This window comes from Mytilus galloprovincialis, chromosome 6, assembly GCF_965363235.1.
Source record: "Mytilus galloprovincialis chromosome 6, xbMytGall1.hap1.1, whole genome shotgun sequence".
NCBI classification, from domain to species: Eukaryota; Metazoa; Mollusca; class Bivalvia; order Mytilida; family Mytilidae; genus Mytilus; species Mytilus galloprovincialis.
The window spans coordinates 100,211,509-100,355,687 of record NC_134843.1 but is presented as its reverse complement, the minus strand read 5'-3'; the positions used below and the strand labels follow the sequence as shown (position 1 = coordinate 100,355,687).

At 32.6% G+C, this 144,179-nt stretch overlaps 3 protein-coding genes across 9 annotated transcripts; 1 reads left to right on the top strand and 2 right to left on the bottom strand.

Moving 5' to 3' along the window:
- Positions 1–18,557: 18,557 nt before the first annotated feature.
- LOC143080947 (uncharacterized) lies at positions 18,558–32,528 on the bottom strand. Its single transcript, XM_076257146.1, has 3 exons — positions 32,455–32,528; positions 23,674–23,776; positions 18,558–21,460 (listed from the first exon to the last, which is right to left on the bottom strand). Exons 2-3 carry the CDS (start codon positions 23,734–23,736, stop codon positions 20,204–20,206), a joined length of 1,320 nt encoding a protein of 439 aa, XP_076113261.1. The 5' UTR covers positions 23,737–23,776; positions 32,455–32,528; the 3' UTR covers positions 18,558–20,203.
- Positions 32,529–51,276: 18,748 nt separating this feature from the next.
- LOC143080946 (sodium- and chloride-dependent betaine transporter-like) lies at positions 51,277–92,675 on the bottom strand. Of its 3 annotated transcripts, XM_076257145.1 has the most exons (15): positions 87,349–87,439; positions 70,146–70,389; positions 69,728–69,859; positions 69,133–69,311; positions 67,758–67,870; positions 66,838–66,970; positions 66,261–66,395; positions 65,031–65,134; positions 64,622–64,746; positions 63,674–63,786; positions 60,427–60,558; positions 60,003–60,102; positions 59,062–59,166; positions 58,120–58,283; positions 51,277–55,033 (listed from the first exon to the last, which is right to left on the bottom strand). In XM_076257145.1, exons 1-15 carry the CDS (start codon positions 87,388–87,390, stop codon positions 54,881–54,883), a joined length of 1,974 nt encoding a protein of 657 aa, XP_076113260.1. In that variant the 5' UTR covers positions 87,391–87,439; the 3' UTR covers positions 51,277–54,880. The 3 variants fall into 3 exon arrangements, with proteins under 3 accessions (XP_076113260.1, XP_076113258.1, XP_076113257.1); XM_076257143.1 differs by lacking the exons at positions 51,277–55,033; positions 58,120–58,283 and adding an exon at positions 92,608–92,675 and having other exon boundaries at positions 58,930–59,166; positions 87,349–87,424; XM_076257142.1 differs by lacking the exons at positions 51,277–55,033; positions 58,120–58,283; positions 87,349–87,439 and adding an exon at positions 72,484–72,638 and having other exon boundaries at positions 58,937–59,166.
- Positions 92,676–102,238: 9,563 nt separating this feature from the next.
- LOC143080944 (uncharacterized) lies at positions 102,239–140,667 on the top strand. Of its 5 annotated transcripts, XM_076257137.1 has the most exons (31): positions 102,239–102,361; positions 105,559–105,864; positions 107,573–107,737; positions 108,477–108,593; positions 108,841–109,011; positions 110,897–111,020; positions 111,590–111,755; positions 112,291–112,419; positions 113,324–113,499; positions 114,357–114,458; positions 116,026–116,282; positions 116,665–116,737; positions 117,140–117,325; positions 118,054–118,104; positions 119,930–119,956; positions 121,514–121,652; positions 121,984–122,090; positions 124,364–124,511; positions 125,029–125,257; positions 125,659–125,728; positions 126,329–126,343; positions 127,807–128,081; positions 131,853–132,128; positions 132,498–132,851; positions 133,309–133,637; positions 134,791–134,940; positions 135,504–135,612; positions 136,009–136,057; positions 136,591–136,783; positions 137,246–137,322; positions 138,564–140,667. In XM_076257137.1, the coding sequence occupies exons 2-31, from the start codon at positions 105,580–105,582 to the stop codon at positions 138,812–138,814; spliced, it is 4,800 nt and encodes a 1,599-aa protein (XP_076113252.1). In that variant the 5' UTR covers positions 102,239–102,361; positions 105,559–105,579; the 3' UTR covers positions 138,815–140,667. The 5 variants fall into 5 exon arrangements, with proteins under 5 accessions (XP_076113252.1, XP_076113255.1, XP_076113254.1 ...); XM_076257140.1 differs by lacking the exons at positions 118,054–118,104; positions 119,930–119,956 and adding an exon at positions 118,971–118,997; XM_076257139.1 differs by lacking the exon at positions 119,930–119,956.
- The last annotated feature ends 3,512 nt before the right edge of the window (positions 140,668–144,179 follow it).

Here is a 144,179-nt window from a genome sequence, read left to right as displayed (position 1 = left end):
AAATTTTGAATTATTAAGTGAGAGAACATCATCTATATAGCGGAAAGTAAAGTTAAAGGATATTGCTTATTTCTTTTCTTTCTTCCTAAAAAGTTCCTGTATGAAGGCAACCTCATCAGAATAAAGGAACAAGTCGACAAGAAGAGGGACAAAATTGGTTTCCATGGGAATACCGATAGTTTGTTGAAAAACACGTCCCCCAAACGTAACATAGAGAGACAGAAAGCCTGGAACCATGGCATATTGACACCAAGTCTGTAAATATATTTGCAGAACATTTTGTTTTACATTCTCAAGCATGAATTTTAATATATACCCAATACAAACGAATAACTCGTCTGTTCTACCAAATTGAATACCTAGTGTCTTTGATAAGTCTCCTTAAAAAAAAACCTGTGCCGATGCCCCTGTTGGTGAAAAATATGTACCACTAGCCAAGAACTGGGCATATTTGGCTCGTTTGTTTTGACATGAAATATCATTGACATTTTATTTACTTTTATAAAATATTACATTATTCTAAACACTGAGAGTTGTCTATACCTTGTCATATATTGTTTTTAAGAAAAGGATTTTGCTATGATTTTTAATTCACTTTCAAATATAGTGATGATCTTCACTCAATCAACAACCTACTTTTCAGTAAGTAATTGCATCTCATATATCCCAGTGAACTTGAAAATAAGGCCGTTAGTTTTCTCGTTTGAATTGTTTTACATTATCATTTCGGGGCCTTTCATAGCTGACTATACGGTATTGACTTGGCTCATTGTTGACGGCCCTACGGTGACCTATATTGTTAATTTCTGTGTCATTTTGGTCTCTTGTAGAGAGTTGTCATTGGCAATCATACCACATCTTCTTTTTTTTATATTGAAACTCCAGAAATTACAGAAACAGAAACAAGAAAGTAGTTGGCACAACTTTTTGGAATTTTTGGTCCTCAATGCTCTTCAACTTTGTACTTGTTTGGCTTTTTAACTATTTCGACCTGAGCGATAGTGCATGATTGCCACATGTTCACCAGCCCCATATTGAGCACTTCGGTGACATAAATATCAATTATATGTTAATTTTTATAAATTTCCTGTTTACAAAACTTTGAATTTTTCGAAAATATTAGGATTTTCTTATTCCAGGCATAGATTACCTTAGCCGTATTTGGCACAACTTTTTGGAATTTTGGGTACTCAATGCTCTTCAACTTTGTACTTGTTTGGCTTTATAATAATTTTGATCTGAGCGTCACTGACGAGTCTCCTGTAGACGAGACGCGTGTCTGACGTATTAAATTATAATTCTGGTACCTATGATAATTATTTACTAAGTGTAGGTTCGCATTGCTGGTGAGGCATGTAGAAGAAACGCGTGTCTTGTATACTTAATTATAAGCCGGATATTTGTAAATTACCATATTTCGTAAGTTTTGCTTTTAATCTTGAATTATATCTAAGAAGATGAGGTATGAGTGCTAATGAGACAACTCTTCATCCAAGTCACAATTTGTTAAAGAAAATCATTATAGGTCAAAGAACGGTCTTCAACACGGAGCCTAAGCTGACACCGAACAGCAAGCCATAAAGGGTCCCAATAATGACTAGTGTAAAATTTGTATATTTGAAATAATTTTACGATATTTCTTCGTTGCCTTTAATCTGTTACCCACAAATGGCTATCATCATATTTTACTTTGATTTAATAAACTCTGGAAAGTATATTATTATAATATCAGTCATATTTGAATAAAATATGTATCTTTAATTCTAGTATCTATGATGAGTTTATTTATTAACATCAATCTAAATATATGACCCTTTGAATAGATAAAAGTTAAAGATATTGATATCATTTACCTTGCGACAGAACGTCTTTGCTCAATCAAAATAAGTATGTGTTCCATGTTGATAAATAATGAAAATATCACGATACAAGCTAAAGACATTATAATTATACCTACAATGAAAGATAAATAAAAAACAATCGTCTGTATTTTTTTTTTATGAAACATGAATAATTGAAAAATAAATGAATATAAAAATCAAGGAAATTAACCAATATACTTTCATTTTCAATATTTAAATGAAGTAACATTATGCAACCATCGCAAATATATACCCCAGACGTTGAAACAAATATCTAAAACTTCACAGCAACTACGATTGCTGCATACTGGTACGCAGTTCTCCTGTATAACTGCAATTGTATGCTTGTATTTTAGGCTAGGTTTGTCGTTTTGCATATTTTCTTTGGGGCATCGGTTTTATGTCCTTTGACTTATGGTTTTGGTGGCTCCCTGTCTAATTACTTTTTGGAAATTACATATTCAACACCTCCTTCCCCCACCCCGTTTTAGTTAAATTTAGGTCCTCAATGCTCCTGGCCTTTCAAATTATTTTGAATTGGGCGCCACTGATTAGAGTTTTGTAAACGAAACTCATGCTGGCGTCAATTCTAAATTTCAATCCTGGTACTAGTATATATTATGAGCTTATAATGCAATATGGATTTAGCTTACTGCGGAAAGCAATTAAATGACCTGTAAAAGTTCAAAGTTTATTTTGTGGTTTTTATGGAAAGTTGTCTAATCAATTATATGGTCATTTGTATAAATTTGCTGTTACAAAACTTTGAACTTTTCGAAAAACTTCGGATTTTCTTATCCCAGGAATAGATTACCTTAGCCGTATTTGGCACAACTTTTGTGAATTTTGGGTCCTCAATGCTCTTCAACTTTGTACTTGTTTGGCTTCACAACTATTTTGATCTGAGCGTCACTGATGAGTCTTATAGAGACGAAACGCGCGTCTGGCGTACTAAATTATAAACCTGGTACCTTCGATAACTATTTACACCACTGGGTTGTGCCACTGCTGGTGGACGTTTCGTCTCCGAGGGTATCACGAGTCCAGAAGTCAGCACTTTGGTGTTGACATGAATATTAATTATATGGTCATTTGTATAAATTTGCTGTTACAAAACTTTGAATTTTTCGAAAAACTACAGATTTATTATACCAGGAATAGATTACCTTAGCTGTATTTGGCATACCTTTTTGGAATTTTGGGTCCTCAATGCTCTTCAACTTTGTACTTGTTTGGCTTTACAACTATTTTGATCTGAGCGTCACCGATGAGTCTCTTGTAGACGAAACGCGCGTCTAGCGTACTAAATTATAAACCTGGTACCTTTGATAACTATTTACACCACTGGGTCGATGCCACTGCTGGTGGATGTTTCGTCCCCGAGGGTATCACCAGTCCAGTAGTCAGCACTTTGGTGTTGACATGAATATCAATTATATGGTCATTTGTATAAATTTCCTATTACACAAAAACTTTGATTTTTTCGAAAAACTACGGATTTTCTTATCCCAGGAATAGATTACATTAGCCGTATTTGGCACAACTTTTTGGGATTTTGGGTCCTCAATGCTTTTCAACTTTGTACTTGTTTGGCTTTTCAACTGTTTTGATCTGAGCGTCACTGATGAGTCTTATGTAGACGAAACGCGCGTCTGGCGTACTAAATTATCAACCTGGTACCTTTGTTAACTATTTACACCACTGGGTCGATGCAACTGCTGGTGGACGTTTCGTCCCCGAGGGTATCACCAGCCCAGTAGTCAGCACTTTGGTGTTGACATGAATATCAATGATATGGTCATTTGTATAAATTTCCTGTTACAAAACTTTGAATTTTTCGAAAAACTACGGATTTTCTTATCCCAGGAATAGATTACATTAGCCGTATTTGGCACAACTTTTTGGAATTTTGGGTCCTCAATGCTCTTCAACTTTGTACTTGTTTGCCATGGAAACCATCCTTACAAAATTTTGCCTAAATACGTAAATAAGTAGCCTTTGAAAAATAAAATATAAGGGATTTCAAAGAACCATAGAAATAAGGTTAATCAATACAAACATTATGTATATAAACAGTATTGACAAACAAAACCCCAAACTATACAAAAACGTTAAAATTTTGAATTTACTAAATAGTTTGTTTCCATAGCAACCATTTAAAAATGTGTTAAAATTCGATAATGGAAATTTTTAAAAACTTTCAAATTTTAAATCTGTTTATCTCCCAAGACCAACAATACTATGACATCTCATTGACAAATTTTGAAAGACCACATTCTATATATTAATAAAATAAAAAGAAAGTCGTGTGTTTTTTTTTTCTTTAAAAAAATAATTTTAGTCAAAAATTGTCAATTTTCACCAAAATTCAGATTACCAAACAGAATACTGAAACATTTTGAACTTTAAAAGCTAAATCATTCCATTTATACGTGCATTTCTGACCAAATTTGGTAATAAATAAATGAAAATATATGATTGATAGAGATATTTCGGTAGAGAAGGAAAATTTTTCTCTCTGGGCATGGTGCCCCCCTTTTTTTTTTGAAAAAAAATCTTTTTTTTCAAAATTAAAAAAAACATTAAAAATTTAAAAGATGGAATTTAATTGTGAACATTTTGAGCATTAAAACAAGAAATTTCTTCAAAGGGTGAGGGCAACAATAGAACCCCCTACACCATTTTTATATATTAAGATTTTTTTTAGAAATTGGGAATGTGTCAAAGAGACAACAACCCAAACAAACAACAGAAAATAGCCGAAAAGCTGATGACTGAATGAAGGATAGCTGCGTCCCTAAATACACTTGTTTTGTGCAAATTAAAATTAAAAACCTTTAGATGCTATTTTATGGTTTTTAAAATTAGACTCTGTCCAAGTTTCATTTCAATCTATGTAAAAAAAACTTAGTCTCAGACTGTCTTTAAATTTTAATTCTAAACAACAGGCTCTAAAGAGCCTGAATCGATCACCTGTAAATTTTTGGTTAAATCTTGCATCAATGATTATCTGTGCTTTTCAATATATATCAATGAGTGGCTTAAAAATTCCATTGAAATGTTCTTTGTATCTGTCGTTTTTTCTTCAAAAGTAAACAATGCATTTTACCCCGATGTTCCATTTTAGCCATAGTGGCTAAGTACAAGGAAATAAAATACAAAATGTATACAAGATACTCCCAAGTTGGGCTGAAATTGATTTAGCATATTCAGATAAGAAGATTTTTTTTTAAAGTAAGCAAACTAGATGAACAAATTGTGAAAAAAATAAATTAAAGGGCAATAACTCCATATGGATTCAATTGACAATTTTGGTCATATAAACTTATTTGTAGATATTACTTTGGCACGTATTTGGCACAACTTTTTGGAATTTTGGATCCTCAATGCTCTTCAACTTTGTACTTGTTTGGCTTTATAAATATTTTGATATGAGCGTCACTGATGAGTCTTATGTAGACGAAACGCGCGTCTGGCGTACTAAATTATAATCCTGGTACCTTTGATAACTATTTACTTTGCTGAATAATAAAGGCAACAGTAGTATACCGCTGTTCAAAATTCATAAATTGATAGAGAAAAAACAAATCCGGGTTACAACCTAAAACTGAGGGAAACATATCAAATATAAGAAAAACTACGATATAACAGAGACACAATACCGAAATGTAACACACACAGAAACGAACTATAATGTAACAATGGCCATTATCCTGACTTGGAACACGGCATTTTAAGAAAAAAATGGTGGGTTGATCCTGGTTTTGTGGCATTCCAAACCTCCCGCTTTAATGGCAGAGAATGAATTTTTTGCTGTTTACAGTTTATCTTTGTCATTAATAATATTCAAGATAATAACCAAAAACTGCTAAATTTCCGTACAATTAACAATTTAGTGACAGTAACCTAACAATGGGTTGTTAGATTCATCTGAAAATTTGCTGTTAAGGCTTTTGTGTTTGAGATATAAGCCACACACTGCATTTTACCTCGATGTTCTATTTTTACCCATGGCGACCATGTTTTTTTGGAATTGGTTCAGTAGTTTCAGAGGAGATGTTTCAAATATTTAACACCGTACAGACGATGACGGACGCCAAGTGATGGCAAAATTCACAGTTCCTTTGAAACGGTGAGCTAAAAAAAAACTCCGTTTTATCAGAAATAAACTGAAAATAAAAAATAAAAACTTGTACCATTGAGAGCGCTAACGAGACCACTTTCCATAAATTTAAATATTTTTAAGAATCATAACTCTTTTAAAAAAAGTCCATTGTCCATCATTATAGAACTAATCCGAGATACTGTTGATGTTAAACTAGTTTATAAGTTTTATGAAAAATCTGGCAAGAATTGTACCTGTGGGAGTGCTAACAGGGCTATTTTCCATAAATTTATTATTTTCAAGGGTTAAAACTGTTTTTTTTTTATAAAAGTCGATTGGCCATCCAATATATAACTTGTTTGAGATATTGCTTATACCTAAAGTATAAGTTTCGTAAAAATCTGACAGGATTAGTACATGTGCGAGCGCTGCAAGGACCGGACAGACAAACACACGGGCAGCCAGATGGACACAAGGACGGATGGCAATCAAAACGTTAAGCAGACCATGTTTAAATTAAAAAAAATAAGTTCTAATTTAGATATAAATCAAATATTTTTTTGGGGTCTTAAATCAGTGGTTTTGATAAGAAAATAAGATTCTGTAAAGATTAGACCAATGGGACAGTTTAAGTTTGGTACAGTGTATCCAATTTCATTATCTATGGAAAATGCATTGCCTTGTATCATTTCTTTTGTTGACTCGTATACTTACTATTGCGCAGAGTCAGATTATGTAACCATAATGGCTGTAACTATTTACCTCCCATGTAAATCGACAGGTATCGAAAATTATACAAACACTTATTTGCCACTATGTCGATTTAACTGTGTTAATGGACACAGCTGATGCTCCCACTTGCATATCATAAAAGTTATAAACGGACATAACTGAAGAACGGTAAAAGTGACACTTACCAATTGTGTACTAACTTTTATGGTGATAAGTATTGTATAAAAGTTTCATAACATTTGGTTAAGGCAAACTAAAGAAATAAATACAAAACAAGACATTCAGCAACTTTTTCCCTCTATAAAGAGGCATGGCATAGAACAGTAAAAGTGACACCACCAAAATTCAAACTTGATCTGTATTTGGTGGTTTTAAGTATTGTGTATAATTTTAATAGCATTTGGTAAAGACAAACTAAAGTTAGAGAACAGAAACGGGAAATTCAGCAATATTTACATTTGTAAAGGGGCATAACTCTTGGACGGTTTAAGTGACACCACCAAAATTCAAACTTAGTCTGTGTTTTATGGTAATAAGCAATGCGATTAAGTTTCATAACATTTGGTTGAGGCACGGTGACCTATAGTTGTTAATGTCTGTGTCATTTTGGTCTCTTGTGGACAGTTGTCTCATTGGCAATCATACCACATCTTTTTTTTAAAAAAAGCTAGAAAACAGAAACCAACTTTGGGACATACTGATGGACGGACATGGATAAACCTTAATACCCCTCCGCCACGTCGGGGGCATAAACATGTGTAAATATAACAATTGATTAAATTAGGCAAAATTCAATGAATGGTCATTGCACATGGTTGTCATGAAGGTTTTAGAATGAAAACAGTATATAATAGTTAGGACCATAAAAGATGCGATTATTCTGCCGTATACCAATAATAATTAAGTTAGGTTTTTACAAAAAATAATAGACAAGCTGTCCTTTTCCACCATATACAATAGAAACATTGACAAATTCTTGCACAATTTAATGTTAATCGTTGGTATATATTTCCACAGATAGAACGTATAGAATGTGTATGCCCCCACCGTAGTAAATGGGGCTTTACGTTGTACCTTTGTCCGTAAATGCGTCCGTTCCAGAGTTATACCCTTATAAAAATGGAGAAAAAAAATCCTGATTTTTTTTGTTTCAAATGTTTTAAACTTATACACAATGCTTATTTCCATAAAATACAGAAGAGTTAGAATGTTATTGGTGTTACTTGTACTGTCAATAAGTTATGCCCCTTTAAAAATGGAAAAGGTGCTGAATTTTCCGTTTCCGTTCTCTCTTTTTCATTTGTCAATCTTACCCTGACCTCATTTTCTTAGAACATTGATAATGTTAAGTTATTATGATACTTGTTTTATAATCTTTACATAAAACTTACAGAGTTGTTAAAGTAATTCAATGATAAATAAAACCAACCAGACATTTCAGGGTGAGCCTTCTTGTTTAGCAGATCTTAGCCTAGGGTTAAAGTTTTTAAAGAATCAATCTGTATCAAAAACCAACAATGAGTTGCATTACATTGTTACTGTAACTTCTTTATAACCATTTTGAAAGAGAAAGTATCCTGAGCTATTTTTTTTTAAATGTTCATTAAGATTTGTTTTATAGATAATCATGTTAATATGCTCATTGTTGAAGGCTATACGGTGACCTATGGTTGCTTAGTCTTTGCTCTCTGGTGGAGAGTTAATTGTCTCATTGACAATTAAAATACATCCTCTTATTTTTATACATAGACTTACCAGTAATTAAGTTTTGGATTCAACGTTATCCTTTTTCACTGACAGCATCAGTCTAAGGCACGACAACGGGTTTTGCGTATTACCATGTTTAAAAAACTTATGACATATCTTACATATAAGATTGAAGGGAGGGGTACATATGCTGCCCTCAATTTTAGAAGTTGTGTTAATCTTAAATTCTTAAAATACTTAGTTCACAAGTAAACACAATGAGATACCACATTTTTTTTTTTAAGTTCAAAATGTTTCAGTATTCATCTGTTTGGTAATCTGAATTTTGGTGAAAATTGACAATTTTTGACTAAAATTATTTTTTTAAAGAAAAAAAAAACACACGACTTTCTTTTTCTTTTATAAATATATAGAATGTGGTCTTTCAAAATTTGTCAATGACATGTCATAATATTGTTGGTCTTGGGAGATAAACATATTTAAAATTTAGGTGTTTTTGAAAATTTTCATTTTCGAATTTTAACACATTTTTAAATGGTTGCTATGGAAACAAACTATTTAGTAAATTCAAAATTTTAACGTTTTTGTATAGTTTGGGGTGTTGTTTGTCAATACTGTAAATATTCATATTGTTTGAATTGATTAACTTCATTTCTATGGGACTTTAAATTCCCTTATTTTAAATTTTCAAAAGGGTCTTTTTTCACATATTCAGGCAAAATGTTGATTTGATGGTTACCATGGCAACGGGCATAATACAGGGAAAATAAAGACAGAATTTTACTCATCTACCAAAGTTCTTATGATATAGGTCAAAAACAATTACTTATGTGACTTGTCATGAATCACCTTCTGCATGATTTTTTACAAAGACCGGTACTTAATACTTGGTTTGTTCAAAGATGGATAAAGAGTTAGCGTCTCGGAATAACATTGCTGGAGCAATAACTATTTGTACCCTTTTTGTTAAACAGTTCACACTCTTTGAAAAAAATGTAAAATGTTGCGTCGTTTAGGAACTTTGTGATGGTTGAAAGGTTTTCTATTATTTCATTCTTGGGAAGACAACTCATATCCCAAAAATTTCACTGATATCAAATTCAAAACGCTTTAAATGCCCAGATTTTCTATAAGTGAATTTGTATTTTCCGATCAAATCGAAATATACAAGATACAATATAGCCAAAACCCCTATTCCGTCAGAGTTTTTTTTATATTCTTGTATTATCTACAATAAATTCTATATTGCACTCCAAATTTCAAATTTTTCGTTTCGAAATAAAGCAAATACCTGTGGTAGCAACGTTTCAAGTGCTGTACATATTTATAAAAGGTACCGGGATTATAATTTAATACGCCAGACGCGCGTTTCGTCTACATAAGACTCATCAGTGACGCTCAGATCAAAATTTGTTATAAAACCAAACAAGTACAAAGTTGAAGAGCATTAAAGACCCAAAATTTCAAAAAGTTGTGCCAAAAATGGCTAAGGTAATCTATTAATGAGATAAGGAAATCCTTAGTTTTTCGAAAAATTTAATGTTTTGTAAACAGGAAATTTATGCAAATGACCATATATGTATATGTGACAATATAACGAAAATTCATTATAAAAAATTAAGGTTGATGTAAAACGAAGTGCAAGTATATACATTAAAATAAATCACAACATACAAACCGGACTGTTGCCTATAATTGCTGACATCCACGTAATTTGAACATTGGTGGATTGAAAAAAAAAGAATATCTGTACATCAGTAAGAAGAAGGGATGTCAACGAGTACTCGAATTCTCGAGTATCGCTCGGTAGTACCGAGTATCGATTACCAAAATGATACTCGGCTAATCGGTATCAATTAGAATTTAGTGTTTCCATTTTGTCAATGTTTTACCGAGCGAGTACTCGAGTATCGCTCGGTAAATTCAACGATTAATCGATTAGAAAATCTTCTACGAGTTGACATCCCTAGTATGAAGTCTTCTATTTCGAACGTCTATTTGATAAATCGCCCCGAGTCTAGTTGAACACATCAAATATATAAATTAAAAAAGATCATAACAAACAACCCGTACGGTTGCCTATAATTGCTTACATCCACGTAATTTGGTAGACGAAATTTAAAAAGAAGGATATCAGTATGAAGTCTTCAATATCGGATATTTATTAGATAAATCGTCCCAATTCAAGTGGAAACAATATTATCAAACGTCTGTCAACAAACACAAAAGTGTCTAAACAACATTGATTTCTCTGCCTTCATTGGTGCGGTATTAATGAATATGATGGAATTAACCATTTGTGTCTACACCAGATGAATAACTAAAATTTTTAAAGAAAAATGTACAAAAGAAAAGAGCACAGGTAGAATAGCCCAGATACAAGAAAACAATAAAAGTTGATTCGTGTATTTTCGAGGCTTCATATTTTTGCGGATTCAGGAAACTTGACATTTCCGTGTATATTTAATATCATAGTTTTGACAAAATCTGCTTACAGGCCTATAGTAAATTTGTCACTCTTTGCACATGTAAAATCCTGGTCCATCCTCATCAATAAAAACCAACAAATAATACTATACTAATAATAACAATGAATCCACGGTTTACTACATTCTGTAATATTCTATATATACCACATCATAGAATGCCAATGTTACTAAAAGCATCTCCTAGTTCTTCGTTGGGTGATGAGTATATCATGCCGTTCGACGCTCTGATAGCTGCATGGCGCTTGCTTGTTTAGAATATATTTTGCGCAGCATATTACATCACGATTGTGTACAATACTGGAAGCCAGTTTTGGCAGAAATTTAGCTCTTTTATTGAACAAGAAAGGAAGCACTTCTTTCTTATTCCTAATTCTTGCGTAACAAATTAAATAAGTACTAGTACCATAAATCGTCTCATTTGTCGCAAATTCTTGTATATATATAGTTTCTTGAGTAAAACGGATAAATATCCTAATCTATAAAGGACAATTAGTGCTGTCTGTTTTAGATTTATTTGATGAATTTCCTTTAATAGTTGACGCCTTAATTTAGTATATGGCGCATGTTTCAATTGCTATTGATAAATATAAGAACTGTCCGGCGTATAAATATTTAATTTTCTAGTGTTTATGTTCTATTAACGACAGAACTCGTATGTATCATAGTCAATGTATGCATATACTGTTGTGCGATATACACTTCTGTAAACATATGTATAGAAAGGCAGTAAGTTGAAACATGTGTGATGCATTGTAATTTGTACATACATTAGAATGCTGGACTATCTTTTGTTGTAATTTGTACATACATTTGAATGCAGGACTATCTTTTGTTGTAATTTGTACATACATTAGAATGCTGGACTATCTTTTGTTGTAATTTGTACATACATTAGAATGCTGGACTATCTTTTGTTGTAATTTGTACATACATTAGAATGCTGGACTATCTTTTGTTGTAATTTGTACATACATTAGAATGCTGGACTATCTTTTGTTGTAATTTGTACATACATTAGAATGCTGGACTATCTTTTGTTGTAATTTGTACATACATTAGAATGCTGGACTATCTTTTGTTGTAATTTGTACATACATTAGAATGCTGGACTATCTTTTGTCAACATAAAATCATTGTCTGATAGTTTGTCGGGGGCAATTTTCAAAAGTTCAATAAAACACTAAAAAAAAAAATATAAATCCTTTATGGAAGGGCAGAGAATGAAGACTCATGAGAACATAGATAAGACACACACATATTTTTTTTAAGTTATGCATTTTAAAGATCCAAAAGTAAAGTTTGTTGTCAAGGATTTTTGATAAAGAATTAAGGGGAAGTAAGTGAACGATGTGTCCTACTTTTCTATTTGTATGCCCCACCAACGACAGAAGAGGGGCATAATGTTTTCTGATCTGTGGATCCGTTCGTTAGTCCGTTCGCCTGTTCGTTCGTCGGTCTGTCTGTCCCGCTTCACACCTATTCTCAGAATAAGTGTCCACGCTTGTGAAATCCTTGTCGCTGATGCCCGAGGGGAGTATTACAGCATATATCTGTCAATTATTGTGATTTTTATACGAAGATATATATAATTTAATGATTTCAATCAATTTATTTGACTTGCCTACATTAGTTCAGTAAAATTTTAGTGTCGAAAGTACGCTAATTTCACCAAAAATGCATGTCGCCAGGCATAGGGCTATAATGAAACAACTGCCAAATAAAAACCAATCTATAGTTCTGAACAATGTAAAGTGTTTTCTTGTAGCATATTAACGTTACAACAAAGTGAAAAAAACAGTTCTCATTCAAATATATACATTTTTTCAATACACCTTTTTTTCTGATGTCGCCGAAAACCATGTAATCTACGTTGTTAAGCTTAAAATTTATACAATTTTACTACATATAGTATTTAACGAATGTTAACTAGACCAAACTTATTTTAAAAGTATTGCTGTTAAACATATGTACAAACTTTGTCTTGAAATTCATTGAAATATTTTTTTTTACATTTTATGAAACCGAAAACGAGCGTTGCTATAAGCTTGTAAGTTACGTTATAGCGATTACTAACATAAGTATGTGAATTAATGCTTATTGTTTGCCTTAAAAGGTACACCTTATTGTAAAGACCAATTAAATACCCGGTGTTTTAGATTTGAGGCTTTAGAACTTGCTGAAAAATTGAAAATAGATGGTGGTTGTAATTTACGTTTTGTAAATTACGTTACCTGCTAGTCTATACAATATGACAATAAAACGCGACGTTAGTACGGAAATTTTGACGTTATTCTACCGCCAGTGGTTCTTTGTTTTCATATTTCGTCTGACGTCATATAAGGAAAGCGTCATTTGACCTTCAAGGTTTTTCAAAATATATGAATGTGGAATACTCAGCTTAAATTCAGGTAAGGAGTTTATATTGTCTTTCGTTGTGATTCAAGATTATATATAAAGTTAAATGCATATTTATCAAACCTTTTGTGATGCATTCATTAGAGGCTATAAGCATTTACAGCATGTATTTTCAATTTAAAAACACTAGAAAAATTGGTAATTTACGTGATCAGTAGTGTCCGAATGTTATGACTACAAATAAGGTACAAAGAAGTTAGCATCCCAAAAATTTATAAAAATAGACATAATTGTTCATGAATTTTGCAAACTTATTCCATTGTGTATCCAGATGTGTAAATATATTGCATATTTGCTCCTTTGAATCCCTGATAACGTAGCTTACTTATGGCTACAGAAAGGCTTATAATTTATAACATTTCTTTTGCTGTGTCAAGTCAAACATGTTTTGAAAGCATGTAAACAACAGCAAGGGTGTTTATCGTTATTTTAACGGCTTCATTGCTATTTAATTTCCAAGTATCCTCTCATTTAACGTGTGCAAAATGTTATAACGTAGACTACACAACTTGATAACGTAGATTACGCATTCTTATTAAGAGTATATCAAAGAATTTCTACCATCATTTCAGATAGCTGGCTTTATAATGCTGTAGTTAATTTGTGTTCTGTTGATTTAATCAAATTTTATTTTATTTTCAGAAATGGGAAAATCAAAGGCTGAAATTCAGAAAGCCTATAGAGAGCGAAAAAAACAGAAAGAAGGAGAAGCTTATCTTAAAAAAGAAAGAGAAAGAGTCAAAGGATACTATGTGCCAATAGAAGAAAAGCCACAAAGAAAGGCAAATGAAAGGCGTAAAAAGGTTCGTGAATGGGTTCGACAACATAGGCTAAAGAAAAAGAATCTTACCAAAACAGTAGCTAATAATTTGGAGCAAACCAAAACAGTAGCTAATAACTTGGAGCAATGTTCAGAAATATCATCATCATCAGATGTCACATCTACAGTTAACATTGTGACTGAACAATTGATAGTTAAGTTACCGTCACTGGCTACAAAGAAAAGAACCAGAACTAGAGTAAATCGTGCCAACGCCAAACATAGAAGAACAATAGCAGACCTGACAGACAAAAATGAACTACTCAATAGAAAAATTAGGACCGTATCAAAGCGATATCAGAGATTAATAAACAGGGAAAAGAAAACACAAACTATCATAAGAAATCCTACTACATCATCCTCCTCCAGAAATAGCCCTTCTACATCAACATCAATTGCTCTGACACCTAGAAAAAGAACTATACAAGAAATCAGCGAAGAGGGTCTGACACCACATAAGGTTCCAAAAAAGATCCAGGAAAAACTACTCTTTGCAAATGTTATAACAGAAGAGATAGGGGCTGCTTGGAAATCAAATGGGTTGAAGGGAAAACACGTTTTGAAGAAAATTGTTAACGGAGAAATAATCAAGAAGTACAAGATGAAGAAATTGTTAGGCATCAAATCCGGAATAAGACGTCATCACTTCAAGGCCACAGTGTGTTCCAACAAATTGCTCTCTTTTCCTTTATTGAGGAAGCGTGTAGAATCAAGAGAAATACTTCGTGGAGACGTCGTCACATTCTTAGAAAGAGACGATAATAGCAGAATGATGCCTGGCAAAAACGATAAAAAGAAAACTGAAACCGGTCATATACAAAAAAGAGTTCTTAACGACAGCATGTTATTTTTGCATCTCAAATTCAAAACTGAGTCACCGAAGAAAATTTCACTTGCTACCTTCTGTCGTTTGAGACCAAAGCATATATGCCTGACCAAACATTTAAGTAGAAATAAATGCCTCTGCCAAAAGCACCAAAACATGGCGTTAGCCCTTAAGAACATGAAAACGTCAGGTGCCAACGTAACCATCAATCCCGATGAATTTGTAAGGCAGCTAAAAGACAAGCCACTCCCAGAGATACTCTCAGAAATTCGAAATGAAAATGTCAGGTATGAACAGTGGAAAAAGGTTGAGATGGCAGATGGCAAAAAAAGAACAAAAATTGTTGAGAGAGAGGAAACAAGGGACAGCTTCATTTCAATTGTACATACTCAAGTTCGTGATTTTCAAGAACACGTGTCAAGAGTTCGACTTCAATACCAAGCCTTAAACAATCTGAAAGAAAATTTACCGTGTGAAAATGTAATCGTGCAGATGGACTTTGCCGAAAACTTTTCATGTACTTCAGCCGATGAAGTTCAGAGTGCATATTGGAATTCGAGTGCTGTTACCCTACATCCAGTTGTTGTTTATTTCAAGAACGAACAGAAGGAACTTGAACATAAAAACTATGTCTTCGTTTCCGACGATCTTGGGCACAACATAGGATCTGTTTATACCATCATTCAAAAGCTTTTGTCTGAAATAAAGAATCATGTCAATAATCTGAAGGTTGTTCACTACTGGACAGATAGTCCAAGTTCACAATATCGTAACAAGACGGCCTTCTACATTGTGTCTGATCATAAAAATATATTTGGTGTCAATGCCATTTGGAACTATTTTGAAACCGGGCACGGAAAAGGGCCATGCGATGGCATTGGGGGAACATCAAAACGTACCGCAGACCTCGCCGTCAGACAAGGAAAAATAACAGTACAGGATGCACCTGAGTACTTTGAAAGAGTGCAAAAGCACCACACGAGTGCTAAATACATTTATTACAATTCAACAGAATGCACAGATAGCAGGTTAGAGATTTCAGAGTTCAACAAACACATAATTCCATTGAAGGGAACAATGCAGGTCCACTGTGTGGTTGGTGTATCTAAAGGTATAGTCAAGACGACCGTGACTTCCTGTTACTGTGAGGAATGTTTGATAGGTAATTTCCATGATTACTCAGAGTCAAACATATTGAAAGGAGAGAATGCTGGTCGTGTTGTAGTACCAGAAAAAGAGGCCAATATAAATCAAAATGAGCATGTTGAAACAGCTGAAGTCGAAGCTGACAGGATTGAGATACTCATCGCCGTCGACCAATTTGTTGCGGCAATATATGATAATGCATGGCACGTTGGAAAAATAACAGACATCGATGAAACTGATAAAGAATGTCAAGTTAATTTTTTGCGGCCAAGTCAAGGAAGGAATACTGGAAATCCTTTGTATAAATGGCCAAATCCAGAAGACAAAATATGGTTACAGGTCACAGACATATTGTGTAACATTAGAGAGCCCAATAAAGTTGGACGGAGTGGTCGAAGCTTTGAAATTGATCCTCAGGACTATAGAAATGCCTGTAGTTTGTTACAGTTAAGATCTAATACTTAAACAGATGCTTAAAAACTGAAAATCAAGAAAGAACGTTCTTTTTTTATAAAGTGTAATTTACGTTATATTTGTAAAACATTTACAGTTTAATGATAAAACACCCAAAATGTTGTTACAATATTTCTTTTTTCATACATTTTGAAAGAATTCAGGAAGAAGGATGAAACAATCCTGATTATGAGAGAATTTTTCTTTGTAAGATACGTTACAGTTTTGTGTAATTTACGTTATTGTTTCATTGTTGGCAATCCAAGTTTGTTATGAAAACATTTTAAAAAGATGTGTAGTAATTATTTTTTCATCAGATGAGAGGCAATACACAACATGTAGAGTGTTTGCATACACTGAGCATGTTTTTTAATACTGAAAATGTAAGCTGTCATTTTATTGTCATGTTTTATACCAAATTTTTATCAGTTTATATTTCGATCCAATGTTTTTTTTTAATAGGAATTTTGAGGAGAAACTTTTACAGTTATTTGACTGTATTATTATCAGTTTATTTAGCCATTGAAAACTATTCAAATTTACAAAATATGTTTGAACTATTCATTTGAATCTATGCATAAGTACCTGAAACGTAGATTACAGCATACTCTATACCCATATTTTGGCATTGTATTTTCTTTTTTATTTCTATTGGTTGAGATCTGCCGTTTTGCATTTTGATTTGTTGTATGCTTATGTTTGAAATAAAATATAAATATTGATGTTTGTTACAACTTTTTGAATTAGAAATTATTTTCCAACCGTGGACACTTATTCTGAGAATAGGTGTTCAGGTTAAAGTTTTGGTCAAGGTAGTTTTTGGTGAAGTTGGAGTCCAATTAACTTGAAACTTAGTACACATGTTCCCTATGATATGATCTTTTTAATTTGAATGCCAAATTAGAGTTTTGACCCAAATTTCACGGTCCACAGAACATAGACAATGGAAGTGCGAGTGGGGCATCCGTGTACTATGGACACATTCTTGTTAAATATATTTCATGAATAAAAATAAATAATGCCTAAATTTCAATGAAAACGAGTGAAAAATGAGGGAACGAAAAAAAACAATACCAGTAAGAAATACTCTTTTTGTTAAATATTTGTAATATTAGCATGAAGCTTTTCACTTTTATGTTTCAAACATACCTTGTCTGTAGTAATGACTCGTAACAAAGGTATTTCACTGTACCCATTGATTTCATTTTTTGAATTCTCAGTTTTATTATATTAACATGTAGCCTTAATATATATTTAAAAAATCGAATCTAAAGTCAGATATTTAAAACATTTTTTTTATACGTATTCAGGACAACAATATTAACTCAAGCACGCCTTGAACATAAAATGTGTACTCAACTGTCTCTTTACGATAAGATAAATGGCCTTTTTCAATAATGTGTGTCTTTATGTTATTACATTTTGTGCTAAGATGTTTGCTCTTTGGTTTGTTTGTTGTCTCTTTGGCATATTCCAAATTTTCATTCTCAATTTTAGGTGTTCTGTTGTAACAAAACTGTACCAATAAAGGAAAAAAGGAGAATGTGTAGGTTGGGTTGCGGTTTGGGATCGGATGTAGAGCCCAAACAAACATGTTAAGCCCTGTCACGACTGCCAAAAAACCAGTGGTTGTCCATGGTTGTAATCTGTCATATTGTTTTTTTTTTTCAAAATTGAATTTTAAATCAGGACGAACGTCTTCATTTTCTTAATCGTTTACATTTTTATAGCTAGCACTCGTTTTGGTTTTTGCTCGTTGTTGAAGATCATACTTTGACATGCAATTGTTCACATCTTGTTCTATTCTAGTCAGTTTTTATCAGTTATGTATGATAAACAAGTCTAGAACGGTTTTTTTTTTATCCAGTCGAAATGTAGAGGGGACAGTGTAAATATAAAGGAAGAATTAAGAGGCACCAGAGTTAGATCATCTAACCTCGTATCTATAATACTAAAATTACGAGGTCCAATTTGTCAGCCGTCATCATATAAAAACAATGAATCAAAGAATTCAACTTTATATATAACTAATATAGTACAATGGTGTTGATTAAAAATTACACCATGAGTTGTTTTATAATGTCTAAATGACAAGTTATGAATTTGTATGAAGACTGCAACATTTGTTCTTGAAAACAAGTCTACATTGTACCTTTTCTTGTAAAACTATGAATCCATAAGGAACTCAAATCACATTAAAATTTCTAATTAAATGATTTTTTGCAGATTTTATTCTGTAACCATATAGTAGTTATGTTATATTCTTTAAATAAAATCCTATTTAGATAAAAGTATTTTTCTAAATTAGTCAGGAATATGACAGTTCTTGTCCATTCGTTTTTGATGTGTTTTGTCATTTGATTTTGCCATGTGATTAGGGACTTCCGATTTGATTTTCCTCTGAGTTCAGTATTTTTGTGATTTAACTTTTTACAAATATATTAGTTAATTTATTTACTGTCTTATGTGCTATTATATAATTATTTACCTTTTATCCACTACTGTACAAAACTGAAGTGTGTTAGTTCACCACCCACGGAATTACTCAATCGTGAAAATTTTGTAGTTTGTGAAATAAAATTGCATTTACTAGAGAGGACCTATATGATAATATATTAGTAGACGGAGACTGGCTATTCAAACGAATGATAGACCATGAAGATTTATGTCTGTCGTTGTTATGATGAATGAACATTAATACCTTTCATTTCAAGCATTAACTCCATTTTACAATTGTGCATGTATTCTTATCCAAATTTCATCTTGCAATAGTATCAATTAAAAACATTTGACTTTTCAACACTTTACACCTGGGAAAAGGGAAATAACTCGTACACAACTTCTTGAAGTCTTTTGCGCGTTTTATTAAGGCACTCAATTTCAAGCATCTGTGTCGACATGTACCTTTAACTTTATAAGGCTGGCTTATGAGATAAAGAATTCAGCTTTGAACATTCCTGGATAAGGTAAATCCAGAAAAACGCATTCAATTAGAGACGATATCACGATAGAAATACAACGAACTACTCTTAAAAGCATTTTGTGTTTGAAAAGAATATAAAGCAAACAGTTGGTTTTTTTTATATGAAAGTACAAATAAAGTACTGCAAGAGAGGCAAAAGATACGAAAGGTACTTTCAAAGCACAAGCCGAAATTAAACTAACAACGCAATGAGCAGAAGACAAACAACAGTACAAAATCAAATCGTCCAATTTATAGTCTTTGACAGTTGTCTCGTGTAGAGGTGAAAATTGTATCTATTCGGAATAATCGAGTTCACTCTTTTTGTTTTTGTTTCAATTGAAAATAACTTTTACTGTACTTTGTTTGTCTTTTGATTTTGATTCAAAGAAATGGTGTTATTACATATCGTCATTTGTCATTGGGTAATGACATTAAAAGAGGGACGAAATATACCAGAAGGACAGTCAAACTCATAGATCGAAAATAAACTGACAACGTCATGACTAAAAATAAATTAACTGTCCTTCTTTGCTTTCCCTGTAACCTCTTCTTACCTTTTAAATATGACGAGGATGTAAAGTATCACAGTTATTTGAAAATAAACTTTGTAATGAAAATAATAAATCTTCAATTGACACTAAATATTTTTTTCTGTTGTCCTGTTGCTCTATCAATCACCATGATCAACTTATCGGAAACATTTTAGGCAGCGTTTCTAAGGTAATGTGTTCAAAAAATGACTCGTTTGGTTTATCTTTAGCTTGATAAAGATATATTTTGTCAGGCTTGCCGCGGATATATGCCGCCATACGAGAAAACCCGCTTTGTGTCATGACTAGTACGTCGGCCCTGGATAATACCATTTGTTCAAAAACAGCTGTGTACATACCATCACAGTCATCACGTGTGTGGTCGATATGTATAACGTGTCTGTTCAATGAAGCAAAGTTCACATATCTTATTCTTGCTTGATTTTTTATATCCTCATTATCAGATGCAATATAAAGGGTAAACTTTGATTTGTCTTGATAATTATCAAGAAATGTGAATATGTTTTTTAAGTGAACACCAAAGTTTTTCTGGAGAAATCTAGTACGAACGTGAACAGCAACAAGTTTTCGTTTGTTATTCAATGTACAGTTTTTCATGAAGTCATTTACATGTGTAAATAAGGTTGCTTCTGGTTTAAATAGCACATGCCACAGTTGAGACATAACAAACCCCGGTGCCGACGTCATAATCCATGGTATGGTTTCTCTTGCTATTGGATGGCTCATTATCCTATTATTCAAACGAATGTTAACGTGTATAAAAACCACGTGTTCTTTCCATATATCATATCCTCTTAAATTTTCAAAACTTTGTGGCAAATTTCCATGTGCATCAATGTAGTTGACCATTAAAAATCCCTTTGACTTAGCTTTTGATACAGATGCTGTACATTTTGACCAATCATATATTTGTGGCACAAAAAACTTCTTAATTTCACATGGTGTTCGATGAAGTACAACAAAAGTACGTTGTGTTAATAAAGATAGCAAAAAGGCACTCAAAATTCCCTTTTCTCTGTCACCAAGCCCTCCGCAAGTTCCAACGCATTCATACACCAATAACTTTTTATCACACTTAGACTCCGGAAAATAGTAGTTCTGAAAGATCGGTTCTTTAATAGAAGGAGGTTTGATTTTTGAACAGTTTTGACATGAAGTTTCTGTTTTAGTTTTCTTGTAGATGAGTTGTAAGATCGGTTCTGTGATGGAAGGAGTGTTGATTTTTGAACAGTTTTGACATGGTGTCTCTGTTTTATTTTTGTTGTAGTTGAGTTGTAAGACAGACGGAACCATTCCTTGCATCACCTTGGTAACGGTTGTTGACATAAGTATCTGTCTATCGTACGGAACAATTACAATAATTATTGCTATGAACAAACCAACAAGCACCTGCAAATATCAAAACATATCTAAACATTTAAGAATTGAATGCTTCTTTTTGTAAATTTATTGGGGTGTAAAAGCGTTGACCGAAGTACATTTTGGTTGAAGCGCGGAAGCGTTTCATTCTAAAAATGTACGCACGGTCAACGCTTTTACAACCCTATAAAGTTACAAAAAGAAGCATTCAATACTTATAATTACATTTTTTAGCTATGATCGATTCATGAAAACACGAATTTATTATTTAATTCACCTGTGCACTTTATTGTTGGAGCACGTGTTATCATGAATGAAAAGTTGTATTGAGCAATGCAACTGCTTACGGAATAACACGTGATGTGCAGTTAGCCAATCAGAATAAAATATTATAATACATCTAATGTAATTATTATCAAAAACAATATCTAGAATATTTGTACACGTATCAATATGTATCTGACATCGGACTCGGACTTCTCTTTAACTGAATTTTAATGTGCGTATTGTTATGCTTTACTTTTCTACATTGGCTAGATGTGTAGGGGGAGGGTTGAGATAGCATAAACATGTTTAACCCCGCTGCAATTTTGCGCCTGTCCTAAGTCAGGAGCTTCTGGCCTTTGTTAGTCTTGTATGATTTTTAATTTTAGTTTCTTATGTATAATTTAGTATGACGTCCATTATCACTGTACTTGTATACATATTTTTAAGGGGTTAGCTGAAGGACGCCTACGGGTGCGGGAGTTTCTTGCTACATTGAAAACCCATTGGTGGCCTTCGGTTGTTGTCTGCTCTATGGTCGGGTGGTTGTCGCTTTGACACATTCCCCATTTCCTTTCTCAATTTTATATCTATAAACTAGAAGACATCTGTGGAAATACCAGGCCACCTTTCCTGAGTTTGAACAAAGGAGAACTTTTATAACTTTTTTTCTTTCTTTTGATATTAATTTTCTGTGGAAACGAAAAGTTTAAGAAACCGAGGTTATCATACACACTATCTGATTTAAAAATGCACTAATTTAAAGTTAAAAGTGTACAGCAGACATAAAAAGCCATTATGAGATAGATTTAAGAAGGTAGAGAACAGTGTACATTAGTTTGGGGGCGGTGTCTTCATTAAATCACCCAGGATAAATTTGAAGAAAGATAGACAACCTTACACTCATTCCGTAAAAAATATTGAAATTTTAAAGACAGTACACATAGAAGGTAAAAAAAAAAACCCAAAACGAGAAAACTGTGCATTGTACAGAAATGATCCACATAGTGAAGGAACTAAACTGTGGAGTGATTCCAAAGAAAAGAATAACGACAAAACATATTGTACAGATATGATCCACATACTGAAGGAACTGAACTGTGGAGTGATTCCAAAGAAAAAGAAAATCACAACAAACTAATGATCATCTAGAAAAAAAAAACAACAAAAAAAACCCTAAAAAACAATTGACCAAAAACATCAACGCAAATTTGTTAAACAGTTTAAATTAGAGATGGGATATCATCACTTAATTAAAACATAAGGAAAGGAAGTATCACCATGCATGACCTCCCGAAAAAAAAACTTAAAACTTTAAGAACCTTAACAAACATTGATTTTATAGATATTGTCATTCAAGTGAGAGGTTTAGTTTGGTATAAACCCAGGTATTATTTGACATTTTTTACATAAGGAAATGCCTGTATAAAGTCAGGAGTATGACAGTTCCATTCGTTTGATGTGTTTTGGGCTTTTGTCTTGGTAATTGGTAAGTTTTCGTTTTAATTTGCCTTTGGAGTTGGGTATTTTTGTTATTTTAATTATTACAATCATTGAAACTAAGAGTTTTTAACGTTTTTATCACTCTATATGATAAACGTTTATATGTTTTCGGGTTAAAAATCACAATTTTACTTTTAATGTACGCACACATGAACAAAAAAATACGGAGCATGCTGATTAAATGAACTTGTAAATATGAAAATTCATAACGTGTTATTTTCTATTGGCTTTAGCACATTTAATTGTATCTTTATCGGAATTTTCTACCCTAAATGCTCTTTAAATTCGTACTCAATTAGGCCTTTTTTTATTTATTTCTTTACTGTGCGTGATCACTTATTATTAATGAGGTGGGTTTAGTTTGGAGAGAGAGGGAGTTAATTCATTGTACGTTTGAGAAAAAAACAAGTGTATTCTGTGTAAACTTTGTCGCTAATATCTCATATTGGAATAAATGTGAAAATTAAGGCTCTTACCAAGGGAATGAACTTAATTCCTCTGTTAAAAAACGCAGCCGTCTTGACCGTAGTGGTAACCATAGTTCTAGTCAGAATTGGTCAGCATCCGTTGTGGAACCTTCTGTAATAAAGATATGTTCTCAACTGAATATATATAGCCTTTTTTAGTCGTGTGGGCTTTTTTTTATTTTGGTTGATTTGTATGATTTTGAGGTTTTTGTTTCTTTTAAGATCTTTTCTATAATTTTGAAGTAGAAAAAAAATCACAAAAATACTGAACTCCGAGGAAAATACATAACGGAAAGTCCCTAACCAAATGGCAAAATCAAAAGCTCAAACACATTAAACAAATGGATAACAACGGTCATATTCTTGACTCGGTACAAGCATTTTCTTATATAGAAAATGATGGATTCAACCTGGTTTTAAAGCAAGCTAAACCTCTCACTTGTATGACAGTTGCATCAAATTTCATTATATTGACAACGATGTGTGAGTGTGAACAAAACAAACAGACATGATAGGTAAAAATGTCACAAATAGGGGTAAATCAGTCAACATTGTGTTATAATCTTAATCAGTATAACAACAAACAAATATGCAGCAAAGACGCACAAAAAGGCGATATAGACACAGCACATTTGCATAAATGAAAGACAAGAATATTTTTTAATAAAAAAAAAAAAAACACAATAAGGGGATGTTAAAGTACAGAGCCATGCAGTATGTGCCAAACTGATTTCGGGTTTGTCAGACCGAAACAGAGATTTGAACTTTTCTTCTACATTTATTTAACTAAAAAATCTTGAAAGTTCTGTCTGTTCGAATGGACTTTTGTCTGACATTTTGTCGGTCAGGGATACACTGCATATGTATCAAATAAACACAACAAGGCATATAGACACAGCAAAATAATTTAATTTTGGATGTAACGCGTCTTCTGATTGGCTGACGTTATTTTGTTATGAGCCCATAGACATAATCTAGTCATGTGACCGTGACGTCATCAACGTTTTTTCATGGTTTTCTATGGTTAAAAATGGAATTTAGAATTAAATTATAAGAAATGACTGTAATATTTTTTCTGTCTATTCGAAATAACATAAAAAATGTGGTGCACACTGTTAAATAACCCGCTACGAGCGTTATTCAGTGTGCACCAAATTTTTTATGTTATTTCTTCATAGACAGAAAACATATTATAGTCATTCCTTAATTAGTAAAAAATGAAAGAAAAGAATACAAAATTTATCGAATAATAACACACCGACGGGATGTATAAGTACAGAAACACGTCATATGTTTAAAATAAACACAAACATGAATATGGGCAAAGAACATTAGCTAAAATGAAAGACAAGAATTATACACAAATTATCAGAGATTCACTATGGCGGGATGTATAAATACACAGCCACGCCAAATGGATAATTTTATAAAGAAAATAACAGTAGAGTAATATTAAAAAAAAAAGATAAATAAAAGAACAACACGTTAATAAGATGATAAACAGCGTATGTCGACAGTACCAAGAAAGAGGGGCGAAAGATACCGGAGGGACAGTCAAACTCATAGATCGAAAATAAACTGACAACGCCATGGCTAAAAATGAAAAAATACAAACAGACAAATAATAGTACACATGACAGAACATAGAAAACTAAAGACTAAGCAACTCAAACCCCACCAAAAACTAGTGGTGATCTTAAATTTTACGGAAGGGTAAGCAGATCCTGCATGCTGCACATGTGGCACAGATAAAGTTCCTTCCGTAGTACCTGAGATCACCCCCAGTTTTTAGTGGGGTTCGTGTTGCTTAGTCATTAGTTTTCTGTGTAGTGTCATGTGTACAGTATTATTGTTTGTCTGTTTGTCTTTTTTCATTTTTTCGATTTATGAGTTTGACTGTCCCTCTGGTATCTTTCGTCCCTCTTTTACTCAGTTATCGTTTCAATCAGGCCTTGCGGTCATAAAACTTTCGAGTCAGTTTTTTGTACTCGTATTCGAAATTCAACCAATCAAAATGCTGGATTTCATGTTTGGAGTATGATTTCTGTGCTCCGAGCACTGAGCAAAGTTTTATGACTTCAACTCCAGGTCAAACATAGACGCAATGGGAGATACATACGTCATTAAATACTGTCGCAAAATAACAAAGAAGTAAATAAATCCGGAACTAGGGGTCGACCAGAATGAAGAGCGGTAATAAGAAGTAGTAATATTCTTTGACTTTTTCCGTTTTAATTGAGTTGAACAATCGTAATGAAGTATTCATTATAGAACCAAATCATATAATCAACTGTTTTTATCAATATCCAAGTGCACGTCCGAGTTTCGATTTTATTAAATTCAAGTACATGAAGTACGGTAGAGATAGAAACATATATATAATAAAGAAACGCACTTGAATTTTGAAAAAAAAAAATAATCTAAATAAAAATTTTAAAACCTGGTTAAAAGTACACCAGCCTTGTTAATCTTTCTTCAATGGCTTGTAATTGCGAATAAAGACAAGTGACGTCGCTAAATTTGTTTTTCAACAAAAATGATATCATATATTTTATATGTGGGCAAAGTCAAAATAAATGGTTCCTTGCATATATAGCAATAATTATCAACCATGCTGATAATTTGATTGGATAATTTGATTTCAAATGATGTGGCTTAATGTGTAGAATATTCCTGCAAAATTTCTTCGGGAAATCTCAAGTATTAAAAAACTTATGTTAAAAAAAGATGCCAAAATTGTCAGGAGTGCAACACTTTTTTGTGACATTTTGAAAAAATACCTTTTTTTCAAGACACAGCAAATTGTTTCATGGAGTGATATGCCATAAATTCTTATTTCTTTGAAAACTGTTATATCTTAGTGATGATTTTAGCTCAAAATGAAGCTTTTCCATTGAACCGTTTTGATACAGATGTGTTTTGAAAAAAAGTTGTGCCATGTCAGGAGTGCAACACAAAAATTAGTATTACTGAGGAATAGAATGAATTTTGCTCAAATGACTCACACCTAAACATAAACAAAAGTCAATACTGTTAAACAAATATGTCCTTTCTAGAATAAATAGTTTATTTACCTGATTATTGATATAAATAATGTGTGAGAGTCAAGTAAATAAGGCCTCCCTATGAGTGTCAGGAGTGCAACTTTGAAGTTTAAAGACTCACACTTAAAAAATACAAAAGCAAATATATGGTTCTGTTTTATTTTTCAAAAGATACTATACTAGATACAAGATTGCACCCAAAGAGTAGTCTGATAGACAAGGAACTTTTCTTTTAGAACCATTTCTTTGATGTCAGGAGTGCAACACTTTTAAAATGACATTTTCTTGGACTTACATTTTAAGATAATCTCACCTCCTAGTGACTTATTTGCATCTAAACATGTTTTCTAACTATTTAGGTTACATGTATGAGGTATAATAAATTCTTAAAGGTAGGTTTCAAAGCAGTACTTAGATCCAAGAATTGTTTTTTGTCACAGGCAAACATATTTTAATGCTAAATATTCATATATTTTTCAAATTATGGAAGGTAATTGTCTTAAACTGTGTCATTTAATTAGGAAATAACCATATTTCATTTTACAAGTTTTAGAATGGTTTCATGTAACACTTAGTAAATTATTATAACTGTTATAACAAACTATTAATTGTGTTGCACTCCTGACATGGATTTATCATAACAAACCATTTATCACATTTTGAGTTCAATTTTAAGACCCAACCTTTCAATGAATGAAAGATGGGAAAGACTGTTGTGAAACTAATCTTTAGAGTAATATCAGACAGGCTAAGTGCATACAAAGTCAACAACAACTTCAATTTTGAGGAGTAAAAAATTGAGAAAAACGAAATAAGATCCTAAACTGAAGGACAATCTAGACAAATATAAACAAAGAAAGAATAAAGAAAACAAAACAATGTAACACTTAATTCAAAAGACTTTGACCAGAATTAAAACATATGAGAAAAGGAAAACAAAACAGAGAAAGTGGCAACAAAAGAGAAGAAGAAAATTGACACAAGCTGAAAAAGTTGCAAACCAGCAGAAAATTGTCCAGTCATGTAGCAAAAGTACAGATGCACTAAAAATACCTAGAGAAATCAGAAAGAGAAGTCAAAGAAAAAGACATTATCTGCCTGACCATTCCAAATCTTGTGGTAAAACAATTGAGCACATTATATCCACAGCTACACCAAGGTGGTTGTCAGAGTAAATGAGAACTGATGGCAGCTGTGTACCAGAAATTGACGAGTCTTAAATATGTTGAAGTATAAACAAAGATGAGGAACCCCATAAAGATCTGAAAACTGTTGAAAAGAAAATGACATTTTCAAACAGTTCCTTAGTTCTAAGTCTAAGTTTTTTAGGTAGCCTCTATTCTTTTTGAAAATGCCAGTTTCGTTTCAAGTTTCCAGATCTATTAAGGGTCTCTCAACTTTGTTTCCACTTCAGCACCCATCAATTTCTAGCACACTTCCACTAGTACTGATTAGTTCTTACAACTACCATGGTTTAGCTGTGGATATGATGTATTCAATTGTTTTAGGGTAATATTTGGGTTTGTCAGGACGAATTAGTCTTCTCTTTCTGATTTCTCTCTATGGTGTATCTGTACCTGTACTTTTACTTATCGACTGGATATTCTTCTGTGAGTTTGGATTTTTTTTTTGGCTTGTGTAAATTTATTTTTCTCTTCTGTTGCCAATCTCTCTGGTTTTTTTTTTCATTTTTCATATCTATGTTTTTGTTTTCATGTTTAAGTCTTTGTAATTAAGTTTTTCATTTCTTGTTCTTTCTTTGGTTATATAATGTCTAGTGTGTCCTTGAGGTGGATCTTCATTCAGATTTTTTCTCAATTTTCTGCTCATCAAAGTTATAGTGGATTTTGACTTTGATGGTGTGTTTTGGTCCCTTATTAGTCTGTCTGATTTTATTCTCAAGTAAGTTTAGTAAGTTTAGTTTCATCAAATAATTTTCCCCATCTTTTATTTATTTTAAGGTTGGATAGGCAAGATGAACTCAAAATTTGTGAAACTTTCTATGATAAAAATATTGAATATGACTTTTTGTGCAAAAACGTTTTGTTGTGGTAAATTCATGTCAGGAGCTCAACAAAATTAAACTGTTTGTTATTACAGTTATAATAATTTTTAATTAGTATTTCATGAAACCATTATAAAACTTTTGAAACTGAAATATGGTTATTTCTCATAAAAAATGCACAGTTTATGAGAATCAGCTTCCTAAATTCTAGACTAAAATTATATAAAAATTTGTCATTCAAGAATTTTTGATTGGGACAAATATATTTAAATAAATAAATTTATAAGTCCTGCTTTGAAATTCTAAAAGAATATGTTTGTTATACAGGATTGCCTTTTATTTATATTTATGTGTGAGCTATTAAAGCAAAAATTATTCTATTCCTCAGTAATATTATTTTTTGTGTTGCACTCCTAACATGGCACAACTTTTTTTCAAAACACATCTGTATCAAAACGGTTCAATGGATAAGCTTCATTCTAAGCTGAAATCATCCCCAAGACATACTAGTTGTAATATACATAAGAATCTATGGCACATGTCATCATATTACAAGTTGCTGTGTCTTTCAAATAAAACTTTTTTTTTTAAATGTCAAGAAAAAGTGTTGCACTCCTGACAATTTTGGCATCTTTTTTAATGTAATTTTTCTAATGCTTGAAATTTTCCAAAGATATTTAGGAGGATTATTCTACACATTAAGCCACAACATTCAGCCCATTTTAACATTGCAATCACTGCCATTTTAAAAAAATAGTAGCGAAATGTGATGAGATGTGAATTTATGTATACAAAAAGTGATATGTATGATATAGCTCAAAAAATATTGTTTAAATGAAAATAAAATGTCAAATCTGAAAGGCATAAATGTATATAAACACTTAATCTAGAAATCATGGTATGTTTTGATGATGTATAAACTATTTTGTTATGATATATATTGAATGTCAGGAGTGCAACAAGATAGGGGAAATAAAGTACCTTATATAGGTAATAATTTAAAAAAAAATAAGAGTTCAGAAAAATTTTGAAGATTGCAGATCTCTTTTTAAGCTGTTAAACAACAATTCTGATGGATATTTAATGGAATTTAGTTCATAGTTTGGTAACTTACCCTCAATTGTATAAGAATGTGTCAGAAAAATGAATTTAAATATGGTCTGAAGTGCATAAGATGCATAAGGTAAAACAGAAATTACATTCAAATGACAGATTTAGGTCTTTATAAACCAGCAATGATTAAAAAAATTAAAAAAATCATGAGCATTTTGTTCTAGTTTCTGTATTTTAGTTTGGTGTATAATATGTCAGGAGTGCAACAAAAACAGGGGAAATTGGATGTATTTTCTGTTTGATACATCTTTTTTATTAAAGGATTTATCTATCATTTTTTTTCGTCAGTGAATTTTAAAAAGGGTTACTTTTGATAAGGAGAAGGTTTTTTATCAACTTATTGATGAATTATTTTTTAATTAAAACTTTTTCAATCAACTTTAAATGAATTGATACAAAAAAATAGCTAAAAACATTAAAAAAGATTATAATCAAAGATGAGATTATTAATTTTTGCATTAAAAGTCATGTTTGGATTTCTGCAATCAAATGGGCTGAAAAAAATATTAATATTTGATAGTATTTGTTTGGAATTATATTCCCAAAAGGTATACTTGATTTATTTTTTTTCAATTGGTTTATGTCAATAAAGATTCAGAACTTTTTTGTTTTCTTTATACTTTTTTATATCCTTTTGGATTTATTAACTTAAATGTATATGTATCAAGATACTATAAAAGAAAATGGACTAAAACAATGTTGAAATTTGACCAAAAAAAATAAATTTGGACCATTTTTTTTTACTTTGCCCATGTGTTCGTTATCTGTCAATGTCCGAATCTACTGTGAATTCTTCTTATTTTCCTTTTGTTTAAAAATGCATTTTCTATTGAGATGAAGTTTTCGTTTTTGTCGAGCCTGTAACATTGTCATTGATGTCGCGAAAGCGAGACACGACTATCCTTAATTTCGTTGGCGGCGTAAATATTTAGGTTCAGTATGTTGTTGATTATTTTTTTTTTTAAATAACTATTACTTTGCCAAACCTTTTTGAAATTTTATGGAAGTTGGAAAGTAACTGTTTATGATCAAAAGACTATAATAATGAAAATCTATCTTTACTTTTTCCGTATTTTTCAGTTATATCATAAGTAGATATACAGCCTGTGGTTAAACTAAAGTTTGTGACACTTCAATTGCTTTCAGTGGTGTAGCAAGGTCATTTTAACATGTACGCCCGAAACTCGGCAAGGAGTCTAACGGCCCAAAGTGGGTCAGATCAAAGCAACGGTTGGTAGTGGGCTCCAGGGGGCGAAGCCCCAAAAAGCTAACGAGTTATCGATAATGAGATACCTTTTCTGTCGTTAAAAACTCATCAATAGCAACATACTTTATAATCTAAATCACGGTGTATGTTTATGCCCCGTGGGGCATTATGTTTTTTTACGGTCTGTACGTCAGACCAAATTTCATGACAATCTATGAAGGTTTTTAAAATATATCAAAACAAAATCGCTGACCGTCTGTTAATTGCGCAAAGATAAGTCCGTTTGTCAGTATGATACTGAAAAATGAACGGAAAAAAAAAAACACTTTCAAAAGTTTGCTTCAGACATAAAATCATAAAAAGCTTCTTCTAAAACATAAAATTCGATGTAGGTTTGACAAAGTAAATGACGTTTAACAAACTAGACTGAAACTAATTGTTAATTGCAAAACAAAATCCTTTTATCCGTAAAATACGTGAAAATTTAACATATAATTCCACCTTATATAATAATGCTTTATATTACTGGATGAGAGAAATGGTATTTTTTTACAATTTTTTTTTACAATTTTTTTATATACATGTATTGAGATTTTCTTTTCTCTGTCGGTGTCATAACGGAATTCCATTTGTGACTTCTACTCTATTTACTAACAAATCTGACGGCAGATTGGAAAAACAAAGAGCATTCGGTGGAATTAAATGTATATATCATGCTTACAAGGAGTATTTGCCAAAAATACCGATTGAGAGGGGGAAAATTCAATCGCCTAACGGATCTGAAAATTGCTAACCTTTGAACCGGTATGTTTGGCAGTTACCTCTAGTAGGCATGATATGTTTGTAAAAAAAACATCATTATGCTCCGGATATATTTTTGATCACAAACAAACTTCTATCAAATTTCCGTAAATTTCATGGAAACTTACCCACAATGTGACTGAACTAGATATTGACGCCGCCGACAAAATTGAGGATTGCTACTGTCACAAGTTCGACAAAAGTGCAAACCACATAATATCAAATCTCAGCAGATAATAGTTTGCTTTAAACAAAAGGATTCACAGTAGTTTCAGACTTTAAGAAAAAACAAAAATCAAGTGTACGCACGGGCGTTTTGACGTAAACGTAGCTACGCGCCTGGCTTTGTAGAACCTTCATCGAATTTTATGAAACTTTGGTCACTGGTCACTTTGAAACTGGATGTCCGACTTTTGTCAGTATTGGGGTGTCGGACTAATGGGGTGTCGGACCAAGGGGATGTCGGAATAGCGCGGCGACCTCGTTGAGTCATAAATCGACATTTTACCGAATTTTTAGTGAAAAATAACCTCTGGCAGGCCTATCAGTAAGTATAATGAGCAACAAATTAATTTTAATCAAAATGTTTGAAAAACTTGAAGGTTACATACATTACTCACCGATACATTTGCTCTTCCACCTTCAACGGCTCTCCTCCAATTTCTTATAAAAAATTATGTCCCTTCGAAGGGAGACCACTCAAAAAGGGATTTCTAATTTCAGGGTCAATTATGGGAATTGGCAAATACCGAAATAGACAATTTTTTAGATCTATTAAGAAATCAGAATTGGAGATGACAGGATTGAGAATAAAGGACAAAAAGTGCAAAATAAAGGACTAACAAATAAAGAGTAGAGAGTAGAAAAAGTAAAAATATAGAAAAAAGAATAGTTAAAATAATGGGGTTCTAACTTATAAAGACTAAATAAACGGAATAGACAAAAATGGTCTGAAAATTGAGGAGTAAAGATATTTTGACCCTATCCAAACCCTGATATTCATTGCGAACATATTTACAAACAGTTGAACTTTTATTAATTTATTACAAGAAAATCCGCTGTAAAATAAATGAATCCATTTATTGCCATTTATTTTTACCGTGGATTTTCTTGTAAAAAATTAAGTAGCGGACTTTGCTGCCTGAGGGGTGACATTCTTATGTGATAATAATCACTCAGTGGAAAAGACCTGAGGGTGGAAAAAAGTCATGGGATTTGCGATTTGGGCACCCCTTTTCAACGCATCCTCTGCTGTTGCATGCCATTAATCCGGCTGACATGCGTGCGGACGCATATACTTCGAGGATTTACGATGTTTAGACACTGACAATCATCATGAAGAAAGGAAAACTATTCTATTTAAATACCATACAGCACGGGCAGATCCAGCCATTTCAAAGGGGGCTCCCAACCCAGGTTAAAAAGGGGGGTTCCAACTATATTTTCCCATTCAAATGCATTGATCGTCCAAAAAAGGGGGTTCCAACACCCAGACTCCCCTTTTTGGATCCACCACTGCATACAGTTACAAGACATTTTATTAAACGAACTATTGCATTTCCCACACACTACTAGTTTAAAATGCAATAGAGAAATAACACCACCGTGACCCCCTCGCACCGGCGGCAAAAGAAAGGGAAAAAAGGATAAATGCCTTATAGGCTTACGCATATATATGCCTACACATATTCAAGCGTACACATAATTTGTGCGCCCAAAGTCAGTTTCAGGATAGATCTTCATGGTTTTTGGTCGGTTTAAAATCCAAAGGGTAAACACATTGTTGAATTTCACGAGATTTTAAAGGCCTGAAGTAGAGGTAGGCTTCCGGTGAAACTATGTGTTACTTATATGCATCGATGAAAAGAAAAAGAGAATATGGTGTTTATAACATTGATATCATGCAGTGTGGAAGTTTCAAACAAACTTTGGCCAAAAAAGGGACTTTAGACTCAGAATTAATATCTTATCAGAGAAGAATTAAAATGCTGGAGTGTAAGAAATGAAATAATACAAGGTATATAGTCCCTAATGTGGACAGTGTGTTGCTTGCCAATTTTTTTTCAAATACCCCTTCCAAATGTATTTCTTCACGTTTTATGCCTCAAATGGCAAGAAGGGGGATAATATTACACTTTTAAACCGTTTGGGTCATGAATTTTAAAGTAAAAACGTGATTTGGTCCAGCTGAAAAAGGTTAAAAATTAGCACTTTGTAAGCTGTTAAATGATTTCATGCCCCCACTTAGCATATACTTGTCCATATTTTGAGTTAGAGCCAATGAAATTTTCTATAATTTTGATATAATTTGTAGTACAACACACTGTAAAAATATTATTGAGATAGCGCATGTGAGATGTTTTCTTATTTAGTTTTTCTAAAAAAAAAATGCACTACGAAATAACTGTGTACTCGGTTCGAACATAGGAATACTCTTGGATATATGGACATACAGTTGTCTAAATACTAACAGTTTTACTGCCTGGAAGGTCGTTAGTTATCTCTAGCTTCTTCTACCAGTAAAATCTTACTGCTACGAAATAATCAATATTGTAGAAAATGGCGTTATAAAACAGACCAAAACACGAACAATCAACCAATATTTGACACATGGGTCATTATTTAAGTGAATTTTACTAATTTGAAAGATGTACAGAATCACATTATTCATAAAGAAATAGCCTAAATTGTCCTACTGCCATGATTTTAAATTTTGTGACGAAGTTTTCAAACGCATTGTTGAGGTGCTTTATTATTATCGGTTATATAACTCTAGTGTTCATATTACTTTCAAGTTGCCGCAGATACATGAATTTAGCCATACAGTTACTGTAATATGCATTACAATGCTTTGTCATAGGGATATATGTTTGTATCAAGCTTTGTAATGACTATCTAGATATTCAATATCGGTTAAGTCAATCAAATTGCAGCATTGTCTGGCTAGGGGTATATAACGCCGCGATTCTCATTTGTTTAGTACCGCCGACCGTGCAAGGGCTGTATATCCAGTCAAGGTCGTTACAAACTTCCATTTGTTGTTCAGAACCGACCTCTCAAGGGCTGTATCGCTAGTCAAGGTCATTAAAAACTTCCATTTGTTGTTCAGTACCGACATCGCAAGGACCATATAGCCAGTCAAGGTCGTTAAAAACTTTCGTTTGTTGTTCAGTACCGACCGCGCAAGGGCTGTATAGCCAGTCAAGGTCGTTAAAAACTTCCATTTGTTGTTCACTCAGTACCGACTGCGCAAGGGCTGTATAGCCAGTCAAGGTCGTTAAAAACTTCCATTTGTTGTTGTTCAGTACCGACCCGCAAGGGCTGTATAGCCAGTCAAGGCCGTTAAAAACTTCCATTTGTTGTTCAGTACCGACATCGCAAGGACCATATAGCCAGTCAAGGTCGTTAAAAACTTTCATTTGTTGTTCAGTACCGACCGCGCAAAGGGCTGTATAGCCAGTCAAGGTCGTTAAAAACTTCCATTTGTTTTTCACTCAGTACCGACTGCGCAAGGGCTGTATAGCCAGTCAAGGTCGTTAAAAACTTCCATTTGTTGTTGTTCAGTACCGACCGCGCTAGGGCTGTATAGCCAGTCAAGGTCGTTAAAAACTCCAATTTGTTGTTGTTCAGTTAAATTGATTTACGAACTAATGAACCACGTTACAATTCCATAATCTACAAGGTTCTTCACAAATAATATCCAGTGCTACATAATCATCATGTTCGATCCTTGAAATGGCTTAATCGTTTGTTCAAAGGATAAAGAATATAGGTATTGATTGTATAAATTACAACATATGAGCTATGCAAATACTTTCAAAACTATTTCATATAGTTGTTACTCAAATATATGAAATAGTTTTGAAAGTATATATTTGAGTAACAACTAACCATGCAGAGCGTGTATATATATATATATATCTATAATACTAAAATTACGAGGTCCAATTTGTCAGCCGTCATCACGTAAAAACGACGAATCAAAGAATTCAACTTTATATATAACTAATGTAGTACAAAGGTGTAGATTAAAAATTACACCACTCCAGGCCCTTTTGTTTTCCACGTAATTAATATTGCCAATAATTAAGAAGTTCCGGGTCGAGTCCGATACCGATACCAATAGTATATTCACCTGTTACCTATTACCTTATCTGTACGCTCCGCATCTGACAGGCGCACCAACAAACGGTGTATTCAGGATTAATATGCTATATACACGGGTCATAATCACAGGGTTGACACTACTAAGTAGTATTTTAATCAGTAAGACTTTCTAAGATAACAATACGAATACTAAAAATCTGGACTAAAAATAAGGCGTATAGGTACAGTTTTCAATTTGTAAGCGGGCATGACGTAAAACAGCGAATCAAAGAATTCAACTTTATTTATAACTAATATAGGACAATGCTGTTGATTAAAAAATACTCCATTCCAGGAACTTTTGTTTTCCAAATAATTAATATTACCAATAATTGATAAGATCCAGTTCGACGGGTTCAAACAGAAAGATTTGGAAGCAGAGAAAACTGTGTATCTTATAATCGGCATGACTTTATCAGATGACAATACTAATACTAAAATAAGGCTTGCGCATAGTTATATACTTTAATTCAGTCACGGACCCGCGATATCACGGGTGTGTTCTAGTATATATATAAAATTGCGGTTTTTATCAAAAGCAATCATAGGTTTGAACGTAGTTTTCAATTTAGACTCGTTTATATATATATATATACACGCTCTGCATGGTTAGTTGTTACTCAAATATATGAAATAGTTTTGAAAGTATATCAATAATTACAATATATATATATATATATATACTAGGGATGGCAACGAGTACTCGAGTACTCGGGTACTCGCTCGGAAGGCCGAGTACTCGAGAACAGTTTTATTACTCGAGTACTCGACAGCCTGTTATACATCTTGAGATATTTCTCTTCACTTTTCAACTCACTTTAGTTCCGTTAAAATATCATCTTCGTAATACCATGGAAGTATTATATTGACAGGTCCTGTCAATATAATACTTCCATGGTAATACTAAATAAAATCAATTAACAACATAAATATGCTTATCCTGAGGCTATTATTTGTAATAGTATTACCAGCAACGTCCTTTCCTTTCGAGGGAATCATGTTTTCATGTGCACAACTTATAAAAAAATCAAAAATCAAACAGTCTTTCGTCTGAAATTAATGACCAGATCATATTTCTAAACAAGAACAAAATCAAAGTGACCTGCGGTGAACCCTACGTAACTGATTAGAGACATTTTTAACGGTGTTTGTACACGGATCAACACTTTCATTGATTAATAATTAACTCATCACAGGCCGTAAAAAATTGCTTAAGAAGATATATGTTCACATGTTTGTCAACTTAGCAATTCAACTCAAACTTTTGCTTACTTACTTTGCAATGACAATTTAACTTTGCAATTATACTTAAACTTGCCAAATGTTGAGCAGGAACTGTTCACCTTTCCAGATTACCCGAGTCCACCCCATGTATTCAGAGGGCTCTTGTCGGTCAATGATTAGTTTTGTGTGTAATGTTAAGAGATTGTTGTTTTCATCTTTTATATTTTGGCTCTTCTCATTTTATTAGACTTGTTATAAATTACGATTTTAAATATACAAAACTAACAAATGCCAGAGGCTTCTGACTTGGAACAGGCGCAAAAATGCGACGGGGTTTAACATTTTTTGCGAGATCTCAACCCTCTAGCAAATGTAGAATTAAGAAACACATAACAATACCCACAGTAAAACTCAGTTCAAAAGAAGTCAGAATAGGTAGCAAATAACCCCTAAGCAACATGATAATGATAAATAAATTAACAAAGGACTACTAGCAGTTACTATAATGCCAGCTCCAGACCTCAATTAAACTGATTGAAAGATATTGTCTTCATCATATGAAATATTTACATAATTTTACACTATTAAAATTATCCAGTTGCTTCACTTATATTTAGTAATTACATTTTTTTCTCAATCTCCCTGTTTCAGTGCTTATGTGTGTGTTATTTATTTATTTATATAACACTTATATTGATTTTAAGAGCAAATAAGTCAAGTAGATTGTTTTCACATGGTGTTCAGTTGTTTCTCTTTTTGTTTACATTTATATTAAAACTGTTTTTTTACAAACAATCTACATTTGCTTTTGTTTATTTTAAAACGTTTTGGTCATTTTTTTTTTATCAATATTATACATCATTAAGTTTTTTTTTTTTTTAAATCTAAATCTGATTAAATGAAATTATAGAAATGTGAATCTGAGTAAAAATAAACATACTGAAAATACAGCTGTTCATACCATGTGGTAACTTTTAGACCGACCTATTAATTTTTCGTTTCCCCCCAGATAATATCCAAATAAACCAGGAGTGTTTAAAAGAAAAAAATCTGCAGAGCAAAAGAGCCATTAAGGTGGGAAACACAGAGAGAGAGAGAGAGAGAGAGAGAGAGAGAGAGAGAGAGAGAGAGAGAGAGAGAGACTAGAAACAGAAAAAAACCAGCAAAATAAACAGGAAAGAAGAATGAAAGTGTACAAAAGAGGGACGAAAGATACCAGAGGGACAGTAAAACTCATAAATTTAAAGGATAGTAAAGAAACAAATAGACATACCAGAACTAATTCTGAACTAAAAGGAAGTGAAAAAGTAGAGAAAGAAAGAAAAGGAAAACTTTTAACTGAATATAAAGGAAAGAAGCATATATACTTGTACATTGTAGATTTAAAGGCAAAAGATAGGATCACTTCTTCCAAAAAAAAAAAGGAAATTGAAGAACAAGAAGAAGAACAAAAGACAGAACATTCAGCTAAAAAAGAAGAGAAGCCAGGATTTGAAGGAGAGTAGAATTTTTGCTGGTTTTGATCAATTTGCATTCTTTTATAAAGAAATTTAGAATCTGATAAAACTCGAAACAGCAATTAACTATTAAGAAAGAACTTTCAAAGAAATCTTTTATTAAAACAGAAGACAAAGGGATTTAAAGAGAATGGCTGTGTTTGAGAGTAATAATTCTAAGCAAAACAAAAAACTTTTCAAAACTATTGCTGGAATTAAATCAATGACAGAAAAAAAGATACGACTATGAAATGCCAAAGAGATGTCAAAAGAAAATTTTCATTGACGAATAACAATCAACAACGAAATCAAAATCAGAAAGAATCTGATGAACTTAAAATTACCATAGCTAAAAAATCCAAATTTCCTGACAGAATCAAAAAAGCTACTTGGAGAGCCAAACTGTCTGAATACAGTAAGGAATTTAAAAAAAAAAATAGACAAAAAAAGAAAATTCACCATATGACAAAACCAAAGAGACGAAATTAGTTTATAACATAGACAGCAGCACAAAATCACAAAACAGCTGTAAGGAAAAATATTGACAAACAAAGTTAAACTACAGAAAGAAAGACAAAACTAGAAATCTTGATGAAAGAGAAAATAAAGATGTTCAAACCAAATTATTACCAAGAAAAGAAAACTAGATGTAAGGAAAATATGGATGCATAAACAAAGATACACCACAGAAAGAAAGAAAAAACTGGAAATTTAAGGAAAGAGAAAATTTTGATTAATAAACAATCTTATACTACAATAATAAAGACAAAACTAGAAATTTGATGAAAGGGAAAATATGGATGTACAAAAAAAGTTATATCCCAAAATTATAAACAAGAAAAGAAAACAAGATGTAAGGAAAATATGGACGAATAAACAAAGAATCACAACAAAAAGAAAGACAAAACTAAAAAAATTAAGGAAAGAGAAAATTGTGATTAATAAACAATCTCACTACTATAATAAAGACAAAACTAGAGAAGTTGATGAACTAGAAAATAGGGATGAACACAAAGATACACCATAGAAAGAAAGTGAAAACCAGAAAGCTTGATGAAAGAGAAAATTATGGATGAAAAAAGCTACACTACAATAAGACAGATAAAACTAGAAAAGTGGATGAAAAAAAAAACACGGATAAAAAGGATTTAAACAGAGAGTGAATCATACTTCAAAAACTAAAAAAGTTTTCTTTTTACTTTTCCATCATATTCTGTTCCAACTATTTTATGTGGAGTTTTAATGCTAAGATAGCTTCCACACACCTCAAAACACCAGCACTGAAGGGAATAACAGTATAGTATGTTTTCTACAATACATACAACAGCCAGTTCACAGAAAGGGAGCAACTCTGGACCATATTTTTGCAAATCTATGACGCGGAATTAGGGTCATAAACATGGAATTTAGCATATGCTTAAACCATTTTAGCATATGCTATATTATAATTTAGCATATGCTAAAATGATTTTAGCATAAGCTAAATTCATTTTAGCATAAGCTGAATTCATTTTAGCATAAGCTAAATTCATTTCAGCATAAGCTAAAATCATTTTAGCATAAGCTAAATTCATTAAGTATATGCTAAAATAAACTTCAATTTTAATATTTATGACCTTGATTCCGCGCCAACATTTATGTATAAGCTAAACAATTCAGCATATGCTAAATTGATTTTAGCTTATGCAAAAATGAATTCAGCTTATGCTAAAATGAATTTAGCTTATGCTAAATTATAATATAGCATATGCTAAAATGATTTAAGCTTATGCTAATTTCGATGTTTATGACCCTTATTCCGCGTCATATAAATCGCAACTTTGATAACTCAGAAATAACACCAGTTACTCCAGTAGTGTTCTGACCATTTCCATATTCATCTTGCAGTTTTATGGGTGAAACTTTTCTTCAACTAATCATTTTATATGAATAATAAATTTTTACCAAGAAAGATACCAGAGGGATAGCCAAACTCATAGATTGAAAATAAACCGTCAACGCCATGGCTATAATGAAAAGACAACCAGACAAATAATAGTACAGAAGACACAACATAGAAAACTAAAGACTAAGCAACACGAACCCCACCAAAAATTTGGGGTGGTCGCAGGTGCTCCGGAAGAGTAAGTCAATCATGCTCCACATGTGGCACCCGTCGTGTTGCTTATGTTATTACAAATCCGGTTAATAGTCTAATTCGGTAGGTCACATTCGTGAAAAGGGAAAGGTATTGTAGTTACGACAAAAGGAACATATCCGAAATCATCTGTGAAACGGTTATTCCATAACGGTCAACCAACTTGTGATGGCGTCCGTAAAATTTACGAAGGGATGATTTCAACTTCACTATTTGGAACTCTTGGTTTAAGGTAGCAATACACAGTTAGGAGTTTAGTTTCGCATTTTGGCCCCGGTGTATTTTTCAAATATGAAAGTTATTGTGTATTAAAATTCATTTTTAGACAGCTGAGTACTAATTTAGCCTTCGAAGATGGTTTATAAGAACAATATAATAGAATTACATGTTTTATGTGCTGTTTTCTGTTTGACTCTCCGTATTTTCATAGCTAGACCGGTAGAAATTAATGTAATGTTTATAAACAGGTTTTTTTTGACACGAAGTTTTTGACGCAATTTTACAAAATGAGATGAAAGACATATAATTTTCATTGAATTTATTAAAGATATATGCAAACAGTTTATGACTTTAAGCAATTAAAATTCTACTTTTGGTCAATATTTGGGGAAACATGTAACATCTCCCCCCCCCCTTTTTGCAATATTTTATAACAAATAAATGCAGATTGTTGCCATGGATACACCTAAAATAAATTATATTTTACCATTTTATATACTGGTTATTCTGATTACACACATATGCACATATATGACACAAACAGTAAGCTTAAAATTGCAAGAAAACAATGAAAAGGGGATGGTAAAATTAAAAGGGAAAATTTTAATATTTTTTCCTAACTGTTTATTGCTACCTTATAGCTTCCTTATGAGCAGCAATCCTTTATCAAGGAAATCATGATAGGAAACACAAGCCCGGGAATATCGTATATGTGTTTTATGAAGAAGACATTCAGGATTTTTAGTATTAAACAATTAATATAAGTGAATTAAGAAAAAATAAGGGCCTGTTAATTCTACTCATATTGAAATTGATAACTTTAATTTCAAATATATTTGATATTGAAACCAAGAAATGTATATATGAAGTCAAAGTTATGGTATGTATCAATTAAATCCATCATAAATTATCTTTTTATCTCCCACACTCAAATGTTATCCCTCTAGATCCTGAGTCTTTTGTAATTTATTTACATGTATGCTTGTTTATACGTAAAAACATTTACAACGTGGGGATGTATAGATGCATAGAAACGTTATGCGCCATATGCCAAATAGGGATCTAAACCGAATAGTCAAATTCATGTTAGGTGAACCATGACCGAGGGTGTTAGAACTTAAGTTTCTTTAGGAGTTGTTTTTATTTTGTTTTATTGTCACGGAGCTCTTATATTTTCTTCAACTTATGATCTTGGAGGTCACCTTGGAGGTCACCTTGGTAACAACTTATGATCTTGGAGGTCACCTTGGTAACAACTTATGATCTTGGAGGTCATCTTGGAGGTCATCTTGGAGGTCACCTAGGAAGTCACCTTGGTATCTTCTGTCTCTTATTTAAAAAGTAAAAATAATTTAAAAAAGTCCATAAATTAAATTTATATTTTTCAGTGTTCTTATTTAATACTCTCAACATATCGTTGTGCCCTCCCCATGCTAGGTGGTGCTTAATGTTTTCCGGTCCGTTCTTCTGTTTAAAGTTTACCAGATTTGAACATCTGTACGCAGTGAAAGAGGGTCTTCAGAAACACTGTTTACTTGCGTAGTGGTATTAACCATAATTCTGTGGATTCTAAATAACTTTAAGAGCTTATAGATAATTTAAGATTTTTGATTTTTCAACCCTGTGTTTATAAAATAAAATTACATATTTTACATTCGTAAATTCGAAGAGAAAACGTAATCGAATGGCAAAATAAAAAGCTTAAACACATCAAACGAATTGATACAAATACCATATTCCTGACTTGGTACGGGCATTTTCTTTTGTAGAAAATGGTGAATTAAACATGGTTTTAAAACTAGCTAAACATCTCACTTGTATGGCAGTTGCATGAAATTACGTTATAGCGACACAAATGTGTGAACATAACAAACAGACATAATAGGTAAAAATGTCAAATTATTTATTTTCATATATTTTATTTTACAAAATAATAAGAATCTTTGAGTAGACAGGTGACCAATTAAGATGACAAAAAAATCACAATAGAAATCTTACTAGAAGGCGACATCAAATGGGGTTTTATTTGTAATATTGAGTCACCAATGCACATAGAAGGGACATTACAACTGTTTAAAAGAAACATAAAGCTGAAATGTGGTAATGATATGATTGTCTTCACTTTGAGTCACCAATGCACATAGAAGGGACATTGCACATCTTTAAAAGAGACATAAAGCTGAAATGTGGTAATGATATGATTGTCTTCACTTTGAGTCACCAATGCACATAGAAGGGACATTGTAAATGTTTAAAAGAGACATAAAGCTGAAATGTGGTAATGATATGATTGTCTTCACTTTGAGTCACCAATACACATAGAAGGGACATTGTAAATGTTTAAAACAGACATAAAGCTGAAATGTGGTGATGCTATGATTGTCTTCACTTTGAGTCACCAATGCACATAGAAGGGACATTGTAAATGTTTAAAACAGACATAAAGCTGAAATGTGGTGATGATATGATTGTCTTCACTTTGAGTCACCAATGCACATAGAAGGGACATTGTAAATGTTTAAAAGAGACATAAAGCTGAAATGTGGTGATGATATGATTGTATTCACTTTGAGTCAACAATGCACATAGAAGGGACATTGCAAATGTTTAAAAGAGACATAAAGCTGAAATGTGGTGATGATATGATTGTCTTCACTTTGAGTTACCAATGCACATAGAAGGGACATTGCAAATGTTTAAAAGAGACATAAAGCTGAAATATGGTAATGATATGATTGTCTTCACTTTGAGTCACCAATGCACATAGAAGGGACATTGTAAATGTTTAAAAGAGACGAAAAGCTGAAATGTGGTGCTGATAGTATTGTCTTCACTTTGAGTCACCAATTCACATAGAAGGGAAATTGCACATGTTTAAAAGAGACATAAAGCTGAAATGTGGTGATGATATGATTGTCTTCACTTTGAGTCACCAATGCACATAGACGGAAAATTGTAAATGTTTAAAAGAGACATAAAGCTGAAATGTGGTGATGATATGATTGTCTTCACTTTGAGTCACCAATGCACATAGAAGGGACATTGGACATCTTTAAAAGAGACATAAACCTGAAATGTGGTGATGATATGATTGTCTTCACTTTTGAGTCACCAATGCACATAGAAGGGAGATTGCAAGTGTTTAAAAGAGACATAAAGCTGAAATGTGGTGATGATATGTTTGTCTTCACTGTGAGTCACCAATGCACATAGAAGGGACATTGTAAATGTTTACAAGAGACATAAAGCTGAAATGTGATAATGATATGGTTGTCTTCATTTTGAGTCACCAATGCCTATAGAAGGGACATTGTAAATGTTTAAAAGAGACATAAACCTGAAATGTGGTGATGATATTATTGTCTTCATTTTGAGTCAACAATGCACATAGAAGGGACATTGTAAATGTTTAAAAGAAACATAAAGCTGAAATGTGGGGATGATATGATTGTCTTCACTTTGAGTCACCAATGTACATAGAAGAGATATTGTAAATGTTTAAAAGAGACATAAAGCTGAAATGTGGTAATGATATGATTGTCTTCACTTTGAGTCACCAATGTACATAGAAGAGATATTGTAAATGTTTAAAAGAGACATAAAGCTGAAATATAGTAATGATATGATTGTATTCACTTTGAGTCACCAATACACATAGAAGGGACATTGCACATCTTTAAAAGAGACATAAAGCTGAAATGTGGTGATGATATGATTGTCTTCACTTTGAGTCACCAATGCACATAGAAGGGACATTGCACATCTTTAAAAGAGACATAAAGCTGAAATATAGTAATGATATGATTGTCTTCACTTTGAGTCACCAATACACATAGAAAGGACATAGCACATCTTTAAAAGAGACATAAAGCTGAAATGTGGTGATGATATGATTGTCTTCACTTTGAGTCACCAATGCACATAGAAAGGACATAGCACATCTTTAAAAGAGACATAAAGCTGAAATGTGGTGATGATATGATTGTCTTCACTTTGAGTCACCAATACACATAGAAGGGACATTGCACATCTTTAAAAGAGACGAAAAGCTGAAATGTGGTGATGATATGATTGTCTTCACTTTGAGTCACCAATGCACATAGAAGGGACATTGTAAATGTTTAAAAGAGACGAAAAGCTGAAATGTGGTGATGATATGATTGTCTTCACTTTGAGTCACCAATGCACATAGAAGGGACATTGCAAATGTTTAAAAGAGACATAAAGCTGAAATGTGGTGATGACATGATTGTCTTCACTTTGAGTCACCATTGCACATAGAAGGGACATTGTAAATGTTTAAAAGAGACATAAAGATGAAATGTGGTGATGATATGATTGTCTTCACATTGAGTCACCAATGCACATAGAAGAGACATTGTAAATTTTTAAAAGAGACATAAAGCTGAAATATAGTGATGATATGATTGTCTTCACTTTGAGTCACCAATGCACATAGAAGGGATATTGCAAATGTTTAAAAGAGACATAAAGCTGAAATGTGGTAATGATATGATTGTCTTCACTGTGAGTCACCAATGCACATAGAAGGGACATTGCAAATGTTTAAAAGAGACATAAAGATGAAATGTGGTGATGATATGATTGTCTTCACTTAGAGTCACCAATACACATAGAAGGGACATTGTAAATATTAAAAAGAGACATACAGCTGAAATATGGTAATGATATGATTGTCTTCACTTTGAGTCACCAATACACATAGAAGGGACATTGCAAATGTTTAAAAAAGACATAAAGCTGAAATGTGGTAATGATACGATTGTCTTCACTTAGAGTCACCAATGCACATAGAAGGGATATTGCAAATGTTTAAAAGAGACATAAAGCTGAAATATAGTAATGATATGATTGTCTTCACTTTGAGTCACCAATGCACATAGAAGGGATATTGCAAATGTTTAAAAGAGACATAAAGCTGAAATATAGTAATGATATGATTGTCTTCACTTTTAGTCACCAATGCACATAGAAGAGACATTGTAAATGTTTAAAAGAGACATAAAGCTGAAATGTGGTGATGATATGATTGTCTTCACTTTGAGTCACCAATGCACATAGAAGGGACATTGTAAATGTTTAAAAGAGACATACAGCTGAAATGTGGTAATGATATGATTGTCTTCACTTTGTGGCTCTCTCAATCTAGGATGTGTATACTAGACTATCTTCTCCTGGTTGGGTTAAAGTTCGATGTTGCATTATTTGATCACGATTTCCATTAATCTAAGATTACTTTGTTCGTTATCATGTTTGAATAAACTTCACTCTTCAGATTTCACACAACTGTTTAAATAGACTGAATTTATGTAAAAGGGAGGCAGTATAAAAATCCAAAGACTATACAACAAGAACCCCACTACAAACCAGGGTTGATATCATGTGCTCCGGAAGACTTAGCAGATCCTATCCTAATGACGCCCCTGTCGTGTTGATTATATAAGTACTAGCCCGGCGAACATTCAATTCAGGTTTGAATGAACTCTTAAAAAAGATTTCAGAAGTCAACACTGATTGAATGCATGGACATTTCAGATACTTAAACATTACCTCTCGCTCTTATTTGCCCGATGGATAGGATAGATATTAACAAATTTCTGAAAAGAGCAAATCAAATATACACCAAGCTATCCACAAAGCCTGAAAAAGCAGACAATTACATCATAAATATAACCACATCTCACCTTTAGGTCTAACATAATTATTTGAAAATTTCAATGTCCCTTCTATATGCATTGTTGACTTATACTACAAGTAAAACCCCATTTGATTTCGGGTTCTAGTATATTTTCTAATATGATATTTTTGTCATCTTTATCATATATAATTTGCCAAAATACAAAATGCAGTAACTAAAACCTATTTCTTGTGAAAACATTTTCAGTACTAAATTGACACTATTATTTGTTTTTTTCCCCACATACCCGTTCTCGTTATTCCAGATCTCTCGTTATTATCAACCGATCATTACATAAGGAAGTTCTTGATAAACCAGACAGAAAAGATCATTAACCATTTTCTGATTATTTGAGAATGAAAAAAATAAATAAATCGTAAGTTGATATACATTCTTGTAGGTCATTGCGAACTGGACAAAAGGTAAACGTACATATACTAAAAATACACTTACCTGTAGCGATCTCAGGTAATATGACAATACGCAATAACAAAAATAAAATCAATGGTTAGATCTAAAATATAAAAAAATAACAATCTATACCATACAATGTATATCTATATATGTATATATCAATCGTGATATATCTGATATATACGTAAGACATTAATTAGTATAATTGTGACATTGGCGGTTTAAATTTATCGTGTCTTTCTTAACATTGGAAGGACATATGACGGTGTCTTCTACTATTCCAACATAACAATATTACATTTTCATTGCGTTCTTATAAACAGAGGATAAAATTGAGGATGGAAATGAGGAATGTGTCAAAGAGACAACTACCCGACCAAAGAGAAGAAAACAGCTAAAGGCCGACCAATGGGTCATATAACATAGTATTTTTTAGTCTTTCAATTAATGGCTATAACTATGATAACTCTTATAAGGGATCGACAATTTTAGTTAGGCAGCAACCATTTGATTTTCTGGGGGGGCTATGGTTTTTTTTTTCTGTGCAAACTTTTTTTTTCGCCTTCGGCTAAGAACAATCTATTTTTTTAGCGACAAACCGAAAACAAGTTTTTTCTTTCAATTTTAGCATTACATATAGTGGCAGCTGAGGGTGAAACAAACAATTTTTTTTTCTCAGGGTCCAAAACAAATTATTTTTTTCATCAAAAACTGGAAACAAACTTTTTTTTCCAAAAAAAACCATAGCCCCCCCCAGAAAATCAAATGGTTGCTGCCTTATGTTGGACTTAATTTTATGTCTATCCTTGCAGAATATACTTGCTGTTTGAAAATTCAGTCTATCTATCATAGTGTAATAGAAAAACCTTCAACTTTCGCTAAGAATAGTTTTTAGGGCAATAACTCACACAAGGGTCTAACCGACGAATTCAACTCTAACACATTTTGGCAGACCTTATTTTGCTGTTTATTTTTTTTCTCTCTTCCTATAATGGTTTTCAAGATAACAACCAGAAACTGAGAAATACCATAAAAATATAATTCTTGGACAATAACTCTAAATAAGGCCGTCCAATTCGTCTGAAAATTCCCTTACGTATAGTAACCCTTTTTGACAAATGCCTGTTAACTAAGTATGAATATGACAGTTGTTTCCGTTCGTTTGATGTGTTTGAGCTTTTGATGTTGCAATTTAATAAAGGACTTTCTATTTTGAATTTTCCATTCGGTATTTATGTCATGCTGAGTTCACACGTAATTCGAATTCGATTCGCATTAACTAATTCGAATTAGTTTAATTCGCATTCGAAACGTTGAACGTCCTAACGTCAATTCTAATTCGAATTACAATGCGCGTCAAATTCTCTTTTCTGTCCAAACGACGTTAACTTTTAATTTGTATTCACAAAAGCGTATTTCTAATGCGAATTGGATAATTCAAATTAGCCAATTAGCCAATTCGAATCAATTCGAATTAAAAAAGAATAGTGTGTGAACACGATAAGCGAATTCGATTCGAATTGAATTCGAATTAAATGCCAGTGTGAACGAGGCATTAATCTATTTTTTAGCAGATGACCTAATAAAAATCGATCGAAGACTCAAATGATGGGGTTGCACAGAACGTTTCATAATCAATTGGGAAAAGTCGTTAATAAACATTAATATATTGGTAACATTTAAAGGTAAAAAGAAGTTTTCAGACTTTGTGTGAAGTTCCAGAGATCGGCATAAAAACACAAATTGTTAGTATGTTTTTTTTTGTTTTATTTTTGAAGAAATGAAAAAAATCGACGCCTGAAAAAATCCCAAAACATTCGACGAACAATTCCACAATAGCAAGTGTAAAATGTAATACATGAGAAATCATAACGTGACGTTTCAAGTTATTCGTGGAAGTTGATAACATAAAATTGACATCGTCTTTTGTAACTTTGCTTAAAAAACTCTTTTGTTTGGGGTATATAGGAAAATCCGCAAAGCGAATGAAATTAGCAGATAGATTAACAACAAGAACTATTATTACTACTACTATTGTGAAGTCTTAGTGATCTAGGTTGAAAAGTGTGCAAGTTGATTACACTAATGATTCATACTTTCTTACTAGAAATCACATTACAATATGCTGGTTTTCGACTTTGACCAAACAAGACAATACTTCTATACAAATCTGTCTTTTTCTCCATTGTAAACATAGCACCGAAATTTTCTAAGTGAGGAAAATGCCAATTATTTTCCATTGTACCGTTTGTAGATATAGTGGACTGTTCATATTGTCAAGTTTCATAGATTTCATCTTTTGAATTTACCTTTAGCAATCAACAAGATGATGGGTGCCCCATATGTTATGATTACCCTCTTGGGGCACCTGATATCATCTTAGTTTTTGGTTGGATTTATATATATATGTTGCTCAATCTTCAGATTTTTTAAAGTAGAGTTATAATTGTTGATTGTTATTTTAGTCTCCTTTTCGGTTTTTGTAATTAGTGTCGGTCTTTCTCCTACATTTTGATGTTTGATTCTTCTCTTTTCGGTTTTTGTAATTATAGTGTCGGTCTTTCTCCTACATTTTGTTGTTTGATTCTTCTCTTTTCGGTTTTTGTAATTAGTGTCGGTCTTTCTCCTACATTTTGTTGTTTGATTCTTCTCTTTTCGGTTTTTGTAATTATAGTGTCGGTCTTTCTCCTACATTTTGTTGTTTGATTCTTCTCTTTTCGGTTTTTGTAATTAGTGTCGGTCTTTCTCCTACATTTTGTTGTTTGATTCTTCTCTTTTCGGTTTTTGTACTTATAGTGTCGGTCTTTCTCCTACATTTTGTTGTTTGATTTTTCCATCTCTTTCTTGTACTAGTGGCAAAGGAACAGATAACCCTTCGTGGGTATCTAAGGTCACCTCTGGTCTTTGGTTTGAACTCGTTTGGTCCAGAATTTAGTTTTCTGTACAGCACTGGGTGCTTGTTTTACTTTAGTTTTGTGTCATCTTAGGCCTCTATTTTTTTTATTGCCTCTTGACATCTTCTAACCATTTTCAGATTTTTTTCACCATTGAAGTAATTTTCAGGAATCCCTAAAGTTAAAATAAAATTCACACCATCACAGATACATGGCTGTGTGTACTTTTGAGTTTAAAGTATTTTTTTTTATCTCCATCACTAAGTGAAGCCTTAGGTTCATAATAGCTGCTGTGTTTATTTGTATGTTGGTCATCTATTGATTTCTTCCTTCTTTCCATCATCCACATTTTGTAGCTAAAACTCTTATTAAACAAGTGGCTGTATTTAATAAAACTTTCATTTAAAGGTTCTTCACTACCTTTTTCCAACTCTCATGTCAACTCTATAATATAATTGTGTTTTTATGTTTTCCATACACACAACAAGAAATTGGCCATACATACAAAAATATTTGAAGAATGGACATAAATGCGAGATTCAGGAATCTGCTAACAGATATATGTATCAGATATTAGATTGCAAGTTTTTATTATTCATACTTATGTAGGGCATTATTCACATTGGTAATAATTTATGAACTTACAGTATACATGTTTCACAGACTCTTTCCTACAGAATGATGTTGTGCACTTTTTTGTTATTAATTTATCTGAAGGAGCACAATAATGACTTTTGCTATACATGCATCTATGAAAATCTGGCAGGCAAGGGGGGTTTGGGGTCAGGTTGGTTGGGGTTTATTTGTGAGTTCTCTCTATCCTTTTTTAAAATTCTAATGCTTGCTTTTGAAAACTGAATAACAAACTGACAGTTGATGTGCCTATTGTATTTAATGTCAGTCTATGTACAACCATCTTACATGTGACCAAAGAAAATGATGTTTCAGTTTTGGTACAACCATCTTACATGTGACCAAAGAAAATGATGTTTCAGTTTTGGTACAACCATCTTACATGTAACCAAAGAAAATGCATGTTTCAGTTTTGGTACAACCATCTTATGTGTGACCAAAGAAAATGCATGTTTCAGTTTTGGTACAACCATCTTATATGTGACCAAAGAAAATGCATGTTTCATTCCTGATGTATTTTGTTCTCAAACAACTTCATAATAAATTTTTGATTATTGGAAAAAAGTATAACACAATGTAAATAATTTTTCTTTAAAAATATTTATTTCAAATGGAATGCATTATCTTTAAAGAACATATTATTCACATCTGAATCAAACAGGGAGAAAACAAACAAATAAAGACCAGCTTAAACACAAAACAATAACCAAATTATACAGATCACATGTACAACAAAACATCAAATAGACGTCAATTAATACTTATAGCACGAAATCACAATGTTTATAAGGATCTTCATTAATACACAAATACATTGTGCTAGATATAAATTAAAAATTTCATTAAATTATCAGTATTGAATTTGTACTAAAAAGTTTGGAAATTAAATATTCTTTAAAAAAATAAAAATAAAAGACAGAAGAGTCATAATTTGGCCACTGAAATCATGAATGTAGAAATGATGTTTTGATTCTTTTTTACCTTCAAATACAAGAGGACCAAAAAGTGGCTTTTTTAAAATCTCATTTTAACAGTAGACAATTTGTGTGTACATAATTTTTAATAACAAAATAAATTCATAAAATTATTTTTAACTTAAAATCTATGAAAACCAAACTGTTTTAATGGTTCTTGAAATAACAAATATTTAGCTTTTTATTATTATAGTTGATTTAATGGTTGCTTTCAAACTTTATATGAAAGATATAACAATAAACTTACAAATTTTAAATCTAAGAAAAAAAAATCACATTTGATTATAAATTATCAGGATTTTACTAATTGTATTGATACTAATTTTCTCCGAGCACTCATTGTAGCACTTTTCAGATTGCACCACTGTATATACTAATAATAGAAACATGTCTGCACCATGACAATAGCTATTTTTACATTATAACACTAATATTTAACACATATATACTAATGAATGCTGAATAAGATACAAAAATGTTTGATAAAATAAACATTTAGTTGAGATCAACGATACGGATTAATGTACATTTATAACTTTTTGCAGTATTTCATCTATTGTGATAATTGCAACAGGATAGGATACATAAAAATAAAACACACAATTAAAATTCTATAAGCTAATTTATAACATCATAGCTAAATGCATATTCATGAAAAATATATGGTGGATTCATTAATATTCGTTGGAAACCAATTTTCATTGAATTTGTGGGTACTTTGGGACCTAGAATTTAAATATTCTACTAATTAGAAATTTTCTAAAGGAATGTACACAAATTTTGCCAAACCACGAAATAAAATATCATTGAAAATGCAAGTATTTCTCAATCCATGAAATATGGTGCCCACAAAAAATAACTGAATCTACAGTAGTGTTAGTTATATTTTTATGACAACAATTTCTAAGGACTCTCATGTTTTACAATACACTTTGAAAATTGTGTCTCAATGCTATCAGTCTCTTCATGTAGGTCATTATCTATTTGCTTTAAGCAGAAAGGATGAAATTGGTTTGACTGATTCTACACAATAAGGTTTAAGTAATTTTGATTACTTTATCGACATACAAGAACTTGTGTGAAAGCCAGTTAAGGCATAAAGTGTATGTACATGCTACGACATGTACACTTTATGTCTTTAAAGGCTTTCACACAAGTTATTGTTTGTAGATAAAGTAATCAAAATTATGCCGTGTAATAAAAAATATTTTGTGTAAACAACAAAAAATACATGTACTATGTACAGAAAGCATTTGAGTGGGCAGCTATGCAAAACAATCTATATTTTGATACAGCCTAACAAGAAGTTTTATAAACAAGAAGTTTTAAAAAAGTTTAATAAATTAAAACAAATGAATAACAATGGTATTCTTAACATTTCAAAGCACTTAGCAGTGATTTTTAGCACTTCTCAATTAATCCAAAAAATAGTATATAGATAACAGTTAGTAAAGATATTGTTTTTATCACAATCACTTTTATTTCAATTGTTTTGATTGATTACAGGTGTCAATGGCTCTAACCAGCTTGTTTTGGTGGCAGCCTTGGTCGTCTAAGCAGATCAACTACTGTATTAATAACCTTTCAACACTGAGACTGTGAGTTTCCAATCCCACACCTGCCAGTTGTGATCAATATCAATCTAAATTGACCGATAACCTTCAAATTCCCATTCATGCTAAAAGTGGCGTCAAACACCAATCAATCGATTGAGTGGAGAGAAGATGAAGTTCCAGGCATATCAATATGGACATTATTTATTGCCTTGTATGTATTATTACATTAGCCTGAAAGTTTTAGATATGTGCAAAAATAACAAATCTACATTGAAATTACTCACACATCAAATTAGGATCAAGGTGACCTACTTTAACTTGACAATAACTTCACTAAAAATTCATACAGAATAAGATGGTTTCACTCTATAATAAAATTATATCAATGTACACAAATGTCTTTATCAATAAACAAATGATTGCTCAGCAAATGATATATGTTACAAACAACAGTTATATAGATTTTGACAAGTGATACATCACCATCATAATATCTAAACAAACAATGTTTCACATTTAATCAACCCCTACATATCAAACACTGATAATGAGTGATATAAGGTGAAACACATTAGGTAGACAAATTAAACCTTTCAAAACAAGTCTTCATTGTTTATGATAATAAAGTACCAAGATGTAAGTCAGTATTTGTTTTCATTGTTTAGTACAGCATATTCTCAATCTATAAACAAAAGAAGAAGAAAAAAAGTTTTTTAGTAACAAAATTAAGATAAAAAGATGTATAACCAAATTTTCAAATCTTTGCGATTTACGTTTTTAGACAACTTGTCTTTCAATTTCTTCCTATTCATAGGGATATGTACTTTATAGAATGCACTTTAAAATAAAAAAAAGAGACTACACAATATATATGCAACAGATGCACTATGAAGTAATGATTGTAGGAAGTAATTTTAAATGTCATCACCTGATTAAATTTTCCTGAATATACAATACTGTGGATTCAGTATTATTCGTTGGATACCAATTTTTGAGGATTTCACGTGAACAGGTGAACCATGAAATTAAATGTTCAACGAATACCAAATTTACCATAGGCTTGTATGCATACTTCGGCAAGACCACGAAATTAAATATCCACTAACATGTATGTTTCCGTCAATCCACAAAAATAACTGAATCCACAGTATACAGATTCTGATAGTCCATATAACATGAGATAATATGACTTCTTGGAGAGGCTATATATCATGATGACATATTACAACCGTATACAGATTCCAATAGTCCATATAACATGAGATAATATGACTTCTTGGAGAGGCTATATATCATGATGACATATTACAACCGTATACAGATTCCAATAGTCCATATAACATGAGATAATATGACTTCTTGGAAAGGCTATATATCATGATGACATATTACAACCGTATACAGATTCCGATAGTCCATATAACATGAGATAATATGACTTCTTGGAGAGGCTATATATCATGATGACATATTACAACCGTATACAGATTCCGATAGTCCATATAACATGAGATAATATGACTTCTTGGAGAGGCTATATATCATGATGACATATTACAACCGTATACAGATTCTGATAGTCCATATAACATGAGATAATATAACTTCTTGGAAAGGCTATATATCATGATGACATATTACAACCGTGGTCTGTGCTACAGTTCACATGTAGGTGGTCCAAATATGTTTGTGGTCATGTACGTCCAGACGTTATGACTTTTATGACGATATGAATTCTGATAGTGCTCTTTAAGATGTTCTGGATGAGGTCCCCAGTCTTTTGAAGGTCTCAGTAATGTCTGTAGTCTCTGAAAAAATCAATGCAATAAAATATAAATGTAGGTTTCAATAACTGTTAGAATTTTCATGGAAAAGCTTTTAATACTTTCAAACAAATGTAGATTTAAACTAGATATCATTGAGATGGGAGCCATCTCTGTGGGCCCCGCTGTGAATAATGTGCATTAAAAAATTGTATCTTTACCATAGGACATGGGTTTGTCAACTGAAATCAAAGTTTTTGACCTTGACCTTTGACCTATGAAGTTGTAAATAAATTATGACACACCCTTTGGTGTTGGTTTATAAACATGTCAAGTATAAACTTTGAAATGATAAAGGTTCTCAAGATATAGAGCGGACACGATCTTTACCATAGGACATGGGGTTGTCAACTGAAACCAAAGTTTTTGACCTTGACCTTTGACCTAGGAAGTTGCACATAAATTATGACACACCCTTTGGTGTTGGTTTATATACATGTCAAGTATAAACTTTGAAATGATAACGGTTCTCAAGATATAGAGCGGACACAATCTTTACCATAGGACATGGGGTTGTCAACTGAAACCAAAGTTTTTGACCTTGAACTTTGCCCTAGGCAGTCGTTCATAAATTATGACACACCCTCTGGTGTTGGTTCATATACATGTCAAGTATAAACTTTGAAATCATAACGGTTCTCAAGATATAGAGCGGACACGATCTTCACCACAGGACACAGGGTTGTCAACCAAGGATCCGGAAATTTTTTCACCTAATTTCGGTCATTTTCATATAACTTAAAAGTTGGGGCTCCTTTTCAAAAACAAATTGTCAAAAATCTCATTACTGCATGAGTATGCTCCTACTCGTAGCATCAACGAACTTGTTTAACTGTTGCATCGCGTTTACTTCATGATTTATCCTACCATTTTCCTAAAATCGATCAAGAGCAATTAAGGGAAGGCAACAGTTTAAGAATAAAATGATTTTAATGACTCAAAATCGTAATTTTCTCAGTCATCGCTTACGTTTCTTTCGATTTTGAAGTCGAAATTCAAACCGGATGTAATGCGACAATACTAAAACGAACAATTTCGGACTTATTCCCGGGATTAGTTTTGTTTATCAAATTCACAGGAAAACATCGTTTTTTTAATATTTTACCTTTAATAGTGTAAGAATATTAATGAAAATAGTTGCCCTTGCTTTATTTAGCAAGAAATCATTTTAAATTTACGATTTAGTGTCAAATCTGCGGAAGAGAATTTTAGGCATGCGTATCGTAGTAAACAAAGCACGTGTGTTAGTAGTGAAACAAATCTTTTTTCTACGTAAATTAAATCAAGTTTTAATTTAATTTTAAATCATAATTGACAATTGTCTTAGCTGAAAAGTAATTAAATAATGAAGACAGTTGGTATTGAATTTCAATTTCTTTATAATATTAGTTTGGAGCTTGTGATTAATAGCCAGGTGTGAATTAAAAACACAGGTAAAGAGATTAGCGATCATTAGCCAATAGCTCCCCGAGGCATTAATATAGCTATTAGGAGGGCCCTCAGGATTATAACACTTTACTGGAGTGGCAGTTTAATTACATAAAATCGATAACAAAACAAAAATATGTTTAAAATGGCGATTTGAAACTCAATCTCAACGAAATGACCGAAACTATTTCTGTTGAAAAATAAAATTTGACCTAAATTCCAATAAATGATTTAGGACTTTTGAGTTTCCAAATCGGTCATGTCCGGCATATATGACCGTTTCCGGACCCTTGTTGTCAACTGAAACCAAAGTTTTTTGACCTTGACCTTTGACCTAGGAAGTTGTACATACATCATGACACGCCCTCTGGTGGTGGTTAATAAACATGTAAAGTATAAAGTATGAAATCATAATGGTTCTCTAGATATGGAGCGGACACAAAGTGTTACGGACGGACGGACAGACTGATCACTATAGGGGACCGCCTTTGGCGGGACCCTAATAATTTAAGTAAAAAATGTTTACCACAACTGAAAAATTCTTTTCTACTTTAATTAGACAATATATCATTGATAAAGTAATAAACAGCTGTGGCATGAGCGCATGATACGCCCTTCGTCTCGTGTCAGATGTTTTATGCAATAATCATAAATAGTTTCTGAGATATGGGGCGACATTTGAAAAAAACTTTTTTTTACAAAAAACTCACCAACTATAGAATGAAATTTTGAATCATCACCAAAAAGTACACAGATCTTTAGATTAATATAACTAAGAAGTGTATAAAATTTTAAGCAATAGTCATTAATGGTTTTTAAGATACCATGCACCATGTGACCCCCCCCCCCCTTCTTTTTTAACAAAAAAACTCAATAACTCCAAAATAAAATTTTGAATCATCACTAAAAGTATACAGATCTTTAGATTAATATAACCAAGAAGTGTATAAAGTTTTAAGCAATAATCTTAAATCATTTATGAGATATGGCGCGACATGTGAAAACCCCACCCCCTTTTTTACAAAAAACTCAATAACTCAAAAACAAAATTTTGAATCATCACCAAAAAGTATACAGATCTTTGGATTAATATAACCAAGAAGTGTGTGAAGTTTAAAGCAATAATCAGAAACCGCTTTTGAGATACAGCGGGACATGTGAAAAATGCACACCCCTGTTTAAGTTATAAAGTCCCGTAACTCAAAAAGTTTAAATCCTATTTTCACTAAAAATAATGCAGATCATTTGACAATCATAAGAAACAACTATGTTAAGTTTCATGAAATTTGGATAAGCGGTTCTCAAGTTACGGTGCGACATGTGGACGCCGAACAGACGGACGGACAGACAGCCGGACATTTGTATAACATAATACATCCCGTCAAAATTTTGACAGGCGTATAAAAATTAGTTCACAAAATTTAGTCTAGTATGTGAGATTCAAATTCCACAATACCTATTGTATTCTATTTACAAAACAGTTTACTGAATTTTCTTAAACATCAGCCTTATTAAAAATGTCTCTCCAATTTATTCCCCAATGTTAAGTTTTTAATCAAATTTATACATTAACAGTAAGTCCACTTAAAAAATAAGTTTGGATAAAATGAAAGAATAAGAAGAATATATAGTAAAACAAATACCTCCCAGAATGTTCCTGGAGTCTGTAAAAACTGTATTATCATAAGAACAGGAAGTGGTATTAGTGGAACCACTGCCAACAAGAGGCCCAAAGCTCTTGCAAACACAGGGTATTCATATCCCTCATATGTAGGTGGCTGGTACTGTATTAAAGTCATGATGAAAGCTATCTGTAAGAGTGAAAACATGAGTGTAATTCATATGGCTTAACACAAAATTGTCACCTCAAATGTTTCTAGGGTATATCATATGCAAATTGTTGTCATTATATTGTGTATCTAAATGATATTCATTATAACAGTGTATCTATCACTTATCAAAGATTTTTTTGTATTCTTCAGTATGTTTTTATCATTTCATACACGGCACATGTATGTTTTGCCCTTTCTTGTTGTCTGATCAGGTGGTATGATGTGTCACTCTTATATATGTGTGACAAATGATGTGTCACTCTTATATGTGTGACAAATGATGTGTCACTCTTATATATGTGTGACAAATGATGTGTCACTCTTATATGTGTGTGACAAATGAGTGTCACTCTTATATGTGTGTGACAAATGATGTGTCACTCTTATATGTGTGTGACAAATGATGTGTCACTCTTATATGTGTGTGACAAATGATGTGTCACTCTTATATGTGTGTGACAAATGATGTGTCACTCTTATATGTGTGTGACAAATGATGTGTCACTCTTATATATGTGTGACAAATGATGTGAACATACCACTGAATGAATGGGTAATAATTCTACTCACATAATTTTGCCCAGAGTATTTACATTGATATCTTGAAATAAGTCACTGACATTTCTGCATGTTGATCTTCTACGATATTAAACTTTTGAATAATTTAAAGTTTTATGAATGACTATATCAACACAGGCCAAAGGTTTACCATGCAGGGAAAATATTTTTCAAACATCAAATTTATAACAATACTTGCCAGCATTATAGCAGGTGTAACTATACACCAACAAACCCTAAATATCTTTGGTGCTGGTCGTCCCTGCATTAAATGAATGTCCCTACTGAATCTCTCGGCACCTATCAAGGTATAAGAAATAACCGATCAAAGTAGTTCTTGGAATAATACTTTAAACAAATACAGAACTGTTGTGTAACAGTTGCTAAAATGTAAATGAAAAAAGCAATAAAATTTCTACTAAAATTTACAATTTCGCTTTCAGAAATTACATATAGAACCTATTTTGTTCACTTCATGTTAACTTATTTTTAAATGATGAACTTCTGTAGTGCAATAAAACCCACTTTGATTTTTAAATAAAGGTTATAATAATGAAATCTTTTTTCAATTGTACGAACTTAAGCTATAATTCTTTATAATACTACATAACAGGATTTGATTTAATTTTTGGTGTTTTAACGCCACCTTTATGCACTGCTTTTGGGTTATTTTTTTTGGTGATGGAAGCCAGAGTGCCCGGTGAAAAACACTGACCTTCAATAGGAAAATTGACATTCCTAGTCAATTAAGATTGGAGTCGAGTGCACCCGCACGAGCAGGGTTCAAAACTCACAAGCTCAGTGTTGACTGGCTAGTGATTAGAGAAGTAACTTCTTACACCACTAGGCCACTGAGGCCCCTACATAACTGGAAGTTATTTGAGACTGATATATATACTTTGGTAAAAAAAAAATGTTTGATCAATTCCCCATTAAAACAACTGCAAAATTCTCCATAGTCTGAGAACATCTTATTTGTACTTTTATCATATAATGCCCTATGAATGTCTTTTGCAATTTACAGTGCTGTAGCATTGCCATCTCATTAACATATGCCCTTTTTGATTCAAATCTGTTTCCAAGATAAGAATTTTAGACACAGGGTATCACTGTAAAAGCATATTTTCCAGAATTACCATAAATCCATCCTATAACAATGCACTCCAGGAAAGATGTAAGCATGACACACAAAGAGGCTGCATACCAGTCTACTATCTGGTACAGGTACATTCCTCCCTAAAAGTTAAATATAGAAATGATGTAAGCATGACACACAAAGAGGCTGCATACCAGTCTACTATCTGGTACAGGTACATTCCTCCCTAAAAGTTAAATATAGAAATGATGTAAGCATGACACACAAAGAGGCTGCATACCAGTCTACTGTCTGGTACAGATACATTCCTCCCTGATGGATGAACAGACAAACAAATGGACGGAGGAACATAAATGGGCATAATAAACTGGGCATAAAAACATGAAAAACATAGAGTAAATACAATAAATAATTGATCTTATGTTGGTGACAGTAAAGAAATATTTGACAAATAATACACTTACATTCATTGTAAAAGGCAGTCCTAAGAGAAACAGGAGACATGACAGACAGGCAGTTAGAAGTATCCTTCTCTTGCCCAACTTCTGTGGGAATGCATCTACTAATCCACTACACACTGTCTCAAATGTGCCAAACTGAAATTATATTTGTCAATTCTAAACAGCCCCAAACTGAGTAGAAGTTGTAAACCATAATTTAAAAATTATCTAGATTAATGTTTTATGATGAAACATATCATGTTATCACACTCAGATGTATATATAAACAGTCAATGATGGTTATTTGTATATATAAACAGTCAATGATGGTTATTTGTCAGATGTATATATAAACAGTCAATGATGGTTATTTGTCAGATGTATATATAAACAGTCAATGATGGTTATTTGTCAGATGTATATATAAACAGTCAATGATGGTTATTTGTATCTATAAACAGTCAATGATGGTTATTTGTCAGATGTATATATAAACAGTCAATGATGGTTATTTGTCAGATGTATATATAAACAGTCAATGATGGTTATTTGTATCATTTTAAGGTATTTTTGTTTCTTATACACTTATTACACGGTATAAGTAGTCCAATTACTGTATCACTGAAATAACCGATCAGAGTAGTTCTTGGAATAATACTTTGAACAAATACAGAACTGTTGTATAACAGTTGCTAAATAAGGCTGGCTATGATACTCTCATCTTACAAAATGTAAATGAAAAAAGCAATAAAATTTCTACTAAAATAAACAATTTCCCTTTCACAAATTACATATAGAACCTATTTTGTTCTCTTCATGTTAACTTATTTTTAAATGATGAACTTCTGTAGTGCAATAAAACCCACTTTGATTTTTAAATAAAGGTTATTATAATGAAATCTTTTTTCAATTGTACGAACTTAAGCTATAATTCTTTATAATACTACATAACTGGATTTGATTTGATTTTTGGTGTTTTAACGCCACCTTTAAGCACTGCTTTTGGGTTATTTTTTTTGGTGATGGAAGCCAGAGTGCCCGGTGAAAAACACTGACCTTCAGTAGGAAAACTGACATTCCTAGTCAATTAAGATTGGAGTCAAGTGCACCCGCACGAGCAGGGTTCAAAACTCACAAGCTCAGTATTGACTGCAGGGTTCATACATCTTTTTTGTTCCATTTTTCAAGGACTTTTCCATGACTTTTCAAGGATGTTTTATGAAATTTCCATACCCAGAAAAACAGGAAACCAAAGGGTAAAATAGAGATTCTTTGAAAGAGGATGACCTACACATCAGTATAAAAGTATTTATTCAAGTTTTGAAATATTCATCCAAAGTTTTCGATAGCTGTTTGGATACACTACTGGTAACTGGAGACCCACTTTGAAACCATTCAGATATGATCAAACTTTTTGATTTAGTTGAGAGCTCGATGTGTTTGGAGCTCTTACAGTGGCTTTTCAAGGCAGATTCTCCCATGTTTGAAACGTCAAACTCTTTCAGACAAAGGCTGCATTTTACCTTTGAATCGTTACTCCCCCTCACTAGCCATTTGTTGTACTCTGGTTTTTCCAACCATTTTAACTGTAAATATCAGTTACCTGGCATTTTTCTCGTATTAACTGATCAAATCAAGCCATTTTTTAGAAATATTCCTATAACTGGTATCTTATACTGATAATCTGTATCTGTATCTGTAAACGAATTTCTGCCAATCAAGGCACACCTCCGTAAAGAGGAAAGTAGTTCCGTCAATGAAATTCCTCCACCAATATATGTACACAGGTAAATTCACAGTTCACAATAGTCATACACAAGGTTATCTTATTTAACATACATGTTTACGCCACGACAGTGTTAAAAATATTTCAAATGCAATTAAAATGGTAAAAACTAATTTTAAAATAAGTTAAAAATAAGTTACAATAGAGACAATAAGTACAATTATATATTAAAAAAAGTTTTTTTTTTTTTTTAACACTGTTAAAAGGAAAAAAAAAATAGGAAAGTTTATAAGTGCAATCCGTAAAAAAATTTAATGGACTTTAAAACTTCTAAAAGAGGGAGATCCATGTGTACCCCAACATGTATATATTACAGCTAAAATGAATTCACAGTTCTTCATTTTCTGTTGGCTTTTGTATCAGCTTTTGTCAACACATCATATCGCTTGGAATGAAGTGTATATAACAGTTGGCGACATAGCGGTACCAAGTGATTACCGACTCTATCTTCAACATCCTTGCACATCTTCTTTGGTAGGTAATGATAAGGATTAATGATTAATGTTATTAAATCAATAGGAGTTTGCAGGCTCTCTCTTGCTAAGACCAGACTACCTTCGTGTAGAATTTTGACGATAAGGGATGACCTTATTTGTGAAGTTGTTTCACACAATAAGATAAAATGTTATTGAATGAAGCAAACTGCAAAAATTATGGGATTACAGGGAACCAGATTCGGTCATATATTTTCACCTAAAATTATGAAGAAACGAATTTTTAAATCCTTATTTTACATTTACCAAGACTGGGACCTTGTTTGTAGCTCTATTGAGGAAACAGTTTCGACAAAAACTACGCAAAATGTTTATAGACACCTAATAAAGTTTACAGTTCAAGCAATAATAACTTTCCAGGACTTTTCAAGGACTTTTCACGAAAATATAGCTTTCCATGACTTTTAAAGGCCTTTTCACCCCAAAATAAAAATCCATGACTTTTCCAGGATTCAAGGACCCGTACGAACCCTGTGACTGGCTAGTGATCAGAGAAGAAACTTCTTAGACCACTAGGCCACTGAGGCCCCTACATAACTGGAAGTTCTTTGAGACTGATATATATACTTTGGTAAAATTACTGTATCACTAGCCTGTCAACTTTGAGATTGTGAGTTTAAATTCTGCATGTGGCATGTGCATTCAACTCTAATCCTTATTGTCTTTGATTGTCAGTTTTCCAACCAAGATTCAGTTGTTCTCTCCCAGTACCCAAGCTTCCTCCATCAATAAAAATTGAGCACAACGAAATAGCTAATAGAGCTCAAAGTGGTGTTAAACACAAATCAATCAATTAATCTTGATCTGAAAATATGATGTTTAATCATGAAATGTGTTTAATCATGAAATGTGTTTAATCATGAAATCAATTTCTTTATAAAATGATATTGGCCTGTGCTATTCCACGATAATATTTTGATAAACGCAGATTCTAAAATAAAACTTTGGATTTGTTGAATGTTCTGTTTGTGACTATTAATCTTATACTGACCTGACTGTCAATACCAAGAAACAACAGCATCAGGAAAAATATCACTGCCCAAACTTGTGGCATTGGTAACTTGTTAATGGCTTCAGGGTATGCCACCAAACCTAAACCTGGACCTGTAAATAATAATCAACTATTTTACAACCAAACTTGTAGTACTTTTTTTGTTAACTTGATAATTATTCATTTATAGCATACAAATTAATACATGGCCTTTTCCATATATAGATATAGGAAGATGTGGTGTGAGTGCCAATGAGACAACTCTCCATCAAAATAACAATTTAAAAAAGTAAACCATTATAGGTCAATGTACAGCCTTCAACACGGAGCCTTGCCTCACACCAAACAAGCTATAAAGCGCCCTAAAATTACTAGTGTAAAACCATTCAAACTGGAAAACCAACGGTCTAATCTATATAAAATTTTAAAAAAAACGAGAAACGAGAAACATGTATAAATTACATAAACAAACGACAACTACTGTACATCAGATTCCTGGATATCTTCTTCAAACTAGAAACATGTATAAATTACATAAACAAACGACAACTACTGTACATCAGATTCCTGGATATCGTCTTCAAACGAGAAACACGTATAAATTACATAAACAAACGACAACTACTGTATATCAGATGCCTGGATATCGTCTTCAGACCCCCATATCAGCCGAATGATAACAGTAAAATGTTTTGATTAACTGTACTTTGCTAATTGTCCAGTGATGAATATTTCATGCAGACTAGGGGCTGTTTATAGATTACGTTGCTGAATGGGTATTGCTCATTGTTAAAGATCTTTAGTTGTTTTGGTCTCTACATATAGCTATATATAGAAGGTTGTCACATTGGCAACCATACCAAATCTTATTTTTAATGGGAAACTATGTTTGACATCTCTTATTCAGTTATGCTAATTAATCAATAATAACATTAGTGTTTGTCTCACCTGATGTAGCCACTTCAGTTATTGGTAGGTTAGCCTCGTACGACATGGCTCCCAGGATGGCAAAGATAACAAATCCTCCATAGAAACTGGTCAAGGTGTCAGCTAACGTTCCTATTATAGCATCCCTAGACAAAAGAAATAGAAACTTGTCAAGGTGTCAGCAAATGTTCCTATAAAAGCATCCCTGGACAGGGGAAGTTTGAAAAGTTAAATAAGCATGCAGTAAATTTTTTATTTTGATATCAGGGATCACAAACAACTCTTTTTATTTTGTAGTTTCTGAATTTAAAGCAGAAATCAATGGAAATCTTGAAGTAAAATGTTGCACTCTTGGATTTGAGTTTTATCCTGAACTTTGAAAAGTAGGTAAAAAGTGTTTACCAAGCAAAGTGTGTAGAAATAAACGTGCCTTAGACAATTGTTATCAAACTTGTTATAACTTGACATGGTTATCAATCCTCCCCAAGCTGGACCTAGTGAGTAGAAAACCTGTAATCCTGCCTCTAACCATACCTATAAGATAGTCAAGAAAACTGTTAGGAAATCACATTTGGTCATGTGAGTGTTATCAAAATTATAGATGTATTTACACTAGTATGTTAACCTTCAGTTATTACTGAGCTATGTCACAGATTTCAGTAAAATTTCGCATGAAACCTTTGCTCATTGAACTACGACCGAAAATCGAAAAAGAATAATGCAAAATTTTAGAAAATCTGCGACATAACCCATTTACTGTTCCTTGACCTTAAAGAAGAAAACCCAAACAAGTGTTCTATTTTGTATTTCTTATGTCTTGCAAATTTCCTTAAAATATCCATTCAATGCACACATTTTTCCTCTTGAATGTTTTACAGCAACCACAAAAAAATAGTCTTTTCTTACCTGAATATCCAACAACCTACTGAAGTCAGGTTTTAGGTAGAATATGATACCAACCAGAGATCCGGGCATCATAAGTCCTCTTACAGTCAAACCTAAATCATTTCTTACCTGAATATCTAATAACCTGCTGAAGTCAGGTTTTAGGTAGAATATGATACCATCCAGAGATCCTGGCATCATTAGTCCTCTTACAGTCAAACCTAAATCATTTCTTACCTGAATATCTAATAACCTGCTGAAGTCAGGTTTTAGGTAGAATATGATACCATCCAGAGATCCTGTCATCATTAGTCCTCTTACAGTCAAACCTAAATCATTTCTTACCTGAATATCTAATAACCTGCTGAAGTCAGGTTTTAGGTAGAATATGATACCATCCAGAGATCCTGGCATCATTAGTCCTCTAACAGTCAAACCTAAATCATTTCTTACCTGAATATCTAATAACCTGGTAAAGTCAGGTTTTAGGTAGAATATGATACCATCCAGAGATCCTGGCATCATTAGTCCTCTAACAGTCAAACCTAAATCATTTCTTACCTGAATATCTAATAACCTGGTAAAGTCAGGTTTTAGGTAGAATATAATACCATCCAGAGATCCAGGCATCATAAGTCCTCTAACAGTCAAACCTAAATCATTTCTTACCTGAATATCTAATAACCTGCTGGTCAGGTTTTAGGTAGAATATGATACCATCCAGAGATCCAGGCATCATTAGTCCTCTTACAGTCAAACCTAAATCATTTCTTACCTGAATATCTAATAACCTGCTGAAGTCAGGTTTTAGGTAGAATATGATACCATCCAGAGATCCTGGCATCATAAGTCCTCTAACAAATACTATAGTCAATAGTACATAAGGTAATATAGCTGTCAAATACACAACCTATAAAAAAAAGTAGAAAAATTATTAAAACTAAATGTTTTTTTATAAGACCAACTCTATTATAGAATGAATCATGAATAAGGGCATAACAATATAAAGACAACAAATGATTTAAATATTTAGAAGAATTGATAACATTCTTGTTTGATTGAACCTCATAAACATTGAAGACAAATATTACACTGTTTAACAATGAGTCTTTTAATTGAAAGTCATGTTGCAATGATAAAAAATTGCATAAATTAAAACATGGACATATGTGTGCCTCCGGCGGCAAAAGTCTTAATAGAAAAATTTGTTTTACTAAGCATTTAGCCATTTGAAACCGTACATATTATTTTATTTTATTATATAAATGTCATTTATTAAGATTAACTTAATCCAGAATGGGATCACTGATAGCCAGCACAGAAAAAGTATGATGAATGAAAACAAATCTCACCTTCCCTACTGACTTAATTCCCTTCATTAAACAAAGAAACACAAGTATCCAGGCAACCAATAAACAAATAACTAAATGCCATTGCACATTGCCAGATTCTTCTATACCACTGGATATATGTAGCACATTATTTCTGTAAAACAACAAAACACATATAAACAGAATATCTACTGGTATTTAAAATATTTTTATATGAATCAAACAGGATTTTTTTTTAATATCGCAAAAATTCAAATTACATTTAAGTCTAAAATGACATTATTGCAATAATAAATACATGCAATGATTTCTGAATTTACAGTATTAGATATATGTGGAATAAACATTATTTTTTGTTTAACCTTCAAATGTGGTAATTTTTAAAAAACCAATTACTGTTAATATAAGTATTTGTTTCAGATATATACATTTTACATCATTTCAAGAATACTGTCACATTGAAAAATATATTTACACAATTATAAAAATAAAAGCTTTTAACCTCATATTCCAGTGTTTCAAACGTTAATAGATCTTACAGTAGACAAACTTTGATGTCAATTGAAGAAATGTCCAAAATTAATAGTATACTGCTTTGGTACAGTTTTTTAAATAAATGTTCATAAGCAAAGCAAGTGCATAAAACAAACTAACTGAACATTCTATATATTACTACTACTAGGGGGAAATGCCTAAAACAACTTAACCTTACTGAACATTCTATATATACTACTAGGGGTGTTTAACAACCTCTCATAATTTTTATTAACTTTGAAATAAAACATTTTTGTTCTCAATGTTAAACTTACTGTTTCTCTAACATTTGTCAATTTTAAAAATATGTTAAACTATAAAAACAAAAATGCCAAGGACATGCAAATCAAACTATTTTAAAATAATTCCAGAATAATCTCCCTTGAAAAAATCAATATAATACTTACTGCCAGAACTGTTTAGGAGCAGTCTGTAATTCAATGTTTGATACATTACAAGTGTATGATCCATTCTCTTGTATATAGTTATGTCCCATGAAAACTTCAGAACAATTCACCATCTGAAAATTATACAACATTGATACATTACAAGTGTATGATCCATTCTCTTGTATATAGTTATGTCCCATGAAAACTTCAGAACAATTCACCATCTGAAAATTATACAAAATTCTAACAGTTTCAAAGTTACCATGGTTACTGATAGTTCCTTCCAAGTATTTATAAAATATTGAAGGAAGATTATGCTTTTATAACCTTTCAATTTTAGTATAAATAATGTATTTAATGTCGATTATCATGATTATATGAGCGAAGCATGAATAAGGCAGAATAAAACAAGTGAAAGTGTGAGCTACTGCTCACTGATGATACCCTGCCCAAATATTTTGGTTAAATTGAAATTGTTAGGTCATGAATCTGAAAACACATCACACTGCATAGCTAACTTATATAAACCCTTAAACCAAATTTCAGAAATCTTTGTATTGTAGTTCTTGAGAAAAATGTGATGAAAATTTTCAACTGGGCTATCATGTGTAAAATGATACAAGTGTTCGGCCAACAGAAAGTTGTTGAGTTATGAATCTAAAAACTTATCACACAGTATAGCTAACTTATATAAACCCTGAAACCAAATTTCAGAAATCATTGTATTGTAGTTCCTGAAAAAATGCTACAAAAAATATTCATGGGACGGAAGGAGAGATGGATGGTCAGAGAGGTAAAACAGTATACCCCTAATTTTTTTTTTAAAGAGGGGGTATAATGATCTTGTGTAATTTACAACAATAAAATTGAGAATGGAAATGGGGAATGTGTCAAAGAGACAACAACCCGCCCAAATAAAAAACAACAGCAGAGGGTCACCAACAGGTCTTCAATGTAGCGAGAAATTCCTGCAAAAATTCCAAAAAAAAAACTGTTTAATTATAATTAAAATGCAGAATATAAAATTAATGAAAAATTTTAAGGTCAGTTATCGGATTCTGATGATCTTTTCTCTTCATGCTCTTAGGAAATTCAAATTTTGGTCTACAGTTATTAACAGACTTTAAGACTGAATTTACCAGGACAAAGTTTCAAAACTTAATTTCTTTTATTCAGACTTTTTAACTATTTTATATTAGCGTCGTGGATGAATCTTTTGTAAACCAAATGTACATCTAGCTAATAGTTTTAAGCCTAGTATCTACAATTAGTTTATTTTTAAAGACCTCTTTTTTAATGTTATTTATTGTTGCTGTGTAATATAATATATGTTATAAAGCAAAGCATATTTTATTTTTTTATGTATTTCAAATTTAGTATGACATAGACTTACTGTTGTATTTGTTGAAAGTCTACTCAGAATACAGCCAGCCTCATTCCAGCTCTGATCACACAGTGACCATGGTAACGGATTTTTAAAAGAGTTGATGAAATAATATATGATCCAACATAACATAGTTATATAATACCAACTCATCAAAGCTGAGACTGTTACCATTAAATATCCCAGACCTGGTCAAAAAAACAAAATAACATAAAAGTAAATAGAAATAATAACTGTGTTAACAACTCATTAAAGACATGGTGCTGAAACAAAATAACATGCTTAAGGTCAAGGTACAGGAAATGGGATATGTCACATATTTTTTTTTATTTTGCATACAATTTTGGCTCACTGAACATGCTGAACTATAACTGATAACTGATATCAAACACAAATTTAGATATCAGTAATAAATTAAATTTAAGAAAAATCTATAGATTTCAAATTAGAAATTTCATGACTCCAAAACAAAGTAGAGAACATTTTTCTGCTATTTTCAAGCATTCTAGATATAAATATTCACCTCAATTAAAATTGCAGGTCAGGGCATGTACCTATTGATAGTTAATAAAAATAAATATTTTAAAACTTACAATAGACTTACCTTTGAACAAGGGACACATATTCCAAACAAAAAGGGAACTAACTCCAGAGAACTGTCCAAGACATATTTCCAGATAAAACAATGGAAGCCCACAAAATATGATGAAGAAGAAAAATGGTATCAGGAAAGCACCTACAAAGAAACATAAATGTACCCATTAACATTGTTCTAATATACATAAACATGATTTATATAATAAGCAAGATTTTCTAATAAAAAAAATGTCTGAATAAGCAAAGTTGTTCTAAGAAAAAGAAATCTGGACATCGTTTTATACACAGAAGTCTGCATTAACTTTATTACTTGTCATTTTGGTGCGGTCAGTTTTACTGTCTAAAATCATTAATATTTTCATTCATATTAAAATAAGAATGATCCATTTTATGTATACTTTATTAATAAAAGGGTTCAGACTTACCACCCCCGTTACGGACACACAAGTAAGGAAATCTAAGGATGTTAGAAACTCCTACAGAATAGCCTACAATTGATAAGATGAAATCAGCTTTTCTACTCCATGTCTCTCTCTTGTAACTACTCTCTGATGAGTCTGTTTTTGAGTCTAGTTTAGAGTTTTCATAATCAAGCTCAGATTTATCTGATCTTAGTTCCATGATCTCCTCGTCATCTATGTCACACTCACAGTTCCATTTCTTGTTGAGCTGTAATTATATTGTACAACAATGTTTGTTAACAAAGGCCAGTTGATTAAACTTCTTTAGTTTTTCACTTTATCATTGGAACATCATGAACATGCAATGTATTTATGCTTTTTTTTTCGAAACAAAGAAAATGGTAAAACAATTGTAATTAAGGGGAGCTGGAGACTTGAGTCTCAATATAAACCTTATTGCTATTTGTCCCCCATTACCATGATTACTGGACATCACAAAGGTTCCCGAAAAGTTTCGATGTCATAATGCAAAATATGTGATGCCAAAATGGAAAAATGATTGTTGTATGACTTCAAAATCTCAAGCAGGGCAGACTCTCAAGTAAACCAGCATGTATGTATGTACTTCGAGATTCTGCCAATTTAGAAGCACCCCGTGATTGACTGCAGGGGTACAGCGGATCCATGTACACTCCCTAAGGATTAATGGAGATGTGTCCTTTACAATATTATCCCACCACCAGAACAATCCCAACCCAACACCAACGGGAGCGTGTAGAACATTAGGAAGTCTGTTATTATGGTGGATGAAGCTGAAGTACTCGGAGAGAACCCACTGGGACACTCTGTGGAAACAGATAAACCAATAGATATCAGAGAATGATCTCCAGGTCAAAGAAGGGGACAACTGTGACCAAGGGAGGCCCCCAAAGTACCCATTCTAGTTTAAACTCCGGTCTGGGTACCAGAGATGTGTGTTAGAGGGTGAAAATTACCCTTCTGATGTACATAGCCCCACAGGACGCAATTACGACTGGACACAATTACGAACGATTTCCAATGTTTGCCCTCTGAGATTATATTTGTTTATATTTATCAATAAATGTTTTTATAATTAAAAACCCTATTAAAAATCCCTTGTTTTCATGATAATACAATTTATGTGCACTTGGTGAATGTTGATGACGATGACAAAATCATTCTGAAAATATTATAAGAACGGCAATCTGACCTGGAAGTTATATAAAAAAATACATAAAGGTAAGTGCATATTGCCTTCTTTTGTTAATATATAGAAAGAAAAATATCTCCTGATTCTGTTCATATGCGTGATGCCTTTTATCATGCCCAAATAACCCCACAATTGACGTTTTTTAGACTCTTGTGAACCTATTTATGGCCAAAAGAAAATATGTTAATTTTATTGAAAAGTCCAGAGAACTCCGAAAGAAATGTTGACCAATATAAAAAAAATCATAGATGAATGACAAGTACACCACCGAAATGGATAAACTTGAATTTAGTGCTCCTTTAAAGGAGGAACTTACACAAAAACATAAAAATTCAGAAATCTTTCCTTTACACATGACCAACATTTCGTCTGCAACCACTGCTGAAGTAATTGAAGTAAAAAACAAACTTGTGCTTTTTATTTTCCTATGAAAATGTGTTTGAGATAAAGATTAATGTATGCTTTATCAATATAGACTGTTGTCATTGATTTCTTCTGCAAGATATATCAATATAGTGCTGTTCGGAATTGCGTCCATATGTGGCTCTCTTGACCCGTAAAACGAGGTCACGCAAATCTTACTAAAGTATCCCAACGTGCATAAAAATTTATGTGGGATATGATGCAAAATGGAAAGCCTTCATACATCTTAAAGTCTATGGTATAAAAAATTCAAGAAAAGTAGTCTACATAAAAAAAATATTAATCACAGTTTAAAAATCGTTCGTAATTGTGTCCGGTGAGGCTATATTTTTAGCACCCCGAGTGAGAATCGAACTAGGGACCTTCAGCACTGTAGCCATCGGTCTTAACCACTAGACCACAACTCACATGGCAGATTTCCAAATTTCAAATAGTGATAAGGTGTATTATACACCTTATCACTATTTGAAATTTGGAAATTTAACAACCATTTGAAAAGGGGGCCCTGGTAATACTTTTAAAAGTCAAGTCATTTATCACATATGAAGCTCCATAACTGGGGAGGGGATGATCGCCCATAAATCCAACTCTATGTCGTTGTAAGATTACTTTAATCTTTATTATTCAGGCCGGTACAAATCAAACATGAAGATTTGAGGATAGAGATGAAAACTTTGTGTTTTTTTGTACTCAGCAAAAAAAGTTTACCTCTGCTGCAGTCCTTCTTTGATTTTTTCTATCACGGACACCAGTGGCAGAGATGAAAAATGACTTGGTATTCACGTTTTGAAAATTAAAGCCACCCATGTTCGTTTGTTTATTAGTTAATACTGTGTTATCTCCCCTGGTACGTACTGAAACCCGGACCGGACCGGACTCCGGACCCGGACTTTGGTATGAAACCCGGACCCGGACCGGACGCCGGACCCGGACCGGACGCCGGACCCGGACTAAATGTCGGACCCGGACTGGGTAAAAATTATGAATTTTCTTAGAATCACCTTTTCTTTTTTTTTAATCAGGAGAAGGAAGATAATTTTTTGAGAACTGTAACACAGTACATTATAATAATGATAAGATAATCAAATTTTGCTCTTACTCTTGTATAGTCTAGAAGAGAAGACAAGCATGCAAGTTAGCCTTGCAATGATTCTGTATCTTCAATTTACAGTTGTGCAATTACTTTAAAAAAAATCATACATACGGTATGAATGTTTACAAATGACTTTAAAAAACATGGAAATATTTTTTTATAAATTATAGGGAGAAAGTGGATTTTCTTAGAATTATTTTTTCCGTTTTTTATTAAAATTATTCAGAAGGAAGTTAATTTTGGCAGAAATAAACAAGATGCATTACATGTATAATAATTATGAAAATTAATCAGACCTGTATAACCGGCCCCATATACTGATATATACCGTGACAGTAGTTTATATGGGCAGCAGTGACGCGATGCATGAACACGCATTACGTAATTGTGTACTATATGTATTTTAAAGTCCGACAGGAAATCACTAGAATACCTGGTCATGTCACCTCACAATAACTCTGGCAATAATTCCGTTAGTCATACTGATAATCAAATTAGGGAAGGACCGAATCATAATATTAGATTATTACATGGCATTTTTCATATCGCATGAATTATCAGCCCTAGGTTTAATATCTGCCCAAGAGCCGCATGGCTCGAGGGCTGATAATACATGCGATATGAAAAATGACATGTTATGATCTTTTTATCATATGCTTCAACAATGGATAAAAATAACAGATTCATAATATTGATCCTTTTACGTGGCTCTCAAATAGAAGTTCAAAGAGTAACGGAAAAAGTAAGTTTCTAAATTATGTTTGAAACTTTTAAAAAATGCATTTATTTAATATTTTTTTTTTTTTTTTTTTTTATTATTATTATTTTTCACAATATACTTTTCAGTATCCAAATAATTGTTTTGTACACTACTTTGTAATGTTTTTCACTGAAAACGTAGCATTGGGGTGTATTTTCCGGAATATGCCGAGTATCACCGGAATGCCATGCGATAACGTTTAAACGGAAAGGCATGTGATAACAATCGAACCATGTGATAAACTTTTCATATCAGCCCGCTAAGCACCAATTCGAAAAATATGGAATTTACGTAAATTTAAAGCTATTATCATACAGTAAAATTTATATGTTATTTAGTCTAAGTATATGATAAACAAATGTATTACATAAAAGTGTTATGAAGAAAATGATATTTTGAAAACTGTTGAACTATGAAATGATTTAAAAAAATAATCTTATTTATAATCCCATACATGTATTTGAATCATAAACTTAGAAAAAAAAACCAGTTTAAAAACGACTGACTATAGTTGGCAGTAGTCCTTTTGTGACAGTTAATGTTTTTCAAGGGTATCATTTGCGCCATTTTTTCTTTCAAATATATCAATTGCGTTAATATTCGGAAATTATTTGCGCCACCAGTTTACTTGTGACACATTTGTATCATACATAATAACGATAGACAAATATTTGATGATAGTGCGTTGGTTTCACCATCCGTAAGTGCTAAAATCCCATCTACCGAAAGACGTACAACTAATGGAGCAGAGGCATTCTACAATAATTACAATGAACTGTTTATGGATCCCATCCGTCAATATTTGTGTTTTTTTACAAAATAGGCAAGCGACAAGCTACTACATATATTAAATTGCGAAATACTTATGCAGCAGCAGTAACAGTCAGGATTCTACTTCGTCAAAATTATCTCCCCATTACGCCAGTTCATTTTCACAATCGTAGAAATTGAAGTCATTGTAGGGATGACGCGCTACCAATTTTGCTCTTGGAAACCGATAAATTTATCCACATTGCACCATTACGATCCCAGAGGCGGATTTAGAGGGGAAAAAATTTGGTTGCTTATATAGGGAATCATTGAAGCGTGACTGGAGCGGGCCCCCTCTTAGGCAGCAACCATTTGATTTTCTGGGGGGGGGGGGCTATGGTTTTTTTTCTGTGCAAACTTTTTTTTTCGCCTTCGGCGAAGAACAATCTATTTTTTTAGCGACAAACCGAAGACAATTTTTTTCTTTCAATTTTAGCATTACATATAGTGGCAGCTGAGGGTGAAACAAACAATTTTTTTTACTCAGGGTCCAAAACAAATTATTTTTTTCACCAAAACCTGGAAACAAACTTTTCTAAAAATGATAGAATCTGAAGCGAGACAATGTATGAAATATTCTTGCTTTGTACGATATCAAGACAAAATATTCAACTCAAACACGCCCTAACATAAAAAGGTGCACTCGATTTTCTCTTTTCGATACACTTGTGATTTTTTTCTTGAATCACACAAAGGGCAGACACGAAAATTACTGAACTAATAGATTGATATGTTTTCCGTCCGTGGTAATTTTATTTTAAAAATCGGAGATTATGCATTTTCTACATCCAACTTGAAAGATACCCATGTCGTCGACTTGATATCTAATTGTTCTGCTCAACTATGTACTAAATAAATTGAAAACTTATGCAAATGGTGTTTTTAAAATAAAACACTTCGTAATTGAGAAGAAAATTGTAATTTTGTTTGTTTCTATTAACTTTTAAAAAATTTGTCACTATAGTAAACATTACAGTAAACATTTCTCGCCTTCTCTAACAAAGAGCTTCGATTCTTTTGTTCTATTTCAACCGGGTTTCCGACTGAGTAAGAAGTAAACATGTTTCAGAGTAAATGGGGAATGTGTCCATGGGACACAGACGATGCACCCGCTTGCATATCATATATCATTTTCATTATTCATTTGTAACGGAGTATAACAACTCCGGGATCCAGAACGGTTTCAGTGACGCTACCAAAATTCGAACTTATCTCTGTCTTGTGGTACTAAGCATTGTGTATAAGTTTCCTAACATTTGGTAAAGTCAAACCTTCATGTACGTAAGAGAACGGAAACGAAAATTTCAACATTTTTCCCATTTGTAAAAGAACATAACTCTAGAATGGTTTAAATGACACCTACAAAATTTAAACTTGATCTGTGTTTTGTGGTCACAAGCATTGTGTATACACAGTGTGGGAACGAAACTGTACGGTTTTCTCATTAGTTTAAATATATTTTATTGTCTAGATATACAATAGTATTGGATTCCAGTTATAACAACTTAAGATAATCCTCTCCAAATAAGTACTATGGTGTTTGAAAATTAATTTATTACACACAGGTATAGAAACTTCAAGCTAGTGTGGGGTCATGTCAGGTCACAGGCCGGACTCACCTGTTCAAGATTGTGTATTGCATGGTTGATTGCTGCTTTAGTGTCTTTTATTGATCATTCCGATCAGAGTCAAATAACTACAGAAATAGAGAAATAAATGAAGAAAAAAGAAAAAGGAAAAATGGAAATACAATCTTTCAATTAAACACTTAATACAGTATATGTATATATAACTCGTATACTCCCAGTCCGGGGTTATTTCAGGTCACAGTCCGGACTCGCCTAGTATTATTTCGTTGCTTCTCGGATAAAAGTCTTTTGTTAATTTTTTCGATGACAATTTGATAAGCAAAAAGTTGAATGAATAAAAATGAATAAGTTCGTCTCATCAAATAATGTGTGAAGTTTTATATCTCTATCGATGTCTATAGTTTGCGAATACACCTAGTCCGGGCTTACTTCAGGTCACCATCCGGATTCGCCTATTACATTTCATTTTTTCGTTAAATGTCGGATAAATATCTTATAACTTTCTTATGTATTACATGCTTGATCAAATGTCCCGTCAATATACTTTACGACACTAAACAGTTTACATACAGTTAGTCGTCGTAATGCAATACACGCAGGTATAGTAAACTTCAAGCTAGTCCGGGGTCATGTCAGGTCACAGTCCGGACTCACCTGTTCAAGAATGTGTATTACATTGTTGAACGCCGCTTAAGTGTCGTTTATTGATTTTTCCGATGACAATCGAATAACTAAAGAAATAGAGAAACGAATAAAGGAAAAGTAAAAAGCAAAAAGGGAAAATAATCTTTCAATTAAACAAATAATTTAGTATATTTATATACAATCCGTATACTCCTGGTCTGGGGTTATATCAGGTTACAGTCCGGACTCGCCTAATATTAATTTGTTGATTCTAAGGTAAACGTCTTTTATTAATGTTTCCGACGACAATACAATAAGGAAAAAGTTGAATGAATAAAAATGAATAAGTTCGTCTCATCAAATAATGTGTGAAGTTTTATATCTCTATCGATGTCTATAGTTTGCGAATACACCTAGTCCGGGCTTACTTCAGGTCACCATCCGGACTCGCCTATTACATTTAATTTTTTCGTTAAATGTCGGATAAATATCTTATAACTTTCTTATGTATTACATGCTTGATCAAATGTCCCGTCAATATACTTTACGACACTAAACAGTTTACATACAGTTAGTCGTCGTAATGCAATACACGCAGGTATAGTAAACTTCAAGCTAGTCCGGGGTCATGTCAGGTCACAGTCCGGACTCACCTGTTCAAGATTGTGTATTACATGGATGATCTATCGCCGCTTAAATTTTATTGGAGCAACTCCAACTTTGTATCATCCAATTAGGAGCCGCAGAAGATTTTATTCAGAGTACCATCTTATGTCCCGGTTAACGTATACGGCCTTGTAAACTTTTGCCACTCATTATATATAACACAAGATTATTTCTGTATATCTTACCAAAGGAATACTACTGATACGGAGATTACGAGTGAATAATTCATAAGCGATGTATCTTAGTTTATTTTGACAATGGCTGCTGAAATAAAATTATTTCACTATATTGAACATTTTTATTTATTATTTCATTATATCTCGGAGCTAATGCCCCTTTAAATCTAACTTATATACATGCTTGATTATGATTGCTAGTGTAGTCTTTGACACATTTTGCGTGAAACATTGGATTGTTGAATTATTTTTTAAAAAATAGACTTTGTGATGACAATCAAATGAGCAAGTAAATCTTTTTTTTTATTATTATTTTACGGCAGAAAAAAATGGAGTAATTAAAATAACATGAAATTTGAAAAAAAGGCAGGACAGGAGTTTTGAGTAAAATAAAATCAAATGGTAGCTCCCTTATTTAAACACTGAATTACCAATAGCCTTAATGTATTTTGTAAGTAATTCCTGGTTGTGTCTTCTTTTTTCTTTTTCTTTCAATTAAACCAATATCCTAAAGCGAGTGTAAACCTTTGTCAATAATTTATTCTGAGGAACAGTATTAGAGATCATAAGAATTTAGAGAAACAATTAAAAGTCATAAGAATTCGGAGGAACAATATAAGTCTTAGAGATTATAATAACTCGGAGGAACAATAAAAAGTCACAAGGCTTCTGAGGAACAGCAAGAGATCATAAGAATTCGGATGAACAATCAAAAGGCATAAGAATTCGGAGGAACAATAAAAAGTCATAAGAATTCTGAGGAACAATAAGATATAAGAATTTGGAGGAACAATAAGATATCATAAGAGTTCGGAGGAACAATAAGATATCATAAGAATTCGGAAGAACAATAAGAGATCATAGGAATTCTCATGATACTAGTTGACAATTCATAACATATGTACAATTGGCTAACGAAAGAGGTTTATATTGATGAATAGAAAGTGACATTCACCTGCAATTTACCTGTGCACAATCGGCGCAAATGAAAGATCGAAAGGTATAGAGAAATACATATTTACAATATATACAATATTCAATAAATACAATTTGTACAAGACATGTTACAAAAATAATTAATAGGGGTGGTGTCACACTAGATAAAGCCAGGAGTTCACACAGATTTATTTATAGTTTTGATAAATTTGCAGAGTTTAATCAACTTTACCTTCTTTTCAGGGGCGGATGCAGGAATTTTCGAAAAGGGGGGGGGGGTGCTAACCCAGGGCAAAGGGGGGGGGGGGTGCAAAGGGGTGCAAAACATATGTCCCGATACAAATGCATTGATAGGCAAAAATAAAGGGGGGTGCGCACCCCCGGAACCCCCCCCCCCTGGATCCGCCACTGCTTTTTTGATGACATTAATAATTTATACTTTAAAATATTTGGCTTTGTGTAGCTATACTTTTCTATGTAATTTTTCCTCTCCTTTTAGAAAAATTGGCATTCCAAAATAAAGTTCATTGTTTTTACACAGAGTACAGTTTCTATTTTGTCTGCTGGTGTTTAACCATCTACCATTTTCAATGGGTAATTTATGATTCGTCGTTCTAAATCTGCAAAATTCTACAAGATTTTTGTTATCAAAAATATCTAAATAAGCTTCAGAACTAAAATTATCTTTAAATACTTTCTTCTAACAGTAAGTGCCAATTCTGTTCAAATTGATCTTTTAGGTTTCTACTAACTGTAAGACGTAGCCAATTCAAATTAATAAAAGTTTGTGAATTCCAAATATGTTAAGCCACATTCATTCAAAATATTTTTTATGTTATCTAACCATACAAATTTGTCTCCATTTACAAATGACAATTGAAAACATAAGTTATAGACAATTTTTGACAATTTTGACTCCTTTCCAGAAAGAATTTTACCCTAGAATGATATCATTCTATTTTTTATGTCAATTTCTAAAGCACAAGTTTAGACTAAATTCGTAGGAGAAATTAACCGTCATATACTATTTATAGACTTAAGACATTTTAAAAGTCATAAGACAGAAAAGTCCTAATAATTTCAAAATCTATTTATACAGTTTCTTAGAGAAATATAAACACACCGGCGAATTATTTAGAAAAGAAGGAATTCTATTTTTCCCTTAATGTCTAGAAGAAGTAAACAATACACAAAAAAAAATATAACCTCAAATGTTTCAAACTATTGCGCTTTACTCTTCCTATGAAAAGAATTTAATTTGCTTTCATTGATAATAAAAAGATTTTATTAATTTCCATAAAACAATAACGACAAAGGAATTATATATATCTCTTTACTTTACTTTACTCTTTTTTGTTCAATTTTACGCTCGGAATGTAGATTGTTTTTAATTTATATATACTGTAACTTATTATATGACAGTAATCTTAAAAAAATCAAAGTGGTAAAAAAACCCACAGTCCGGGTCCGGGTTTCATACCAAAGTCCGGGTCCGGAGTCCGGTCCGGTCCGGGTTTCAGTGCGTACCATCTCCCCTTCTGAAACTATCTACACAAAAACCGACGAAAAGCAAAGCACCATTACAATCAACAATAATGATATTTTGTTTGGCTCCATGTCGTTTTACATTATAAACACTATAGGTTATTCTACTGAACATTCCTTGTAATATTACTATAAGTTATATTTCCCTTATATTTAAAAAGGTTAAAAAAAAGTAATAACCAAAGAAAAAAAATCGTCTTTTCTTCTCAGGCAATACTAAACCTGGGACTATTGTGATTGGGGGCACAGGCTACAAAGTTGTGTTTATCACCTGATATTTTTGTTTACATTTAATTCATGAAATAATGCAAGTTAATTATGCAACCATTATACTTTTGCTTTAGTTTCAGAAATATAAGCCAAAAACTGCACTTTACCCCTATGTTCTATTTTTAGCCATGTCAGCCATGTTGGTTGGAAGGAGGGGTCATCGGACACATTTTTAAAACTAGATACACTAATAATATATGTGGCGAAGTTTGGTTAAATTCATCTTCGTAGTTCCAGTGGAGAAATTTTTGGTAAAAGATTACAAAAATTTACAATAAAGGGCAATTTATGAGGGTCGGTTGAAAACAAAACTTTACGACAAAACTCGGAGATGATTTCAGCTTTCCAATTGTGAACTTTCAATTTCTAAGTAGCAACATTCCGGCAGAACCTGCAAACGGGGTATATATCTCCCAATTGATACGATATTCCCGTGCTTGCATTTCCTATCATGATTTTCTTGATAGAGGGTTCCTGCTCACAAGGAAGCTATTAAACTGGTGAAGTTGAATTAATCCCTTCCTAAATTTTACGGACGCCATCACTAGTTGGTTGACCGTTATGGAATAACCTTTCACAAATGATATCGGATATGTTCCTTACGTTGTAACTACAATCCTCTTCCCTTTCATGAATGTGACCTACCGAATTATATACTATTTACCGGATTTCACATAAGCAACACGACAGGTGCCACACGTGGAGCAGATCTGCTTACCCTTCCGGAGCACCTGAAATCATCCCTAGTTTTTTGGTGGGGTTCGTGTTGTTTATTCTTTAGTGTTCTATGTTGTGTCATGTGTGCTGTTTGTTTGTCTTTTTTCATTTTTAACCATGGCGTTGTCAGTTCGTTTTATATTTATGAGTTTGACTGTCCCTTTGGTATCTTTCGCCCCTCTTTTATGATAACTCCTTGACTACTTTAGTCAGGTTGACATTTTTGCTGTTACAGTTTATCTCTATCTATAATAATATTCAAGATAATAACAAAAAAACAAAAAAACAACTGCACAAAATTTCATTAAAATGACTATTTCAGGGGCAACAACCCAACGATGGGTTTTAAATTTCAGGGCAGATAGAAATAAACTTGATGACCATTTTACCCCCCATGTCAGATTTACTCAAAATGTTTTAGTTTCAGAGATATAAGCCAAAAAGTGTATGTTACTCGATCCTATGTTCTATGTTTAGTCATAGGGGTCGTAGGACACAATATTTTAAAATTAATATCCAAATGATGATTGTGGCCAATATTGGTTAAATTGGCCCAGTAGTTTCAGAGGAGAAGAATTTTGCAATAGTTCGGCAGCAACCATTTGATTTTCTGGGGGGGGGGGGGGGGGGGGGGCTATGGTTTTTTTTGGAAAAAAAAGTTTGTTTCCAGTTTTTGATGAAAAAAATAATTTGTTTTGGACCCTGAGAAAAAAAAATTGTTTGTTTCACCCTCAGCTGCCACTATATGTAATGCTAAAATTGAAAGAAAAAACTTGGTTTGTCGCTAAAAAAATAGATTGTTCTTAGCCGAAGGCGAAAAAAAAAGTTTGCACAGAAAAAAAAACCATAGCCCCCCCCCCCAGAAAATCAAATGGTTGCTGCCTTAACGTACGACGGACGACGGACAAGTGATCGGAAAACAACTCACTTGGCCTACTGGTCCATTGTCGTTATTAAACAAAAAAATCGTAAGGGTTCCACGGAACCCAGTGTCTCGCCAACTTTTGCTGTTAATCGCAGACTCAACAAAAATGAGGAAAAAACATCAATAAAAATTTCCCTCTCGATACTGTCTTTTGATTGAAAGAAGCTTCCAAGTTTGGTAAAAAATCCAGGATAGTTTATGAATCTAATAAATGTTTTATAAACTTTAACTGCAGACTGTATGTAATGTTAACTGGAAGAAAAACTAAGTCCATTTATAAGTAAAATACGGAAAAAGTGAATTTTTTTTTTACAAAATTTACTTCTAAATAATATCTTATGATCAGAAACAAGCTTTTGTCTAAGTTTGGTAGAAATCCAGGATAGTTTAAGAACATTATAAAAATTTAAAAAACTTAAACCACAGAGTGAATGTTTTGTTTCTGGCAAAAAAACTAAGTCCATTTATAAGTAAAATACGGAAAAGTGGAAATTTATTTTTACAAAATTTTCTTCTTGATACTATCTTATGATCATAAACAAGCTTCTGTCCAAGTTTGGTACAAATCAAGGATAGTTTATGAAAGTTATTAAAATTTTAAAAACTTTAACCACAGAGTGAATGTAATGTTTCCTCGCAGAAAAACTAAGTCCATTTATAAGTAAAATACGGAAAAGTGGAAATTTATTTTCACAAAATTATTTTCTTCTTGATACTATCTTATGATCATAAACAAGCTTCTGTCCAAGTTTGGTACAAATCAAGGATAGTTTATGAAAGTTATTAAAATTTTAAAAACTTTAACCACAGAGTGAATGTAATGTTTCCTCGCAGAAAAACTAAGTCCATTTATAAGTAAAATACGGAAAAAATGGAATTTTATTTTTATAAAATTTACTTCTGGATACTTTCTTATGATCATAAACAAGCTTCTGTCCAAGTTTGGTAGAAATTCAGTATAGTTTAAGAAAGTTATTAAAATTTCAAAAACTTTAACCACAGAGTGAATATTTGTGGACGCCGCCGCCGACGACGACGACGGAATGTAGGATCGCTTAGTCTCGCTTTTTCAACTTAAGTCGAAGGCTCGACAAAAATCACATATTTTTTTCGCTTACATAGGAGGACTTAAATAATTTGCTTTCATGTCTCAATATTTGTATATTTCATAAATCGAAGCACTGGCTACTGAACTTATATAATCCTCGGAGATTTATTCCATCAGCAACTGTATCGACCCAATTTCAAATAGTACTAGCACTAAAGAAACCATGTAGCCGAGAAACCGGCGAAAATTAAACAGATCAAAAATGAGTGTTATACTGAAAAGAATATACAACAAAAAGGGTACTACAAAAACACATTATTTTCTATTCATATTTATTACATTGTATAATTAAAAGAAACACTGTATTGACACGAATTCTTTAACATTTAATGGATATAGTAGACGAAATGATACAATGAAAAGTTACATACTATTATTAACTATTCTTGATATTAAAAATACTCAACATAAAAAATATATCTATCTATACCTTATTATTCGTGTGTTTGAAAACAGAGCGTAAAACTTGTTGAATTTGAAAATTAAGACTATTTATGGCTTTGGAATATATGTGTACACTACAATACATAAACCCCTTGTCAATGCTCGCTCTTATTGTTTTTAATCTAAAACGTTGATGAGATATGTCACTATGGAATGTATATGATGTTCCTAAATAATTCAAATGGACACATTTTGTGTTTTGTGCTTTTTAAAATTTCATAAATAGTCTGATATTTGTCTATCTCGGTGTTTGCATTTCGATAAACTGAAATGGTAATCACTCATGACTATATTTGGTATACACGCATCTAGTTACATACGTGGGAAAATTGTAAGAAAAGTAAGCGGAAGTTCCTAAAATGGAATTTAAATCTGAATTTGGATTGAATTCTCTAAGGAACCGACAGAAAAAACACAAGAGTGCACACGCTGAAATGTCTCGCCTTCTATACTAATCATTGATATTATGTTGATAGTCCTAAGTATAAAGCTAAGCTTTATTACAACTGACACATAAACTTAACATTAACCAAGATAACTAAACAAAGACCAATGAACCTTGAAAATGAGGTCACGGTCAGATGAACCATGCCAGACAGACATGTACAGCTAACAATGCTTCTATACAACATATATAGATGACCCATTACTTATAGTTTAAGAAAAATAGACCAAAACACAAAAACTTAACACTGTGCAATGAACCGTGAAAATGAGGTCACGGTCAGAAAAATCCTGTGCGACTGACATAAAGATCATAAAATATTTCCATACACCAAATATAGTTGACCTATGGCATATAGTATTAGATAAAAAGACCAAAACTCAAAAACTTAACTTTGACCACTGAACCATGAAAATGAGGTCAAGGTCACATGGCATCTGCCCGCTAGACATGCACACCTTACAATCATTCCATACAACAAATATAGTAGACCTATTGCATATAGTATGAGAAAAACAGACCAAAACACAAAAATTTAACTATAACCACTGAACCATGAAAATGAGGTCAAGGTCAGATGACACCTGCCAGTTGGACATGTACACCTTACAGTCCTTCCACACAGTGAATATACTAGCCATATTGCTTACAGTATCTGGGATATGGACTTGACCACCAAAACTTGACCTTGTTCACTGATCCATGAAATGAGGTCGAGGTCAAGTGAAAACTGTCTGACAGACATGAGAACCTTGCAAGGTACGCACATATCAAATATAGCTATCCTATTACTTATAATAAGAGAGAAATCAACATTACAAAAAAATTGAACTTTTTTTTCAAGTGGTCACTGAACCATGAAAATGAGGTCAAGGACATTGGACCTGTGACTGACGGAAACTTTGTAACATGAAGCATCTATATACAAAGTATAAAGCATCCAGGTCTTCCACCTTCTAAAATATAAAGCTTTTAAGAAGTGAGCTAACGCCGCCGCCGCCGCCGCCGGATCACTATCCCTATGTCGAGCTTTCTGCAACAAAAGTTGCAGGCTCGACAATAAAACAATAAAAACAAAGTAACCCTCTGGCACAGCGATGGTGAAACAAGAGGTTTTCATAGAAACGTTTAAACATTTCAACCGAAAATGCTCTGATCACAAAACGTCTTGTGTTACCCTAACCCAAAGAAAGCACCATTGAATTAACTAACCTTTTTCAGAATTTACTCCTAAATACCAATTCGTTGAGAACATATATTTGACTTACCAAAGTGCATATCAGTGTACTATTACAATCAGTACATGTTTATGCATGTGTCGAATCAGTTAATTATTGTTTGGATTATCATAACTGTCATGTATACTCTAAACGGATAGTATAATGTTGTCCATGTACTTACTTGTTAAACGTGATGTTTTGTCTATGCATATAATTCAGCATAAACTATTTTATGATATTAAGGAACAAGAATGTGTCCAAAGAACACGGATGCCCCACTCGCACTATCATTTTCCATGTTCAGTGGACCGTGAAATTGGGGTAAAAAATATAATTTGGCATTAAAATTAGAAAGATCATATCATAAGGAACATGTGTATTACGTTTCAAGTTGATTGGACTTCAACTTCCTTAAAAACTACACTGACCAAAAACGTTAACCTGAAACTCGAACTATCATTTTCTATGTTCAGTGGACAGTGAAATTGGGGTCAAACATCTAATTTTGAATTAAAATTTAAAAAATCATATCATAGGGAGCATGTATACTAAGTTTCACGTTTGATCAGACTTCAACTTCATCTAAAACTACCTTGACCATGCAAAAACTTTAACCTGAAGCGGGACAAACGGACGAACGGACGGACGGACGGAACTGACGGATGCACATAACAGAAAACATAATGCCCCTCTACTATCGTAGGCGGGGCATAAACATTTAATGATGATAAATTCATTCAGAATAAGTAGATTCATTTCAATAAAAATGACAACTATTTATTGGAATTGAGCTATGAAAACAATCTAAACAAATCTAGATTAAACATAAGCTTCCAACAAGGTATTATTTTGGTTGTTTCTTCTTACTTGAGACTAGGACTGAACCAATCACGTTATATAGTTGTGTATACAGAAAGAAAAAGTAAATTCAACTCGCATTTTTTGAGACTTACTTAGTCTTTAGATTTGCTGTTTTTGTGTTGTTCGTTTGTTATCTCATTGGCGCGTACCCCATCTTTCATTTCGTTCACTACCACCAAAGACCTAAACATACCGTATCCATTGAGCTCCTCTTCAACGTGATACAAGATGTTAGGTGACCAGTGAAGGTTTGACAAACAATTCATACAGTTTAAAGAAAAACTTTGTTTATGAGGGGCATAGGTCAAGACCATTTAACCAATTATTGTCATAAAAAGTTTAACCACGATGTAGTACTATGATCTGCGATAGGACAATGCTAAATATATACTTCTTGACATATATTTTTTTAGTAGCGTACTATTGTTGTAAACACACTGTACTTATACAAAACAAGATGTGTCACTGTGTCATACAGTAACGTACAAAAAGTATTTGGTCAAGGTTACACATTACATACTGACATCTGTCAAGTTAGGAAAGAGTGTGATGTTTTTACCGTTATCCTTAACTATGTACATTTAAACCAGGGTAACATACTGCAAATATTAAATATAGTTCCAATAGATAGAAGAAGTATGAGTGCCAATGAGACAATTAACTCTTCATAAAAGTCACAATTTGTAAAAGTAACCCCTTTAATATAAACCATTACTATATGAATGATGACATCTGTTGATTTGTATGCGACTGTCTAAGTAGTCGGTCATTGCCTGAGACTACTATATATGGTCATTGCATGGAACTTCTCACAATTTCACTCGCGAAATGTAAAAGTTTTCAAATCCTACTTGAATTTAAATATTAAAAAGTCGATATCATATGTCATATATGTAATAGGGTTCTTGGACAGAATAAAAGGATTCGTCAAGTTTAATAAGATGCTTTATTCATACGACATAAATAAATCAACCCTGAAAGTACACAAATAACAAAACGTAAATACATAGACAGTACAGTGTACAAAGGGATATAACTCTAAATCATAAAACGGAAAGTACATGTATAATATACGATAAACTAGCTCTTTTCTGTAAGAATACAACCAATACGATTTAAGTGTATATATTATAAATATATAAATTCAATCAAACTCAATTATCAACCAAGTCAGGATTAAGTGCTACATTATGTCCAATTATGTTACGCTACTCATTCATAGATTTATGAATGAACTATTTCTTACTATAATGTTTACATGTAATAATTGACATACAGGTAACTACTATTCAGAAGACACAAACAATACATATATTGAACTAAAATTAAATAGACAAACACAGACAATACAGTAAACTAAAAATACATGTAACACTGATCTTACCATGTATATGGTACAAAGGTCTATCTCCGTATTTGGAAACATCACCAGATCAATAGAATATGAAGATATTCTGGTCCTGTTAAAATACAAATATAACCTACATAAGTCTAATGAACTAACTATATCAGCATAGCATATATAAACAATAAGTAAGATGTTCAGTAGACATTGCTTTGGACCTTTTATAATAATAAAATAACTGTACCAATACATGTATCATTAATATATCTATGATATATTATTTCTCTCAGTTCATGAAAATACTTTTAAGGTTCATCATAACAAACGGACAAATATGGCTGTATTTACATGCCAAAAATTACTCTGAGTACAGACTTACCTGTAAAGTTGGAAAAGTTTTAATGCCTAGTATCCACTAGATATAATAAAGTTAAATGCATTTTGTGTTTCAGAAAGATAAAATCTCTTGTGGATTTTGATGGGCATTTTTTTTCCTTCATGCAAAAGGTGTGAAAATTGACTAAGTTGTGGTACAACTATGAGATGCTCCCTCAGGTAAAAAAACCGGTTTGTATTGTTTTCATTGTCCTTAATTGACATTGACACCAGGTATCTTCACAACTATAGGTGAGTTAAAGAGTTTATCTGAGTCAGTGAGAGGACAGTATCAAAGTAATTCAGGGCCTATTTCGATTCGTCCGACTCGGGTTAACTCTAGTTGAAAGGTCAGCGGTAATGCGCATGTGCGCAACCGTTCCGAATCGAAGTCAAAACTCTTCCATCGAGTTGACTATTATAATGGAGGTGAAAAAAAAAAGTCCTGATCTCGTTTGTTTTTGAAAAATAGTTTGTTAGTGAGTTAAAAACAAAAATTGTAACATTGAAAAATCGTTCAGATACAATTAATTTCTATTTTATTTCCAACCACCTCCGACAGCTGATAATAAACTCTCATCATAGATACCAGGAATAAAATTTAACTTTTACACCTGACGCGTGTATCGTCTACAAAAGACTCATCAGTGACGCTCGAATTAAAAATGTTATAAAAGGTCAAATAAAGTACGAAGTTGAAGAGATTTGAGGACCAAATATACACATCAACAATATTGGCTGATTCCGAAATACAGGCAATAATAAATTCCCCTTGTCAGCTTTATTCTTCGGCTGTATTTTGTCAAATACCAGTTTATTTGTATCACTTTTATTTGTTGCAACTACTTGACGCCATCTTGAAACTCGACTAAACAGTCGGAAAGCTGACCCCGGTTTGACCCCATTTCTTAAAGCAACAATGGACGTCATGTGATTACCATATATGGGCATATTTTTACCGAAAAAAGTTAAGCCCGTTTTTTGGAATTTGTGGTATTTTGCATGAATTAAAACTAATTTCCTTCAAAGTGAACATTCTTGATTATATAAGAAATATATTACTCTACTCATTTATGGATTAAAGTCATTTTTTTCTTTTAAAATGTGTCTTCAAAGTCACGGTGTTGACGAAAAAAAATTGGTCACAGAAAATTTAAATCGTAATTTTCTCTCTTAACTTCTCGGGAAGCTATGCTGAATTTAAATTATGTAATGTAACATAACTTGGACTATGATATGTCAAATTTGTGCCAGTTGATATGCTATGTGTCCCTATGTGCCATAATAATTAAATATTAATTTAATATTCCAAGAGTAAAAATATTTATGTTTTGGTAAGTATTTTTACTGCTGTAACCAAACTATTTTAACACAGAAATTTTTTTTTTTATTTAAACTTAAAATAGATCATAATGAAAGTATTCTGAATGTAAAATCTTCATTATTTTAAATAAAGGGAAATTAGTTTGCAATCCTTGTATGAACAAACTAAATATAACAATTATGTTGTCTAATTGATTTCATGCAAGTTAGTTCTAATGAATGGACTCAAATAATAATAAAAAGAAAAAAACACTAAACCAATAAATAAATAGTGCTAATCACGAACTTGAAAATAAATAAGTACAAAAAAGACACAGTAATATTTTTCTTCTTCTATTTGAAAAAAATAATAATAACATTAAAAAAACTATGTATTTTTATATTTATATAAAAGTATTTCAGAGCAGTTTCTGGGGGCTAAATCAACAATTATGTTTTAGATTACAAGTCAAAATTAAGTCACACTTCATGTCAGTATGATCATGCTTTGAATAAGATTTACTAAAATGCTACTCTGAAAGAGATTGTTTGAAGGCAGCAACTATTTGTTTTCAGGGAGGAGGGAACTATGGATTTTTTTCCAAACAAGTTGAAGACAATTCTTCTCTTTCAATTTTAGCATTTCATTTAATGGCAGCTGAGGGTAAAACAAACATTTTTTTTCTCAGGGTCAAAAACAAATTTGTATCCAAAAATTGGAAACAAACTTTTTTTTTCTTCAAAACAATCAATAGCCACCACCCCCTACCCCCACCAGAAAATCAGATGGTTGTTGGCTGCCTAAGTTCAAATTTAGGACAATATTTTTGCATTTACTTTTGCAGGATTCCTTTATCACAAAAAAAAAAATATATTATTATAAACAACGAATGAGTTTTATGTCAGTCATCTAAAGCAGTTCAGGTTGTGCAAAGACAGTATAAGATTTCCTTACCTAGTTTTAGTTAAGTCATACATTTCACTGACTTAAAGAGAATAATTAATCCAGTCAAATATTCACAGCTGATCTCGCCATTACTTTTTCAAACAAACATACTAAATGTGTGTACATTGACTGTGTTCAGATGCAAGGTGACATCGATGTGTAAGACCGAAAAACTACAATGTCAAAAAATGTCTTTCTTTTGGAATTTAGTTCAAACGGGGTTTCCCGAGGGCTGATAGAACGTTATACTTGATGCTTTTTTTTAAATTTTGAGATACGTATTACTAATTGTTTGTATAATACATATAGTCTTTGTTAATCTGTGATAAATAGAAGAAAATAATTTTATACGACGATCAACGGCATAACGGGATCGTTAAAAGACGGCCAATTTGACATGTTTGAGAATTTTTTTTTCCTTTTGATAATAAAATCGATGCTTAACAAATCGCAATAAATCTATTTCAGACCCTAATGGCAAGTAGAAAACTGAAAAAAGATAAACTTCCAAATTAGCGCCAAAAAAAATTCCGCGAAATTAACGCAATTTCAGAATGGCGGGTTTTAATATCAGTCCCATTGTTGTCTTAAGAAAGTAGGAAAAGTATCCAGAATGTTTTACAGGAGTTGGTAAATTGAAATCATTTCAGTTACAGATACCTATCGACCCAGATGTTGAACCCGTTATTCAGCCTATGAGGAGGGTACTGTTTAATCTGCGCGATAAACTTGGCAAGAAGTTAGATGAACTTTTAGATTTAGATATAATTGAACATGTCAATGAACCTAGTCAATGGGTTTCTCCAGTAGTAGTTGTGCCAAAACGTTCAGGTGATGACATCAGACTATGTGTTGACATGCGCCAGGCTAATGCAGCTGTGAAACGAGTACGACATCCGATTCCAACAATAGATGAACTATTGCAAGATATGAACTCTAGTAAAGTGTTTAGTAAGCTTGATGTAACTTGGGCCTATCACCAAATTGAGTTAAAACCTGAGTCTAGGGAAATAACTACTTTTGTAACTCATAAAGGGTTGTTTAGGTATAAGCGCCTTATGTTTGGTATTAGTTGTGCCCCTGAATTATATCAAAATATCATGCAACAAGTTCTTCAGGGCTGTGAGGGTGTTCATAACATTATGGATGATATTATTGTACATGCTAGTAACCAGGTTGAACATGATAAATGGTTGTTGGCTGCCTAAGTTCAAATTTAGGACAATATTTTTGCATTTACTTTTGCAGGATTCCTTTATCACAAAAAAAATATATTATTATAAACAACGAATGAGTTTTATGTCAGTCATCTAAAGCAGTTCAGGTTGTGCAAAGACAGTATAAGATTTCCTTACCTAGTTTTAGTTAAGTCATACATTTCACTGACTTAAAGAGAATAATTAATCCAGTCAAATATTCACAGCTGATCTCGCCATTTCTTTTTCAAACAAACATACTAAATGTGTGTACATTGACTGTGTTCAGATGCAAGGTGACATCGATGTGTAAGACCGAAAACTACAATGTCAAAAAATGTCTTTCTTTTGGAATTTAGTTCAAACGGGGTTTCCCAAGGGCTGATAGAACGTTATACTTGATGCTTTTTTTTAAATTTTGAGATACGTATTACTAATTGTTTGTATAATACATATAGTCTTTGTTAATCTGTGATAAATAGAAGAAAATAATTTTATACGACGATCAACGGCATAACGGGATCGTTAAAAGACGGCCAATTTGACATGTTTGAGAATTTTTTTTCCTTTTGATAATAAAATCGATGCTTAACAAATCGCAATAAATCTATTTCAGACCCTAATGTCAAGTAGGAAACTGAAAAAAGATAAACTTCCAAATTAGCGCCAAAAAAAATTCCGCGAAATTAACGCAATTTCAGAATGGCGGGTTTTAATATCAGTCCCATTGTTGTCTTAAGAAAGTAGGAAAAGTATCCAGAATGTTTTACAGGAGTTGGTAAATTGAAATCATTTCAGTTACAGATACCTATCGACCCAGATGTTGAACCCGTTATTCAGCCTATGAGGAGGGTACTGTTTAATCTGCGCGATAAACTTGGCAAGAAGTTAGATGAACTTTTAGATTTAGATATAATTGAACATGTCAATGAACCTAGTCAATGGGTGTCTCCATAAGTAGCAACAACGGTCGTTTCTAAGGGCTTGCTTTCCGACTGTAAACCTGCCCCGACCCAGGGTTGATGTCGAGTTAACTCGGGTAGGTTCAAAAGGTCAAACTCGGGGTGTTCGGTTGTCAGTCGAGTAAACTCGATAGACTCTACTAACCCGAGTTGGACGAATCGAAGTAGGCCCAGGTGTTTGTTTATTTTTGCACCTTCTGCAGAAAGGAAAAAAATGCCCATCAAAAACCAAGAAAGATTTTATCTTTCTTAAACTCAAAATGAATTTAACTTTTATATATCTAGTGGATGCTAGGCATTAAAACTTTCCAAACAGCACAGATAAGTCTGTACACAGAGTAGTTTTTGAGGTGAAAATACGGCCATATTTGTCCATTTGTTATGATGAACCTTAAAATAAAATATCTATCATTCATGCACAATCATTCTGACTTATTCAAAATACATTTTCTCTCAGATTCAAACTAAAGGAATACTGTGCAAATATTAAAGACTATAAGAAATATTAGTAACTGACCTGATTAATATGGAATAAGTGTCCAGAATATTAAACTATATAACTATTTAAATATGGCTGCTACATGTAAAGCTTTCTCTCAAGGTATATCAAAAAGAGTGGCAAAAAAACTATGAACTTAATGACTGTGACCAATAGTAGACAAGATAATATGACACATGACTGACTGACCAATGAACCAGAAAAATAGAGTAGAACTGTACTAAAAGATATAAGAGAATAGAAGAATGCTGAGTTTCCGGTTACGTAATAAATGATGTACCTTCAATGGTGTTTGTATGCCAGTATCAGGTTCAATCCGAATGTGCTAGCCACAAACAGTATATTTAAATTGGCGACGAGGATAATTAAAGGTTGTATTACAAAATGGGATCAGTTTTACTACCAGATGTTAGCGGTATACAGAATTTCGACATTTCTGACTCGACAGGACTGTCTGCACGTTGGAAACGATGGCTTCGGGCGTTTCAACTATTTGCCGCAGGAAAAGGGGTTACAGACGTAGATCAAAAATATGCATTATTATTGCACACAGCCGGAATGAATGTTCAGGACATTTTCTTCACATTGCCGGAAGGTGCCGGAGAAGGTGCATATGAGAAGGCGGTGAGTGCGCTAGATGCTTATTTCACACCACTTTCAAATGCCCCTTATGAACGATCAATTTTTCGATCTATGATTCAGTCTTCTTCAGAGACAATTGAACAATATATAACGCGTCTTCGACAGAGAGGTGATACATGTGATTTTGGCAATCAAAATGCAATTGATGAAAGAATACGAGATCAAATTATTGATAAATGTTTAAGTCACCATCTCAGACGTAAATTGCTTGAGAAAGGTAGGACACTTACTTTAGCAAATGTTAGAAGTATTGCAAAAGCTATGGAAGACTCAGAACGACAAGCTAAATCAATTGAAGGTCAAGGTCAAGTCAACATGATACAGTCAAAAGGTCAACAGTATGGAAAGAACAGTTTTAATTCTGGTAACAAAAGTTTTAATTCGGGTAACAAGTCTACATGTACAGCAACTTGCTACAGTTGTGGACGTGAAGGTCACATTAGGACTGACCCAAGCTGTCCGGCTCGGGGGAAGAAATGCAGGAAGTGTAAAATCGTTGGTCATTTTGATAAAGTTTGTAAAACTAAGGATAAGTCAAAACACGGAAAGATTCGTCAAGTTGTTGAACAACCACAGAATAACACGGATGATGAGGAATATGTATTTAGCATGATCGGTGTAAATCAGATAAATTCTGTGTGTGAAAATATTGTTGTCAATATAGGGAATGTGAATTTGAAAATGATAATTGATTCTGGAGCATCATGTAACATCATGGGAATAAATTTATGGAATTATTTAAAAGATAATCGTGTGAAATGTGTTTCGTCCAAGTCTACAAAGAGTTTATTCGCATATGGTAGTGAGGAACCATTGAAAATCGCTGGAATATTTACAGCTACTGTACAATGTAACAATAGAACTTTAAAGGATATTGAATTTGTTGTTATTGAAGGCAAAGGTCAGGCTTTGTTAAGTCGTAATACAGCAGAACAGTTAGGTGTGCTGCAGCTTGTTTACAGTGTTAGTGAACCTGGAACAATTAAGGACAAGTATCCAGAATGTTTTACAGGAGTTGGTAAATTGAAATCATTTCAGTTACAGATACCTATCGACCCAGATGTTGAACCCGTTATTCAGCCTATGAGGAGGGTACTGTTTAATCTGCGCGATAAACTTGGCAAGAAGTTAGATGAACTTTTAGATTTAGATATAATTGAACATGTCAATGAACCTAGTCAATGGGTTTCTCCAGTAGTAGTTGTGCCAAAACGTTCAGGTGATGACATCAGACTATGTGTTGACATGCGCCAGGCTAATGCAGCTGTGAAACGAGTACGACATCCGATTCCAACAATAGATGAACTATTGCAAGATATGAACTCTAGTAAAGTGTTTAGTAAGCTTGATGTAACTTGGGCCTATCACCAAATTGAGTTAAAACCTGAGTCTAGGGAAATAACTACTTTTGTAACTCATAAAGGGTTGTTTAGGTATAAGCGCCTTATGTTTGGTATTAGTTGTGCCCCTGAATTATATCAAAATATCATGCAACAAGTTCTTCAGGGCTGTGAGGGTGTTCATAACATTATGGATGATATTATTGTACATGCTAGTAACCAGGTTGAACATGATAAATAGTTGTTGGCTGCCTAAGTTCAAATTTAGGACAATATTTTTGCATTTACTTTTGCAGGATTCCTTTATCACAAAAAAAAATATATTATTATAAACAACGAATGAGTTTTATGTCAGTCATCTAAAGCAGTTCAGTTTGTGCAAAGACAGTATAAGATTTCCTTACCTAGTTTTAGTTAAGTCATACATTTCACTGACTTAAAGAGAATAATTAATCCAGTCAAATATTCACAGCTGATCTCGCCATTACTTTTTCAAACAAACATACTAAATGTGTGTACATTGACTGTGTTCAGATGCAAGGTGACATCGATGTGTAAGACCGAAAAACTACAATGTCAAAAAATGTCTTTCTTTTGGAATTTAGTTCAAACGGGGTTTCCCGAGGGCTGATAGAACGTTATACTTGATGCTTTTTTTTAAATTTTGAGATACGTATTACTAATTGTTTGTATAATACATATAGTCTTTGTTAATCTGTGATAAATAGAAGAAAATAATTTTATACGACGATCAACGGCATAACGGGATCGTTAAAAGACGGCCAATTTGACATGTTTGAGAATTTTTTTTTCCTTTTGATAATAAAATCGATGCTTAACAAATCGCAATAAATCTATTTCAGACCCTAATGGCAAGTAGGAAACTGAAAAAAGATAAACTTCCAAATTAGCGCCAAAAAAAATTCCGCGAAATTAACGCAATTTCAGAATGGCGGGTTTTAATATCAGTCCCATTGTTGTCTTAAGAAAGTAGGAAAAGTATCCAGAATGTTTTACAGGAGTTGGTAAATTGAAATCATTTCAGTTACAGATACCTATCGACCCAGATGTTGAACCCGTTATTCAGCCTATGAGGAGGGTACTGTTTAATCTGCGCGATAAACTTGGCAAGAAGTTAGATGAACTTTTAGATTTAGATATAATTGAACATGTCAATGAACCTAGTCAATGGGTTTCTCCAGTAGTAGTTGTGCCAAAACGTTCAGGTGATGACATCAGACTATGTGTTGACATGCGCCAGGCTAATGCAGCTGTGAAACGAGTACGACATCCGATTCCAACAATAGATGAACTATTGCAAGATATGAACTCTAGTAAAGTGTTTAGTAAGCTTGATGTAACTTGGGCCTATCACCAAATTGAGTTAAAACCTGAGTCTAGGGAAATAACTACTTTTGTAACTCATAAAGGGTTGTTTAGGTATAAGCGCCTTATGTTTGGTATTAGTTGTGCCCCTGAATTATATCAAAATATCATGCAACAAGTCCTTCAGGGCTGTGAGGGTGTTCATAACATTATGGATGATATTATTGTACATGCTAGTAACCAGGTTGAACATGATAAATAGTTGTTGGCTGCCTAAGTTCAAATTTAGGACAATATTTTTGCATTTACTTTTGCAGGATTCCTTTATCACAAAAAAAAAAATATATTATTATAAACAACGAATGAGTTTTATGTCAGTCATCTAAAGCAGTTCAGTTTGTGCAAAGACAGTATAAGATTTCCTTACCTAGTTTTAGTTAAGTCATACATTTCACTGACTTAAAGAGAATAATTAATCCAGTCAAATATTCACAGCTGATCTCGCCATTACTTTTTCAAACAAACATACTAAATGTGTGTACATTGACTGTGTTCAGATGCAAGGTGACATCGATGTGTAAGACCGAAAAACTACAATGTCAAAAAATGTCTTTCTTTTGGAATTTAGTTCAAACGGGGTTTCCCAAGGGCTGATAGAACGTTATACTTGATGCTTTTTTTAAAATTTTGAGATACGTATTACTAATTGTTTGTATAATACATATAGTCTTTGTTAATCTGTGATAAACAGAAGAAAATAATTTTATACGACGATCAACGGCATAACGGGATCGTTAAAAGACGGCCAATTTGACATGTTTGAGAATTTTTTTTCCTTTTGATAATAAAATCGATGCTTAACAAATCGCAATAAATCTATTTCAGACCCTAATGGCAAGTAGGAAACTGAAAAAAGATAAACTTCCAAATTAGCGCCAAAAAAAATTCCGCGAAATTAACGCAATTTCAGAATGGCGGGTTTTAATATCAGTCCCATTGTTGTCTTAAGAAAGTAGGAAAAGTATCCAGAATGTTTTACAGGAGTTGGTAAATTGAAATCATTTCAGTTACAGATACCTATCGACCCAGATGTTGAACCCGTTATTCAGCCTATGAGGAGGGTACTGTTTAATCTGCGCGATAAACTTGGCAAGAAGTTAGATGAACTTTTAGATTTAGGTATAATTGAACATGTCAATGAACCTAGTCAATGGGTTTCTCCAGTAATAGTTGTGCCAAAACGTTCAGGTGATGACATCAGACTATGTGTTGACATGCGCCAGGCTAATGCAGCTGTGAAACGAGTACGACATCCGATTCCAACAATAGATGAACTATTGCAAGATATGAACTCTAGTAAAGTGTTTAGTAAGCTTGATGTAACTTGGGCCTATCACCAAATTGAGTTAAAACCTGAGTCTAGGGAAATAACTACTTTTGTAACTCATAAAGGGTTGTTTAGGTATAAGCGCCTTATGTTTGGTATTAGTTGTGCCCCTGAATTATATCAAAATATCATGCAACAAGTCCTTCAGGGCTGTGAGGGTGTTCATAACATTATGGATGATATTATTGTACATGCTAGTAACCAGGTTGAACATGATAAATGTCTTGAAAATGTTGTTAGGGTACTGCGAGACAAAGGTATTACTTTAAACAATGATAAATGTGAATTTAATATGTCCAAAGTAGTATTCATGGGTCATGTTTTCTCTGGTCGGGGTATTGGGCCAGCAGATGTCAAAGTCAAAGCTGTCGTTGAAGCACGTGAGCCAAGAACTTCAGCAGAAGTTCGTAGTTTCTTAGGTCTTGTTAATTATAGTGCTAGATTTATTTCTGACTTAGCTACTATTTCAGCTCCGCTGCGTGCACTTACTCGTAAAGATGCAACGTTCACATGGGGTAAAGATGAACAAAGGTCGTTCGATGAGCCAAAACGTCGTCTTGTAAATGCGGAAACTTTAGGTTATTATGACAAGTCGGCACTGACTAAGGTAATAGCAGATGCTAGTCCAGTTGGACTCGGAGCCGTGCTCATACAAGAACAAAACGGTGAGATGCGCATTATTTCTTACGCGAGTAGGAGTTTAAGCGATACGGAACGCAGATATTCGCAGACCGAAAAAGAGGCTCTAGCCTTGGTATGGGCGTGTGAAAGGTTTCATGTTTATATCTATGGAAGCCAGTTCGAGCTCTTAACAGATCATAAACCGCTTGAGTGTATTTACTGTACAAAGTCGAAAGTATGTGCTCGAATTGAGCGCTGGGTTCTCCGTATGCAACCATATACATATACTGTACGGTATATTCCCGGACCGAAAAATATAGCTGACTCGCTATCACGTTTGATCAAAGAAGGGAAAACACGTGACAATCGGGAAAATGTAACTGAGGAATACGTTAAATTTGTAGCTCAAGAATCAACACCGGTTGCGATGACAACACGCGAAATCGAAAGAGCTTCCGAGAATGATACTGAATTAAAGGCTTTCCGAGAATGTCTTGTTCACAGTCAGTGGCACCGTATCGAGTTCAAAGAATATCTACCGATTCGAAGTGAACTATGCGCTATTGGTCAATTAGTACTTCGGGGTACTCGTATCGTGATACCTATTAGTTTACGGGAACAGGTACTTCAGCTTGCTCATGAAGATCACCCTGGCATTGTTGTCATGAAAACGCGTTTACGAAGTAAGGTCTGGTGGCCAGGGATAGACAAAAGTATTGAGAAGTTTTGTCGAAGCTGTTACGGTTGTCAATTGGTTAGTCAGCCTAGTAAACCCGAACCATTAAAGCGTACAGAGTTGCCCTCTGCCCCGTGGCAACACTTAGCTGCTGATCTGTTAGGACCGTTACCGAGCAATCATTATATGTTTGTATTAGTTGATTATTATAGCCGCTATTTTGAAGTCGCTGTTACTAAGAATATTTCGTCGGAAAATATTACGTCGTTGATTTCAAAATTTTGCTTGACTCATGGATTGCCGTTATCAATTCACACCGATAATGGACCCCAGTTTGTTAGTCAACATTTTAAGAACTTTATGTCCGAACATGGTATAGTCCATCATAGAACAACTCCGTTATGGCCACAGGCTAACGGTGAAGTAGAGCGCCAAAATCGTTCGATAATGAAACGTGTCAAAATTGCGCAAGCCGAAGGTCGCGATTGGAAATTAGAATTGAGTAAATTTTTAATCATGTACCGTAGTACTGCTCACTCTACAACAGGAGTAAGTCCGTCCGAATTACTTTTTGGTCGAAAAATCAGAACAAAGTTACCTGAGTTGATTGATTATAATATTAATGATTTTGAAGTACGCGACCGAGACGCCGAACAAAAGGAAAAAGGAAAAAATATATGCTGATAAGCGTCGTGGTGCGTGCGAGAGTGATATTCGTATCGACGATCAAGTTCTAGTCAGGCAAGACCGTGGAAATAAAATGTCTACACCTTTTGTTCCATCTCCTTTTAAAGTGGTTGAGAAAATTGGTAATAGTGTATTGGTTGAATCTGACCAAGGTGTTCAATACAGGAGAAATGTGACACATTTAAAGAAATTTATTGAGAGAGAAAATAATGATTTATCATGCTCACAATCTGATGCAAACAAAAATGTAGTTAATACAGAGTCTGAAATTATTTCTAGTCACAAAGATGATTATGAGAATTTAAATGAATCTAGCAATTTTGATGAAAATAAGTGTTTTAGTTCTAGTCAAGATGAAACTTGTAGTATGAAAGATAGACCAGTCAGATTGAAAAGGTTACCGTCAAAGTTTGACGATTTTGTTTTGAAATAATATGTGTACCATTATGAACAATTACAAGTTACATGATTTATGTTATAAAGGTATTAATAAGATGTTGAGTTTCCGGTTACGTAATAAATGATGTACCTTCAATGGTGTTTGTTTGTATGCCAGTATCAGGTTCAATCCGAATATGCTAGCCACAAACAGTATATTGATGAACTCTTAATAAACATATAATAAAACTACTAATTAATATTAACTAGATACCATTGAGATGGGAGCCATCTCTGTGGGCCCCGCTGTCAATAACGTGGGGTAAATAAGTTGTATGGATAATCTGATATGAAGCATTATTTGAAGTTATTACATAGTCTCATGTGTGATTTTATTCTAAGATTTTAAGTTAAAACTGATAAATATTCTCAACTTACTTTCATAGTATAATAGTGATATGACTGCATGATGTGAACTCATTGTTGACTACTCTAAGGTGACTTCTGGATATATGGATTGATGTTTGAACAATATGTTTAAAGGTGCTGCCCAATTGATATTTGTCACATATTTTTAGAATTATGCCTTCAATATATTATGACCCACCAAAAAAGAATGCCAATTAAATGTTAAAAAATGAAAAATTGCTGAGGGGCTTCAACTTTTTGAAAAATATGGATTTTACTTTAAGAAAAATATAACACAAAGAAGCAAATTATTTCTATCAGGAAAATTGTGGAATAAAATTTGTAAAAAAACTTATACACAATATTGCTTAATTAGTTTACAATTGAAGATCAGCAAAACCTTGGAAATGATCACTGTAAGGAGATCTTGTAAACAGTAATACACGGGGTTGTCAACTGAAACCAAAGTTTTTTTTACCTTGACCTTTGACCTAGGAAGTTGTACATACATCATGACACGCCCTCTGGTAGTGGTTAAAATGGATGTCAAGTATAAACTTTGAAATCATAACGGTTATCTAGATATGGAGCGGACACGATCTTCACCACAGGACACGGGGTTGTCAACTGAAACCAGTTTTTGACCTTGACCTTTGACCTAGGAAGTTGTACATACATCATGATACACCCTCTGCTGTTGGTTAATAAACATGTTAAGTATTAAGTATAAAATCATAACGGTTATCTAGATATGGAGCGGACACGATCTTCACCACAGGACACGGGGTTGTCAACTGAAACCAAAGTTTTTGACCTTGACCTTTGACCTAGGAAGTTGTACATACATCATGACACACTCTCTGGTGTTGGTTAAAATGGATGTCAAGTATAAACATTATTAACTTTTTTAAAAACCCTAACTGTGCTTTATACAGACAAACCGGGCATTAATACAGGGCCATTACAGAAAAACAGGGCCATTACAGAAAAAAACAGGGCCATTACAGAAAAACAGGGCCATTACAGAAAAACAGGGCCATTACAGAAAATACGTTATTTTTAATAACTAGTCATTTTTGGCAATAATGTACTTAGTTGGTTAATAATACTATAATTAGATATCGGCCTAGACTTTATAATTGTACTAATATATGAAAATAAGATGATGTGGTATGGTTGTCTATGAGACAACTCTACACAAGAAACCAAAATGACACAGAAATTAAAAACTATAGGTCACCGTACCGTACGGCCTTTCAAATTGAATTGACGAGCAAATCCCACACCGCATTGTAACTCGTTCTTCATGCGACATCAAATTCAACGTCCCCAATGTTATCAGAGGTTGTTGCGAATTTATACATAATGCGCAGCCAAACAGACACTAAACCAAATCTACCGTAAATAGAGTAACTAAATAAAACTGGTCTTACCTAAAATTGTAAACAGTAGGGTGCGGGAATTTCTCGCTACATTGAAGACCTGTTGGTGACCTTCTGCTGTTGTTTTTTTCTATGGTCGGGTTGTTGTCTCTTTGGCACATTCCCCATTTCCATTCTCAATTTTATATATACAATAGATTTCATTTTGCTTACACAGTCATTTCTTTCAACTTGAAACTTCAACAAACAAACAAACAGCAAAATAAAGTGATTGGACCAGAAATAATTGTCACGAAAGAATTTTTTTTGTAGTAGCCTCAGTGCTTACATAGATCTACATAGTATTTCCTAAGCAGAATAATTTCGAGTTTTTAATAAGTATTTCGATGAAAATTAGTTATCTTTAAAAAACAGTACTACGGTATTACACATTTGTTTAGAATGGTAATTGATTCAAAACCTTCATTTCAGAGTAAGCCGCACAGGCACTTGTTTCTACTGGTATGGGTAGTAAACCCCACATTGACAGAAACAAGTGCCTGTGGTAAGCCGGCACAAGATTTTTTGTAAAAAATATTGTTTGGTCTAGGTACAATTTCAAACTAGAATATATAGAATAACCATACATTGTCTTGAAATATCAATGTTATTTGTACAAGGCTTAGAAACGAGATTAACATAGCACTGTGTTAAAGTCTCAAGTTTTAGCAAATGTTGTATTATGGGTCATTGTTATGTTACATATCTTAGCGGTTTTTATACTATTTTTCAGATAGTGTTTCTCGCCTTGTACGAGACTACAACGAGAATTCGTCCTTAGTGATAAAATGGCGGATAAACAACATTTTTTTACACTTTCACCAAATTAGGTTTCACTGAAGTCTTTACACATGCAACAATGTTTTATTGATTAACATTCTAAACAGTAGGTCTTTTGTAAAAGAAACTAATTGAAATACTCTTATGTTTTGGTACAGTTTGTGTGCATAATAAATGGAAGATTGAAGAGCATTCAATTATTTTTTTTATTTAAGGTTCATCATAACAAACGGACAAATATGGCTGTATTTACATGCCAAAAATTATTTTGAGTACAGACTTACCTGTGAAGTTGGAAAAGTTTTAATGCCTGGCATCCATTAGATATAATAAAGTTAAATGCAACTTGTAATTTATGAAAAAAAGGCTCAGTTACTCTAAAACTAACTCTATACATCAAACCTAATCCCAGCCTAGAACATCATCTAACGTAACCATAGCCATAGTTGAACCCTAAAGCATCATGAAACCTGAAGTAAAAAAAGGCCTGTGTTTGAACTTCAGTCAGGACTAGGTTCAGGAAAAGGCTGTTTGGATAATTATATAATTTACTTAACAGTGGATGTCCAAACCTTTATAGAACTGTACTAAACTATCTTTTTCTGGAATCCTTACCATGCTTACCCTAACCCTAATCATAAATGAACCATATTGCCCTATTTTAAGAAAAACAGAAGACACAGACACAACTGTAATAGAAAAAAATGAATTACTAGACTAGTGAAAAAGAACCTTAGGAATCCTATACTGTAAATCAACTATAAAATAAGTAACTATATAAACATGGTAAATGAAGGAAAAAAGGTAAATGTTTATGATGTTTTACCAAAGATTGTGAAATGGAACAAAATACAGGTTTAAGGGTTTTATACACCTTATCGCTATTCCTGGCTGACCCGAGAATTTGGCATGCTTGAACTTTTGACATCATACAACAATCATTTTTCTATTGTGGCATCGGATATTTTGTATTATGATGTCAAAATTTTACTTGAAACTGTGATATCCAGTAATGGCGGACAAATAGCGATAAGGTGTATTAGCCGTCATATTCATGATGTTGATGTCTCACACTTCTTATTGGAATTACCAAAATTAACCCAATGTAGCTCTTTAATTTATTAAGGCTTATGGTTCAGTTTATGTTGAGAGATTGGTATGGGTTAGGGTTAATCTAGTATGGCCATGTATATGTGTTGGGTGTACTTAAGTAAATGAAGTAAACTCTATATCAGTTGGGTTTGTTATTAAAGTATATATATATATATATATATATATATATATATATATATATATATATATATATATATATATATATATATATATATATATATATATATATAATAATAATATTTTTAAATTTGCAAACTGCATTTCACATCAAATAATAACAGTTTGTTAAAATATTGTCACTAGCGCTTTCATGCCTTCTGGCAATCTTCAGGCGACGTTTTAACAATGTCCTTAACGACACTGCCGTTGGTAACGTTTATTACGTTACAATAACGGTAAAGGGAGATAAATCAAACGTGTTTACGTAGATCCGTTTAATTTTGGCTGAAAGTCCTTTATAAAGTGTGCTTCCTTTGCCAGTCTTTTATGTTTGTTCGATTCGTTCATTTTATAGAACGGATATACGGTAAATTTTCCACTACTGCACGTTTCGAAATGTTCGCTCACATCTTGCATTCGTGTGGATGGATCTCGTATCTGTTGTCTGTGAACACGAACTCTTTGACAAATTGATTTACCAGTCTGTCCGATGTACCATTCCTTGCAAGTGCTGCATACAATACAGTAAATTAGGTTTACCGTTTTGCAATTCATGTCTGCATTTGGAACAATGGTTTGGCCGTTTTTCAATGTTATTTGCGGGCCGGTTGCCATATATTCACAAAGACCACATCTAGAGTCATTACATTTTGAAACGTTGTATTGTATTCCATTTGGGTCATAAAACTTAGCCCTTGTTAAAATCTTTTTAAGATTTAAAGGCTGTCTTTTACTTTTCAGGAATTTTTCTGTAGGGAAAAGCTTTTTTAATTTTTTCGTTTTTTGTAAAACCGGCAAATTTGCTTTTATGACGTTGAATATGTCAGGATTGTACAGGGTTATGAGTGCTAACAAACGGGATAAGTTCTGTATTACTCTCTTTACGTGCTGTGGACCTGACAAAAGACTGGCAAAGGAAGCACACTGTATAAAGGACTTTCAGCCAAAATTAAACGGATCTACGTAAACACGTTTGATTTATCTCCCCTTACCGTTATTGCAACGTAATAAACGTTACCAACGGCAAGGACATTGTTAAAACGTCGCCTGAAGATTGCCAGAAGGCATGAAAGCGCTAGTGACAATATTTTAACGAACTGTTATTATTTGATGTGAAATGTAGTTTGCAAATTTAAAAATATTATTATATACATTCTGTACACCGTGTTTATTTACTTTTGCTATATATGTATATATATGCATTTTATTTCATCATTATGGCCATACAAATATAAATTTTCCTTATTTGTTACTATAGCACTGATAGATTTGTTTACAAACTCTTCCCTGTATTGTAATCTCTGTCTCTCTGTCCTATCATTTAATAACTTTGATCAATTATTTCTATTAGAAAGGGATACTTATCTATACTAGCTAGCTATATCATATTAAAGAAATAGATTTTTTTTATAACTTAAAATGTTCCTTTAATTACTTCCGCATATTTAACATTTTTAATATTATATTTCATTTTGTATTTTGAAGAAAGAACAGCCCTATGAAGAGTTGAAAGAGACTTCAGAATGAAATCTTTAGCTTTTATCATTGAACCATCTTTATTATACTTAACAATCTCGTTTATATCCTACAGGTTAAAGTACAACAGGCCAACATGACGTCCTCTTTAACTCGTTTATATCCTACAGGTTAAAGTACAACAGGCCAACATGACGTCCTCTTTAACTCGTTTATATCCTACAGGTTAAAGTACAACAGGCCAACATGACATCCTCTTTAACTCGTTTATATCCTACAGGTTAAAGTACAACAGGCCAACATGACGTCCTCTTTAACTCGTTTATATCCTACAGGTTAAAGTACAACAGGCCAACATGACGTCCTCTTTAACTCGTTTATATCCTACAGGTTAAAGTACAACAGGCCAACATGACGTCCTCTTTAACTCGTTTATATCCTACAGGTTAAAGTACAACAGGCCAACATGACGTCCTCTTTAACTCGTTTATATCCTACAGGTTAAAGTACAACAGTCCAACATGACGTCCTCTTTAACTCGTTTATATCCTACAGGTTAAAGTACAACAGGCCAACATGACGTCCTCTTTAACTCGTTTCATTAACAACTTCTCTGAAGAAGTTGAGAGTGAAGGAAACCTCAGCAAGAACATCCTCCTTCTCCGAGAACGAGCCAGAACAGAGGAGAAACAGAAGGCTGTTAATTACTGGAAACTATTACGAAACACCATTCGTAAGGCAACACAAGCTGCTGTGGAATCAGATATTAAACAAGTCAATATTTCACATGGAATGCACCACCATAGAAAAATTAATCACCAGACAAAATTAAAATGTGTCATCTTCATAAAAGAAAGAAAGGTATGTTTAAAGCACAGGTAGGACCGCTATATTCCTTCATGTTTAATTGAAGGATATTTTTGTCATTAAAAAAATCATCATTTAAGTAAGTTTGAATTATCTTCCATTGTTCCATATCAGTACACCATTTTTGAGATTTTTAGCCATACCATGGAATAAATATAAACATATTCCAGTTTTTGCATTTCTAAGATATCTTTTGTATTAAAAAGTAAAATCACAGAGATACTGAACTCAGAGGAGAATCCAATCGGAAAGTCCATAATCACATGGCAAAATCAAATGACAAAACACATAAAAAACGAATGGACAATTTAAACGTAGGAAGACATACTCACTTATAAATGTGTGACAAATAAGACCATTAAACATTTCAGTAATACATGTGTAGTACAAAACATACATGACAAATTGTATTGCCAAACTACCAAAATGTAAACACCAAAATAATTGCTGTGAATTACATTTCTTTTAATGTCTACTACTATTTTTGATGTGTACATTATTAGTTTCATGATTTGATTTAACATTATTCTCTCTAGGAAGTAATAGAATCTTCATACCAATTAAGTTCAATTTCAATTCAAAGTTTTATTTAAAGTAAATATTCAATAATGTATTATAATTTCAGAGAAAGAGTGCCATGACTGTTTTAATTTCCAAAGGTGCTACTTGAAAATTTTGTGGAGAAAACAGGCATAATAATTAAAATTGATATATTTCATAGCAAATAGTAATTCATTATCATTTGCCAAAATATATGCTTGCATTTCACACTGATTATCTTTATAATTCATAGATTTCAGTGGTACAACATTATTAGGGCCCCGCCAAAGGCGGGTCGCCCTATAGTGATCAGTCTGTCCGTCCGTCCGTCCGTCCGTCTGTCCGTCCGTCCGTAACACTTTGTAATAACTTTGTGTCCGCTCCATATCTAGAGAACCATTATGATTTCATACTTTATACTTTACATGTTTATTAACCACCACCAGAGGGCATGTCATGATGTATGTACAACTTCCTAGGTCAAAGGTCAAGGTAAAAAAACTTTGGTTTCAGTTGACAACCCTGTGTCCTGTGGTGAAGATCGTGTCCGCTCTATATCTTGAGAACCGTTATGATTTCAAAGTTTATACTTGGCATGTATATGAACCAACACCAGAGGGTGTGTCATAATTTATGAACGACTGCCTAGGGCAAAGTTCAAGGTCAAAAACTTTGGTTTCAGTTGACAACCCCATGTCCTATGGTAAAGATTGTGTCCGCTCTATATCTTGAGAACCATTATCATTTTAAAGTTTATACCTGAAATGTATATAAACCAACACCAAAGGGTGTGTCATAATTTATGTGCAACTTCCTAGGTCAAAGGTCAAGGTCAAAAACTTTGGTTTCAGTTGACAACCCCGTGTCCTATGGTAAAGATCGTGTCCGCTCTATATCTTGAGAACCGTTATCATTTCAAAGTTTATACTTGACATGCTTATAAACCAACACCAAAGGGTGTGTCATAATTTATTTACAACTTCCTAGGTCAAAGGTCAAGGTCAAAAACTTTGATTTTAGTTGACAAACCCATGTCCTATGGTAAAGATACAATTTTTTAATGCACATTATTCACAGCGGGGCCCACAGAGATGGCTCCCATCTCAATGATATCTAGTTAAGAATGTTGTTTAATATAAAACTATTTATTCTTCCTTTATAGGAGTACTTGACTACTGATGGTAAAGTGGTAGAGATGTTTTTAGAGGATGGACGTCGTAAACCAGAAAAGAGTATGTTTGCTCCAGAGGAACCAATGGATAACATAATGTACTGTAGAGAGACTAAACAGTTTGTTGGATGGAAGAAAGGAGAAGATGAACTATTTGTAAGTGTATATTCTGTAGTACAAGAATTGATTAAACGTCTAAAAAAAACCCAAACATGGACAATATGTTTATACACAGTTTATACTCCTTACATCACAACAAGTTTTCATTTATGATTTTTTTTTAATACGGGGGAGATAATGACATTTATATTTTATTTTTCAGTTGATGAATGATGAGTTTGAGATTATTTCACAAGCCAGAGTTCCCACTAAGATTGATTTAGCCACCTACAACAACAGTACAGGGGAGATAATCACATTTATATTTTATTTTTCAGTTGATGAATGATGAGTGAGATTATTTCACAAACCAGAGTTCCCTCTAAGATTGATTTAGCCACCTACAACAACAGTACAGGGGAGATAATCACATTTATATTTTATTTCTCAGTTGATGAATGATGAGTTTGTGAGATTATTTCACAAGCCAGAGTTCCCTCTAAGATTGATTTAGCCACCTACAACAACAGTACAGGAGAGATAATCACATTTATATTTTATTTTTCAGTTGATGAATGATGAGTTTGAGATTATTTCACAAGCCAGAGTTCCCACTAAGATTGATTTAGCCACCTACAACAACAGTACAGGGGAGATAATCACATTTATATTTTATTTTTCAGTTGATGAATGATGAGTGAGATTATTTCACAAGCCAGAGTTCCCTCTAAGATTGATTTAGCCACCTACAACAACAGTACAGGAGAGATAATGACATTTATATTTTATTTTTCAGTTGATGAATGATGAGTTTGAGATTATTTCACAAGCCAGAGTTCCCTCTAAGATAGATTTAGCCACCTACAACAACAGTACAGGGGAGATTATTACATTTAGTCCAGGATTTTGTGTGGTAACTATTAAATTATAATAAGTATAAGTTTTTCTGCTTTTCTTTTTCCATTTATATTCTGAACCAGAATCTAGTCATTTTCAGAACCAATAAAAAATAAAAACGAAAACCTGTCAGCTCAATATGTGAAGAAAATTGTTCAATAACTCAGGTGTAAGTTTCAGTGCTGTGATAACTCGGTATTGTATTTGAATAAATTTGTTTTTGTTAAACTGGATATTTTAGTTGCATTGTTTTGTTATTTTAGAGTTGGGCATTCAGGTATGGAGCCAGACATCTTATACCGAGGAAAATGACTAAGACAAGATTTAAAGAAGACAAAGAAACTAGAAAATATATTCCCTTCAAACATATGATACTGGAAGAAACTGCCAGTAGAGCACAAAAGTGTTATGTCTCATATGTTAATAGTGTTGTGGTAAGTCACAAAAGTGTTATGTCTCATATGTTAATAGTGTTGTGGTAAGTCACAGAAGTGTTATGTCTCGTATGTTAATAGTGTTGTGGTAAGTCACAGAAGTGTTATGTCTCGTATGTTAATAGTGTTGTGGTAAGTCACAAAAGTGTTATGTCTCATATGTTAATAGTGTTGTGGTAAGTCACAAAAGTGTTATGTCTCGTATGTTAATAGTGTTGTGGTAAGTCACAAAAGTGTTATGTCTCATATGTTAATAGTGTTGTGGTAAGTCACAAAAGTGTTATGTCTCATATGTTAATAGTGTTGTGGTAAGTCACAAAAGTGTTATGTCTCATATGTTAATAGTGTTGTGGTAAGTTACAGAAGTGTTATGTCTCATATGTTAATAGCGTTGTGGTAAGTTATTAGGGCCCCGCCTTTAGGCGGGTCGCCCTATAGTGATCAGTCTGTCTGTCCGTCCGTCCGTCCGTCCGTCCGTAACACTTTAACTTTGTGTCCGCTCCATATCTAGAGAACCATTATGATTTCATACTTTATACTTTACATGTTTATTAACCACCACCAGAGGGCGTGTCATGATGTATGTACAACTTCCTAGGTCAAAGGTCAAGGTGAAAAAACTTTGGTTTCAGTTGACAACCCTGTGTCCTGTGGTGAAGATCGTGTCCGCTCTATATCTTGAGAACCGTTATGATTTCAAAGTTTATACTTGACATGTATATGAACCAACACCAGAGGGTGTGTCATAATTTATGAAGAACTGCCTAGGGCAAAGTTCAAGGTCAAAAACTTTGGTTTCAGTTGACAACCCCATGTCCTATGGTAAAGATTGTGTCAGCTCTATATCTTGAGAACCGTTATCATTTTAAAGTTTATACCTGAAATGTATATAAACCAATATCAGAGGGTATGTCATAATTTATGTACAACTTCCTAGGTCAAAGGTCAAGGTCAAAAACTTTGGTTTCAGTTGACAACCCCATGTCCTATGGTAAAGATCGTGTCTGCTCTATATCTTGAGAACCGTTATCATTTCAAAGTTTATACTTGACATGTATATAAACCAACACCAAAGGGTGTGTCATAATTTATGTGCAACTTCCTAGGTCAAAGGTCAAGGTCAAAAACTTTGGTTTCAGTTGACAACCCCATGTCCTATGGTAAAGATCGTGTCCGCTCTATATCTTGAGAACCGTTATCATTTCAAAGTTTATACTTGACATGTTTATAAACCAACACCAAAGGGTGTGTCATAATTTATTTACAACTCCCTAGGTCAAAGGTCAAGGTCAAAAACTTTGATTTCAGTTGACAAACCCATGTCCTATGGTAAAGATACAATTTTTTAATGCACATTATTCACAGCGGGGCCCACAGAGATGGCTCCCATCTCAATGATATCTAGTTATCCCTAGAATATATCAATATACACAACAAGAATCTCATCGCTTGGACGTCAGCTATACTCATTTCTTTTAGTCAATGTAATGTAAGCATATAAAAAAAACTGTAATAACTAGCTCACCAGTAAGACAAAAATGATTATTTGCATGACCCATTACTTGCATTGTATTCTTTGAAATGAATATAACACTAAATAGGGTTTCAATGATATAGTCTCATATGAAATTTATTTACTTTTAACTCAAAAACTCAATAAGTCTCCCACCTTACAATTGTTTTTAGTACCTAGGCTAAATATGTAAATCATATGAATAAAAGGAGATATGGAGTATATCTATGTCAATAAGATAGCTATGCATTGTCAGTAAAATTGCATTTGTGACTGTCAAATTACCACTTAACAGCAACAACTACCAAACTGTTATACCTTAATTACTACTTATTAATTATCAAACCTTAAAAACTTTTATTTTATTTTCAGATATTTAATGTGTTTGAAGGTAAAGAAGTTGATCAAAGACTCCACCTTCATGAAAGAGAAATATCAGCTTTAACATACTTCAATCCTCTAAAATATCTCATAACAGCTGCTATTGATGGGTCAAGTAAGTTTATTTTACTCTGAAATTGAGAATGGAAATATGTAATGTGTCAAAGAGACAACAAACTGACCAAAGAGCAGACAACAGCCGAAGGCCACCAATGGGTCTTTGATGCAGCAAGAAACTCCAGCACCCTAAGGTGTGCTTCAACTGGCCCATAAACAAAAATGTATACTGGTCCTGTGATTATGGACATCACACTAAACTACGAAATATACACAAGAAACTAAAATTAAAAATCATACAAGACTAACAAAGGCCAGAGGCTCCTGACTCTTTGGACAGGTGCAAAAATGCGACAGGTTAAACATGTTTTTTTGAGATCTAGCAAACTCTTGAAGAATTATTGAATTCTTAAATCCAATAATCCAAGTATAAAAACACATTTTTAAAAAACTGTAAATTCTGAAATTGCAACAAAAACTGAACTTTATTTATACCCTATTAGGGAAATACTTTACTAACTTCAACAACAATATACTAAAAAAAATACTGTATTAAACACATGAAAATTAGATATTTCTCTGGTGAAGAATCTGTTAATGTTGTACAAAGTCTTTTATTTGTTACAGTAAAAGTATGGGACAGTAAAGAATGGTTTCTACAGATGGTATTTGTAGGTCATACTCAGTCAGTCACGTCATTAGCAGTTTACCCAGAAGGCCCTGCAATCATGTCTTCCAGTAAAGATAAGACTGTACGTGTCTGGAACTTAGATTCCTGTGATGAAATGGACAGGTAATTTATAATTTTCAGTAATAAATCTATAAAAAAATGATATTAAGATTTCCACTTATGAATGACAGCTCTGATTCAAAGATTCACATGCACCAGTTTCAATCATAAAACACAAAAGTAAAACAACTATAAGTACAATAATGTGGATTCATTTATTTTCGTCAGTACCATTTTTTCATGGATTCAGGAAATTTTATATTAGATTTTCTGGTTTTTCCAAAGTTTGCATACATGTACATTCTTATTGAAAATTTGTAATTTGTTTGACAGTAAAATTCATGGTTCTCAGGTGACCATGAAATCCACGGAAAAAATATTGGTATCCCATGAATAATTATATGACCACAGTATTAAAATTTGGTATCCCATGAATAATTATATGACCACAGTATTAGAATTTGAAAAAAAAGAAGGTCTTAGCTCTGCAGGAAAATAATTTATATAAATACTGATTTAAAAAAAAAATGTTTTATGAAGAAATAGAAATAGTATGAAGGAAATTATGATAAATGATGATTGATTTCTTTGTCCTCAGAGCCAAGGTGGATGAGACACCGGAGGGTATGGCTACAGAACTGAACTACGATAAGTTTCTAACCTGGTCTGGGACACATGTAGATATGTGGAAAATACAACATCTGTTTAACATACACACTGCTATAGGGTGAGTAAAACATCTATTTAACATACACACTGCCATAGGGTGAGTAAAACATCTATTTAACATACACAGTGCTATAGGGTGAGTAAAACTGAAAGACCATTTCTCTAGGAAAAGTACAACATCTATTTAATATACACACTGCTATAGGGTGAGTAAAACTGAAAGACCATTTCTCTAGGAAAAGTACAAAATATTTTCACATAATTACCAAAGGTCTGATGAATGCAACAATCTGTATAACATTCACTCTAATAGAGAGTATGAAAACAGAGTGACAGTCTGTCTGATATCTATGTTTGGAAATATTGTAAGAAAGTTGTACTCTTAAAACATGATACTGGAATTGGAGTGACCCTACAAACCAACATTAACATTAGTTAACATTGAATTTAATTAACAGTGTTTCTTCATCAATAACTGATTAACTCATGTTGTTTATTGGGGGTCTCATTGGGGGGTTCCAATCCCGGTTATTGTTTTGTCAAATTCCTGCATCACGCTTACACTATATACGTGAGTAATTCTCATTTTTTTGTCATTTCCCCGGTCCCGCTAGACCTCATTTCCCGTTTTCACGACACAATAATTTGACTTTCGTGTGTCATGCTTACAAAAAATCGGCAATCCCGCGTCACGCTTAGACCCCAATGAGACCCACTTTATTGATGAAATGTTGCTTTACTTATTTTTACATTGTAGAAAGGGTTTGAAGGATAAGACTTAAAGAGATACAGTATCACTAAATTCTTTGCCACTTTTTCAGTGAAGGAGAATAATATTATCAAATCTCACATCTTACATTTATTTTGTCTGATGGTATACATGTTAGTGTGTCACATGGTATTGATTCTATGCATGTCTAGTCATACAGATTTATATTTTTTTATGTTTTTATTTATTTCAGACAAAGGGTGGTGGGGATCAAACACACATCCCATCCCTTTCATCCCGTCAGATCTGTAATAGTCAGCCATGACTGCAGTATTAGGATTGTGTCGCCACCTACTGGAGATGTCATTACTACTTTGTTACTGGACTCTAAAGTTGGAGTAGTGGATGCTGCATATTCTATAGAATATGGTACGGTATATTGCCTGTACTGTGCCTGTAGATGAAATTAACAATCCTCCAATTAATGAATTATCCTTATCTTAATAAATAAATGTCACAAAGCAAATATCTTCATGTCCCAATGTTTTATAACATTTTTTCCTCAAATGACACCAGGTCAACTGGGCAATTCGTTCAAAAAACTATAAATAGAAAAACATCAATAAGAAAAAATATTTACAAAACTGTATTTGTAGAAATTAAACCATAATAGGCATCTAGAAGTCAACATACAGTTTTCAAGGTATCTGAATCTCCCATAGAATTGACAAATTATGAAGAACTTTAAAAAGACTAAATAAGATTTCAGATTTCACAAGTTCAAAATTCATTCAAAGAAAAAGACCTTATGATAGGCCATGTTCCAGAATAAGAAACTGAATTTTTATGCTTCCTAGAAGAATTGGTGATCTTGCCTTTAAATTTAATCATGTTGTACTGTATTCTTTCAAGAGAGCTGATGATACCCTTCTTGGTATATATATATATATATACAAGTATTACATTAACTTCTTTCCCATAAACCATAGGGTTAGATAAAACAAAACAATATATTCATATTGCCCATAACCCAGACAGCTAGAAAACTTGACACTTTGACTGTTGGGTAAAAAGTGAAGGCTTTCAAAATATTTTCTCGCATAAATTAGAAAATTCTTACGCATTATTAATACAAATGTTTCCCGCTATTCTTGAAACGCGAGAAAATATAATTTTATTATGAAAAACACCTAATGTATTTGACATAAAAAAAACACCACCACAATAATATGTTATTATAAAGTATCAAAAAGAATTATTGAATATGATTTATATATTTTTTACAGATGATTTGTTTGTTGTAACAAACAATGGAGACATTATAAAGAGTAAAACAGATACAAATCCTTGTAGAATTATCAACACATGGAAATGTCAGAATCCAAAAGGTTAGTACAAAGTTTTATCTTCATAAGTTTGAGAGCTGTTTTGTTTTGGCTGTAGAGCATGTCTCAATATGATGATCCTGAAACAGCAATCAGTCTGTTTACCATTCCTTACATAGAAACAGCAATCAGTCTGTTTACCATTCCTTACATAGAAACAGCAATCAGTCTGTTTACCATTCCTTACATAGAAACAGCAATCAGTCTGTTTACTATTCCTTACATAGAAACAGCAATCAGTCTGTTTACCATTCCTTACATAGAAACAGCAATCAGTCTGTTTACCATTCCTTACATAGAAACAGCAATCAGTCTGTTTACCATTCCTTACATAGAAACAGCAATCAGTCTGTTTACCATTTCTTACCTAGAAACAGCAATCAGTCTGTTTACCATTCCTTACCTAGAAACAGCAATCAGTCTGTTTACCATTCCTTACCTAGAAACAGCAATCAGTCTGTTTACCATTCCTTACATAGAAACAGCAATCAGTCTGTTTACCATTCCTTACATAGAAACAGCAATCAGTCTGTTTACCATTCCTTACATAGAAACAGCAATCAGTCTGTTTATCATTCCTGACATAGAAACTGCAATCAATCTGTTTACCATTCCTGACATAGAAACAGCAATCAGTCTGTTTACCATTCCTGACATAGAAACAGCAATCAGTCTGTTTACCATTCCTTACATAGAAACAGCAATCAGTCTGTTTACCATTCCTTACATAGAAACAGCAATCAGTCTGTTTACCATTCCTTACATAGAAACAGCAATCAGTCTGTTTACCATTCCTTACATAGAAATGGAAGGATGAAATACTTCAGATCAAGCCACACTGTAAACGTGGGTTTTATCATGGTAAAAGTTCCTCCATCGTTATATTTTCATACATGGAGATCCCTGAATATAGTAACATCTACCATGCAGACTGAATCTTGACAGATGAATCGGGCAGATTTGTACTAGCATGAAATATGCTGTGGTCATTATCATATTAATATTGATATTACAGTAATAATTATTGCACAAAGATTTCATCAGCTTTAAACATTAAAGGCATCCATCTTTCTGCACCAGATGTGCATTTCAACAATATCTTCAATGATGGTCAAGGTCAAAATATGAAACAATATTTTGTATATTAGATTGATTTTGAAATTTCCTTAATGGTAGATGGTTCACTATTTAAACAAAACTTTTCGATACTCTGCACAATGAAGTTGCGAATGGTAAAAAAAAAGTTAACTTCTCTGTCCAGTGGCGGATCCAGGAGGAGGGTTCTGGGGGTTGGAACCCCCCTTTTTTGGACGATCAATGCATTTGAATGGGGACATATAGTTGGAACCCCCCCTTTGTCCTGGGTTGGGAACCCCCCCCCCCTTTTTCAAATGGCTGGATCATACACTGCTGTCGCCACAAAAGAAACTTTCAAGTTTTGTAAGATCCTCTTCATTTTTATAAGGCAGAAAGAATGTGCTTTCCTTTGATTATTCAATTGTATGAGTATGATACTTATGATATTGTTTATATATTTGCTTTTAATGTATTTGATATGTAATTTTTTCAGAGGCCTGTAACTATTTACTAGTGTATGAATATGTACCTGACTTTGATACTGATGTATGGGCTGCATTTAAACGAGGTCTGGCAACAAAAAGCATCAAGAAAGATGCTAGTGATGATGAGGATGAGGAAGAAGAAGAAGAAAAAGAAAAGAAAAAGTCCAAGAAAAGTCATAATAAAACTCTCCTTCTTGGAGGAAGGAAAGATGGATCTATTTGTGTATTTGATTGGATTACAGGAAAAGTGACATTTAAAGTTGATGTAAGAATTTTTAATTAATTGTACGATCAGGTTTCACAATGGCTAGCATCATGATTTGTATAATTGTACAATCAGGGTTCACAATGGCTAGCATCCAGATCTGTATAATTGTATGATCAGGTTTCACAATGGCTAGCATCCAGATCTGTATTGACAAGATTTTGATATCATTTGGCACCTGTAACACTAATCACTTTCTATTCAATTTGAAAAAAAGTACCTTGTGACACAGGTCCATCCACAGTATTAATAAATTTGAAGATAGCAGGATAGATATTATGCAAATAACATTTTAGAAAGTATGAAAAATCATGTCCTCTTATTGATATATATTAATGCCATACTTCCTTTAATTCAAAAGCTAATTACTTTTTTCTTTTAGGCTCATGGATCTAAAGGTGTCTTGAGTATGATTGCCAACTCTAAACAAGATCTGGTTATTTCTGCTGGCATGGGTGAGAATACATAACTAGGGAGTAACCTTTACAAACCAATAATATAATTATAAATAAAAGATAAGCTATGCAAAATAAGTTTAGTTTTATTAAAAGTTAGGGTAAAAAAACTTCAAGATAATACGATCAGAGTTCTTCTTGAATTTGAATGATTTGAACTGATCGAATGAATTTATGTTTATCACTGCAATTATATTTATTGCAAGATGAAAAAATGCTTTGTTTATCAAGATAAAAAAAGTAAAATTGGAATTATTTTGAAGCAGTATAAATAAAATGTTGTAAAGGAGAATTAAACCTGCAATAATATGAAGATAAATGGGTGTATAATGAAATTATTTGAATTATTGTCATATTCCTCTATATGTTATGGCATCATTTCAAATATGAATTTATTTACAGATAACTTCATTAAAGTTTGGAGGTTATATCCATTTGCTGAGGAGGCATTAGCTCCCTTAATGGAGCCTCTGTTTTGTGCTCAGACTCCAATACACATGACCATGCTGAAGACCAATCTGTGTGTAGCATTACAACAGCAGACCACAGCTACATACTGTATAGTTATATACAACCTGAAAGACAGAAGTAAGTCTTATAGTTACAGTAAAAGTAACTTTTCCCAAGGGACAGAAATTCATGTTTCTGAGGAAGAAAATCAAGAGATTCAGTACATTTTAGAAAATAGAAAGTGTACTTTCAAATAAACTTCTTCCAGTATGATTTGGAAAGATTCTTTTTGTAAAAAATTTGTGTCCTCCAATTTTCTTTGTGGATTGAGAAAAGGGTACTTGTTTGGAATTTTAAAATTTGGTGTGCAAGTTTATAAAAAGAAAAAGCACAGCCAGTAATGAAATTTAGCAAAAAATGTAAGCCATATTGGGCATATATGATTACCACTGTATTGCATGCATTTAACATTTAAAGCGTCATATATTAAACTACAATTGTTAACCATCTTCATAATATTGAGAAGTTTAGATAGATGTTTAAAGCTAGTAGAATTGATATAAATACTTTTCATGATTGACTTAAACCTTGAAATGACATTTCTTTGCAAAATACTCCTTTTCAAGGACATGTATTATTATACAAGAAATTAAAGAGCCCATAAACTGGGTTATATTAAACAAACCCCCTTCATTATTGACCCTCTTTAATTTTTAAAAGTTTTTTCTCAGTATTTTAATAACATATGAAGTTGGTTAGCATCAAATGATTTTCCCCAATTTTAAAATTATCTCATATATATATATATATATATACAATGTATAGTGAACCAACCTAAAATTAAATATACTGTAATGTAAATTTAGCTCACCAGCAAGGGAAAGCTGATTTAAAAGCAACCGCTGAGGTTATAAATAGTAAGTCAGAAAGGGGAGTTAACTTTGTTTCACCATGGTTTTCAAAAGTTGAATAAAATATGACCTTATCTGTTGTAAATATTCTGAATAATTATTTGCTGAATTGCTTTGAGAAACTTTCAAATTTTTATTTTATTGAAGCATTCTTTTGAATGGTCAGCAGAATTGACTAATCTTCCCAATATAATTCTAGATCTTTCATATTCGACTTTTGAAAACCAGTCTGCATATGTTGGAGAGTACTTACTTGAAAAATAAAAACTTAGCATCATTCATCTGTATACAGAAAATTAGCAGATTTAATGTGTAATTTATAACCAGAACACTCTTAGAATATGTTAAACTGTATATTGCATGTGAAAAATCCTTGTTTAATTAGAACCGATATATTCAGGAGAAATTTTAAAGTCTTCTTGCGACTTTAAAAAAAACCCCAACATAACGGAGATTTTTTTAATCTTTACATTTTCTTATAATGACATAAAGAACAATTACACTGTCTTATGATACTGTGTTACATTGTTTTAACATTTTACTTTTCAAGCATTTACCACAGAAGAATGTTACACATTTGTTTTATGACAGGAATGCATTGTTTTGTTTTCAAAAGAATTGTTTTACACTTTTTATTGGTCCCTTACACAAAAATATACACATACACTTAATCCTTGTGTCATTGCAATACACATATACTGGATTATATACAAGCAAAAGCATAGTCTGAACAGTCTAATATTTAATGACCTAGTAATGTTCTGTCAGAAAAAGTGAGAATTGAATGTTTCTGTTTGTACTTCATCCAGTATATGTTAATTACACATATTTACATGTCCATTGAATTTAATATATTTTATTCCACTTTTCAGTTTTTAACATGCCCAAAGATCAAACAGGTTACCTTTTTGCACTTGCCAAATTTATTTTACCTCAACTATATGTCGTAAACATCCAAAGGATATTGTCTTGTAGAACATTGACATTGTAGGTCTTTAGAAGGCTGAATAGAATTCTATATAGTTTTACTAAAATTTTAGATAAGCAAAAGTCTTGTTCGACCATTGGATGAAAAGTATTTTCAATGATCATTCATTACATGCATGGGAAAAGTATGATAGACAGTCATGCATTTTTTTTTCTTTCAAAAACTAATTAAAAAAAAAATTCTACTTCCAAAATCTTTTGAATGTTTACGTCTCTGTGTTCTGCCTTTATTCTTTCTGAACCTATGTAGATATATAAATTTTATTTAGTATTATTATATCGATGACTCGGTTTCAGCAAGATGTTTTATAAAATCTGACTTGTGTGGCTTAAGTGTTCCAAAAATAGAAGTTTACATTTTACTTTTTGTGTGGTAGAAATTTGTGGAAGATATATTGCTTGCTTAAATTATTTTAAATGACTATGAATTTGCTCCTTTTATTATACAAGGTAGAATTTTACCTCAGGATTTTAAGCCTGGGAAATCGCACATGCACTACTTTCTTAGTGATATAATGTCAAGCAAACACCAGTGTATTTATTGATCATGCTACAGTAAAAATAGACTAATTTAAAAATGAAGGAGAAAATTCAATGATTTAATTTGAATATTTGGTAGTATCAATGATAAGTTTTACAATCAACCAAAATAAATTTTAGAATAAGGTGAAAATTTCAATCAAATAAAGGATAAAAACATTGTATAAAAGATGCTTAGTAATGTTCATGGATTAAGATTACTACTATGTTTTTCATATGGTAAGATTTGATTAATACAGATATCATATTTCCATTCTGTATAACATAAGGACTCTGTCTTATTTCTAACTTTAATATCCTATAGAAACTCTCCTATCTGAGAAAGAAGACAGTAAGTATCTATATAGGCCACATCAAATTCTTTTCTCATTCTTTGGGTTTTATAGCTTTGTAAAAAATACGATTTCTTTCGTGTATCAGTTTAAAAAATTATGAAATACAACTACATTTCAACTGCTGTTGAATTCAAGTGAGAGAGACAACATTGACAGAAATTGAACCAAAAATAAGAAGCTGTCTTTTTAAAATTTAATTGTGACACTTTTTGATAGTTCATTAGAAAAGACTAGAATTCAGGAAATGCTATGTCAAACTCAATTTGTAATGCAAAAATCAAAAGAAACTAAAAATGAAATTGATGTGGCCTAAGGTATAGGTTGGATAACACTGTGTTGGGAGCATGGAATATGTTATATGAGTGTTTCCAATCTTTTCATTGGAAGTTCTGACTTACCAATTAAAACAGCAGGAATTTAACTATGCAACTAAATGATAAACATAGCAAGGAACATGATATGAATACTTATAATTTATAATAAAATCTTTTTCAAATCTTGTTAAACCGTTTTGCAGTGTCTCAATATAAAGGAACAAAGCTAATCAGTATGTTTTCATTCTTAGAAAATTGTGTTGCCTGTGGTTGGTACATTTTCATGTGCTCTCAAAAATCTCAAAACCCCCAAAACAAGAATAAAATTGATTTAGAACTTTTTACTAATTAATAGCTTCAACAGGCGACAATACAAAATCATTGTATGTTAATCACCTCTGCTTATGGATAAAAATTCTACTTCGTCTTTATGTGGCAAGATAAGTTTTGACAGGAACAGTGTGGCAAGCTACCTGTTCATTTCCTCAAGTGATAAACGTCAGGATTGTGAACTGGTCAAGATCTTGGCTGGTCATCATTTATTTTAACTTCAGCATCAATTTTCTGTTAGTGTGCTTCCATTTGTTCTACTGTTATGCACACTATGGTTTCATTGTGAACACAGCAAAATTATTGGGATATATGACCCAGACATTGATCAAGATTGTGGAGGAGTTTAGTTAGCACTGTTAAATCATGTTTTCGGAAAACGGAAGTATTTTATTTTTAATAAGTGCATACTGATTGTAAATAATGCTTCTATATATAAAATGATTGATTTTGAAAATTAACCTGTTCTGATATATATATGTATATTTTTGTTGTAATATGTGTTTTGCTTAACTATTAAATTATATGTGTTTTGTAATTGTTTCAGTAATTATGTTTTCTGTTTAGATTTGAAAGATTAATTCTTTAAATAATCAAACATTTTTTTTTAAAAATCATAAAAATTTGTAAGAAAGAAATATAAGCTTTATTTGTATTTTTGTGTTCTAGATTATTAAATTGAAATGATATTGATTTGCTACCAAAAATGGAAAGACAATCTGTGACAGAAAAAAATCATCCAGAAATGTTTAGATGTTTTGCTGTTATGATTTGAATTACGTGGGAATACATTCTATTGAACAGACTATGATCATTGACAGAACCATTACTTAAAGATGTATAATTTTCAGGTGAATATATTATTGTATGATGAGACATTTAGTAACAGAGATAACTTGTTATTTGTAGATCGATTTGACCATTCTCCGGATGAGGACCACAATGACTCTATAACAGGCCTAACAAGTTGTCCCAGGCTTAAGTTATATGCCTCTGGTGGAATGGATGGAACCATACGTATCTGGAATGATGAAAATCAACTAATAAGGTTAGTAATCTCACCATGACCTCAGACAAAAGCCTTTTGTGATATGTTCTGAACCTTTTATATCTTGAATGAAGAAAACCATCTAACCTGGTACTGGTTGTGGTGTCTCAAGGAAGAAACCATTTATGATATGAATTGAACTGTAACTATCTGAAAGTATTGAAATCAATTGAGCAAGTTGATAGTGTAGTAGTGGCCTCAGACTAAAGCCTATTTTGATATGGATTTTATGATCTGTATCAGGTAGTATCATATTGTCATTGTGTCTAAAGTCTGTAATGTGATCTGTTACATTTGTGTTAAGCTCACAATTGTATTTATCTATTTATAGGTTACTAAAGTTAAAGACTATGCCATACAGTTTAGGATTCTGTAGTGAGAAGGGAGATTTATTAGTTGGCATTGGAAACCACTTGTATCTTATTCCTCATCAACATTGTAAGTTTCAAATACAAATGGGGTATTAGATATTAAAGTGCATTTGAAGGTTAAACTTGCTTTTTGCAAGTGATGTGAATTTTAACATTTGAATTTCTCAAAGTTTAATGTATAGAATTCAAAGATTGATAGTTTAGTCTTAGATGCATGATTTTTTTATTAGTTGATAGTGGCTTTGAACTAGCTGTCTGATAACTGCGAGTACTCTCAGATCTGTTCATTGTGGCTTTTTGTGTCGGGATGTATAAGTACCTAGCCACGTCCACTTGTATTTTTGTCCATCTGAGGAGGTAAGCCTTTTTCAACTGATTTTTGTCGAGCCTGCAACTTTTGTTGCAGAAAGCTCGACAGGGATAGTGATCCGGCGGCGGCATTAGCTAACTTCTTAAAAGCTTTATATTTTAAAAGGTAGAAGACCTGGATGCTTCATACTTTGTATATAGATGCCTCATGTTACGAACTTTCCGTCAGTCACATGTCCAATGTCCTTGACCTCATTTTCATGGTTCAGTGACTACCGGTATTTGAAAAAAAAGTTAAGATTGTAATGTTAAATTCTCTCTTATTATAAGTAATTGGATAACCATATTTGGTATGTGCGTACCTTGCAAGGTCCTCATGCCCGTCAGACAGTTTTCACTTGACCTCCACCTCATTTCATGGATCAGTGAACAAGGTTAAGTTTTGGTGGTCAAGTCCATATCTCAAATACTATAAGCAATAGGTCTAGTATATTCAGTGTATGGAAGGACTGTAAGGTGTACATGTCCAACTGGCAGGTGTCATCTGACCTTGACCTCATTTTCATGGTTCAGTGGTTATAGTTAAGTTTTTTGTGTTTTGGTCTGTTTTACTTATACTATATGCAATAGGTCTACTATATTTGGTGTATGGAATGATTGTAAGGTGTACATGTCTAGCTGACAGGTCTCATCTGACCTTGACCTCATTTTCATGGTTCAGTGGTCAAAGTTAAGTTTTTGAGTTTTGGTCTATTTTTCTAATACTTTATGCATTAGGTCAACTATATTTGGTGTATGGAAATATTTTATGATCTATATGTCTGTTACGCACATTTTATTTTGACCTTGACCTCATTTTCCCGGTCCATTGCTTAGTGTTAAGTGTTTGTGTTTTGGTCTGTTTTTCTTAATTTATAAGCAATAAGTCAACTGTATTTGTTGTATTGAAGAATTGTTAGCTGTAAATGTCTGCCTGGCATGGTTCATCTGACCTTGACCTCATTTTCTTGGTTTCTTGATCAATGTTTCATTTTCTTGGTTAATGTTGAGTTTATGTGACAGTTGTAATAAAGCTTTATATCTAGGTCTATCAACATAACATCAATGATTGGTAAAGAAGGCGAGACATTTCAGCGTGTGCACTCTTGTTATAGTTTGTTCTTATGTTGTACTGTTATACCATTGTCCCAGGGTAGGGGAGGGTTGGGATCCCGCTAACATGTTTAACCCCGCCACATTCTGTATGTATGTGCCTGTCCCATGTCAGGAGCCTGTAATTCAGTGGTTGTTTCAGTTTGTTTATGTGTTACATATTTGTTTTTCATTCATTTTTTTATATAAATAAGGCCGTTAGTTTTCTCGTTTGAATTGTTTTACATTGTCTTATCAGGGCCTTTTATAGCTGATTATGCGGTATGGGCTTTGCTCATTGTTGAAGTCCGTACGGTGACCTATAGTTGTTAATGTCTGTGTCATTTTGGTCTCTTGTGGACAGTTGTCTCATTGGCAATCATACCACATCTTCTTTTTTGTAAAGAAGTAATATCAGGTGTATTTCTACATGCTTCGTCTGCAATATTCATTGAAACCAATAAAACTGCATGGCCTTGAATTAAGGCTCAGATGAACGGATTTATATTTTAATTAAGATAAGTTGTGTTCCTAAGTTGTCATAATTAAGATTAAATAATACTGGTTTTATTTTAAACAAGTATATGCCTGCCATGCCCTGATTTTAACCTTTTGTGGTCAGTTGTATGTTTTGACCTTTGAAAGCATGCAGTGCAAGAATGTGTTTTAACTTTTCTTACTATTGGTTTATTCCAATATGTATTCAAGATATTGTTAAAATGAACTAACTTATATATGTCTGTATAGGGTAAAAAACAACTTAATACACATTAATCCAGAAGGAAAGAAGATGAACAATTACAAATATTAGGATTTTTCTCAATCAAAAGAAATTATAATACATATATAATATACAAATATTTAGCAATATTTATATGTAGAAATATTACTACTTTTTAGACCTACCTAAAGGATACAGATTAAAGATGGTTTCTATGAAGTTTGCCCATCCAAAGAAAGAACAACCTTTACCATTTGATGCATTGAAGCTAAAAACAATGTCGAAGAGAGATTTTACTAGAATCAAAAAATCACATTCATCATTCAAGTAAGTATCAAATTATAAACTGAAAATAGCGCTTTAAGAATTAGGTCTAATTAAAATTCTTTAAGAATTTACCTTTATCAGGAATACTCAAAACCAGAAATCTGAAAGTTGAGGATATGATATAAGTATTTTAATGACCACTAAGGACCTTAAAAGATTCTAGACATTGATTATACATGTATAAGTGAAAGAATATTTCCATTAGATTGACAAAAACTGGCTGTTAAAAAGTACATACTTATTTGCCATGGCAATGCCTTTCCAAGAAAGTATTTGTTGGTTGTACCTTTATATACTGGAGTTACTTCTATATGATATGCTGTAGATAAAGGGAGGACATATGTTTTTGTCCACTTGAATAGATTGTAGGAAAATGGGCAAAGTACTAACATAGTTTGCAATCATAACATTTTTATTGAGGTTCCACAACACTGATCTACCTAGTTGAATCTACAATTTGTTTACTGATTAAAAGTTTTGGCAAACCAGTTCAACATATTGGTTATTTTCTCTGTAGGTATGATCATTTTGAGGACAAACTCACTCCCGAGGAGGAGGAAGAGGTGACTAGAGAAAAGAAAATAAAACAAGCAGCTTTTGCTGTGTTATCAAAGAGAGATTCTGAACTACAGAAAATTAGGGAAGGTGAATTTGCTGCTAAGAAACCCAAGCTGATGACGCAGGAAGAACAAGATAGAGCATTTAAAAACTACATGAAGATGTTTTATGATAAACCTAGGTTAACAGTAAGTTATAAGTTTCATGCAAAACCTATAAGAACTTTTAGATGTATGATATTTTAAGTCAATAAGGATATAGATCAATTTATCATTTTAGAAAATAGAAGCTTTATAAAAAAAGAAGATGTGGTATGATTGCAAATGAGACAACTCTCCACAAGAGACCAAAACGACACAGAAATTAACAAATACTGATTTTTTTTATATCACAGGGACAGATGACATTTAGTGAATGATAGTTTGTGTACTTTAGGGATTTTTTGGTTTTCAAATTTTAATGCTCTTCAGCTTTGCAAATGATTTGACCTTTGAACTCCTTTGTTTCCATTAAGTATGGTATCTTCGATAAGTTTTGTAAGTTAGTTATTTAGAAACAGCATATTGTATATTTGTCTCTATATTTACAGATTCCCCCAGATGACCCGTTTCCATCTGATACTGCTAGTGATTATCTGAGGAGAGGTGAAATTGATGAAGGTAAATGTGTATATTGATAATAATATTACAGTCTTCATTAGTTATATATTATAATTATTATTATGCTAATTCTATTTCTGTCCTACAAATGCATCAGATTAAAATTTGTAAAAGTGTAAGCATTATGATGTCATAGAAATTATCATTGCTTTCTTGATTCTCTATAAAATTTATTTAATACTCTGGATTTATTAATATTTGTTGGATGCCAATTTTATGGAAAAAAGTAAAATCACAAAAATTCTGAACTTAGAGGAAATTCTAATCAGAAAGTCCATAATCACATAGCAAAATCAAATAACAAATAATAAAATAAATTATGGGTAGAGGGAAACCTTAACTTTGAAAAGATATTGAAATCAATTTAGTAATAACTTTGATTGGAGCTATTGATGAACACCATGAAATTATAGAATATTGAATATATCAAATTCTGATTTTCGCTTATTAAATTTCATCATCAAAGTAAGCCAATCTCAAATTAAACTATTTGAAGTTGGCCAATTTGTATAAGGGCTTAACACATTAAAAAATACTATCTGTTATTTTAACAAAATTTTTAAAACTTATCATATTAACAAATAATTTCAATTTCTCTAGCTGCATTACAGATCAGTAAGTAATAACATACGTTTATGTATGTACTCACACATATATATGTACATCTATATATTCCTAGCTTTTAGATAGATTCTATTTCTATCTGACTTTTTACTACTCAGAGAGGCTTATGTCTCTTTAGTTCTACCTTTACATAACTATGCTGTATGGATATTGTTTTCTATTTTCTTATATTATTTATATATTTAGTATTGGTACTTTATTATAACTGCAAAAAATGTTTGCAGTAAATTGGTTGTATTTCTTTAGGTCTGTAATGAAATTTCCTGTCTGTCTTTTCTCATTTAACAAAGCCTTCACAAAATCTGAGATGCAGGTGGTTCAATAGACTTTATGAAAGAGAATCAAAATTATAAACATTTCTTAGATTTAGGCAAATTTTATGAAGTTTCATATGACATTTGATGAAGATCTGGTAGGGTCTATGTATATTGGTCACACTCACCTTCATGTACATTCCTTTATAAAAAGGAGAAAAATAGCAGAAGATCCATAAAAGTTATAAATTGACAGAAAAACAGAAAAAACTCCATGGAATAAAGAAAGCGAAAAAACACTAAAAATTGAGCAACACAAACCCCACTATAAACTGTTGTTGAACTCAAGTGACCTGAAAGGATAATAATTTCCCTTTCCACTATATATATAAGTGGTACCCATTGTATTACTCAGCAAGTAAATTCAATGATCATTGTTTGGTCAACTATGACCTAACTATTCAAATAAGTTCCATATAATGAAAGCTACCATAAAACTTTCATACTTTTCCAATATCAACATTCTGATTTGTCATGCTTTCTTGAATGTAGCCCTTTATTATTTATGTCATTTCTTTTAGTAATTCTTATTTTGCTTTATCAGAAACTATTTAAATGTTTTATTAATGAAAAAAAATAAAAAGTGAGATATTACAAATATTAATAGAAACTGACATATATTTTTTATTTACTGTGGATTCATTATTATTCGTTGGAAACCAATTTTCGTCAATTTCGTGGGTACAGGTAAACCACGAATTAAAATGTTCAACGAATATCATATTTTCAATAGGCTCTATATACAGTGATTGGTAAAACCATGAAAACAAATATCCATGAAAATGCAAGATGTCAGCAAACCACGAAAATTGATAGCCACGAAAATAAATGAATCCACAGTTTTTGGAATGGACAGAACATTTTGAAACTGTGTATGCATTTATTTTAAAAATAGCCAATCCCTAGTTACTATCCTAATTTCCAGAATAATAATTACAATTTAAATATCTTTCTAATGAAGATAAAGTGTAGGTTGTTAAATAAAAAATTTGCAGTGTGACCCTGAACAATGTGTTACAGGTACTCTTTACTCTGTATAATGTGAGTAGTTAATACTGACAAGACACTGATTCTAAGGTTGTTTGTTGTTATAAGGAGAAATACTATTCTTATCTTTATCATATGACCATTATTTTGTAGAAGATGAACCGTGGAAGCCAGAAAGAGAACCATCAGGTTTCTTTCCACCATTATCAAGATCCAGCACATTCAGAAAATCCCAGGGCACACCACCAGAGCCACTGCAGGCTGCCTATGAGAGTGCTACAAGTAGTGCCGCCAAGAGTGGGCTGGTACCTAACTCTGTATTAACCAAGATACTCTGGCCCCCACCACCTCCTCCACCTCCCAAGGATACGTGGAAGCTTCCTACGTTTGAGGACGGCAAGATGGTGGTTCCTGAACCTGAGGAAGAGGTATGATAGTCAGAAAGTAGAAATCTTTTATTCACTTAACTTCAAACTGATAGGATCAGGAAGTTAATGTGACCTTTATAGTATCAATTCTCAAAATTAAGTTTAAATTGTCTTATTATTTATCCTCAACAAGAAATATATATTCGAATAAAATTGAGAAAGGAAATGGTGAATATGTCAAAGCGACAACCACCCGACCATAGAGCAAACAACAGCCGAAGGCAACCAATGGGTCTTCAATGTAGCGAGAATTCCCGCACCCGTAGGTGTCCTTCAGCTGGCCCCTAAAATATGCATAATAGTACAGTGATAATGGACGTCATACTAAACTCCGAATTATACACAAGAAACTAAAATTTAAAATCATACAAGACTAACAAAGGCCAGAGGCTCCTGACTTGGGACAGGCGCAAAATTGCGGCGGGGTTAAACATGTTTATGAGATCTCAACCCTCCCCCTATACCTCTAGCCAATGTAGAAAAGTAAAAGAATAACAATACGCACATTAAAATTCAGTTCAAGAGAAGTCCGAGTCTGATGTCAAAAGATGTAACAAAAGAAAATAAATAAAATGACAATAATACATAAATAACAACAGACTACTAGCAGTTAACTGACATGCCAGCTCCAGACCTCAATTAAACTGATTGAAAGATTATGTCTTCATCATATGAATATCAGGTACAATCCCTCCCGTTAGGGGTTTAGTATCATACTATCATAAAATATATGAGAAGAACATAACCCGTGTCATGCCAACAACTGTTTTTTTAGAAGTAAATGTGTTTAGTTCCGATGCAAAGACCCTATCAGTGAATCAATGTTAAAGCCAAAATATGCAATCTTTAATGACCTGACAACAGTATCGTAACTATATCCCCTTTTAATAAGTCTATTTAAAGGTTTTGTTAGTTTCTGAGGAGAATACTGACATTTTTGTGCTTTATAAAGAATATTTCCATAAAATTTTGGATGTGAAATACCTGAACGTATAAGATGTCTGCATGTTGAGTTATATTTACGAATTATTTCCTTATACCGGTGATAAAATTTAGTAAATGTTTTGACCAGTTTGTGATATCGAAAACCCTGGTGTAATAATTTTTCAGTAATACATAAATTTCTCTCGCTAAAATCTAATACATTGTTACATACACGAGCGAATCGTACAAGTTGAGATATATAAACACCATAAGATGGTGACAAGGGAACGTCACCATCTAAAAATGGATAATTAACAATAGGAAATGAAAAATCATCTCTTTTATCATAAATTTTTGTATTAAGCTTCCCGTTTATGATATAGATATCAAGATCGAGGAAAGGGCAGTGGTCATTGTTATCATTAGCTTTATTTAAAGTAAGTTCTACAGGATAAATTTCTTTAGTATACATACTGAAGTCGTCATTATTTAGAGCCAATATATCATCCAAATATCTAAAAGTATTGTTAAATTTTTGTATCAAATGTTGTTTTGATGGGTCTTTGCTAATTTTAGTCATAAATTGTAACTCATAACAATACAAAAACAGGTCCGCAATAAGTGGTGCACAGTTAGTCCCCATTGGAATTCCAATAACTTGACGATATACGGAATCTCCAAAGCGAACAAAAATGTTATCAAGTAAAAATTCAAGTGCATAAATAGTATCAAAGCATGTCCAATTGACATAGTTCTTTTGTTTATTGCTACTAAAAAATGATCTAAAAGAGTTTGAACATATGTACTCGCATTCCGACTTTTTAAATGCCCAGTTAATTAGGGATGTGAATTTTTTCTTAATAAGAATATGAGGCAAAGTGGTATATAGGGTAGAAAAATCAAAACATTGAACAGATTCAAAATCACCAATATATGCATGCAATTTATCAAGTACTTCCAACGAGTTTTTGACACTCCAAAAGTAATTAATTCCACTATTTTCAAAGGCCTTATTTGAACAATTTATTATCAGGTTTTTTATTGTACCAAGTGTACTAGTAAGTAAAACAGACAATTTAGTAGTTGAACAATGGCTGGAAGATGAAATAAATCTATATTTGTAAGGTTTTTTGTGCAGCTTCGGAAGCCAGTACATAGTTGGGACTTTCATTGTGTTTGGTTCTGCTTGTAAAGAAGTAGCTAAAAGTTTATGTTTGTTACAGATGTCGTTTTCTGAAAATGAAGTCAGTTGGAATGTTGGTGAATTCGTGATTTCCTTTTGCAGAACCTCTATATAAAATTTACGTCAAACAATAATGATATTATTAGCAGCTTTATCAGCCGGGACAAAAACAAATTCCTTGGCTAGTTCTGTTAGTTTATTTTTGATACGCGAAATAGGGTTTTTATAGTTTTTGTTGAGGGTAAAATGTTCTTTAAAATGTTGTATTCGAATATCAACTATCTTCATTACTGAATTAATAAAAGAGTCCAAAGATTTTTTGTCAGCTTTTTCCCGTTTTACCCATTTCAAACAGTAGGCGCGGAGTGAGTCGTTGATGATATTACGACACTCATTCCAGTTAATAGTTGACGGGGGACGATATTTAGGTCCTTTACTGAGGAATGATTTTAACTCTCGGTCGCGAACGATGTTAAGGTCTCCTGTTATAACATGGGAAATTGGTCCATAGGTGTATTCTGAATTACTGCAATTACACGACATAGGTGTATTTTCAGTGATATTTACATCTTTACACAATTGGCTATAATTAAACACATATTTTCGGGTAGATTTCTTGTAAATATAACAAATGAGAGGGAGTTCAGTATTATCAAAATATCCAGGAATTTGGTCTTTAACAGAATGGTCGTTAAAAATACCGGCAATATTTACAAAATCAAAACCTTTATTGACATACTTTATTTTAATAAAATGTTTTTTATGATCTTCAGGTCGATCAATTTTTGGAAACAGTTTAGAATAACAATATGCCATTATAATTTGGACAATTTCATACTTAGGACTGTAATATGAAATTGTGTTGCAATCCTCTAAAATTTTATTTAATTTATTTATAGGTAAAGAACAAAGCTTGGTTAACAGATAATGTCTGCCGTTGTTTTTTGAAATGGAAATTAGGTCCGAAATATTTGTATGGTTGGTCCGAAATTTTCTTTGATTGCGATTTTTTCTGCGTCCATGAGAACGATTTTTACGAACAGTTTTAGAAACTATATCCAAAATGTTAACAGAATCGGTTCTTGATATATTGCCAATTCCCATGATATTATCATTAAGACCGAGAGGGTAGACTGTCTGTAATTTTTTAATCCAATTTAATTCATTTATTTTTCGTGATCGTACAAACTTGGAATGAGATTCACCAGGCTGCTTATTTACTACTTCTAAAGGTTGAACTGTTAAATATTTAATAGGATGACTGTGCTTCTTAAGATGTTGATAAATGATACTTTTGAATTTATTGGGTCTTTTAAAACGATACAGGTGTTCTTGCGTGCGTTTAGATAAATATCGCCCAGTTTCACCTACGTACTGAATACAGTTTCACCTACGTACTGAATACCGCATCCCGGTTTGTTTCAATTTATTTGCCTTTATTTACTCAAAATGGGTAGCAGATAGTTTGTGTATATGTCTATTTAAATTGTCAAGTATGTAACAATTTTTTTAAAGAATATCCAGTTATTTCTGGTGTTTCATAGTGAAATGACATAAAAGAATCTCTTTTCCTTAAAAAGCACTGTTAACTTTATGTGGTTTATACTTTTTATAAATACTTAGCCTCAATAATATACTTATTCTATTCTCTCTTCGTCAAACAGGAAGTAGAAGAACCACCGGCTGAAGAGGAAGAAACAGAAGACCAGCATTTAGAATTCGTAATAGACGACTGGGGAGAGAAAGAAAGTATTAAATCAGAAAGTTCTGTCACTTCACCGAAATCTCCTAACAAACGTGAAGTGACATTTAGTAAGAAGGACACAGTCCATGAGTTTGATAAAGACAAGGAATTAGCCACACCTACTACTGGCAGCCGTCAATCATCTGGATTGATGTCAAAGTTCAAGGACATTATGGCTAAACCACCATCTCAACAGGTATTTTTAGTACTTTCTTGATTCAGTTTGTTTAAGAGTCTCATATAAACTTAACTTTTCAAGTATTTTATGCTATACTTTTGTGAAGCAGGATCCATGTGAATTCCTTTCTTTTTCATGCATTCAATACTCCTACAGATACTTTTGAAAAGAGATTAGCTAGATTGAAATAAATATGAAAATTTGGTTTAAAGTTTAGCTTTACACATTAAGTTATTTAAAAGATTTAGAAAACAAAAAGGGTTAATTGAATTGTTCTCTGAAAAGAAAAAAGAAAATACAAAATATATTAAGATGAATAAAGAGATTTTGGAGTTAGAATGATATAAATATGCACAACCATAATGTGTGTTATCTTTTGATTGACAGGACGATGATGATGCCTCTACAATCACACTAACACCAAGATCTCCGACAGAAATGGCGGAGGCTATCAGATCTAAAGAATCATCCTTTAATAAACCACCATCACCACCCAAAGATCCTAAACCAGTTGTTAAACCACCGTCAAGAAGGGAAGTTAAACCACTCAAACCATTGACGCTACCACCACCACAACCAAAGGTTGAAAGGGCAAAATCTCCAGCACCATTGGTCAAACCATCCGCTCCCCGACAACGCACACCTACACCACCTAGACCAGAAACACCGCTGCCGAATTATGTCACTCAATTCCAGGGCGCTGATTGGTTTGATAAATACTTCCCTAATTGTAATGAAAATGTAAGTTTCATTTGTTTATATTATTTCATTGCAATCATTATTTTGATAAAAGGGAAATGTCAGAACCATGTCATGACAGGGACAGAAAGTGTTTGAAGACCAGCCCTCAATACAAGTTAATTTGTTTGATAAATATTCTTCAAAACCAGTCATTCAAATCTATTTTATTTCTTTGCTCCATATTGCAGGTGTACTTTGATCTATATTTCTATAATGGTTTACTTTCACAAGTTGTGACTTGGATGAAGAGTTGTTACATTGGCACTCATACCACATCTTATAATATCTATTAAAAAAATTAACTTCATAAGATTGAGTATAGTTAAAACTCCTTGCTTCTTGTTATTAGTTAGCATACATTATATTATTATTAAGATATTGTTTCAAACATTATATTAATTATTGAGTTGGATATAACAAATAATATAGGTAACATAAGATGTATTTTACTTTACAGACTTTCCCTAAACCTTGGAATGCAGACACCTTCATGACAATGTTAAGTAGACTATTACGTGTGGCAGAGTATGTATTCAAAACCAAGATCACGGATTCTCTGTCCATGTTATATACACAGGAGAACATTTCTGATCCGACGGCACATTCTGTTAGTAAGACACTTATCTCTGTGTTAAATAGTCCTAAGGATCCACCAACGTGTCTAGTAGAGGATCAGAAGTCGTTTATAGTGGCAGCTTTACAAGCTCTCAGTAAACTTGGTATCAGGGATATGGATTTTATCACAGAAATGATGGTGCAATTCCTGGATGGAGATAAAGAAGTCAGGTATTGTCATATTTATACATTATTTCATAAAGTATCTGTTTATTTGGTCGACATGTTTCACCTACAGATAGGCGTCATCAGGACAATATTACTTATAAAATTTAAAGTGAGGTGCATTTCTTGCGGTTGAGCGGTTAACCAGAAGTGAAAGTATAATTACGGTAGTTATGGTGATATTATATAAATAGAAAATAAAAGTGAAAGTGAAATGACATAGGATTATAAATAGAAAGAAAAGTAAATGTTGTTTAAATAGATTAATAAAAGTTTGTAAGAGTTAGGTCTTCCTTGTAGTCTTATAGTATAGTATATAGTCTTATTGGAGGTTCCTAGTGGTATCATTTGATAGTAAAATGTTCAAATGGAGACCACCTCATGGTAATTCCATACCAATTCAACTGGCTTCACTCTAGGAGGTACTGCTTCCATTAGGGAAATTAAACCAAACATTTTACCATCAAACGATACTATCTATAGGTGAAACATGTCGACCAAATAAACAGATACTTTGCAGTAAAAACTTGAGTGTTGTTGTTTTTATCGTCGACGTATTTATTTTTTTCAAGATGACTGTGAATACCTAGCGGTATCCACTCGTTTTTACCCTACCACACATTCACCACTTCAGGTGTTGGTTCACTTATATTTTTACAGTTTATTTTATATTGTTTAAAGTGTTAAATTGTGACTTTCATAATGATACCAAGCCTTTGAATTGGATGTTATAACAGGCACATATAGAAAAAAATTGCCTTCCTAAATGTTTAATATATTTAAGGAATGACTGTCTATGAAGAAATAACATAAAATTTGTGGTACACACTGAATAACCTTTGTAGCATAAAATTAAGAATGGAAATGGGGAATGTGTCAAAGAGACAACAACCCACCCAACCAAGCAGGTTATTTAAAAGTGTACACTACATTTTGTAGGTTAATTTGAATAGACAAAAAATATATAAAATTATTGGTAAATTCCATTTTTAAAAAGTAAATCATGAAAAAAAGTTGATGAAGTCATCTAAATTAACAAAAAGATGATTTGGGTTAACATCGATGACACTGCAGCAACACCAAAAATCACAATAATGAATATATATGTTTCTTGCTCCATAAAAATAGAATAATGCCACATTCATTTTTTGGTTTCCAGGGCTACAACAATGGACATGTTAAATTCTTGTGGCTTACAGGATCAACAGAAATATTTTATCAAGGAATTAGATTCCTGGGATATATGGAATGTGGAAGAGGCTGACCGGAAAGCAGACTTACGGAAAATGGTACATTCTTGGCTAGACAGGTTAGTGCATATACATTAGAAGTGAATTTATATTTGTATTATACCGTAAATCATGACAAGAAAATCAATACAGAAAAGACAAAATAATTATGAAGTTTAAGAATCAGTACAAACTATATAAGTATTTATCTAAACTAACCATGTTTAAGCAAAGAAATGATTTTTTACGTAAATCCAGAATCTGTTAACCTTTTCATCCATTGTTTTTTTTTTTTTTTTGCATACTTGATTCGCATAAGGATTTTTCAATAAAATGCTAGAAATATGCTTTAAAGTATTAATGCATTGCGAAAAACAAATATTTCCTCAAATAAATTAAAGTCAGATATTCCTACGATATTCCTTTTCATATTGGATACAAAAAAAAAAAGTCAACTGCAGACACTTTGTAGTCAAAGCGTTTCAACTGAGGTACTACACAGGCGCCAATAGGCGTCATTATGGAGTAAAGGGGTGGCGTCAAAAGGCATCACTATGTAGGAAAGGGATAAGTAGTCATTGTTTGTTTGTTTTTTTTTTTTTTTTGGTTTGTTTTTCCTTGTATAAAATAAATAATATTTTAGGTGGATGACGTCATATAAACTTCACTTAGAGGATACAATAGAAAGAATGAAGAAAGGACAAAATATTCATGGAAAGTTAAATCGGGGTAGCAAAGGTATTCTTAGAAAGGTAAGCCTGTTTAGCATACTGCAAAAGGTACTTTATAGTTTATATACATCTGTTTTAACATAGAAAAAATGGATGGAAGCAATAAAGATGGACTAAATAGATTTAAACACCCCTTTGAAAAAATGAAGGATTAGTTCAAAAATTCTGACTTTTCACGCTTTGAATAAATGCAAAAATTATTTCTGGCATTTTTAAAAGTTCAGTAGTTAGTTAGGATAATCTCAGTGATTCAGCTGCGATAAGAAACTTACCATTGAAGTTGGAATTGTTCAATTTAACTGTCTTTTACTACAATTCTATATAAAGTGAGATAATTCAAGGAACTGCAGTGCTTGATTCATTCATTCAAATCACTGATATGATTGTTATTAATACTAATACTTCAACGTCTTACAGGGTAGTACAGATACAGTTACCACTATACCAGACAGGGCAAGCATAACTGGTAAGTCAAGTAACTCCAAGTTTTTTGCAATATTTTGGTTGTTTATGATCTTAAAAAAATATTTATTTCTGGCTCATATAAATTTCACTCTGTGTCTTGATACTTAGTTTCAGTATGAAGGTCATCAGCATGTGTACTTCACCATGACTTATCTGCATGCCAATGAAACTTTGTCAGATTTCACATCAGAGTGTGCTTTCATATCTGCTGTTCTCTTCTTAATATCTGGATACATCAGTAGTTTAATTTAACCTGCTTAATAGTAAAATGGTAATTTTTAGTAGATTAATAGCAATTATGTAATTACAGTAAAACCTGTTATAAAGGTCACTTCAATTCCAGGAAAAACCTGTCTTGTCCCATTATAGTAAAATTTATGCATTTTGAACCACAGTTCGAAGATTTTCAATGTTTCTTTACAATCACAAGGTTGTCTGAATCAAACAAAAGATTAATCAGCTTTGTTATTACACTTGGTTCACATTGGACATTTTATACAGCATATCTTAACACACAATCTTATTTCATTTCAGTTACATTTGATCAGCCCCCTGATCAGTCCATAGTAGATAGTGCTACCTATATAGATTGTATTAACTACTTTGTTGAGATGATGATGGACAAGGCTTTAGATGGAGTCAGAAAAGGAGGAAAGAGGCCCCCTGGTGCTCAAGAAAATGTTGTACAGGCTAAGAATACAGTACTGGTGCTACCTAAATTACCACAGTATGTACTGTTATATATCACAATTTATGTTTCAAAATATGGGAAAAGAATTCTTACTCTAAAAACACAACCAGGCGATAGCAGAAGTAATATGTCAAATATATATTTCGCAAATTTAATCTAAATGTTTGAAGGCAGTCCAAATTTTCTAAACCTGCAACCCTGTTGACCTTTATTACTGGACCAACCTATTGAATTTATTATTAATTTAGTTTCATCCTGAACATGCATGAAATATTTGCTACTGGACACTAAGCAACCAACAATCAATCAATGTTTGAATGTATGTTTGTTTATACATAAAACTTTCATAAAAAATTGACCAGTTATTCCTTTATTGAAAAAAGAAGTGCTAAACATTAGACCAGAACAACTTTAGAACTGAAGGAACAAGATTTTAATGAAAATGAATTAAATTTCAAGTGTCTAATTAATATGTTTTATTGAATTTATTTTTTGCAGCAAACCAGCTTTAGTAAGACTTGGTGAAACACATACAAGTCAGTGCAGACCACACAGGGAAACTAATTTACATATAGGTATGTTTTATCTACCTATACAGAATCAGGTTATTGTATAGAGTATAGTGGTGTTAACCAGGGATGGGCACGATTACTGACAAATGTAATCGATTATTAATCGATTACATGAAGGTATTTTGTGCAATCGATTAATAATCGATATTAATCGATTACTCAGATGTTTGTATGTAATCGATTGCAATTGATTATTTTATCAAAAGTAATCATGTTACTTTTCGATTACTGTCAAATACATGCTTCAAAATTAAAAAAAGAAAATAAACAAAGTTAAACACAATTATATTGATCAATATTTATATATTGGAAATTTAGAACTTTACTACCAAAAAACAGCATTTAAAGCATTGTTTCCAAATTATAAGTTGACAGTTGTTATCTAGATGGAATTCTTAATGAGGATCAGAATTACTAAAGAAGTCTTGGAATTTTGACTTTCAACATGAATTAGAGATGACATTGCATTCCATCAATCACTTATATATGTTTAAGGTTTTTTCAATAATTATGCGTTTCTACTGACTTAAGAAAGCTTTTTTGTTTTTATTCATTATAAAACAGGTATATTTTAGCATAGCTATTTACAATGTTATAAGTTTTCTGTGAAGAAAATATAAACAGTAGAATTATAAATTAGTTCAGCTAAAAATTTATAATTATAATTTCTCATTTTAAATCTATTTTCTTATTTCAAATCTATTTTCTTATTTTAATATAATAGGTGTTAACTTATTGACAAGCCCATAAATCCATTTTTTTTCAAAAGCTAGATATCAAGAAAATTATGGTAGGGGATCTGGTTGATAATATAAAGGCAGTTGATAAGTCATATTGGTACTTCAAAGTGATGAATACATACATGTTTTCATTTAAAATAAGTTATATTTCATCAAACTATTTTACTAATAAAAGTAATCGAAATGTAATCGAAAGTAATCGCTGATTGTTAACCTAGCTTATATCATTGATTGTAGTTAAACTACTGAGTCTTCAACTTATTATTAATAGTTGACTTTGTAAAAGTCAAGATGATAATTCACTGAGTTTAAAAGTGTTTCTAAATAGTAGAAAAGGTTTTATATGTTTGAACAGCAGTATACTACTGTTACCTTTATTTATAAAAGAAAAAATATACACATTTACCCTTGCATCTTAAACCCATCATGAAAAGAAATCTTATGTAAATGAAACAGTTCTTTCTTTTTAAAAGTTAGTTTATAAAAAATATTTGTTCCCCCTAGATTACCGATACCCTTCAACAACAAACAGAGGTTATCAGCCTCCACCTGGATCCCTGTCAGGATTTGCACCCAGCATAAACTTACCAATGAAACCAGTTTACATTAACCCATTCCCATGTGAGGTAGACATGTATGACACTCGATTCCAGGAACCAATACTCATTACACTCAAATCTGCACAGAAGTACTTTGTACCAGCACAGTCAATCGTGGCAGACATGTTTGAGACAGCAATTCCTCCAGCACGATGATTGTTTGAAAGATAGCGCTGCATGATGATCACATGACTTGGTTTGTCCGTCAGTCACCAGTGTGCATTGTTTCTCACAGAGACAAGTTATTGGTTATACTTCTGTAAATAGCCATTAAGGATTCAAAATATTGTTGATGCAAGTACTGATCCAACAAATGCCTAGGAAGATATGTTCCTATTGGTGATTTGGGAATTGAAATTAATTTGAATAATTTATGTTAAGCCATAGCTGTAGTAATTCAAGGTCATATCTAAATGTTCTGCATGCTGATAAATCTTGTAGAAACAAAAAGCCATTATAGATATATGTATGGGTACTTTTGTGTTTTCTTTCTTGAAGTTCTTGAAGCATGGCACAATATTTACTAGTTGAAAAATAGCAGTAACTTCCCAAATGTTGCTACCTGCAATTTCTTCAAAAAGTGAAATTAAAATCATTGTGAACTATGGCTAGCTATGATTTATTTCTCAGAAATGATTACAAACTGTTTACTTTTTGTAAAAGAAACAAACCAATTATTATAATTAGCATATGTTCTCAATATAACTTGCATTTAATAAGCCAATGTTCAACTGATCATAGTTGATTACTGCAACTTGAGCTTTAACATAAGGAAGTGGTAGAACTGCTGAAGACCAGAAATATACGCCGACATTCAACTTAAGAAGCAAATCTGTGATACTGATTTATATTGAAATATATTTATAAGATTGTTTATGCAAATATGAATTTTTAGATTGTTTATGCAAATATGATTTTTTTACCATAAATGTCCTTTAATTTAATAGAAAAAAAACTGTGATAGTGTTGTGATTTTTTATACATCAACATAGTTTGAACACAGTGTTCATCCTTATAAAAAGGGTTTGTATTGATTCATGGGGAATTAAGGTTGATACAGATTTTGTTATATGTAATCGTTATTGCTACATTCCTTTTTCATTTTGAAAGCATTAAAAATGTGTATTACTTAAGCAACAAAACCAATTATAACAATTATGCTTTTAATTATTCCTGTTACATTTTTAATAAAAAGTATTTTCAAAGACGGAAAAAACAATCTGTGGTCAGATATATTTTAATTTTTGTTCAGAATAAATTGTACTATTTTATGTTTTATATGATAAAATATTGGAGTTTATTAAATGGAGACATTGAACTGCATTGTATTTTATATATTATGTAAAGAGATAATGAGGAAAACCTTCATGAATAAATTCAGTAAATTCAGCTATTAGACCGAAATAAAGATCTGGTAATTGACTTGTAATAGTCACATCCTGGAATTTGCTGTATAAGTAAGATGTGGTATGATTGCCAATGAGACAACTCACCACCAGAGATGAAATGATAGAGGAAATGACTTTTATTAGTTTAAGATTGTGCTCTGTAACATCTAGATAAAAGAAATAGAATATTATTAACTACAAAAAAAGGTTGATATTAAACCCTGAGAGGACACACCCCTCTTTTCCTTTGTTCAGTTAATTTTTCTTGGAATTTGGAAACATTGACATGCCAGTCAGTATTTAATTAAATTAATTGTATTTTGTTTCATCACCATTAAATCATTGGACGCAGCTCTATGTTTATTTTTATGATGTTTGATTAGAAAGACTGGAAATGTCTACAATATATCAGTTGGTTTGATAGCAACAAAGTTACAGTTCAGACATAATAATCATAAATTGCATTTAAAAAGTATTTGATGAATAAGAATTGAGTTAAAACCATTATTAAGGTTTTAAACCTTTTATATTATATGTAATATTTTATGTTGTTAACATTCTGTTAAGGAATCATTCTGTTTACATTGATTGAAATAAAATTGTTGAATGTGTGTTTCCAAAGATTTTGCTCTTTTTTTGTATTATTTTGTTTTATTACTGACCGATTAATTTCAGGATAAATACTGATATGCCATGAAACATCAGCTAGTTCACAAGAGATCTGATATTTTGCACATATATTTTTTCCTCTTAGTTTTGTCTTCGATGTTGATAATGTTTGATTGATTAAATGATTGTTGGTAAATTACATCAATTAAAGCACTCTCTATGTTGTGAAGCCTGGTTTGTATTATTGGTGGAAGTGAGAATTCCCAGAAAGAACCATGAACTGCAGCAGGAAAACTTTCCTTGTCGATTAAGATAGAAGTGGAATGTGGCTGCCAAGAGTGAGGTCCAAACTCACAATTTCTGTTTTGAATTGATAGTTTTCTCTGAGGATAACATTCTCAGAACACTCCACCACCAAGGCCCATGATAATGTTTGTCATGTTCATTTGGAGAATGTGTACCGGTAGATAGAAGTGGATTTTGCCTGATGTAACTCCTTTCTATGTACATGCGCAATTTTACACCAGTACCCATACCCTCCTTCCTTGATGGGTGCATTTTACATAGACAAATATAATCGTATAATATAATCAAAATGAGGATGTTAATTTGTTGTATGCCTTTTTGTGCTTCTTCGTTACATTTGTTGTTTTTATAGTGATTAAGATGATAACACAATGTTGACTGCTGTACCCCTATTTTTGACATTTTTACCTATTATGTCTGTTTGTTTTGTTCACGCATCGGTGACTATATAATGGAATTTGATGTGACTGTCATACAAGTGAGAGGTTTAGCTAGTTATAAAACCAGGTTCAATCCACCATTTTCTACATTTGAAAATGCCTGTACCAAGTCAGGAATATGACAGTTCTTGTCCATTCGTTTTTGATGCGTTTTGTTATTTGATTTTGCCATGTGATTATGGACTTTCCGAATTGATTTTCCTCTGAGTTCAGTATTTTTGTGATTTTACTTTTTAGTTAATAATCATCTAAATTTGGTCTAAAAAACTATGGACTGGCATTTGAAAAAAACGTCATTATTAACTAGTTAGTATAGTTTAAAAATAATGCATTTCACAATTATTTTATAAAATAGTTTTGCTTATTAAACAACATGTTATGAAAGTGATAACATGAAAGCTGAATCTTGTCATTGACAAATTTTGAGGACCTTAGAGAATCACAGGTGCTTCCATAGTTCACGTGTTATTATATTCCTATGAGGCTGACTTTAAGAATTTCCGGAATGGAACATAACAATCTCAAATGACCATGGATATCCTTATCGGTGATACCAACGTTTTTTTTTTTTGATTTTCAGACATTTCTGCCTGGAGCACCACTGAAGATCAAAATGCGCATCTAGTGCAGCCAATTGGTTAATGAGTCTGTTGTTCCAATCAACGCAACTAAAGTCCCGTATAAACAAACAGATATTCTCACACAAATTAGATAATTCGCAAATGATACAAATTCGATAATTTCATATATGAAACAAGTTCAATAATTTGACTGTACGTGACGTTAAATCAAAGCAAATTTAGAATGGACCGAAAAATCTAGTTCCTAAATATCCTTCTTTATTTCACACAAATGTCAATTTGTTACGAGAAGATTAAATCCAAATAAATGTTAACAAAAAAGTGTGATTAAACTTCTGTCAGAAACGCTCAAAGCTGATAGACGAATGTAGAAATAAACTTATAGATACTAGGAGTAAAACTTTCTACGCATGCCTCACTTTTCTTCTACAAAAACTTATTAGTGCTTTTCAAATCAAATAAGTTAAAAAAGGTAAATAAAGAACAAAGTTGAAGAGCATCGAGAACCCAACATATTTAATAGTTTTGGAAATACAATAATGTATCCTATTCCTGGGGTAGAAAATCCTTAGAATTTAAAATATTGCCTGTTTAGTAAAGGGTTAATTTTTAATTATAACCATATAAATGATAAATAAGAATCTTCAAGATTTAGCTGCTATATGATCAAAAAGGAATAAAATATGATAGTCAAATCCATCTATTATAAACTTATAAACGGACATTTAAAGACTGGTTTATTATAAATCATGCCAGGAGTTATGTTGTCTCTACAGATTAATCCCCATAGGTAATGTAAATTACGATAGATGAGCTGCTTGATAAAACGACATTGCCTATTTAAGAAATAATTCCTTCATGTCATGCTCTATAAAATTGAGAATGGAAATGGGGAATGTGCCAAAGAGACAACCCGACCATAGAAAAAAAAACAACAGCAGAAGGTCACCAACAGGTCTTCAATGTAGCGAGAAATTCCCGCACGCGGAGGCGTCCTTCAGCTGGCCCCTAAACAAATATATACTAGTTCAGTGATAATGAACGCCATACTAATTTCCAAATTGTACACAAGAAACTAAAATTAAAATAATACAAGACTAACAAAGGCCAGAGGCTCCTGACTTGGACAGGCGCAAAAATGCGGTGGGGTTAAACATGTTTGTGAGATCTCAACCCTCCCCCTATACCTCTAGCCAATGTAGAAAAGTAAACGCATAACAATACGCACATTAAAATTCAGTTCAAGAGAAGTCCGAGTCTGATGTCAGAAGATGTAACCAAAAAAAATAAACAAAATGACAATAATACATAAATAACAACAGACTACTAGCAGTTAACTGACACGCCAGCTCCAGACTTCAATTAAACTGACTGAAAGATTATGATTTCATCATATGAACATCAGGCACAATCCTTCCCGTTAGGGGTTTAGTATCATACCATCATAACATATATGAGAAGAACATAACCCGTGTCATGCCAACAGTTGGTTTTTGAAATAATGTGTTTAGTTCCGATGCAAAGACCCTATAAGTGAATCAATATTAACGCCAAAATATGCAATCTTTAATGACCTGACAACAGTATCGTAACTATATCCCTTCTTAATAAGTCTATTCAAAGGTTTTGTTAGTTTTTGAGGTGAATACTGACACCTTTGTGCTTTATAAAAAATATTTCCATAAAAAATTGGATGTGAAATACCTGAACGTATAAGAAGTCTGCATGTTGAGCTACATTTACGAATGATGTCCTTATACCGATGATAAAATTTAGTAAATGTTTTGACTAGTTTGTGATATCGAAAACCCTGGTGTAATAATTTTTCAGTAATACATACATTTCTTTCGGTAAAATCTAAAACATTGTTACATACACGAGCGAATCGTACAAGTTGAGATATATAAACACCGCTATGCTCATTTTAACAGGGGTAGGCATTATATTTGTCGATATTTTACACTGAGCGTTAGCGAGGTGTAAAATGTGGTGAAATATAATGCCTACCCATGTTAAAATGAGCATAGAACATGACACGAAGGAATTATTTCGATTCTAATAGGACAAATACAGTATTTTTATAGGTCATATAAGAATCACTTGTAAATTCAATATATACCCCTTATGACACTTACCGAATAGGTTAATCCTGGATAATCATAGGACTGTTATATATTCTGATAGCATTGCAAACAAT

Bases quoted from the DNA above. Each gene is read 5' to 3' on its own strand.
- LOC143080944 (XM_076257137.1), top strand. From the start codon at position 105,580: ATGACGTCCTCTTTAACTCGTTTCATTAACAACTTCTCTGAAGAAGTT. The intron at 116,738-117,139 runs GTGAGAATACAT...ATTTATTTACAG, and splicing joins GGTTATTTCTGCTGGCATGG to ATAACTTCATTAAAGTTTGG. The intron at 133,638-134,790 runs GTATTGTCATAT...TTTGGTTTCCAG, and splicing joins GATGGAGATAAAGAAGTCAG to GGCTACAACAATGGACATGT.
- LOC143080946 (XM_076257145.1), bottom strand. From the start codon at position 87,390: ATGTTTCCAAATACGGAGATAGACCTTTGTACCATATACATG. The intron at 69,860-70,145 runs GTAAGTCTGAAC...GTTTCTTTGTAG, and splicing joins GTGTGTCCGTAACGGGGGTG to GTGCTTTCCTGATACCATTT. The intron at 67,871-69,132 runs GTAAGTCTATGT...TATAATTTTCAG, and splicing joins GACTTTCAACAAATACAACA to ATGGTGAATTGTTCTGAAGT.
- LOC143080947 (XM_076257146.1), bottom strand. From the start codon at position 23,736: ATGGTTACCACTACGGTCAAGACGGCTGCGTTTTTTAACAGAGGAATT. The intron at 21,461-23,673 runs GTAAGAGCCTTA...TGATATTTGCAG, and splicing joins GAATTAAGTTCATTCCCTTG to GTGCTTGTTGGTTTGTTCAT.